Consider the following 121896-nt stretch of genomic DNA (forward strand, 5'->3'; position numbering starts at 1 on the left):
GAGGAATATCGTTGGAGGAAAGTTTGGGGAAACATACCGGGTAGAGAAAAATGTTAGGGAAATTGAAGCCGCGGGGGGCAGGCCGAGGCGGATACGAAAGCCACTTTGGGATTCTCAAGTTAGCCCGGGAATAGGGGGCGAAAAGTTGAAACCAGAAGCTGAAACGTAAGCCAGATTGGGATCCGTCTGATTAGCCCGGGGAGCAAAGGACGGGAAGCCAGATCATGGGGCGGAGACATATGCTGGGTTGAATTCGCCAGGCTAGCCCGGGGAACTTAGATTGAATGCTAGTGGCAGACACGTAAGCTACGCTGTGTGACTCGCGGAGGCTGCCGTGCGCAGAGAGAGCGTGCGGGGCACAAGTAGATAGGGAACGGGGCTGGCGCGAGGCCGTGGTGCAGACGCGAAGGGCGTGGAGACCGCGGAGCGCGCGAAGCCAAGCCGCGCAAAGCCGAGCCGCGCAGATGAGAGAGACGCGGGCTGAAGCGGCTCAGAGCCGGCGAGGCGCCGAGAAGCAGCCTCGGGGCGGAGCTGCCAGCAGGGCGAGGCGCCGGGAAGCTGCGGGGTTAAGAGAAACAGAAGTTTTAGAAGTAAAGTGAGAGAAATAGGAATGCTGGAAGATAGAAGTAAAATGGGAGAAATAGGAATGCCCGGAGATAGAGAAATAGAGAAGTAAGGCCTCCCCACAGCATGGCAATGAGAGAGCTTGGATTCAGTCTGCCCCGATTAAGTGAGGCGATGAGCACCTGCGGCAGCTAGCAGCTTATGCGCCGCAGGTCACCGAAGACAGGCACGAATTAACATCAAAAAGGCCTCCCCATAACACAGCAATGAGAGAGCTTGGATTCGGTCTGCCTGATTAAGGCGGTAAGCGCCAGCAAGCAGCTCGACCAGAGTATGAGCTGCAGGTCACCGAAGATAGGCACGAACCAACACTAATAAGTCTCCCCCACAATACGGCAATGAGAAGGCTTGGATTCGGTTTGCCTGATTGATAGGACTTGTAAGAGCTTGTGGCAACTCTAGCAAGTAGAGCAGAGTGTGTGCCGCGGGACACCGAAGACAGGCGCGTATCAACGCCAAAAAATAAAAAGAAAGGGGGATCTGTGGGGAGCAATCCGGACTGGACTGAGTTACTGGAATTAAGACTTATTCTATGCATCTGCTCTCCCACAATATGGCGCTGGGAGAGAAGTAAACAGCTTCTGCACAGCTGCCTCCAGTTCAACTAATAAACTGTAGGACTTGCTCCTGATTGGAGGAGAGCAGCATACTCGGCGTGTGGGCAGCCGAGTTAGGATTGGCGGAGGAGGACTATAAAGGAGGAGAGAGACGGCATGCACGAGTAACATCTATGGGGAACATCTAGCTGAAGGAACACCTGTGCAGCCCCCGAGAAAGCCGGCCGGCGGTGTGCCGCTCCCCTGCGGAAGTGGGGAATGTGGCCAGGGGGAACTGCCCTTCCACGGAGGTGGAAGGGATAGTAGCCAACCCGGGAAGAACCAGCAGCAAACCCGGGGAGGGCCGAGCAGATGAAAGAACAGTGCAGGGTCCTGTGTCGTTCCTCCACGAAGAGGGGGAGCGACAGAGTTACACAGAGAGAGGGAGACGAGAGAGAGAGAGAGAGAGAGACTGAGAGAGAGGGATAGAGACTCATCTTCCATCCACTGGTTTACTCCCCAGATGGCTCCAACACCCATACTGGGCCAGGCTGATGCCAGGATCCCAGAGCTTCTTCCAGGTCTCCTGCATGAGTTGCAGGGGCCCTTGCTCTTTGGCCATCTTCCAGTGCTTTCCCAGGTGGGGAAGCAGGGAGCTGGATTGGAAGTGGGGCAGCCGGGACTTGGATGTGCACCCATATGGCATGCTGGCACTGCAGGCAGTGGCTTAACCTGCCTAACATGCCATAGCACTGCCCCCTGTGTGGTCTTATGACTGTTAAACTAGAGAGACCAGGTAAGCATTAGTCACTCTGAGCTACGCATTTCAAATCCTGGGTAAAGCAACACAGCCAAGTTTGGAAATATTCTGAAGAAAGAATATATGTCAGAAAGAAATTCTCTGTGAAGAGAATGGTTTAGCCATGAATCCTGGATTATTTTCATAAAAAGTAGCTCCCATCCCACGTCTCCATGCAGAACCCTCTGCTTTGAATGTTATAGTCTGACCCCTGGGAAAAAAGAGAGGACAACATAGAGTCAACAGCTGGAACATCTTCTCTTCCAGATTTTGCTGGGAATCCTATGGGATTCCTCATTTCTGGGTGGCCATCGTTTCAGTTCCTTCACAGGATGTAAGCCACTGTGCACAGGCTTGATTCTCAGGCACCTAGCTGTGGCCAACTCCTGGTCATTCTCTCCAGAGGAATCCCAGAGACCACTGCAGCTCTCGGGCTGAAGCATTGCCTCAGTGATCTTAAATGCAGGCTGTGTCTATGAGCACAGAGTGGCCAGAGGCGCCTCCATCAGCACCACCTGCCTCTTGAGTGTCTTCCAGGCCATCACCATCAGCCCCATGAACTCCAGATGGGCAGAATCAAAGCCAAAGCTCCAAAGGTCATTAGCCTTCCCAGTGTCCTGTGCTGGGTCTTGCACACACTGATAAATATCAGAGATTCCTAAACTTATGAGTGACAAATTGAGAAATGAGACTATGACAGAAACTATAGATTTTGGATACTGTTCTGCTGCCCCAGGTGACCAAGACAGACACAGCAGTTGGAATGTTGTCGACCTGCCATGATGTCTTGTGGTTTCTGCTTATGCTCTGGGCCAGTGGCTCCACGGTTTTCATTCTGCACTGGCACAGGAAGAGGGTCCAACACATTCATAAGAGCAACATCTTGCCAAGATGCTGCCCAAGATCACAGCTCCCCAAAGAATCCTAGTGAGCACATTTGTATGCTTGGGTTCCTTTTCTTCCATCATCTTTATTTATTTTCATGTTTTGGATGAGACTGCTGGTGGCTGTTGAACACCTTGGCCTTAGTTAATGCTTGCCTTCCAACTGCCAGTCCCTTTATTCTCCTGAGTCACAAGTGCTGTGTGTGCACTGGAAGAAAGAGACAATTCTCTCAATTCAGGAGAATATAAAAGGTCTGATTTTTGTTGGGGTCAAGACGTGGTGCACCTGTGCATCAAAGACTCAAAACATGACTGTGAGCTGGTCTCAGGGCAGAGAAAGCTGTGAAGAGACAGAGATCTGGCTTCTTCAGAGAATGATAGCAATAGGACCTGAAATTGTTGTAATACCTTGTGAGTATTCATATTCATACAACTCTATTTTAGTAGTGGTCACATTATGTGGGTTCGTTGTACAGGAATAAAATGCTTTGCTCTGAAACAGTGAGGATACTGGAAATTTCCCCGAGTATGTGCTTTTGTTTCCTAGATTTCATTGGTCATTTAATTGTAGGGTTAAATCCATTAAACATGGTAGCATGTGAGATGCTTCAATAAGCACTTTGTATTAGGTGGTGATAGCTTTGGGTTTAAATGGGAGAGGCCTGGAATGAAGCTAGAAGACAGGAAGGAAAATAGGTTTTAATTTTTGTGGCTTTGAAGGCTAGGTTGTGGATGTTGTGTTTTATGTCCTAGGAGATAGCATTTATTTGATACTACTACATAGTATATGATACTACTTATGGGACATGATCAGCAGGCCATCAATACTTTTGGCTAAACATTGGAATAATGAAGGTCAGGGGGCAAAAGCGTAACACAAAGTGGGACACAGGAAGATGGGTCGGCCTGGTGCAGGTGGGAGGCAAACACTAAATGTGCTCCATGACCAGGATGAACTGAATGCAATTTTGGAAGGAACAGGTCTGCAGATGACAGACAGAGGGTTGTAAAGGAACCTCTCACAAGTGCCAGGATGTGAAGGCTCATAAGCAGATCCCACCGTTCTCTAGATATCACAGGTCCTGCTCAACTCTCTCAGTTCAGGAGAATTAAATCATTTGCACAGTTCTCACACTTAAGTTTTTTGTGAACTTTCTGGAATAAACCTTTATTACTTTTGTAATTAATAGCTTTTTAAAGATTTATTTATTTGAAAGGCAGAGTTACAAGGAGAGACAAGAAGCAGATAGAGAGAGAGAGAGAGACAGAGAGATAGAGAGTAATGTCTTCCATCTGCTGGTTCACTCCTCAATTGGCTGCAAAGAAGCCAAGAGCCAGGAGCCTCCTCTGGGACTTCCACGTGGGTGCAGGGGACCAAGGACTTGGGCCATCCTCTACTGCTTTCCCAGGGCATAGTAGAGAGCTAGTTCTGAAGAGGAGCAGCCTGGACTTGAACCGGTTCCCATATGGGATGCTGGCGCGTCAGGCCAGGGTGTTAACCTGCTGTGCCACAGCACTGGGCCCTGGAATTAATAATGAAACATAAAATATGAGTATAAGTCAAGAGTTCACATTTAGAACCAAGACATAAAGCTTGAGCTGTAACCCAGCCCAGGGGCTTGAGTTGTGAATGTGAATAACTCATCCGGTGTACACACATAGATAGCCTACACCCGCAAAGTTACAGGGGAAGGACACATAGGCACAGACACTCACACACTCAAATGTACAATCACATTCACCCCCACACACCACATGCAGCCACCCAGATACTCACACATTTTCAGTCATACGCTTACACTGATGCCCACAGGAGGTACACATTCATATCAAAACATACAATGGGCTGGTGCCATGGCTCCCTAGGCTATTCCTTCGCCTGCAGCGCTGGTACCCCGGGTTCTAGTTCTGGTTGGGGCAGCAGATTTTGTCCCAGTTGCTCCTCTTCTAGTCCAGCTCTCTGCTGTGGCCTCGGAAGGCAGTGGAGGATGGCCCAAGTAGTTGGGCCCCGCACCCATATGGGAGACCAGGAGAAACACCTAGTTCCTGGCTGCAGTCCAAAAAAAAAAAAAAAAAAGAAACATACAATGACAGACAGTCATGTAGTCACACTCTGGCTCCCAAATCCCACTCACCCACCATGAATGAGTACAACCAAATGAGCTGCTCCTATGTGAAATAACAGTGCTGGGGCCAGTGCAGTGGCATAGCAAGTAAATACACCACATGCAGTGCCGGCATCCCATGGGGGCGTGGGTTCAAGTATCGGCTGCTCCGCTTATGCTCCAGCTCTCTGCTGCTGCTTGGTCAAGTCCTTGGGCCCCTGCACCCATGTGGGAGCCCTGGAAGAGGCTCCTGGCTTCTGATTGGCCCAGCTCTGGCCATTGAGGCCAATTGGAGAGTGAACCAGCAGATGGAAGGCCTCTCTTTCTCTCTTTCTCTCTCTCTCCGCCTCTGACTCTGCCTCTCTGTAACTCTGCCTTTCAAATAAATAAATAAATCTTAAAAAAACACCAGTGCTAATCACAGTCCTCTGGCTTCCTGAAAACGGAGGTATCTCTGTCATCAGTAGTCCTTCCTACACTGCCACGGCCCCCAGGGTGTTCTTCACAGCGTGTGACACAGGGGAGTGAGTGTTGTCACTTTAGGTGGAGGTGCATGTGGGGAAAGCTGGAGTGTTTGGAGAGATGAAAGCATGCAAGAGAGTGACAGAGAAGAGAAAAAAAATCAGGGAAAGGGGTGCTCGGGTTTGGATTTCAGTTTGAGCAAGGGTCCATGTGTTAGAGGCTTGGTCCCTGGGTGGCATTATTTGGTGGTGGTGTATCCTTTAGAAGGTGGGGTCCAGGGGCCAGCACTGTGGTGTAACTGGTAAAGCTGCCAGCTGTGGTGCTGGCATCCCATATGGGCACTGGTCTGAGTCCCAGTTGCTATACTTTTTTTTTTTAAAAGTATTTTTTATTTGAAAGGCAGAGTTACAGAGAGGCAGAGGCAGAGAAAGAGAGGGTTCTTCCATCTGCTGGTTCACTCTCCAGATGGCTGCAATGGCCAGAGCTGTGCCAATCCAAAGCCAGGAGCTGGGAGATTCTTCCAGGTCTCCCATGCAGGTGCAGTGATCCAAGGACTTGGGCCATCTTCTACTACTTTCCCAGGCCATAGCAGAGAGCTGGTTGGAAGTGGAGCATCAGGGACTTGAACTGGCACCCATATGGGATGCTGGTGTTGCAGGCGGTGGCTTAACCTGCTGCACCACAGTGCCAGCCCCTGCTCCATTTCTGATCCAGCTTTCTGCTATGGCCTGGGAAGGCAATGGACGACCACTCAAGTCCTTGGGCTCCTGCACCCATGTGGGAGACTCTGAGGAAACTCCTGGCTCCTGGCTTTGGATACACACAGCTCTGGCAATTGAAGCCACTTGGGAATGACCTAGTGGGTAGAAGACTTTCTCTCTCTCTCTCTTTCTGTGAGGGTGTATGTGTGTGTGTGTGTTTGTGTTTGCCTCTCTGATATTCTGCCTTTCAAATAAAGAAATAAACATTTTTTGATTTTTTGATTTTTTTATTTTTTTTACAGGCAGAATGGACAGTGAGAGAGAGAGAGACAGAGAGAAAGGTCTTCCTTTGCCGTTGGTTCACCCTCCAATGGCCGCCACGGCCAGCGCGCTGCGACCAGTGCACCGCGCTGATCCGATGGCAGGAGCCAGGAGCCAGGTGCTTTTCCTGGTCTCCCATGGGGTGCAGGGCCCAAGCACTTGGGCCATCCTACACTGCCTTCCCGGGCCACAGCAGAGAGCTGGCCTGGAAGAGGGGCAACCGGGACAGAATCCGGTGCCCCAACCGGGACTAGAACCCATTGTGCTGGCGCCGCTAGGCGGAGGATTAGCCTAGTGAGCCACGGCGCTGGCCTAGAAATAAACATTTTTTTTAAAACAGTGGGGCCCTGTGGCAGTCCTTAAGCTATTAGGGGGTGCCCTCAGAATTCTGTTCACTTGTGATTTCTTGGGTTAGATTTTTGATGGAAGCCTGGGTTTGGGCCCACACTCCTCTGTTCTTGGTTCAGCAGAGGGTCACTCAGTCTAGTAGGTGCTTCTACCGTGGCCTCTTTTTGCCCTTACTGAAAGGCTGAGGCAATGGGGCTGCCTGCTGGCAGGCCTGACCCCCTGCCTCAAAGTGGGAACTAAACAATGTGTTACCCTTCAGAAAGCCAGCAACCTTGTAATTTGCTGTAGGAACCTACTAATGAAGGCGTCACGGGGATGTGATGCCCCTGCATGGAGACCCTGGGGGCGTGAAGTCCTGGACATGGCAGAGGAAAAGGGGTGGCAGAGACTTTTATTCCAAGAGCTGCTGTAACAGGTCCCCACACCCTGGGTAACTTGAAGCAACACAAACTTATTTCTGCACAATTCTGGAGGCTGGAGTCTGAGTTCCAACACTGCCAATAACACAAGACAACCTGAGAACAGATTGGAGACCTAACTTAGGCTAACCCAAAACCAGCTACTTACTATGCATGCTTTGGATGCCCTTCAATCCCTGCTCTGGAGCCAGCCTCCTCTACTGCCGCCAGTCCTGCCTCATACTTCAGGCCCACAACCACTGGGGTGCATATAGCTCAGCTGTCCCAGAATCTGCACCAGCAATTGCTCCCTCTGCTTCTAGGAGCCTCAGGCAGTCTAGACTCTCTAAAATATACAGTTTCTTAGGGGTTTTTGAACCGACGAACATTTGAGGTGAGAGGTCTGCTAATGTCCTGTTTGCTCATTGCAGAACATTCTTAGGGACCTAAGTCCCACACTGTACTCTGCACTGTGTAGGATTATGTGTCAGGTAAAGATTAACTACAAGTTCACTGCGAGCATCCAGCAACTCTTAGAGCAAGAAAAGTATCTGACTGTCCAAGTGAAGGAACTTGAAACTAATGAATTTACTACAGCCCCTGACCAAAAAAGCAGAACTTGCTAGAAGAAAATGTTAGTGCTTTATGTGATGCTGTGGCTAAGAAAGCAGGTACTGTGGAAGCTCAGGTTAAATGATTACACAAGATCACTATAACCATAAACTCAAGGCCCAACAAGACAAACTTGATAAAATAAATAAGTAATTAGATGAATGTACTTCTGCTACTACAAAAGTCCAAGTAGCATTCAAGATGGCTGACAGAAATCTTTAAAAAGCACAAGAATCTGTGATTAGTACAGAGAAAGAAATAAAAGATACTGAGAAAGAAGTAGAAGACCTAACAGCAGAGCTAAAAAGTCTTGAGGATAAAGCAACAGAGGTCATAAGAAATACAAACGCAACAGAGATCTCAAAAATACCATTGAGGGGGTGGCACTGAGACGTAGCAGGTAAAGCCGCCACCTGCAGTGTCAGCATCCCATGTGGGTGCTGGTTCGAGTCCTGGGTGCTCCACTTCTGATCCAGCTCTCTGCTATGGCCTGGGAAAGCAGTGAAAGATGGCCCAAGTTTTTGGGTCCTTGCACCCACATGAGAGACCGGAAGAAGCTCCTGGCTCCTGGCTTTGGATTGGTGCAGCTCTGGCCATTGCCGGCAATTAGAGAGAGAACCAGTGGGTGGAAGACTTTTCTCTACCTCTGCCTCTCCTCTCTGTGTAACTTTGACTTTCAAATAAATAAATAAATCTTAAAAAATCATTGTATCCTGTAAAAGATAATCCTGTTGAAGAAGTTTCAGTTTGAGCTAAGAAGATTTTGAAGCAATCAAGAATAGAGATTCCATAACAAGTCAGATTTCACTTTTGGTAGCCCAGTGTCATGAAATGAAACCAAACCTTGGTGCCATTGCAGAATATAAAAAGAAGGAAGAATTGGACAAAATTACTTATGAAAGAGATAATTTTAGACAAGCATATGAAGATCTGCGGAAACACAGGCTTAATAAATTTATGGCAGACTTTTATAAAGTAACAAATACAAGAGAATTACCAGATGCTTACCTTGGGAGGGGAAGCTGAACTGGAGCTTAGAGACAGCTTGGATCCTTTCTCTGAAGGAATCCTGTGCAGTGTTCCACCACCTAAGGAAAGTTGGAAGATCTTCAACCATTCAGCAGGAGAGAAAACACTTCGTTCCTTGGCTTTAGAGTTTGCTTTCCATCATTACAAACCCACTCCCCTTTACTTCATGGATGAAACTGATGCAGCCTTTGATTTTAAAAATGTGTCCATTGTTGCATTGTATATATGTGAACAAAAATGCCCAGTTCATCATAATTTCTCTTTGAAACCACATGTTTGAGATTTTGGATAGACTTATTGGAATTTACAGGACATAAAATATAACAAAAAGTGTTGCTGTCAACCCAAAAGAAATTGCATCTAAAGGACTGTGTTGAATTTGTTCCTACTAAAGACTTCCAATTAAGCTGGGATACATTTAGTATATTATATTGATTTTCTATTGTAGTGAATTATATAAAAATACATATTCCTAAACTGCGAACATGGCGCTGCGAGTGGTGTGGAGCGTGCGGGCCGCGACTTGTAGGCTGCTCACGGCCTCTGCGCCCGCTGCGCCCTGCTCGCCTCTGCCCTGGTGGCTGTGGGCGGGCGCCGTTCCGACGCTGGGCACTGGACCCGCTCTGATCTCGGTGCGTAAACTCACAGAGAAACATGAATGGATAACAACAGAAAATGGTAGTGGAACAGTGGGAATCAGCAATTTTGCACAGGAAGCTTTGGGAGATGTTGTTTATTGCAGTCTGCCTGAAGTTGGGACAAAATTGAAAAAACAAGATGAATTTGGTGCCTTGGAAAGTGTGAAAGCTGCTAGCGAACTCTATTCTCCTCTATCAGAAGTAACTGAAATTAAAGAAGCCCTTGCAGAAAACCCAGGACTTATCCACAAATCTTGTTATGAAGATGGTTGGCTGATCAAGATGACGCTGAGTAACCCTTCAGAACTAGATGAACTAATGAGTGAAGAAGCCTATGAGAAATACATAAAATCTATTGAGAAATTAAAGTGGAACCCTTACATGAACTAGTATGGAATAACTGATTCCAGCACAGTTTTCTCTTTTTTTTCGTGTTTTTTTTTTTTAACTTTTATTTAATGAATATAAATTTCCAAAGTACTGCTTATGGATTACAATGGCTTCCCCCCATAACGTCCCTCCCACCCACAACCCTCCCATTTCCCATTCCCTCTCCCCTTCCATTCATATCAAGATTCATTTTCGTGTCTCTTTATATACAGAAGATCAGTTTAGCATACATTAAGTAAAGATTTCAACAGTTTGCTCCCACACAGAAACATAAAGTGAAAAATACTATCTGAGTAATAGTTGTAGCATTAAATCTCAATGTACAGCACACTAAGGACAAAGATCCTACATGAGGAGTAAGTGCACAGTGACTCCTGTTGTTGACTTAACAAATTGACACTCTTGTTTATAGCATCAGTAATCACCCTAGGCTCTTGTCATGAGCTGCCAAGGCTATGGAAGCCCCCTGAGTTCACCGACTCTGATAATTTTTAGACAAGGCCATGGTCAAAGTGGAAGTTCTCTCCTCCCTTCAGAGAAGGGTACCTCCTTCTTTGATGACCTGTTCTTTCCACTGGGATCTCACTCACAGAGATCTTTCATTTAGGTTTTTTTTTTTTTTCAGAGTGTGTTGGCTTTCCATGCCTGAAATACTCTCATGGGCTTTTCAGCTGGATCCGCATGCCTTAAGGGCTGATTCTGAGGCCAGAGTGCTGTTTAGGACATCTGCCATTCTATGGGTTTGCTGTGTATCTCACTTCCCATGTTGGATCATTCTCTCCCTTTTTGATTCTATCAGCTAGTAATTGCAGACACTATTCTTGTTTCTGTGATCCCTTTGGTTCTTAGTCCTATCATTATGATCAATTGTGAACTGAAATTGATCACTGGGACTAGTGAAATGTCATTGGTACATGCCACCTTGATGGGATTAAATTGGAATCCCCTGGTATGTTTCTAACTCTGTCGTTTGAGGTAAGTCAGCTTGAGCATGTCCTGAATTGCACATCTCTTCCCTCTCTTATTCCCACTCTTATATTTAACAGTGATTACTTTTCAGTTAAGTTTCAGCACTTAAGAAGAATTGTGTATTGATTACAGTATTCAACCAAAAGTATTAAGTAGAACAAACAAAAAAATACTAAGAGGGATAACATATCAAGTTGTCATCAACAGTCAGGGTGAGGGCTGATCAAGTCACCGTTTCTCATAGTGTTCATTTCACTTTAACAGGTTTCCTTTTTGGTGCTCAGTTAGTTGTCACCTATCAAGGAGAACAAGTGGTATTTGTCCCTTTGGGACTGGCTTATTTCACTCAGCATAATGTTTTCCAAATTCCTAACAGGGATCACTTTTCAGTTAAAATTTAAACACCTAAGAATAATTGTGTGTTAATTACAGAGTTCAACCAACAGTACTAGAACAAAAAAAATACTAAAATGGATAAAGTATTACATTGTACATCAACCATCAGGACAAGAGCTGATCAAGTCACTGTTTCTCATAATGTCCATTTCATTTCAACAAGTTTCCCCTTTGGTGCTCAGTTAGTTGTCACCAGTCAGGGAGAACATATGATATTTGTCCCTTTGGGACTGGCTTAATTCACTCAGCATGATGTTTTCCAAATTCCTCCATCTTGTTGCAAATGACCGGGTTTCGTTGTTTTTGACTGCTGTATAGTATTCTATAGAGTACATGTCCCATAATTTCTTTATCCGGTCTACTGTTGATGGGCATTTGGGTTGGTTCCAGGTCTTAGCTATTGTGAATTGAGCTGCAATAAACATTAATGTGCAGACAGCTTGTTTGTTTGCCAATTTCATTTCCTTTGGGTAAATTCCAAGGAGTGGGATGGCTGGGTTGAATGGTAGGGTGATATTCAGGTTTCTGAGGAATCTCCAAACTGACTTCCATAGTGGCTTAACCAATTTGCATTCCCACCAACAGTGGGTTAGTGTCCCTTTCCCCCCATATCCTCTCCAGCATCTATTGTTGGTAGATTTATGAATGTGAGCCATTCTAACTGGGGTGAGGTGAAACCTCATTGTGGTTTGGATTTGCATTTCCCTGATTGCTAGTGACCTTGAACATTTTATCATGTGCCTGTTGGCCATTTGGATTTCCTCTTTTGTAAAATGTCTGTTGAGGTCCTTGGCCCATCTCTTAAGTGGGTTGTTTGTTTTGATGTTGTGGAGTTTCTTGATTTCTTTGTAGATTCTGGTGATCAACCCTTTATCTGTTGCATAGTTTGCAAATATTTTTTCCCATTCTGTCGGTTGTCTCTTCACTTTCCTGACTGTTTCTTTTGCAGTACAGAAACTTCTCACTTTGATGCAATCCCAAATATTAATTTTGGCTTTGACTGCCTGTGCTTCTGGGGTGTTTTCCAAGAAGTCATTGCCGGTACCTATATCTTGCAGGGTTTTTCCAATGCTCTCTAATAATTTGATGGTGCCAGGTCATAGATTTAAGTCTTTAATCCATGTTGAGTGAATTTTTGTGTAAGGTGTAAGGCAGGGGTCTTGCTTCATGATTCTGCATGTGGAAATCCAATTTTCCCAGCACCATTTATTGAATAGACTGTCCTTACTCCAGGGATTGGTTTTGGATCCTTGATCAAATATGAGTTGACTGTAGATGTTTTGATTGATTTCTGGTGTTTCAATTCTGTTCCATTGGTCTATCCATCTGTTTCTGTACCAGTACCATGCTGTTTTGATTACAACTGCCCTGTAGTATGTCCTGAAATCTGGTATTGTGATGCCTCCAGCTTTGTTTTTGTTGTACAAGATTGCATTAGCTATTCGAGGTCTCTTGTGCCTCCATATGAATTTCAGCATCATTTTTTCCAGATCTGAGCAGAAGGTCTTCGGTATCTTGATTGGTATTGCATTGAATCTATAAATTGCTTTTGGGAGAATGGACATTTTGATGATATTGATTCTTCCAATCCATGAGCATGGAAGATTTTTCCATTTCTTGGTATCCTCTTCTGTTTCTTTCTTTAAGGTTTTGTAATTTTCATTGTAGAGATCTTTAACGTCCTTGGTTAAGTTTATTCCAAGGTATTTGATTGTTTTTGTAGCTATTGTGAATGGGATTGATCTTAGAAGTTCTTCCTCAGCCGTGGCATTGCCTGTGTGTACAAAGGCTGTTGATTTTTGTGCATTGATTTTATACCCTGCTCCTTTGCCAAAATCTTCTATGAGTTCCAATAATCTCTTAGTAGAGTTCTTTGGGTCCCCTAAATAAAGAATCATATCATCTGCAAAAAGGGATAGTTTGAGTTCTTCCTTCCCAATTTGTATCCCTTTAATTTCTTTTTCTTGCCTAATAGCTCTGGCTAGAACCTCCAGAACTATATTGAATAGCAGTGGTGAGAGTGGGCATCCCTGTCTGGTACCAGATCTCAGTGGAAATGCTTCCAACTTTTCCCCATTCAATAGGATGCTGGCCAAGGGTTTTACATAAATTGCTTTGATTGTATTAAGGAATGTTCCTTCCAAACCCAGTTTGCTTAGAGTTTTCATCATGAAAGGATGTTGTATTTTATCAAATGCTTTCTCTGCATCTATTGAGATAATCATATGGTTTTTCTTCTGCAGTCTGTTAATGTGGTGAATCACATTGATTGATTTGCGAATGTTGAACCATCCCTGCATACCAGGGATAAATCCCACTTGGTCTGGGTGGATGATCTTTCTGATGTTTTGTTGCATTCTATTGGCGAGAATTTTATTGAGGATTTTTGCATCTATGTTCATCAGGGATATTGTTCTGTAATTCTCTTTCAATGCTGCATGTTTTTCCGGCTTAGGAATTAAGGTGATGCTGGCTTCATAGAAAGAATTTGTGAGGATTCCCTCTTTTTCGATTGTTCTGAATAGTTTGAGAAGAATTGGAGTCAGTTCTTCTTGAAATGTCTGGTAGAATTCAGCAGTGAATCCATCTGGTCCTGGGCTTTTCTTTGTTGGGAGGGCCTTTATTACTGTTTCAATTTCTGTCTCAGTTATGGGTCTGTTTAGGTTTTTTATGTCTTCCTGGTTCAATTTAGGTAGGTTGCATGTGTCCAGGAATCTATCCATTTCTGATAGGTTTCCCTGTTTGCTGGCATACAAGTCCTTGTAGTAATTTCTGATGATTCTTTTTATTTCTGTGGTGTCTGTTGTTATGTTTCCTTTTTCATCTCTGATTTTATTGATTTGGGTCTTTTCTTTTTTTAGTTAGTTGGGCCAATGGGGTGTCAATTTTGTTTATTTTTTCAAAAAACCAGCTCCTCGTTTGGCTGATTTTTTGTAATTTTTTTTTTTGGATTCAATCCTGTTGATTTCTACAGTTTTCTCTTAAATTAGTGGTGGACAGGACTTAAAATTGCAACTTTTAGCAATATTGATGGAAGAAATACTACTTTCAACTCTGCTACTGGAAGAAAATATACTCTAACTTTGTAATGATTGCAGATAAACTTAATATGCATCTTTTTCACAGTACCTTGTGATATTTATACTAGGCTCTAGGCACTGGTATTCAGAATCCATGAAGTGATCTGTGGTAAAAAGTAGTTTTACAAATAATGTAATTCAAGGATCACATTGTTATCTTAAGCCTTATGTAATATTGTAACTTGCTTATACTCATCCCTGGATTGGAGTCAAAATATGTAATGATCTTTCCATTGGAAGTAACTGGGAATACACAACAGTTTTTGTTAGTTGTACGGTGCCAGAGAAAGAACAATACTATTTTAATTTTTGCAATATACTGCATTTGCTGGTGCTGTTTTATGCAGTGAAGCAGCAGCTCTACAGCAAAATAAGAAACAGAAATAAAATTTCAACTTCCTCATATCATGTTTTGATGTTAATAGTTGATTAAGTGACTTGGCTAGTATCTATGAAGATGCTAATTTTAACTTATAGAAAGTTATGTTTTAAAAGAAAGTTTAAACTGTAACAATGAAAGGTTCCAAGAAATGTTTCCTTTTAGTTGCAAATTAATCCTGGTAGAATCAAACACTTGTCATCTTTAATATAGGCAAAAAGAAATCACTGAGTTTTCATCACGCTAGGTTAGAAATGAGAAGAGGAAAAACAAGGAAATGTGAACCTTTTTTGATCAGCATAGCACATGGTATTCTTAAGAAGTGAAACCACATGCAGGTTTCTACTTAAGTAATGGGAACAGAGGTGGCCATGCAGGGAGGGCCTGTGAGCTGCAACACTGTCTCAACCACTGCTTAGTTAGGGTGCCAAATGTTATTTTCAAGTGGTTAATATATATGGCATACTTACTGTCTCTAAATTAGTCAACTATAACAGTTTTAGGGGCTGGATTAAATACATGTACAAATAAATAGATATTCATACACACAAAGCACAAGCTTACTCCTGTATCATTTTCCTAGTTACTATAGAAAAAGGGTAATATTCAGATATTACCACCTCTGGTGGTAAACAAACAGCAAAAATGAGAACTTGGAAGTAGGTAAGTAAATAACATGCAAACCTTCTCAGCTCTTTAGCAAAAGAAAGCATCTTTCCAGGAGTGTCCTAATGGCCACATCATGGCTGGACTGTCCATCTGTACTCTTAACAATAGAGTACCCAGATAATTGTCTCCCCATTTGAGTAATTATTAATTGGGCTAACTAATCTGACTCTCTGCTTTAGAAATACACAAGTCACACATAATCTGTCCCCAAAATCAGCATAGTACTTATATAAATTTACCTTTTTGTTTTGAAGGTGATCTCTTATATTGCTTTGCCCAAGCTAGCTAAGACATCTGTTACTACCACCATTTCTCAGAAAGGTGATGGGGACAGTAAGTGATTTAATAGTTGTATGTTAAATGTGGAGTGCTCCATTTCCTAGGCTACTCTTTATCATCCCTAGACATATGTTACTCTAAATTAAATAGGAGTGTTTGGCATTGCACTTAGAAAATTAGGTTCCCACATTAGAGTGCCTGGGTTTGACTCCCAGCTCCCAGCTCCCAACTCCAGCTTCCTATCTCCCTGGGAGACAGCAGGCCAGTTGTCAAGTTCCTGCCACTCATGTGGGAGACCTGGATTGAGTTCCTACTTTTGGCCTCCTGGCTATTGTGGGGATTTCAGTAGTGTAGTGAACCAATGGAAGGGAGCATGCTCTCTTTGTGTCTCAATTTAAAATTTAAAATAAACAAAATGAAAGATGAAAAATACTTCTCTGAAAATACTTAAGTATTCTCCTTTATTTGTTCCTAGTTACTTTATTTTTTCAAAAATCCAGCTCTTCATTTTATTAATTTTTGTTTCAATTATGTTTCTTCTCTCGGTTTAATTATTTCTTTCTTCTACTAATTAGGGTATGGCTTGTTCTTATTTTTCTAGGTCTTTGAGATGCATTGTTAGATTTGATGCCTTTTCAATTTCTTGATGTAGGTGCTAATTACTCTAAACTTAAACACTGCTCTTGCTGTATCCCATAGGTTTTCATATGTTGTGTTGTCATTAAATTAATGTCTAGGAAAAAAAGGATCTTGAGACCATTTTGAAGGCCAAATCCAGGTTCTGGTCAATGGGAAATTACCAGGTGCTGTATGGAGCCAAAGCTCAGCACACATCCTCACTACTGTAGCAGAATATGTGAGCATTTCTGAGAATGGAGGGCATCAGGACTGGGGCAGGTTCCCGAGGAGCACAATTCCCTGGATCTCTATATGGGAAGATCTGAGTGGACAGGGGCCTTTTCTGCATTCCAGGAGCTGCCAGGTATGGAGAGACCTGGTGAGTCTGGTAGGAGAGGTTGTTCTTTGGTATCCAACACTCAGGGATGGAGATAAACATGGCTCCTATCACGTCCCCAGGGTCTGTTGGTATGCTTTTCAAATAATGATTTCCTTATTTTATATGCTTTGAAGAGCCTTTTTTTTTAAAAAAAGGATTTATTTATTTATTTGAAAGGCAGAGTTACAGTGAGAAAGAGAGAGTGGGAGAGGGAGAGAGAGAGAGAGAAAGGGAATCTTCCATCTGCTGGTTCATTCCCTAAATGGCTGCAATGGCTAGGGCTGGGGCAGGCCAAAGCCAGGAGGCCAGGAGCTTCTCCCTGGTCTCCTACGTGGGTGCAGCACTTGGGCCAACATACTTTACATCTGAAGTCCTCCTTTCATGTTCCTTCTTCCTTACATGAAAACATCCCAAGAAATAATCATCACCAATCCTTTTTTGGATATATTGCAATACTGAAACACCATAGATAATTCACAGCACATTCATTTGTAAGATACTAGAATAAAGCTAATTAAGTATTCTCATCAATTATCCCTTGCCCAATGCCAGTTTGCTCTCCAGATAGAGTATTCTGCATCATGTTGACATGCAGCCCCCTTTCTATGCAATTCAGATATCACATGGTGCTCCATGGTGATGCATCCCAACATTCTTTGGAAAATTACTTAACTTCCATCCTCTGGTTTACTCCCCCGATGGCCACAACAATCAGGGCTGGGCCAGGCCAAAGCTAAAAGCCAAATCCTTGGGCCATTTTACACTGCTTTTCTGAGGCCACTAGCAGGGTGTGGATCAGAAGTGGAGCAGCTGGGAGCTGAACTGGCACCCATGTGGAATGCTGATGTTGCAGTTGGCAGCTGTATCTGCTATGTCACAAAGCCATCTTGAAACCTTTTTCTTTAATTAGAAAAGGTATATAGCATATCCATTCCTAATTTTTTAAAACACTATGTTATGAAGATGGTGCTTGTTTATTCTATAGAGTAAGTCATTAAAATTACTATTACATGTAAATAGTGATAATTCCTTTTATGAGCCATCCTGAAATATAAGTAAAACTGTGGTGACAATAATAAAATACAAAGAGTTAACAAAATAGAGGGATGCCTTTATGATCAAATTTCCAACAGTCAGAAGCATATTTAGGAAAATAATAAACATAATATCGTAAGTTCATAATCTCATTTAGTTCAGAGAGAAAACTGACCATTTTGTTTTTTTATTCATTTTTAAAAAGATTTATTTATTTATTTGAACGTCATGTTACTCAGAGAAGGAGATGCAGAGAGAGAGAGAGAGAGGTCTTCATTCACTTGTTCACTCCTCTGATGGCTGTAATGTCTGGAGCTGCACCAATTTGAAGCCAGGAGCCAGGAGATTCCTCCGGGTATTCCCATGTGGGTGGCAGGGACCCAAGAACTTGAGCCATCTTCCTCTGCTTTCCCAGGCCATAGCAGAGAGCTGGATTGGAAGTGGAGCAGCCAGGACTTGATCCGGTGCCCAGATGGGATGCCAGCACTGCAGAAAGCAGCTTTCTCTGCTATGCCACAGCGTTGGCCCCAAACTGTCCATTTTAACTTGCATTCAAGGACCTATGTCAGGGCCAGCATTGTGGCTCAGTAGGGTTATGCCACCACCTTCAATGCTGAAATCCCATGTGAGCACTGGTTTGAATCCCAGCTGCTGCACTTCCTATCCAGTTCCTGAGTAAGGTGCTTGGGAAAGCAGCAGAAGATGGTCCAAATGCTTGGGCCCCTGCACCCATGTGGGAGACCTGGATGGAGTTCCAACCTCCTGGCTGTGGAATGGTCCAGCCCTAGCTGTTGCAGCCATTGGGAGTGCATGGAAGATCTCTCTCTCTCTGTAACTCTGCCTTTCAAATAGGTAAATAAATCTTTAAAAAAGAAAAAGTTAAGGCAGAAAGAATAAGAATAGTGAACAAATGTCAAGAGGTGCACATGGTAATTAGATAAATCCAATCTCAAATATATGCAGCGTTATTATTTTTTTTTTTTGACAGGCAGAGTGGACAGTGAGAGAGAGAGACAGAGAGAAAGGTCTTCCTTTGCCGTTGGTTCACCCTCCAATGGCCGCCGCGGCCGGCGCGCTGCGGCCGGCGCACCGCGCTGATCCGATGGCAGGAGCCAGGAGCCAGGTGCTTTTCCTGGTCTCCCATGGGGTGCAGGGCCCAAGCACCTGGGCCATCCTCCACTGCACTCCCTGGCCACAGCAGAGGGCTGGCCTGGAAGAGGGGCAACCGGGACAGAATCCGGTGCCCCAACCGGGACTAGAACCCGGTGTGCCGGCGCCGCTAGGTGGAGGATTAGCCTAGTGAGCCGCGGCGCCGGTCATATGCAGTGTTATTTTAAAACAAGCAGACTGACTATTCCTGTTAAACATTGTTTGACTATACTTAATCAGTTATAAATATATGCACCTAAAATATAAGGCTTAAAGTAGAAAAATGAAAAATCAATTTCATGTGACTTAATTAATTAATGACTGTATAAATGTCAAGTAAAATAGGCTGTAGATTTAAAGCAGTTTATTATTGTGACTAATATTTTTATATTTCTAAGTATATATTATCCTACTATGATTGCTTGATAACAAATGTAATCTAATAGTGTGTATTACACCCTATATACATTCACACATGTGTGTAAGCATGCGTATAGGGTCTTGTAATATGGCTACCAAATAACTGTGCCTATACTATTGTACAAGAAGTGAGTATTATAAAGCAAATACAAGGTACATGTTTCTGATAATGTTGGGGGATTTTGTATTGCTTATCCAGGCAAAGCAGAGCCTGGGTACCCTGGAGTCACAGCTCATGAGAAGATAGGGGCTAAGAGTTGGGAAACAGCCAGCAAATAATGCAGAGATGTTCACTGTCAATCGACTGGGCTTACAAAGAAGAGCCAAATACACTTGGAAAGTGGAGGAGACCGTGTAAAAAAATACAAATGTGCTCACCAGAGCAAGGATGCTCCGAGTAGCTCTGGATTCAGGGGAAGTCCTGGGGGAAGCATTCCTGGGACCATGAATGTGCTGCACCTGCTGCTTGTGTCTGTGCAGGCTGAACACCATGGAGCTGCTGGCCAGGAGCATGAGCCCCAAGGACACAGCATCAGGCAACAATAGTAGTGCCAAGAAGAGCGAGCCTGTGAAGGTGTCTTGGAAGACAGCGTTACAGTACCCATAGTCTTTTCTCTTTGTGATGCTTGTGTTGATCCACTTACTTGTCACATAGATGGGGGAAATGGTGTTTATGAACATGTTCAGGATCCAGCACAGCATGGAGGAGAGGCCTATGTACCTGGGAGCTTTGACTTTAAGCTCTGCCCACCTAGAGTTCCTGGGGCTGATGGTGATGGCCTGGAAGATACTCAAGAAGCAGGTGCTTTCGATGGACACGGCCCTGGACACTCTTTGTACATAGAAAAGAAGGCTGCACTCAGCATCGCTGGGGAGAAATTTCCCCCTTAAAGCTGTCACTGCCTCTGGCACTCCACAGGAGAGAATGACCAAGCAGTTGGCTACAAGGAGGTGCCTCAGAATCAAATCTGTGCATCTTGCCTTGAATCCAGTCAAGGAATGGAAGACATGATGGGAAAGAAGAGAGAAGTTCCCCAGAATTCCACATATGACCTGAGCTAAGAAGAGCGTTCCTGTGGCCACCTCCCAGGAAGCCATTCTGCTAGCTCCTGGTGACTGACATGTATTTTCACACCAGGTACCTGCATGAGAAGACCAAGAGTGAGATGCATTTACAGCACCAGCTGAACCCCAAGCTTCTCCAGGAACTGTGATTCCGCCACTGAGAAATACTGAGAGCTCTTCTTCTTTTATTAAGAGATCTGCCCCCGCCCCCCAAATTGAAGTACTCTCTTTCACAATAAAATAGATACAACTGGAAACCATTGCACTTAGGAAAATAAGCCGGTCCTCCAAAAATAAATACCTTATGTTCTCTCTCATCTATGGTAACTAATAGAGTACCTAAAAGGTAATCTATAGGTGTGAAGTTGACACTCTGTGATGTGATGATTTTGAACAGCCCTTGTCTTGACTGTTGAGGAACAATGCTTTTTTGCTTGTTTGCTTTTTTTGTTTTTTCTTCATACTATTTGTTGAACTCTCCACTTAGAGTAGGGTTAATTTTATGAATTTAAAGTTAACTTACAATAGATCTTGTGAAAAATAATAATAGGAATGGGAGAAGGAGGAGGAAGAAGGGTAGGAGTATTGTCTGGGGGGGGGAAGTGTGGGAAGAATCACTATTTTTCTAAATTTGTATATATGAGATGCATGAAGTTTATCTTCCTTAAGTAAGAAAAAAAAAGAGATTTCCAAGAGTTTAGGGTGTAACATGCAGACAAGACTTACAGTGTGTGAATCACTGCAGTGAAGAGCACACACTGGCACCGTCTTTGCTTTCCACAAACATGTGAGGCACTCCCTGCTATTGCTTATATTATAAAGAAGCAGGGAACTCGGAGAAGGAGAAGGTCAGTGTTTTGTGTGAATTCATAAACAGGCTGGGGGACTTGAACAGGTGAGGACTTGAAACTGCCTGGACTGGCACTGAAGACATGAACCACCACACGTGTGATAAGCTGGTTAGCTGTGATCCCCAAAGAGCCTAGATAATGAGGGAACTTTAAAAAAGTCCTTGGAAAATTTTAATTAAAAGATAAGCTTATTATAGCGCAGAGATTTCAAAATCCATGCATCATGTTTTCCATAATATGCATCTCCATGATCTTTTTGAAGAACCCTTCATATGCATGAATTTTAAAAAAATGTTTTGGACTAAAATAAACTTACCTTTTAATTCCACTTCCCACTCACTTCTCTGAAGTATCCTCACACATTTGTTTTTGTTTTCATAACTTGTTATCTTATTTTGGATCACGGAATACTTTATTTGATGCTATTGGTTGTTAACAAGTCCCTATTTATGTCTGCAGATCAGCAAATAGGCCAAAATCAATGAGGACTGGAAGATGAGAGATTTTCACCAGTGGAGGTGCACTGAGAGCCATGCAGACCCCAGGAGCCTGCCCCACATCTGGTTGGAGTAATGAAAGGAAGAAGGCCTCCACAGGAAGAGGGAAAGTTTAACCTGCTTTCATGCCAAAAATACAAATACAAGGACACCTATGATAGGAACTATTAGTCCAGACCATTCCATAAATTATGGGATGGGAAACAATATTGCATAACATAGCTTTGTGAAACCCATAGTTATACAATTTATTTTATTTAAATGCCATTTCCCCAACTTAAAGAGGGGAAATAATCAACCATAATCCAAAGACCACAGATGTCTTCAGTATAAACATAATCACTGTCTTCATTAGTGGTATCATACACCAAAGTTAGAGAACACATTCCCAACAACTGTCATTCAGTACACAGGAAAATGTGATCCATGTTGATTAATCCCATCTTTATTTATATACATGGAGGTATTACAGGCTCACCACTAGGCATCCTAAAATTTGTACCATGATTCTGTAAAGCTGGTTCAGTAGCAGATTGATCTCGGAACTACAAATGTACTCCAAAAAGTTCTTGGAACAGTCCTGAAGTACCTTAAAGTCAGATTTCATTATCACTTATATCAAATGCCAACAGTCACTGCCATTGATTATTATACCAAATTGCTTTAGGAATTACCTAGAATTCCAATTAATTCTTTCGTAGCTCAGCTCATACCTCAGGAATTATTCTTCCTCCCTGTGAGGCCTTGACTTTGGACACGGTTAATACATAGACACCCAGGAAGGTCCTCCTTTCCTCTGACATACTCTGCTTCATGACTCTGCCTCTCAAATCGAAATAGAACTCATCCAGCTTCTTCCCAGTGGCATCACGATGCGCTCAGTGAGAGGGTCACAGCAGTCAGTACAAGTGCAGAGGGAAGGCTGTCAGATCCTGAGATATGGGTGTGTGATTCCATGACCTCACCTCCCCACAGACAGAACATTAATTATTATCCACTTGGAGCAGCAATTAGAGTGTAGAGTTGGGACTGGAGACTGATTATGAAAGTTTTTTCCAGTTGGCAATTATTACTGCAATGGCTGGCGCCGCGGCTCAATAGGCTAATCCTCTGCCTAGCGGCGCCAGGTTCTTGTCCCAGTCGGGACTCCGGATTCTGTCCCGGTTTCCCCTCTTCCAGGCCAGCTCTCTGCTATGGCCCAGCAGTGCAGTGGCAGATGGCCCAAGTGCTTGGGCCCTGCACCCCATGGGAGACCAGGATAAGCACCTGGCTCCTGCCATCAGATCAGCGAGGTGCACCAGCTGCAGCACCCTGCTGCAGTGGCCATTGGAGGGTGAACCAAAGGCAAAAGGAAGACCTTTCTCTCTCTCTCACTGTTCACTCTGCATGTAAAAAAAATTATTACTGCAACCAGTAGAAGTTCCTAGTTAGCTTCTCCAAAGGCAACTTTGATGTGTTTGAAAAGGCTTTTTAGACAGTCAATGCAACAGTCCAATGGGGTAAGAAGGGACAGTGGAGATCTGACACACGAGGGACTGGCAGCAAAGGATGGGAGTCTCACTGCATTTCTCGTTCCATCAGAAGTCATTTTTATAAAAAAAAGTGCAGCTTCCTAATCTGTAGACCATTGAGCTACTCTGTAACTTGGGAGCTGAGAAACAAGATGAGACAGAGTAAGTGAGCAGGGTTTTTGAAGATATACAAGCTAAAGGAAGAATGTGATGCTAACAATTTAATTAGAAACCAATGGATTTATTTGTACAGCTGAGTTACAGAATTTCATCTCATACACAATTCAATGCCAGCTGATTTAGAAATGTTGTAGGAAAATAAATTTAACAGTATGGCTTCCACTCAGGATAGGAATTACCAACAGAAATAATATCAATAGAAGCGAGAAGATACAAAAGAGGCACTGAGAAATCAAAGTATGGGGTCAGATGTTTAAGAGGTAGATCCTGGCTTACATTTGATTTTACAAGAAAAGCTAATACCACTCACCAAATTCTACAGTATGGAATGGTTACCTCTGTTCTCCATGAATAGCTAGAGAAGGGTCTATACTCTCTTTATGTGTGTAATAAAGAGCAGGAAGAGTCTACAGGAATCTTCTAGTCCTGTGTAGAAGGTGTGTTTGGGTGATAATCACCAGAACAGAAGGTTTCATCAAACTGTGGACACTTGATGCAAGCAAGAAAGACAGTAATTGTATGAATCCTGAAAACACCAGTAGCCTATGATTATGGTAAGGCTATTTTCTTACACAATTTAAGTAATGAACATTTAAAGCAAACTTAACATAACCATTATGGGTTTTCTAGGAAACATGTCACATATCTTGTTTTTGCCTCTTCCAAAGGTATTCTCTGAAATGAGAATTTGACCATGGAGAAGGCTATGCCTATGCAAGGGTGTATGGGAAATCTCTTGAACTGCTGATCAATGAACCTGAAATAGCTCTACACGGTGAGTCTATTTCATAGATATATTATATGTATTTTAACAACAGCCCAAAACTGCCTGTTCAATTTCTTCAATGCAGTAAATTTCATGGAATACATACAGATGTACTCTAAAATGTTCATGGGCAATTGAATTAAAAGATAAATTTATTTTGGGCCGGAGCCGCCATCTTCCAGTAATTTGCCAAGATGACGAACACAAAGGGAAAGAGGCGAGGTACCCGGTACATGTTCTCCAGGCCTTTCAGAAAACATGGAGTTGTTCCTTTGGCCACATACATGTGCATTTACAAGAAAGGTGACATTGTGGACATCAAGGGAATGGGTACTGTTCAAAAAGGAATGCCCCATAAATGTTACTATTGAAAAACTGGAAGAGTCTACAATGTTACTCAGCATGCTGTTGGCATTGTTGTAAACAAACAAGTGAAGGGCAAGATTCTTGCCAAGAGAATAAATGTGCGTATTGAACACATTAAGCACTCTAAGAGCCGAGATAGCTTCTTGAAACGTGTGAAGGAAAATGATCAGAAGAAGAAGGAAGCCAAAGAGAAGGGTACCTGGGTTCAACTAAAGCATCAGCCTGCTCCACCCAGAGAAGCCCACTTTGTCAGAACCAATGGAAAGGAGCCTGAGTTGCTGGAACCCATTCCTTATGAATTCATGGCATGATAAATGTAAGATAAATAAATAAGACCTAATTGATTAAAAAAATTTATTTTGGTAAAAACACTTTGAAATCCATGCACATAAACACTCCTTAAAAAGTTCTCAGAGGGGCTGGCTCTATAGCATAGTAGGAAGCCTCCCATGCAACACCAGCATCCAGCTGCTGCACTTCCAATCCAGCTCTCTGCTGTGGCCTGGGAGGGCAGTGGAGGATGGCCCAGGTCCTTGGGCCTCTGTATTTCTGTGGGAGACCCAGAGGAGGCTCCTAGTTCCTGGCTTCAGATCAGCACAGCTCTGGCCATCGTGGCCAATTGGGGAGTAAACCAGCAGATGGAAGATCCCTTCCTCCCCACGCCCCTCCTTCTCTCTCTGTGTAACTCTTTCAAATAAATAAATGATCTAAAAAAGCAGAAATTCTGTATCTAGGTGGATGTTTACAACTTTCCTATTAAAGATTTAAAGAATGCAAATCAGTACTGGAAAGCTATATTTACAATAAATAATTTTTAGTTCATGGCTGGTTTCACATTGATTAAAAAAAAAACATACGATCAGTTACAATCCAGGTAGGGCTGCCTTAACATGTGTGATCAGCTGTAAGTGTAGGCAAAACTGACTTGCATGTGTGCTGGCTGTAATTGTAGGCAAGGCTGACTTACACATGTGTCAGCTCTACTCAAGGGCAAGGGTGACCTACACCTTTATTTCGAGTGAAATCCAGCTGTTCCAGTGTCAGGGAAGAGCTGCTGCTCTCATGCCAACAATGGGAACGTGGAATGAAACAGGCACTTGCACAGTTGTTCTGGAGTGCATTTCATAAAATCTAATTTCCTTGTAAGTACCGAACACAGCCACAACTCCGTGAACATTTCTTATGCAAAGCCAGCTGAGGCTCTAGTGAGTGGAATGTGGAGGAACCTTTTCGGCCAATGAGAGCAGGGCACACCCATCTCTGAGCTCATCAAGGGAGGCCCCTCAAATCAAACTGCATGGTCTACAAGCTGGGCTTCCAGATTACATCTGGGGCAGGTGACCCAGATCCCCACTGTTACTCCCTTCAGTACTCAGCAGACTAGCCCTCCTTCTTCATACCTGAAACTTAAGAGAGGTGTTCCGATGGAGAAGAACTGAGGAAAAAGGCAAGACATTTCACATTCCACTGAGAGCCAAATCCACACGTAAGGTAGGGAACTGGGCTGTTTGGACACTGGAAGCACGGTTGTGATTAGGAATGCCAAGACAGGTGTATTCATTGTGTTGTATTTATGCATCGGGGAGGCAAATGGCTTTTAGATTCAGAGAGAGTGAGAGAGAGAAAGAGAGACCTTCCATCAGCTGGTTCACTCCCCAAATGGCCGTGATGGCTGGAGCTGGGCCTGTCTAAAGCCAGGAGATTCCTGTGGGTCTCCCACATGGGTGCAGGGGCCCAAGGACTTGGGGCATCTTCTGCTGCTTTCCCAGGCACATCAGCACATTAGCAGGGAGCTGGATTGGAAATGGAGCAGCCAGAACTTGAACTGGTGCCCATATGGGATGCTGGTGCCACAGGCGGTGGCTTCACCCACTCTGCCACAGTGCCCTTCCCCCAAGAGTTTCTTAAACAAAAAAATATTTATTTACTTATTTGAAAGGCAGAGAGAAATACTCATTCCCGAAATGCTAGGGCTAGGACAGGCTGAAGTCAGGAACTCCATCTGGGTCTCCCATGTGGGTAGCAGGGACCCACCTACCCGAGGCATCACCTGAGCTTCCCAAGGCGAGAATCAGTAGGAATCTGGAACCAGGAGCAGAGCCAGGACTCCAGCCCAGGCAGTGTGATATGGGACATGGATGTCCCAGAGGCTTCTTCCCCACTGCACCAATAAACAAAAATGCACAACAAGAAAGGAGGAGGACAGAAGGCAGTTCCCAACTCTTAAGTGTGAGCTGGGGCAGTTCCTTCTAACCCAACAATACCACATGGAAAGGCAGAAACAGGTGCAATTTTAGAGTGCAGACGACTGAGAAATATTACTTCAGTGAGCTGATCAAAGTCAATCTCAAAAGTCATACTCCATGACAGTACCTATCCTTGGTATCCTGTGATAAACATGGTAATTCACCTCAGATTGTGGTCACCCAAACCTTATAGACCCAATCTGGTCCCAAGAAAAATATCAGACACATTCGTACAGAGGGTCCTCCAACAAAATATTTCACCTCTCCAACTGTCACAAGATCACTGAAAACAAGGAGAGCCTGAAGAACTGCCAAGCCAAGAGGAATCTAAAGAGACTTGTCAGCAAACTAATGTATCCTGGAGAGGACCCTGGGGCACACCATGATAACTGGTTAAAAACTAAGGGAAACAGCACAAGGAGTGGATTTCATTAACACTGGTTCACTAATTGTCACACGTGTCTCAAACTAATATCTGGGCATTCTCCATATTGTAACTTTTCTGAAAATGTTATAGAAAGTATTAAGAACAAAAAGAAAAAAAAGGATGTGTAACCCTGGGTGGTGTGCAAAGCTTGAAACATTTACCACCTGATCCATCAAAGGAAAAACTGCCTATTCTTGTTCGAGATCAAGAAGTAATACTTGATATGAATCCCTATTGCTTCTCACAGTTCACATAAATTCACTGAGAAAATGTGAGGCAGTAACACTGAAGAAAATCTAGTTAAAACAACAAATTTCAGTTTATTGATTATGGGGGGTGGGAATCCTGGACTTTTAAAGTTCGCACTCTTAAAGAGTCCCATAAAACTGATACCTTTGACATGTAAAGAAAAAAGCAAAACAAAACAAAACAAACCAGGGCTGGCACCATGGCTCACTTGGTTAAACCTCTGCCTGTGGCGCTGGCATCCCATATGGGCACCGGGTTCTTGTTCTGGTTGCTCCTCTTCCAGTTTACCTCTCTGCTGTGGCCCAGGAAGGCAGTGGAGGATGGCCCAAGTACTTGGGCCTCTGCACACACATGGGAGACCAGGAAGAGGCACCTGGCTCCTGGCTTCAGATTAGCTTAGCTCTGGCCATGGTGGGCATTTGGGGGCTGAACCAACGGAATGAAGACCTTTCTCTTCGTCTCTCTCTCATTGTGTAACTCTGTCAAAATTATAAAAACACACACACACACACAAAACCCAAAACCTGCGCGCCTGGGAAAGCAGCGGTGGCGGAACCACACACACCACACTACACCACACCACACCACACCACACCACACCCTGACCCCCCTAGCCACCAGGACACAGCAGGGCCCCAGGCCCAGGTTTGGTTCGGGACTCCCGCTCCCTCCCTCGTGGTCGTGCCAGCAGCACCCTGAGCTGGCTTCTTTCTGGGGGAGCAAACACTTCCCCTCAGGGCCCAGCCAACCCTATTTCCCCGAGAGGACAGGGCTGGAGCCCGGCAGAGGGGAACTCCGTTTGGTGCCCAGGAGGGACCAGCGAGAAGGAATCACGCTCCCGGCATGCCACGCGGCACACTCCCCATAGGCCTCTGGGAAAGGGAGTCCACAACGCCCCAATCCGCGCGCTTTTTCCCAGCATGCAACTCCGCGCAGCCCTAACAGAGCTCTGGGGGCCTCTGGGAAATGTTCGTCTGCGTGGCATGGTGGACGCCGCCTGCCGAGTTCTCTGCTCGGGAGGCGTCTCACTGGTTCCTGAGCCGGCTGATTTTCCGTAGGCTCGGGGTGAAAGTACTTCAGAGCCGGGGAGCTGCGAATGCCGCGAGCCCTGGTTTCTCCCCGCTCGGAAACCGGACCGTGCTGAAGACGATGCCCCATAGACTCCAGTCAGGGAGCCGCCCGGGGCGTGACCCAGGGGCGGAAGGCCCTCTCTCTCTCCCTCTCGCTGTCTTCAGAGAAGGATTGCTACAGATGACTGTCATGATTACATGGGAACAAGTTTGATAACCTAGGAGAGATGGGCCAATTCTTAGCCACATAGAACTTACCAATATTGAATAAGAAATCAAATACTGGGGCCGGTGCAGTGGCCTATTGGGTTAGGCCGCCGCCTGCAGTGCTGGCATCCCATATGGGCACCGGTTCAGTCCCAGCTGCTCCACTTCTGATCCAGCTGTCTGCTATGCCCTGGGAAAGCAGCAGAAGATGGTCCAAGTCCTTGGGCCCCTGCACCGGCATGGGAGACCTGGTGGAAACTCCAGGCTCCTGGCTTCAGATCAGCGCAGTTCTGGCCATTGCAGCCAATTGGGGGGTGAACCAGCGGATGGAAGACACCTCCCCCTCCATCCCAAGGCTGCTTCTGCTTCTCCTTCTCTGTGTAACTTTTTCAAATCTTTTAAAAAAATCTAGACTAATGAGCGGCATGACTGAATCAGTAACAAAAAGTCTATCATCAGACCAGATAACCTCTACCAAACACTTCAAGAAATATTAACACTAATTCTTTAATTATTTCAAAAAATGGCAGAGGATGGCATTGTTCCAAACTCATTCTATGAGTCCAGAATTACCTTGATACTAAAACTAGACAGAAGCACAACAAAGGTAGAAGGCTACAGGCCATCTCTCTTCTTCATGTGCATAGTGCAAAACGCCTCAAGAAAGTTCTAGGAAGTCACATCCAACAGGATCATGAGAAGATTGTTCACTATGGTGAAGTGGGATTCTCTTCAGCCATTAAGGTCGGTTCAACATCCATGAACCTGATACATGACGTCAACAGTCACCAGGAAGGACACAAATTATAGGAACATCTCAATAGGTGCAGAAAAGACATCTGATAAAATGTACCACTGCTTCCTGATAACCCTGAACAAATAAGTATAGAAGGAATATACTTCAACATAAAGAAGGCCTTATCTAATAAGGCAACCGCTAACATCATACTGAATGAGGAAAAACTAAGTTTTCTAAGATCTGTAAGAAGACAAGGATGCCCACATTTACCACTTATATTCAACACTTCTGGGAGTTCTAGCAATTAAGAGAAAGAAATGGCATTCCAACAGGGAAGGAAGAAGTCAAACTGTCACAGTTTTCAGATGAAATGATCCACCAAAAACTATTTTTAAAAGCAATTTATTTATTTGAATAATAAAATTAATGAAGTGAAAGATGTCTACCCGTGGCATAGCGAGTAAAGTCCCCGCCTGCAGTGCTGGCATCCCATATGGGTGCCAGTTTGAATAAGTCCCGGCTGCTCCATTTCTGATGCAGCTCTCTGCTATGGCCTGGGAAAGCAGTAGAAGATGGTCCAGGCCCTGGGCCCCTGCACCCATGTGGGAGACCTGGAAGAAACTCCTGGATCCTGGCTTCAGATTGGCACAGCTCTGGCTGTTGTACTCATTTGGGAGTGAAGCAGTGGATGGAAGACCTCTCTCTCTCTCTGCCTCTCTGTCATTGCCTTTCAATTAAATAAATAAATGTTTTTTAGAAAAAGATCTGTGCAATAAAAACTGTAACACATTGTTGAGAAGAAGAGGCTGAGGGTGGAGTTCAATGGGTTCCACACACCTTTTTTTTTTTTTTATTTTTTTTATTTTTTTTTTTATTTTTGACAGGCAGAGTGGACAGTGAGAGAGAGAGACAGAGAGAAAGGTCTTCCTTTGCCGTTGGTTCACCCTCCAATGGCCGCCGCGGCCGGCGCGCTGCGGCCGGCGCACCGCGCTGATCCGATGGCAGGAGCCAGGAGCCAGGTGCTTTTCCTGGTCTCCCATGGGGTGCAGGGCCCAAGCACCTGGGCCATCCTCCACTGCACTCCCTGGCCACAGCAGAGGGCTGGCCTGGAAGAGGGGCAACCGGGACAGAATCCGGCGCCCCGACCGGGACTAGAACCCGGTGTGCCGGCGCCGCTAGGCGGAGGATTAGCCTAGTGAGCCGTGGCGCCGGCCTCCACACACCTTTTTGCCATATCTGTGCTCCCATGTCTCTGTGCCTCTATGGCAACTGGTGTCATGGTAACCAACAGGCCCACCTGATTGGCTAGTTGCCCACAACTCTGCTTTGATACTGCTTGGCAATGAGCCACGTTTGTCCGCGTAAGCCCTTATAAACAACTGGGGCCATCGTTAGATGCCGCTGCTTGTGGCTGTTTGTGGCTGCAGATGTGAATGGGCAGAGTCTCTGAGTGTGTGTCCCACTGCCACCAAGGATATGAAGGTGGATTCCTTTTGTGGCCCTACTGCCGTCATGGGCCAGTGGCTGTTGTGCACATCACCACCCCCAGGAGTAAAGGAGGGATAAATCTAGAAATGATTCTGGATTGTTCTCTGGCTGTCAGAATCCAGATCTGCTTGTCTGGAAACCGAGTTCCAGACACACAGACATTGATGAAGGACATCCCTTGTTCATGGATGGAAGAGGCAATCTCATTAATGCCCACAGCTTGGTGTGTTAATTCTCTTTCTCATTAAATATCTGTGCTTCCAGAGCCATTCCTACCAGCACCCTGTTCCCTAGCACTTAAGATCTGCCACTTGCTCTACCAGATGCAAAAAAGTGAATACAAACACAACAAGGAAAGGCCTCTCTGTATCCCTCCCACCCACTTTTTTTTTTTTAAACTGGGAATTGAGGAACAGAAGTAGCAGGGCTGGTCTCACCACCTGCAGCCCCATGGGAATTATGGGACACTCAGTTCCCAACTCCCAGGTGTTGTGAGCATACCTCATGTTAGGGATGTGTGGTTCCCAGCACAGAGCTCTCACACTTGTGAGTTCACATATGCGCTCAGTAAGCACTGCGTTCATGCACGTGCACACGCTGCCTTCCAGCGGCAGGCTGATTCAGACACTGCTGCCGCCTTCTGTGTCCTGTAACTATGACCGGGTCAGCAATAATGCAGTTTTCAGGATGGCTATCAGAGTTTTAAAATCACACAGAGAAGCCCTCAAGACCTAGTGCTACCTAGAGCGTGGCCATGAGTTCAGGTCACAGGCACCTACGCAGATAGAAGAGAAGCCATCCAAGACTCCACCATAGAGCTGTGGCAGAGGGACAGGAGCATGGGTTTCCTGATGTGATCCAAGTACATGGTAAGGTATTGAAAAGTCTCACTGGACCCCAGAAATATCCAGCATTACAGTTAGTCGCATTTTTAAAACGTTTCACAATGTATGGAAAACACAAAGAGAATGCTTGAAAAGAATCTCTCTGTGTGTGTGTGTGTGTGTGTGTGTTTGTGTGTGAAGAGAGTTGGGTCTCAGGGGCTCAGGTGTGTCGCTCCTGCTTTCTCAAGCTCAGTGCTGCTGGTAATGGGCATAGGCGACCCCATGCGGGCACTGACAGGGCCCCGCCAAGCCTGCAGGATCCCAACATCCTAGAACAGGGCCCGCAGCACTTGTGTGCAGGCGAGGCTTGAGAGGCAGCCATTAGCCAAGTGGTTCTGGACCAAGACTGCCCAGCAGGATCACAGGGCCAGGTCTGAGAGACGCGCTCACCCGCGGCTTCTCCCACAGCCTCTACTGCACTGACCTGGCTGGGAGCCTCGGTGCTGTCCTCCTGCAGTGCCCGTGTCCTACTCAGGGTCACGCACGAGGGTTCTCGGGGCACCGACTCCCACCTGCATGGGTGGCTGGGAGTGGGTCAGCACCGTCCAGATCCCCACTGCGGGGGCAGACACTGTTTGTGGTAGAGGCCGGCACCTGCAGGCAGGAGAGGAGGAACTACAATTTTGTTCTCGGTGTAGGAGCACCTGTTCCTGAATCTCTACAGCGCCAAGGCACAGGGAGGGTGGCCTTTGTTCCCCTTCAGAATCCTTCTGCCTGTGGGTGTGCTGACACCATGAAAGGCAGCGGGACAGGTGGAGGGCATCTTGGCAGAGAGAACTGGAGACAGAAGAAAGGGCCGCATGTCAGGTCCCTGTGGCCCAGGTCAGAGGCTGCGCCCTCTTTTCTTCCTCTTGGGCCTGGCATTTTGCCATTGCAAACATCACATCTCCGCATCTCACATTCCTGCATTCTGAGTGCACTTTAAAGGACGAGTTTTCCCTTTTCTTCTGTGACTGTCAGGTGAGCTCTTTCAAATACTTCTCTCCTATATTCCAGAACCTTCTCTTCCTCCTGGGTTTTTCTCTTTCTTTTCATTTCTCTTTTCTTTTCCTTTCCTTTCTTTTCTTTTCTCTTTTCTCTTTTCCATGAACATTCTCACCATGAGTTGATGACCTGTGATGTTGAAAATGGTCCCTTCCTGATGGATGACCATGGGAAAGCGGGGATACCTGACTCCTATCAGGGCTGAGGTCAGGTCCTGGATATCAGTGTAGATGATGATTGTGTAGTGTTCAGGCTCCATCTGTGTGCTCCACAGATCTGTGCAGAAATGCACACTGGAACAAGATGGGATTCCTCACCAAGGATAACTCAGAAACTCTGTAAGGGAATCAGAAGAGACCTGCTCCCTGGGACGCTACAGACAGACTCAATATTCTCTGTTCAAGGGTCCATTGCTGTGGCATAGTGGGTAAAGCCACTGCCTGCAGTGCCTGCATCTCATAGGGAAGCCAGTTCGAGTCCCAGCTGCTCCACTTCCGATCCAGCTCTCTGCTATGGCCTGGGAAAACCGTTGAAGATGCCCCAAGACCTTAGGCCCCTGCACCCATGTGGGAGATGTGGGAGACCTGGAAGAAGCTCCTGGCTCCTGGCTTCAGATTGGCCCAGCTCCAGCCATTGTGGCCAACGGGGAGTGAAACAGTAGATGGAAGACCTCTCTCTGTCTCTCTCTGCCTCTCCTTCTCTCTCTGTGTAACTCTTTCAAATAAATACATCTTAAAAATATATTTTGAGACTACAGAACCTGGGAGAGGTGTGTTTCAAAGCTTGTATAGAACCTACATCTTCCACGATTCGATTCAGATTAAGCTTTACCTGCTTTTGGTCCACAGTATCACAGCAAGGGGATGTGCATCAGCACCTGCCACTGATTTGTGCTGGGACAGCTGACATTAGCTTCAGTCACCTGGTCTAGTGTGGGGAGCAACTGGGAGCAACTGGGACTAGACTAAGTTACTGGAATTAAGACTTATTCTATGCATCTGCTCTCCCACAATATGGCGCTGGGAGAGGAGGAAACAGCTTCTACACAGCTGCCTCCAGTTCAACCAATAAGCAGCAGGACCTGCTCCTGATTGGAGGAGAGCAGCGTACTCGGCGTGTGGGTAGCAGAGTTGGGATTGGTGGAAGAGGACTATAAAGGAGGAGAGAGACAACATGCACCAGGAACATCTAAGGGGAACATCTATCTGAAGGAACACCTGTGCAGCCCCCGAGAGAGCCGGCTGGCGGTGTGCCGCTTCCCCGCAGAAGTGGGGAAAGTGGCCAGGGGGAACCGCCCTTCCACAGAGGTGGAAGGGACGGCAGCCAACCCGGGAAGAACCAGCAGCAAACCCGGGGAGGGCCGAGCAGACAAAAGAGCAGCGCAGGGTCCTGTGTCATTCCTCCATGAAGACGGGGAGTGACATAATGGTGCCGTGACTCGGATTGGAAAGCTAGGAGGGATAGGAAAACCTAGGAGGGAAAAAACGGGAAGAAGTGGGAAATTACCGGAGAGAGAGATTAGCAAAGAGCCTAGGGGAAAGCCGGATGGAAAAGGTGCCGGAAGAAGCTATTGAAAGCCTAGGCATAGGCTCGGATACAGACTACGGGGGGAAGCTGGGAGAAATCTCTAAGGTCGAAAGTGAAAATGAAAGCTAGAACAAACAGACTCGGATACGGACTGTGGGGAGAAGCCAGGAGAAATGAGGGAGGAATATTGTTGGAAGAAAACTTAGGGAAACATACCGGGTAGAGAAAAATGTTAGGGAAATTGAAGCCGCGGGGGGCAGGCCGAGGTGGAAACGTAAGCCAGCTTGGAATTCTTTAAGTCAGCCCGGGGGGCAAAAGGCGAAAATCTGGAACCAGAGGCAGAGACATGGGCCGCCAGGTTGGAATCCGTCAGATTAGCCTGGGGAGCAAAAGACGGGAAGCCAAACCGTGGGGCGGAAACGTGAGCTGGGTTGAATTCGCCAGGTTAGCCCGGGGAACTTAGATTGAATACCAGTGGCGGAAACGTGAGCTGGGGCTGTGTGACTCGCGGAGGCTGCTGCGCGCAGAGAGAGCGTGCGGGGCACAAGTAGATAGGGAACGCTGGGCTAGTGCGAGGCCGTGGTGCGGGCGCGCGAAGCCGGGAAGCCGCGCAGATGAGAGAAGCGTGGGCTGAAGCGGCTCAGAGCTGGGAAGCCGCCGAGAAGCAGCCTCGGGGTAGGCGCTGGGAAGCCGCAGGGATAAGAGAAACAGAAGTTTAGAAGTAAAATGAGAGAAATAGGAATGCTGGCAGATAGAATTAAAATGGGAGAGATAGGAATGCCCGGAGATAGAGAAATAGAGAAAAATAAGGCCTCCCCTCAACATGGCAATGAGAGAGCTTGGATTCGGTCTGCCTGATTAGGGAGGTGGTGAGCACCTGCGGGCGGCTAGCAGCTTATGTGCCGCAGGTCACCAAAGACAGGCACGAATTAACATCAATAAGTCTCCCCACAATACCGCAATGAGAAGTCTTGGATTCGGTCTGCCTGATTAGTAAGGCGATAAGCACCAGCAGGCAGCTCGACCAGAGTATGAGCTGCAGGTCACCGAAGATAGGCACGTTATCAACACCAATAAGTCTCCCCACAATACGGCAATGAGAAGGCTTGGATTCGGTTTGCCTGATTGGTAGGGCTTGTAAGCACCTGCAGGCAGTTCTAGCAGAGCATGCGCTGCAGGGCACCGAACACAGGCACGCATCAGCGCCTAAAAACCTCCTCACAACATGGCGAAGAGAGGACCCGGACTCGGTTTGCCTGATTGGTAGGCTTGTAAGCACCTGTGGGCAACTCTAGCAAGCAGAGCAGAGTGTGTGCCGCGGGGCACCGAAGACAGGCGCGTATCAATGCCAAAAATAAAAAGAAAGGGGGATCTGTGGGGAGCAACTGGGAGCAACTGGGACTAGACAAAGTTACTGGAATTAAGACTTATTCTATGCATCTGCTCTCCCACAATATGGCGCTGGGAGAGGAGGAAACAGCTTCTACGCAGCTGCCTCCAGTTCAACCAATAAGCAGCAGGACCTGCTCCTGATTGGAGAGCAGCGTACTCAGCGTGTGGGTAGCAGAGTTGGGATTGGTGGAAGAGGACTATAAAGGAGGAGAGAGACAACATGCACCAGGAACATCTAAGGGGAACATTTATCTGAAGGAACACCTGTGCAGCCCCTGAGAGAGCCAGCCGGTGGTGTGCCGCTTCCCCGCAGAAATGGGGAAAGCGGCCAGGGGGAACCGCCCTTCCATGGAGGTGGAAGGGACGGCAGCCAACCTGGGAAGAACCAGCAGCAAACCCGGGGAGGGCCGAGCAGACAAAAGAACAGCGCAGTGTCCTGTGTCGTTCCTCCACGAAGACGGGGAGCGACAGTCTAGGACTCTGCCCGCTTCCTCCAAGAGGGATAGTTTTCTGCATACAATGAAAGCATATCTTGGGGTGACTGACTTAGTGATGTGTATACATCACCACCTATAGTGCGAGTTGTGCCTTTTTAGGTTCTCTTTGCTCATAGCTTGCCTTGGGGGATGAAGGCTCTCATCTTTGCTGCCTATCAGCTGCCACAGTTGGGAGGGGCTGAAACACTGTGACCTCTTGCTCGGGTTTGCATTTCACTGTGCTCTGGTCACAGGTGAGCTCCTCATCCTGCTATTTCGAAAACAAGAAACAAGAACCAGGTAATCAGGGTGTGCCCAGGTGTCTTTATATTGTAAGATATAACACAGGCACAGATGATAAATGGAAGACAATGATAAATGGAAGAGAATACATCAAACTTGGAGGCAATAGCTCTGATTTTCTATCATGCGTGTTCGTCTCCATGGTGTGTTGTAAAGAACCCCAAATCATCCTCTGGAATCTGTCCTTTTCACACAGTTAAAAATGCTGAGAGAGCTTTGATGACAGGGCCCAAATTGCAGGTGGCAGGAGTGAGCTCTTAGTGGGCAGCACAGTGGGATGACTGCAGGAACAACAGAGAGGGAAATGTAGGTTACCTTATTTGACCCCTGCACACTGTAAACCTGCATTGCAGTGTTACGTTGTGTCTTAAATATATATATTTTAGTACTAATACTATTTTCAAAAAGATTTATTTTGGAGTTATGGTTACAGGGAGAGGAAGAGACAGAGCTCATAAAGGGAGGCCCCTCAAATCAAACTGCATGGTCTACAAGCTGGGCTTCCAGATTACATCTGGGGCAGGTGACCCAGATCCCCCCTGTTACTCCCTTCAGTACTCAGCAGACTAGCCCTCCTTCTTCTTACCTGAAACTTAAGAGAGGTGTTCCGATGGAGAAGAACTGAGGAAAAAGGCAAGACATTTCACATTCCACTGAGAGCCAAATCCACACGTAAGGTAGGGAACTGGGCTGTTTGTCTGGACACTGGAAGGAGGGTTGTGATTAGGAATGCCAAGTCAGGTGTATTTCATTGCATTGTATTTGTGCATGGGGGAGGCAAATGGCTTTTAGATCCCAGAGAGGTTTAAGAACTATGATTCTATATTGAATGGGGGAAGAGTTGGAAGCATTTCCACTAAGATCTGGAACCAGACAAGGATGTTGTCCATTTCCACCATTGCTATTCAGTATAGTTCTGCACTTTTGGCCAGAGCCATTAGGCAAGAAAAAGAAATCAAAGGGATATAAATTGGAAAGGAGGAAGTGAAATTATCCCTGTTTGCAGATGACGTGATTCTATAGATAGTGAAACCAGGGTTCGTGGGGTGTGGTTCAAAAACATTATCTCAAATTCTGTCTACAGAATCAGAACAACACTGAAATGGAAAGGACTCTAGAAAGAGGAAACCAGTTTCCATGACATAAAAAGGAGGACTTTTTTGTCTTTGCTGTGCTTTTTTTTTTTTTAACTTTTTTTTTGGTCCCAAGTGAACCATCAAATCGGTAACTGATTAAGGGAATGGAAGGAACTGCTTAATGGATTAAAAGTGTTTGTGGAGCCTACAATCCAGGGATAATTTGGTGGAGGGCGACTGGGCATGGCCATATCTACTAGAAGATAGTAAGGATCTTAGATGGGAGAGAAAGTGATCAAGTTCACGAGAAGTTCACGGTGACAGCCGCTGGGGTCCTTGGAGCTGCTTTGGGGAGTCTCTCACTCACATGCTTCATCTGCAGGATCCTCACGTAGCAGAGAGTGCAAAATTAAGTTTAGAAAATGAAATGAAGTGACTTGATACTAAAGATATACTGAGACTTATGTAGCCTGCTAGCGGGGACCTAGGCAGGACCCCTGTGAGTGCAGCCAGCAATACACGTTCTAGTCTCCCGGGCAGGAGGCTCCATCCTTTCCAAACTCAGGACATGTTCTAGGGCAGTCCTAGAAGGTACGTTGCTCCTCTGGCCTGAGAGCAGCTGTTGGATTTCACTCACGTCCTTGGGACCCAGGGTACCACGGTATGGACTTTCTACCCATGGCCACTCAGGCAGCCTGGGTGATTTGCTAGTATTTAGTTGATGATTTTTGCATCTGTGTTCATCAGGAATATTTTGTGGTTTGTTTTTTCCCCTTGTTTAATTCTGGTATCAGGATGATGCCAATTTCATCAAAAGCACTGGGAATAATTCCTTCTTCCACTTTCTGGAATACACGGAAGACAGCTGGTATTAGTTTTTCTTCAAATGTTTTGGGAAGACTGGTAGAGAAATAGCCCCCAGGATTTTCTTTGATGCGTGTATTAGTCAGCTTTTTATTTTTTTTAAGATTTATTCATTTATTTGAAAGGCAGAGTTACAAGAGGTAGAGAGAGAGAGTGAGAGAGAGACAGAGAGAGAGAGAGAGACATGACGGTCTTCCATCCACTGGTTCAATTCCCAGGTGGCCGCAATGGCCAGAACTGCACTAATCTGCAGCCAGGAGCCAGGGGCTTCTTCTGGGTCTCCCACAAAAGGGCAAGGGCCCAAGGACGTGGATCATCTTCTACTGCTTTCCCAGGCCACAGCAGAGAGCTGGATCAGAGGTGGAGCAGCTGGGAATCAAATTGGCTCCCACTTTGGATGCCGGCTCTGCAGGTGGCGGCTTTACCTGCTATACCATAGCACCGGCCACAGTCTACTTTTCATTACTATGATGAAATTCCTAAGACAAGTTTCTTATGAAAGAGGGAGGTCTATTTGGCTCATGGGTTAGGAGGCTTGCAGTGCAGTATCAGCTGGACCTATTGGTTTGGCCACCTGGTAAGGTTGGAGGCTGGTAATGGCAGAAGGTGTGCAAAGGAAAGAGAGGCTTGGTTCTACTAGGCTTTTATAACCAATACTCTCAGGAGAACGGTCTTCTGAGGGCATGATCCCCCTCAGGGACCAGGGACTTCCCATCCCACTGAAGTCACCTCCATAATTGGATTAAGTTTCCAGTTGTTATGTCTGTATTTGTTCAGAAGTCATATCCTATTCAAATCATAGGATTCTCCCCCTGGCTCCCCTTACATGCCTCATACAGTCATTCCATGCCCCATATTTACTAAGTCTCAAGTCAGTCCAGCATTAATTCAAAAGTCCAAAGTCTCAATTGAGATTCAAGACAAACTGCTCCAGTTGCGAACCTGTAACAATTCCAAGGTACACACTTTCAAGATAAAGTGGGGGTCAGGCACAAAGTGTACATTTCCATGCCCAAAGGGAGCTAACAGGCAAGTATAAAGGTTTAATAAACCAAAGAAAGCCCAAACACTAGCAGGGCAAGAATTTGCTGCAGACACTGGCTTAACCCTCTAGCCAAAATGCTGGCCTGAGGCTGCAACTTTTCCAATCCTTTCTGCTCTGCTGTATTTTCTTTCTGATTCTAACTTGTAAGATGGACTGAAAGCAGCCAATAACAACCATGGTGCAGACTGAATACATTGCTGTTTTGAAATCTCATCTGCCGGGGCCAGCACTGTGAGGTAGCAGGTAAAGCTGTTGCCTACAGTTCTGGCATCCCATATGGGTGCTGGTTCAAGGGTGGGTGAGGGAGTGAAGCAGGAAGAAAGAGAGAGAGAGAGAGAGAGAGAGAGAGAGAGAGAATGCATGTACTCCCAACCACAGGTTCACTTCTCAAATGCCTGCACTGGCTGAGACTACACTAGGCTGAAGCTGGGATCTGAAAATTCAAAGTCTCCCGTGTGGGTGGCAGGGATCCAACCACTTGAGCCATCATTGTTGCCTCCCAGGTTCTGTGTTAACAGGGAGCTGGAATCAGGAGATGGAGCTGGATTTGAAACCAGATAGTCTGATATGGGATGCCAGTGCCTTAACTGCCAGACCAAATGCCCATTCCAAGGTTTTCTTTTTATTTTTCTCCCTTAAAAATTATTCATTTGAAAGGCAGAGTTAGAGAGAGTGAGAGACAGAAAGAGAGATCTTCCCTCAGCTGGTTCCCTCCCCAAAGGGCCACGATGGCTGGAGCTGGGCCAGGAGATTCCTCTGGGTCTCCCACATGGGTGCAGGGGCCCAAGGACTTGGGCCATCTTCCGCTGCTTTCCCAGGTGCATTAGCAGGGAGCTGGATTGGAAATGGAGCAGCCAGAACTTGAACTGGTGCCCATATGGGATGCTGGTGCCACAGGTGGTGGCTTTACCCACTCTGCCACAGTGCCCTTCCCCCAAGGATTTCTTAAACAAAAAAATATTTATTTACTTATTTAAAAGGCAGAGAGAAATATTCATTCCCCAAATGCTAGGGCTAGGACAGGCTGAAGTCAGGAACTCCATCTGGGTCTCCCATGTGTGTAGCAGGGACCCACCTACCCGAGGCATCACCTGAGCTTCCCAAGGTGAGAATCAGTAGGAATCTGGAATCAGGAGCAGAGCCAGGACTCCAGCCCAGGCAGTATGATATGGGACATGGATGTCCCAGAGGCTTTTTCCCCACTGCAACAATAAAGAAAAATGCACAAGAAAGGAGGAGGACAGAAGGCAGTTCCCAACTCTTAAGTGTGAGCTGGGGCAGTTACTTCCAACCCAACAATACCACATGGAAAGGCAGAAAAAGGTGCAATTTTAGAGTGCAGACGATTGAGAAATATTACTTCAGTGAGCTGATCAAAGTCAATCTCAAAAGTCACAGTCCATGACAGTACGCATCCTTGGTATCCTGTGATAAACTTGGTAATTCACCTCAGATTGTGGTCACCCAAACCTTGCAGACCCAATCTGGTCCCGAGAAAAATATCAGATACATTCCTACAGAGGGTCATCCAACAAAATATTTCACCTCTCCAACTGTCACAAGATCACTGAAAACAAGGAGAGCCTGAAGAACTACCAAGCCAAGAGGAATCTAAAGAGACTTGTCAGCAAACTAATGTATCCTGGAGAGGATCCTGGGGTGCACCAAGAAAACTGGGTAAAAACTAAGGGAAACAGCACAAGCCCGGCAGAGGGGAACTCCAGATGGCAATCAGGTGGGACCAGGGAGAAGGAATCACCCTCCCAGCATGCCACGCTGCACACTCCCCATAGGCCTCTGGGAAAGGGAGTCCACAACGCCCCAATCCGCGCACTTTTTCCCAGCATGCAACTCCGCGCAGCCCTAACAGAGCCCCGGGGGCCTCTGGGAAACGTTCGTCTGCGGGGCATGGTGGACGCCGCCTGCCGAGTTCTCTGCTCGGTAGGCGTCTTACTGGTTCCTGAGCCGGCTGATTTCCCGTAGGCTCGGGGTGAAAGTACTTCAGAGCCGGGGAGCTGCGAGTGCTGCGAGCCCTGGTTTCTCCCCGCTCGGAAACCGGACCGTGCTGAAGACGATGCCCCATAGACTCCAGGCAGGGAGCCACCCAGGCAGTGAGCCAGCGGGCGGAAGGCCTTCTCTCTCTCCCTCTCGCGGTCTTCAGAGAAGGATTGCTACAGATAACTGTCCACGATTACATGGGAACAAGTTTGATAACCTAGGAGAGATGGGCCAATTCTTAGTCACATAGAACTTACCAATATTGAATCAGAAATCAAATACTGGGGCCGGTGCAGTGGCCTAGCGGGTTAGGCCGCCACCTGCAGTACCGGCATCCCATATGGGCACCGGTTCAGTGCCAGCTGCTCCACTTCTGATCCAGCTGTCTGCTATGCCCTGGGAAAGCAGTAGAAGAGGGTCCAAGTCCTTGGGCCCCTGCACCGTCATGGGAGACCTGGAGGAAACTCCAGGCTCCTGGCTTCAGATCAGCGCAGTTCTGGCCATTGCAGCCAATTGGGGGGTGAACCAGCGGATGGAAGACACCTCCCCCTCCATCCCAAGGCTGCTTCTGCTTCTCCTTCTCTGTGTAATTTTTTCAAATCTTTTAAAAAAAATCTAGACTAATGAGCGGCATGACTGAATCAGTAAGAAAAAGTCTATCATCAGACCAGATAACCTCTACCAAACACTTCAAGAGAAATTAACACTAATTCTTTAATTATTTCAAAAAATGGCAGAGGATGGCATTGTTCCAAACTCATTCTATGAGTCCAGAATTACCTTGATACTAAAATCAGACAGAAGCACAACAAAGGTAGAAGGCTACAGGCCATCTTTCTTCTTCATGTGCATAGTGCAAAACGCCTCAAGAAAGTTCTAGGAAGTCACATCCAACAGGATCATGAGAAGATTGTTCACTATGGTGAAGTGGGATTCTCTTCAGCCATTAAGGTCGGTTCAACATCCATGAACCTGATACATGACATCAACAGTCACCCAGAAGGACACAAATTATAGGAACATCTCAATAGGTGCAGAAAAGACATCTGATAAAATGTACCACTGCTTCCTGATAACCCTGAACAAATAAGTATAGAAGGAATATACTTCAACATAAAGAAGGCCTTATCTAATAAGGCAACCGCTAACATCATACTGAATGAGGAAAAACTAAGTTTTCTAAGATCTGTAACAAGACAAGGATGCCCACATTTACTGCTTATATTCAACACTTCTTGAAGTTCTAGCAATTAAGAGAAAGAAATGGCATTCCAACAGGGAAGGAAGAAGTCAAACTGTCACCGTTTTCAGATGAGGTGATCCACCGAAAACTATTTTTAAAAACAATTTATTTATTTGAATACTAAAATTAATGAAGTGAAAGATGTCTACCCATGGCATAACAGGTAAAGTCCACACCTGCAGTGCTGGCATCCCATATGGGCGCCAGTTTGAGTGAGTCCCGGCTGCGCCATTTCCGATGCAGCTCTCTGCTATGGCCTGGGAAAGCAGTAGAAGATGGTCCAGGCCCTGGGCCCCTGCACCCATGTGGGAGACCTGGAAGAAACTCCTGGATCCTGGCTTCAGATTGGCACAGCTCTGGCTGTTGTACTCATTTGGGAGTGAAGCAGTAGATGGAAGACCTCTCTCTCTCTCTGCCTCTCTGTCATTGCCTTTCAATTAAATAAATAAATGTTTTTTAGAAAAAGATCTGTGCAATAAAAACTGTAACACATTGTTGAGAAGAGGAGGCTGAGGGTGGAGCTCAATGGGTTCCACACACCTTTCTGCCATATCTGTGCTCTCATGTCTCTGTGCCTCTATGGCAACTGGTGTCATGGTAACCAACAGGCCCACCTGATTGGCTAGTTGCCCACAACTCTGCTTTGATACTGCTTGGCAGTGAGCCACGTTTGTCCGTGTAAGCCCTTATAAGCAACTGGGGGCCATGGTTAGATGCCGCTGCTTGTGGCTGTTTGTGGCTGCAGATGTGAATGGGCAGAGTCTCTGAGTGTGTCCCACTGCCACCAAGGATATGAAGGCAGATACCTTTTGTGGCCCTACTGCCGTCATGGGCCAGTGGCTGTTGTGTACATCACCACCCCCAGGAGTAAAGGAGGGATAAATCTAGAAATGATTCTGGATTGTTCTCTGGCTGTCAGAATCCAGATCTGCTTGTCTGGAAACCGAGTTCCAGACACACAGACATTGATGAAGGACATCCCTTGTTCATGGATGGAAGAGGCAATCTCATTAATGCCCACAGCTTGGTGTGTTAATTCTCTTTCTCATTAAATATCTGTGCTTCCAGAGCCATTCCTACCAGCACCCTGTTCCCTAGCACTTAAGATCTGCCACTTGCTCTACCAGATGCAAAAAAGTGAATACAAACACAACAAGGAAAGGCCTCTCTGTATCCCTCCCACCCACTTTTTATTTTTTAAACTGGAAATTGAGAACAGAAGTTGCAGGGCTGGTCTCACCACCTGCAGCTCCATGGGAATTATGGGACAGTCAGTTCCCAACTCCCAGGTGTTGTGAGCATACCTCATGTTAGGGATGTGTGGTTCCCAGCACGGCGCTCTCACACTTGTGAGTACACATATGCACTCAGCAAGCACTGTGTTTGTGCACGTGCACACGCTGCCTTCCAGTGGCAGGCTGATTCAGACACTGCTGCCGCCTTCTGTGTCCTGTAACTGTGACTGGGTCAGCAATAATGCAGCTTTCAGGATGGCTATCAGAGTTTTAAAATCACAGAGAGAAGCCCTCAAGACCTAGTGCTACCTAGAGCGTGGCCGTGAGTTCAGGTCACAGGCACCTACACAGATAGAAGAGAAGCCATCCAAGACTCCACCATAGAGCAGTGGCAGAGGGACAGGAGCGTGGGTTTCCTGATGTGATCCAAGTACATGGTAAGGTATTGAAAAGTCTCACTGGGCCCCAGAAATATCCAGCATTACAGTTAGTCGCATTTTTAAAATGTTTCACAAAGTATGGAAAACACAAAGAAAATGCTTGAAAAGAATCTGTGTGTGTGTGTGTGTGTGTGTGTGTGTGTGTGTGAAGAGAGTTGGGTCTCAGGGGCTCGGGTGTGTCGCTCCTGCTTTCTCTAGCTTAGTGCTGCTGGTAATGGGCGTAGGCGACCCCACGTGGGCACTGACAGGGCCCCGCCAAGCCTGCAGGATCCCAACTTCCTAGAACAGGGCCCGCAGCACTTGTGTGCAGGCGAGGCTTGAGAGGCAGCCATTAGCCAAGTGGTTCTGGACCAAGACTGCCCAGCGGGATCACAGGGCCAGGTCTGAGAGAAGCGCTCACCCGCGGCTTCTCCCACAGCCTCTACTGCACTGACCTGGCTGGGAGCCTTGGTGCTGTCTTCATGTAGTGCCTGGGTCCTACTCAGGGTCACGCATGAGGGTTCCCTGGGGCACTGAGCTGCCCCCCCTATGGGGCTGGGAATGGGTCAGCACTGCCCAGATTCCCACTGTGGGGGCAGACACTGTTTGTGGTAGTGGCCAGCACCTGCAGGCAAGAGAGGAGGAACTACAATTTTGTTCTCGGTGTAGGAGCACCTGTTCCTGAATTTCTACAGCGCCAAGGCACAGGGGAGGGTGGCCTTTGTTCCCCTTCAGAATCCTTTTGCCTGTGGGTGTGCTGACACCATTAAAGGCAGTGGGACAGCTGGAGGGCATCTTGGCAGAGAGAACTGGAGACAGAAGAAAGGGCCACATGTCAGGTCCCTGTGGCCCAGGTCAGAGGCTGCGCCCTCTTTTCTTCCTCAAAGGCTTCACATTTTGCCATTGTAAACATGACTTCTCACATTCCTGCCTTCTGAGTGCACTTCAAAGGACGAGTTTTCCCTTTTCTTCTGTGACCGTCAGGTGAGCTCTTTCAAATACTTCTCTCCTATATTCCAGAACCTTCTCTTCCTCCTGACTTTTTCTCTTTCTTTTCATTTCTCTTTTCTTTTCCTTTCCTTTCTTTTCTTTTCTCTTTTCTCTTTTCCATGAACATTCTCACCATGAGTTGATGACCTGTGATGTTGAAAATGGTCCCTTCCTGATGGATGACCATGGGAAAGCGGGGATACCTGACTCCTATCAGGGCTGAGGTCAGGTCCTGGATATCAGTGTAGATGATGATTGTGTAGTGTTCAGGCTCCATCTGTGGGCTCCACAGATCTGTGCAGAAATGCACACTGGAACAAGATGGGATTCCTCACCAAGGATAACTCAGAAACTCTGTAAGGGAATCAGAAGAGACCTGCTCCCTGGGATGCTACAGACAGACTCAATATTCTCTGTTCAAGGGTCCATTGCTGTGGCATAGTGGGTAAAGCCACTGCCTGCAGTGCCTGCATCCCATAGGGATGCCAGTTCGAGTCCCGGCTGCTCCACTTCTGATCCAGCTCTCTGCTATGGCCTGGGAAAACTGTAGAAGATGGCCCAAGACCTTAGGCCCCTGCACCCATGTGGGAGATGTGGGAGACCTGGAAGAAGCTCTTGACTCCTGGCTTCAGATTGGCCCAGCTCCAGCCATTCTGGCCAATGGGGAGTGAAACAGTAGATGGAAGACCTCTCTCTGTCTCTCTCTGCCTCTCCTTCTCTCTCTGTGTAACTCTTTCAAATAATTACATCTTAAAAATAAATTTTGAGACTACAGAACCTGGGAGAAGATGTGTTTCAAAGCTTGTATAGAACCTACATCTTCCACGATTCGACTCAGATTAAGCTTTACCAGCTTTTGGTCCACAGTATCACAGCAAGGGGATGTGCATCAGCACCTGCCACTGATTTGTGCTGGGACAGCTGACATTAGCTTCAGTCACCTGGTCTAGGACTCTGCCCGCTTCCTCCAAGAGGGACATTTTTCTGCATACAATGAAAGCATATCTTGGGGTGACTGACTTAGTGATGTGCATATATCACAACCTATAGTGCGAGTTGTGCCTTTTTAGGTTCTCTTTGCTCATAGCTTGCCTTGGGGGATGAAGGCTCTCATCTTTGCTGCCTATCAGCTGCCACAGTTGGGAGGGGCTGAAACACTGTGACCTCTTGCTCGGGTTTGCATTTCACTGTGCTCTGGTCACAGGTGAGCTCCTCATCCTGCTATTTTGAAAACAAGAAACAAGAACCAGTTAATCAGGGTGTGCCCAGGTGTCTTTATATTGTAAGATATAACACAGGCACAGATGATAAATGGAAGACAATGATAAATGGAAGAGAATACATCAAACTTGGAGGCAATAGCTCTGATTTTCTATCATGCGTGTTTGTCTCCACGGAGTGTTGTAAAGAACCCCAAATCATCCTCTGGAATCTGTCCTTTTCACACAGTTAAAAATGCTGAGAGAGCTTTGATGATAGGGACCAAATTGCAGGTGGCAGGAGTGAGCTCTTAGTGGGCAGCACAGTGGGATGACTGCAGGAACAACAGAGAGGGAAATGTAGGTTACCTTATTTGACCCCTGCACACTGTAAACCTGCATTGCAGTGTTACATTGTCTCTTAAATGTATATTTTTAGTAGCAATACAATTTTCAAAAAGATTTATTTTGGAGTTATGGTTATAGGGAGAGGAAGAGACAGAGAGAAAGATCTTCCATCTGCTGGTTCACTTCCCAAAAGACCGGTCTAAAGCCAGAGGCCAGGAGCTCCATTCAGGTCTCCATGTGGATGCAGGGGCCCAAGCACTTGGCCATCTTCCACTGCTTTCCCAGACATATTAGCGGGGAGCTAGACTGATGTGGAGCAGCTGGGACTCGAATCAGCTCCCATATGGGATGCCAGCACCACAGGCAGAGGGTTAACCTACTATGCCCCGGCGCCGGCTCCTAATACAAATTTTACAAAATGTTTTTCTAGAAAGTATGGTGAAGGAAATACATTTGGAAAAACAATGTCCTAGTTGTATTGACAGGAAACTATTCTGCATCATTTGGATGTGAGTAAGTACATGTTGTTTTTATGTGTGTGCTCATCAAAGGTGAAAGTTATTTGATCAGCTTTGTGGGCTGCCTTCCTAACTTGCCTCTATCATTCTTCTCAGGTATGGAACTCCTTCGAACATTCTTTCAGGGTTTGCTCTGTGCATTGGCCTGGATGTTTCTCTTCTATAAATCCTAGATCAGAGCACTGCTGGCTTGATTTCACTGAATGCCTGCTAAGATAGGCTCATAAATGCAGATGACAGTGTTCTCGCTCTCCTCGCTGTTGTCTTCCCTTGTGTGCATTAATAATGAAAATCTGGTAGGAGGGCATCTACAACACGGACATCCAAACCATTGCTGCTGTGATTCCTGCTTTCCATCAGAGATTATAGATTCCATAGCATTTTTTTTTTAATTCCAAACCCACAATTTTCTTGTCTTTTTATCTTTTGTTAATTTATTTATTTGAAAGGCAGAGTTACAGAAAGAGAGAGAGAGAGAGAGAGATCTTTAATCCCCTGGTTCACTCCCCAAATGGCCACAACAGCCAGAGTTGAGCCGATCCAAAGCCAGGAACCAGGAGCTTCTTCCAGGTTTTCCATGTGGACTGGAACTGATGCCACTGTAGGTGGCGGCTTTACCCAGGATGCCATAGCACCGGCCCTGATTTTAAAATATTTCAAATAATACACTAAGTATAAAAGAGAGTTCAATGAGCACACCTAAATTTAAAATTTGGCCTTATTCTCCCATTATGCAAGCATCATACAAGCACATACTATTTCTAGATAGCAAGTGTGTGTGTGTACACGTTTTCTCTCATGATTGGAAACTAAGAAGTGAAATGTGTGGATGGCATATTATTCTGAATGCTGGCTCTTACATAGCAATAAAGCATTCTTTTCAGGTGTGCTGATCTTGTCTGGGACCTCCCTCAGTCCTACTTTCTTATATTATAATGTGTGGCCCTGGACCTGAGACATCGTCTTCAGAGGTGTGCTCAGTTGGGTTTGGAATAGTTCGGGGGTCTGGCCTTTCCTAACCTCAGAAAGGAGATGGAAAAAGGACACAGAGAGCGAGCTCAGCATAGACAAGTTGCTCTATTGAAGCAAATCTCGGAAGAGACTGTGCATCTAGAGCTGAGCTGTTATCTGGTTTCGGAGGGAATTTGCCAATCCTGGGTGGGATGGGGAGAGGTGGAAGGCAGCTGGTGGGAGAGCAGGGGCTCTTTGAAGCCTCTGGGAACTTCCCTCTCATCTGTTTCACAAGCTGCCCCGTGCAGCTTATCTGTTTGCCAGTTGCATTGCAAGGAGTCTAGAATGGTCTGGTTTGGCACCAAGGGTCTCAGCTAAAGGGAAGAAATGGGGTGGGGGAGGAGGGAATGGGTCACACGTGGGGCAAGAAGCCCTTTTATGCTTGCTGGTCAGAAGTGCAGACACTCAGCGTCCACCCCCGATCTCCTTGCATCAGCATCTGCATGTTAACAGCGCCTTCATTTTGATACAACTAAATGTTAAATTCCTAAAATCTGAGACGGACCCTTATAAGTCTTCATGATCTTTCCATCCATGAAAGCAAGGAGCCTCTTGTTCCCCTGTGTGCTACACACACATCACGGATCCATCTACTCTTGCAGTTGCTGTCTATTAAACGCTAGTATCTGCCCTGGTTCTGTGGACTTATGTCAACCCCATGTCATAACCATGAGTACCTGACTGAGTCACTCAGCTATGTCAGTGCCCATCCCTGCCTCTCCCACTGCATCTAGAGTCAAGAACTCTCTGCACGGCTGTTTAGTCTGCTATGATGATGCTTTGAATTTCAGGGACATTTATGTTCAGAGCCACAGGTCTCTGTGGGAGGCGCTGGTCTGCCTGGACCCTGCTCAGAGGGCTTTGTACAGGGACGTGGTGCTGGAGCACCACAGGACCCTGCCTTCCCTCCCCGAATTCCTAACCCCTAGCATTCCATCTGCTTACACAGTGTTTTGTGGAAGCCTCTGCTTTTCATGACTGGGTCTCAGGCCTCTGTTTTGAAGAAAAATGGAGGGATTCTTGGTGTAGAAAAGCAAAATGTGTTTAAAGATTCATTTCATCGGCACTGGTTCTGTGGTGTAGGGGGTAAAGCCGACACCTTTAGTGCCAACATCCCCTATGTGTGTGGGTTTAAGTCCTGGCTGCTCCACTTCAGATCCAGCTCTCTGCTATGGCCTGGGAAAGCTGTAGAAGCTGGTTGAAGTCCTTGGGCCCCTGCACCTGAGTAGGAGACCTGGAAGAAGCTCTTGGCTCCTGTCTCAGGATCAGTGCAGCTCGGGCTGTTGTGGCCATCTAGGGAGTTAACCAGCAGATGGAAGACCTCTCTCTCTGCCTCCTCTTTTTCTCTCTGTAATTCTGACTTTCAATTAAATAAATGAATCTTAAAGAAAGATTTACTTTATCTATTTGAAAGGCAGAGTTAGAGAGAGAGGTGGAAACAGAGGCAGAGACACATCTTTCATGTCCTGGTTCACTCCCCAGATAGCTGTTAATGGCTGGGGCCGAAGCCAGGAGCCAGGAGCTTCTTCCAGGTCTCCCACATGGTTGTAGGGTTCCAAGTACTTGAGCCATTCTCTGCTGCTTTCCCAGGTGTATTAGCAGGGAGCAGGATTGGAAGTGGAGCAGCTAGGCCATGAAGCAGCACCCATATGGGATGCCGGTATGGCAGGTGGCAGCTTAACTCACTTAGCCATGATGCTGGCCCCAGAACTCAATTTCTTGAGCTGTCACCATGGGCTGCATTAATAGGAAGCTGCAGTCAGAAGCCAGAGCTAGGAGCCAGCTCCAGGGACTCGTGGGAGGCTGGCAGCTTAAATGATAGGCCAAATGGCTGCCCCAGGCATTTTATTTTAACCTTCCCCCTTTTGGGGGCACTGAGACTCCCTCCTTCCACACTGGGGATCATTTTAGAAGTTCCCTGGCATGAAGGGTCATGGCCCACATGTGAGAGTGCAGTCTCCATGCTCTGATTCCCATTTGGATGCAGTTCCGTGTGGAGCCTGGCAATGCATGCTGGGCGGGCTTCTTAGTGCTCTGAGGGGTCTTGGCAGCAGCAGCACCCAGGGAAGAAGACCCTAGAATCTCTGGTTCCCTTCTCTCCAGTGTGGGAGACCCCCAGGGAGAGTGGAGTTTCTTTTGTTCCTAAACAGCCTTGCAGTCCCTAAGGGAGACCTGGTCACCTACCTGGAACAAAGGTGAAGACAGAGGAGACATAAGCCAGGCCCCCAGGCAGTGGGAGTGAGGGTGCAAAGGTCAAGAAGCCAGACCTGGGAATGTGGTTTGCCAGGCTCTGGCGTGTGAAGCCTGGTCCATTGTTCCTGCTGTTGCAGAGGGACAGCTCCTTCCCTGTGGTTATCACACTCTTCCATCAGCCTAGGCAGCTCCTCCCTCCAGCCACCTTCCAGAATGTTCTCAGTGAGAGGGCATGGGTCCCCCTTCACCAGAGTGGGTCTGCTCTTGCCTGCTTCAGGGGGCCTGAGGAAGTCAGTGTGCCTTTTTACAAGACCTCTTTGTAAAGACAGTGACTGTTAATTATCTAGGGTCCGGTGCTGTGGTGTAGGGTTAAAGTCCTGGCCTGTAGTGCTGGCATGAGATATGGGCACGAGTTCGAGTCCTGCTGCTCCATTTCTAAGCCAGCTCTCTGCTATGGTCTGGGAAAGCAGTAGAAGATGGCTCCAGTACTTGGGCCCTTGTAACCCCCTGGGAAACCTGGAAAAAGCTCCAGGCTCCTGGCTTCCCATCAACCCAGTTCCAGCCATTGCAGGAATTTGGGGAATGAACCAGAGATGGAAATCTCTCTCTTTCTCTCTCTCTGCCTCTGTAATCCAGCTTTCACATAAGCAAATAATAAATCTTTAAAAACTGTAAATCATCTAATGACATTTCTCTGTATTGTCTGAATTCTGTTTCATTACACTTTTCTCATCAGAGCTGCTTTTGAATGGGAATGCATTTTCTCAGGCCAGTGACTCCCCTGCCTGGTCTTCACAGGTGCTCTGTCACAGCGAAGAACTGGAGCCATCTAGAGGAATTCTTTCTTAATTGTACATGGGGGCTCTTGCCTGATTTTGTGAATCAACATTTATGTCGTACTTTGAAATCCTCTATTTGTGGGAGTTTTGTTGTTGTCAGGGTAGATTCCCTTACATCAGTAAGTTATTTGTATGGATTTTAAAAGATTTTTTTTATTTATTGAAAGACAGAGTTAGAGAGAGAGGCAGAGACAGAGAGAGAGGTATTCTATCCATTAGTTCACTCCCCAGAAGACACAATTGCCAGAGCTGGGCCGATATGTAGCCAGGAGCTAGGATCTTCTTCTTGGTCTCCCACAGAGGTGTAGGTTCTCAAGGACTTGGGCCATCTTCTACTGCTTTCCCAGGCTATAGCAGAGAGCTGAATTGGAAGAGGAGCAGCCAGGACTAGAGCTGGCTCCCATATGGGATGCTGGCACTTCAGGCCAGGGCTTCAACCCGCTGCACCACCGAGCTGGCCCGTGGATTTTTACCTGTACGTTAAGATTTTGATGATAGTTTTAAGCACTGCATACTTTCAGACAATGTGAGGTGAGATCAAAATACAACTCAGCCATGTGTCTATAGTCAATAAAATCATGTTTGCCTGTATACATATTGCTCTATTTTGTCATTAGTTGTGCATTTATTTTCCTTTTTTTAAATACTTATTTATTTTTCTGAAAGGCAAGGTTTCAGAGAGGCAGAGGTGGAGAGAGAAAAAGAGAGAGAGAGACTGAGACAGGTTCTCCACCCGCTGCTTCACTCCCCAAATGGCCACAATGGCCGGAGCTGGGCCGATCTGAAGCCAGGAGCCAGGAACTTCCTCCGGGTCTCCCACAAAGGTGCAGGGCCCCAAGTACTTGGGCCATCCTCCACTGCCCTCCCAGGCCACAACAGAGAGCTGGATAGCAAGTGGAGCAGCTGGGACTTGAACTGGCACTCACATGGGATGCCGGCAGTGCAAGCGGCGGCTCCACCTGCTATGGCACAGTGCCTGCCCCTGTGTATTTATTTTCTTGGTTGCTGTGCAGTCCTGTCCAGGTGAACATTCATGCAAATTTCCTTAGTGTTTCATGAATACATTGAGAGAGAGCCTCATGTGACTTGCAGGTTTTGTTTCAATAGTGTATAAGTTTATCCCTCCTCTGGATAAGTTATTTAAATTTTGCATGGATAAAATACATAACCAAAGGTATACACTTAAATAATTTTAACTGTAGTGTTCAGCCATAGAAAGTGGCAGGCAAAGCTGTGTGTTATGGGTGGGATCTCCAGACAAGTTATTGCTGTCTTAAGAATCTGCTTCAGGACCCTGTGCTGTGGCGTAGTGGTGAAGCTGCTGTCTGCAGTGCCAGCATCCCACATGGGCCCCTATTGGAGTCCTGGCTGTGAGTCCTGAATCCACTTGGTCCAAGACCCCTCCCCCCTTCTTTCCTGGCCACAGGAAAACGAAAGCACAGAGGTGCCCAGCACCTGGACAGCCTCCTGTGCACACAGTGTGTCCCAGCTGCTAATCAGGGAGACACCCTTTTCCTCCAGGTCCCTCTCACTGCCCCAGCTTTGAATCAGCAGCCCCGGGGACCCCCTGTGTCAGGGACTCCCTGTCTCATGGTACCTGGTATCCCCTCCAGCTGTTCTAGCCTGCATCCCTCATCTTTGTTCGGCCACTCCAACTCATCTCCCACCCATCTCCCTCTTCCCTTGACACGGTTCCCTATAAAGCCCCAGCCTTACACATGAGCCCCGAGCTCCTCCCCCTCTGAGGCTGCTCCCGGCAATTCTTCACCCTAATAAAACTTTCTTTGCTCAGCGTGGTCTTGGTTGTTGTTCTTGGTTGTGGTTAAAAACCCTGACACCAGCTGCTCCAGTTGCAATCCAGCTCTCTGCTATGGCCTGGGAAAGCAGAGGAAGATGGCCTAAGTCCTTGGGCCTCTGCACCTGTGTGGGAGACCTGGCCCAAGTTCCTGGCTCCTTGCTTTGGCCATTGCAGCCAATTGGGGAGTGACTGAATGGATGGAAGGCCTCTCTCTGCCCCTCTTCTCTCTGTGTAACTCTGACTTTCAAATAAATAAATGCTTTTTTTTTTGACAGGCAGAGTTAGACAGTGAGAGAGAGAGAGACAGAGAGAAAGGTCTTCCTTCCGTTGATTCACCCCAGAAATGGCCACCATGGCAAGCATGCTGTGCTGATCCAAAGCCAGGAGCCAGGTGCTTCCTCCTGGTCTCCCAAGCCTGTGCAGGGCCCAAGCACTTGGGCCATCCTCCACTGCCTTCCGGAGCCACAGCAGAAGCTGGACTGGAAGAGGAGCAACCAGGGCAGAATCTGGCACCGCAACTGGTCATAGAACCTGTGGTGCCGGTGCCACAGGCGGAGGATTATCCTAGTGATGATCTGCATCTCTGGCCAATAAATAAATTCTTAAAAAAGTGACAAACTGCTTGAAATCTAAAAGTGCTGTTCTCACAGGAGTTAAGTAAAAAATGGTGGGTAGCCGAGACTCGGGAGAGTGGAGGGAGGAGGCAGGGGAAAAGATGGCTAGCAGGTTCTTCATTTATTTTTAAAGATTTATGTATTTATGGAGAGGTAGATTTACAGATCGAGAGAGGGAGAGACAGAGAGAGAGACAGAGAGAGAGAGAGAGGTCTTCATTTTCTGGTTCACTCCTCAAATGGCAGCAGTGGCGGGAAGCTGGGCTGATCCATAGACAGGAGCCAGGAGCTTCTTGTGGGTTTTCCATGGGGATTTGAACTGATGCCACTGCAGGTGGCGGCTTTACCCAGGATGCCATAGCACCGGCCCTGATTTTAAAATTTTTCAAATAATACACTAGGTATAAAAGAGAGTTCAATGAGCACACCTAAATGTAACAATTTGGACTTATTCTCCCATTATGCAAGCATCATACAAGCACATACTATTTCTTGATAGCTAGTGTGTGTGTGTACACGTTTTCTCTCATGATTGGAAACTAAGAAGTGAAATGTGTGGATGTCATATTATTCTGAACGCTGGCTCTTACATAGCAGTAAAGCATTCTTTTCAGGTGTGCTGATCTTGTCTGTGACCTCCCTCAGTCCTACTTTCTTATATTATAATGTGTGGCCCTGGACCTGAGACATCGTCTTCAGAGGTGTGCTCAGTTGGGTTTGGAATAGGTCGGGGATCTGGCCTTTCCTAACCTCAGAAAGGAGATGGAAAAAGGACACAGAGAGCGAGTTCAGCATAGACAAGTTGCTCTATTGAAGCAAATATCGGAAGAGACTGTGCGTCTAGAGCTGAGCTGTTATCTGGTTTCGGAGGGAATTTGCCAATCCTGGGTGGGATGGGGAGAGGTGGAAGGCAGCTGGTGGGAGAGCAGGGGCTCTTTGAAGCCTCTGGGAACTTCCCTCTCATCTGTTTCGCAAGCTGCCCCGTGCAGCTTATCTGTTTGCCAGTTGCGTTCCAAGGAGTCTGGAAAGGTCTGGTTTGGCACCTAGGGTCTCAGCTAAAGGGAAGAAATGGGGTGGGGGAGGAGGCAATGGGTCACGCGTGGGGCAAGAAGCCCTTTTATGCTTGCTGGTCAGAAGTGCAGACACTCAGCGTCCACCCCGATCTCCTTGCATCAGCTTCTGCATATTAACAGCGTCTGCATTTTGATACAACCTAGATGTTAAATTCCTAAAATCTGAGGTGGACTCCTATAAGTCTTCGTGATCTTTCCATCCATGAAACAAGGAGCCTCGTGTTCCCCTGAGTGCTACACACACATCACGGATCCATCTACTGGTGCCTTGGTCTACGTGTTGCTGTCCATTAAACGCTAGTACCAGCCCTGGTTCTGTGGACTTATGTCAACCCCATGTCATAACCATGAGTACCCGACTGAGTCACTCAGCTACATCAATGCCCAGGCTTGCCTCTCCCACTGCATCTAGAGTCAAGAACTCTCTGCACGGCTGTTTAGTCTGCTATGATGATGCTTTGACTTTCAGGGACATTTATGTTCAGAGCCACAGGTTTCTGTGGGAGGCGCTGGGCTGCCTGGACCCTGCTCAGCGGGCTTTGTACAGGGATGTGGTGCTGGAGCACCACAGGACCCTGCCTTCCCTCCCTGAATTCCTAACCCCTAGCATTCCATCTGCTTACACAGTGTTTTGTGGAAGCCTCTGCTTTTCATGACTGGGTCTCAGGCCTCTGTTTTGAAGAAACATGGAGGGATTTTAGGTGTAGAAAAGCAAAATGTCTTTTAAAGATTCCTTCATCGGGGCTGGTGCTGTGGCATAGGGAATAAAGCCACCAGCTGCAGTGCCAAAATCCCCTATGTGTGTGGGTTTAAGTCCCGGCTGCTCCACTTCAGATCCAGCTCTCTGCTATGGCCTGGGAAAGCAGTAGAAGCTGGCTGAAGTCCTTGGGCCCCTGCACCTGAGTAGGAGACCTGCAGGACGCTCTTGCTCCTGGCTTCCCATTGACCCATTTCCAGCCATTGCAGCCATTAGAGAATGAAACAGCTATGGAAGACCTCTCTCTCTCTCTCTCTCTCTCTCTCTCTCTCTCTCTTTCTCTCCCCCCTCCATCCCTTCCTCCCTCCCTCCCTTTCTCTGCCTCTGTAACTCCAGCTTTCAAATAAACAAATAAATACATCTTTAAAAACTGTAAATCATCTAATGATATTTCTCTGTATTGTCTGAACTCTGTTTCATTACACTTTTCTCATCAGAGCTGCTTTTCAATGGGAATGCATTTTCTCAGTCCAGTGACTCCCCTGCCTGGTCTTTACAGGTGCTCTGTCACAGCGAAGAACTGGAGCCATGTAGAGGAATTCTTCTGTAGTGGTACATGGAGGCTTATGCCTGATTTTCTGAATTAATGTTTATCTCATTCTCTGAAATCCTCTAGTTGTGGGAGTTTTGTTGTTGTTGTTGTCAGGTGTTCAGTCAGGGTAGATTCCCTTACATTAGTAAGTTATTTGGATTTTTCTTTAAGGTTTATTTTATTTATTTGAAAGACAGAGTTACAGAGAGATTCAGAGAGAGAGAGAGAGTGAGAGAGACAGAGACAGAGACAGAGACAGGTCTTCCTTCCGCTGGTTCACTCCCCAGAAGGCTGAAACGGCCAGAGCTGCACTAATCGAAGCCAGGAGCTAGGAGCTTCTTCTGGGTCTCCCACACAGGTGCAGGGTCTCAAGGACTTGGGCCATCTTCTACTGGTTTCCCAGGCCATAGCAGAGAGCTGAATTGGAAGAGGAGCAGCCAGGACTAGAGCTGGCTCCCATATGGGATGCCGGTGCTTCAGGCCAGGGCTTTAACCTGCTGCACCACAGCCCCGGCCCATGGATTTTTACTTGTAAGTTAAGATTTTGATGATAGTTTTAACTTTCAGACCATGTGAGGTGAGATCAAAATACAACTCAGCCATGTGTCTATAATCAATAAAATCATGTTTGTCTGCCTGTATACATATTGCTCTATTTTGTCATTAGTTGTGCATTTATTTTCCTTTTTTAAAGATTTATTTATTTTTTTGAAAGGCAGAGTTTCAGAGTGGCAGAGGTGGAGAGAGAGAAAAAGAGAGAGAGAGATAGACTGAGAAAGGATCTCCACCTGCTGGTTCACTCCCCACATGGCCACAATGGCCGGAGCTGGGCCGATCTGAAGCCAGGAGCCAGGAACTTCCTCCGGGTCTCCCACAAAGGTGCAGGGCCCCAAGTACTTGGGCCATCCTCCACTGTCCTCCCAGGCCACAGCAGAAAGGTGGATAGGAAGTGGAGCAGCTGGGACTTGAACTGGCACTCACATGGGATGCTGGCACTTACATGGGATGCTGGCACTGCAGGCGGTGGCTCCACCTGCTATGGCACAGTGCCTGCCCCTGTGTATTTATTTTCTTGGTTGCTGTGCAGTCCTGTCCAGGTGAACACTCCTGCAAATTTCCTTAGTGTTTCACGAATACAGTGAGAGCCTCATATGACTTGTAGGTTTTCTTTCAATAGTGTATAATTTTATCCCTCCCCTGGATAAGGTATTTAAATTTTGCATGGATAAAATACATAACCAAAGGTATACACTTAAATAATTTTAACTGTAGTGTTCAGCTGTATAAAGTGGCAGGCAAAGCTGTGTGTCACGCGTGGGATCTCCAGGCAATTTATTGCTGTCTTTAGAAACTGCATCAGGACCCTGTGCTGTGGTGTAGTGGTGAAGCTGCTGTCTGCAGTGCCAGCATCCCACATGGGCCCCTATTGGAGTCCTGGCTGTGAGTCCTGAATCCACTTGGTCCAAGACCCCTCCCCCCTTCTTTCCTGGCCACAGGAAAACGAAAGCACAGAGGTGCCCAGCACCTGGACAGCCTCCTGTGCACACAGTGTGTCCCAGCTGCTAATCAGGGAGACACCCTTTTCCTCCAGGTCCCTCTCACTGCCCCAGCTTTGAATCAGGCAGCCCGGGGACCCCCTGTGTCAGGGACTCCCTGTCTCATGGTACCTGGTATCCCCTCCAGCTGCTCTAGCCTGCATCCCTCATCTCTGGCTGCTCCAACTCAACTCCCACCCATCTCCCTCCTCCCTTGACACAGTTCCCTATAAAGCCCCAGCCTTATACATGAGCCCTGAACTCCTCCCCCTCTGAGGTTGCTCCCAGTGATTCTTCACCCTAATAAAACTCTTTCTTTGCTCAGTGTGGTCTTGGTTGTCATTCTTGGTTGTGGTTAAAAACCCTGACACCAGCTGCTCCACTTGCAATCCAGCTCTCTGCTATGGCCTGGGAAAGCAGAGGAAGATGGCCTAAGTCCTTGGGCCTCTGCACCTGTGTGGGAGACCTGGCCCAAGTTCCTGGCTCCTTGCTTTGGCCATTGCAGCCAATTGGGGAGTGACCCAATGGATGGAAGACCTCTCTCTGCCTCTCCTCTCTCTGTGTAACTGACTTTCAAACAAATAAATAAATGCTTTTTTTTTTTTTTTTTTTTTTTTGGACAGGCAGAGTTAGACTGTGAGAGAGAGACAGAGAGAAAGGTCTTCCTTCTGTTGATTCACCTCAGAAATGGCCACCATGGCCGACATGCTGTGCTGATTAGAAGCCAGGAACCAGGTGCTTCCTCCTGGTCTCCCAAGCCTGTGCAGGGCCCAAGCACCTGGGCCATCCTCCACTGCCTTCCTGGGCCACAGCAGAAGCTGGACTGGAAGAGGAACAACCAGGGCAGAATCCGGCACCACAACTGGGCATAGAACCTGTGGTGCTGGTGCCACAGGTGGAGGATTAGCCTAGTGATGATCTGTATCGCTGGCCAATAAATAAATTCTTAAAAAAAAAAGTGAGAAACTGCTTGAAATCTAAAATTACTGTTCTCACAGGAGTTAAGTAAAAAATGGTGGGTAGCCGAGACTCGGGAGAGTGGAGGGAGGAGGCAGGGGAAAAGATGGCTTTCAGGTTCTTTATTCATTTTTAAATATTTATTTATTTATTGGAGATGTAGATTTACAGATCGAGAGAGGGAGAGACAGAGAGAGAGATAGAGAGAGAGAGAGAGGTCTTCATTTTCTGGTTCACTCCTCAAATGGCAGCAGTGGCGGGAAGCTGGGCTGATCCATAGACAGGAGCCAGGAGCTTCTTGTGGGTTTTCCATGGGGATTTGAACTGATGCCACTGCAGGTGGCGGCTTTACCCAGGATGCCATAGCGCCGGCCCTGATTTTAAAATATTTCAAATAATACACTAAGTATAAAAGAGAGTTCAATGAGCACACCTAAATGTAACAATTTGGACTTATTCTCCCATTATGCAAGCATCATACAAGCACATACTATTTCTTGATAGCTAGTGTGTGTGTGTACACGTTTTCTCTCATGATTGGAAACTAAGAAGTGAAATGTGTGGATGTCATATTATTCTGAACGCTGGCTCTTACATAGCAGTAAAGCATTCTTTTCAGGTGTGCTGATCTTGTCTGGGACCTCCCTCAGTCCTACTTTCTTATATTATAATGTGTGGCCCTGGACCTGAGACATCGTCTTCAGAGGTGTGCTCAGTTGGGTTTGGAATAGGTCGGGGGTCTGGCCTTTCCTAACCTCAGAAAGGAGATGGAAAAAGGACACAGAGACCGACCTCAGCAGAGACAAGTTGCTCTATTGAAGCAAATCTCGGAAGAGACTGTGCATCTAGAGCTGAGCTGTTATCTGGTTTCGGAGGGAATTTGCCAATCCTGGGTGGGGTGGGGAGAGGTGGAAGGCAGCTGGTGGGAGAGCAGGGGCTCTTTGAAGCCTCTGGGAACTTCCCTCTCATCTGTTTCACAAGCTGCCCCGTGCAGCTTATCTGTTTGCCAGTTGCGTTCCAAGGAGTCTGGAAAGGTCTGGTTTGGCACCAAGGGTCTCAGCTAAAGGGAAGAAATGGGGTGGGGGAGGAGGCAATGGGTCACGCGTGGGGCAAGAAGCCCTTTTATACTTGCTGGTCAGAAGTGCAGACACACAGGGTCCACCCCGATCTCCTTGCATCAGCTTCTGCATATTAACAGCGTCTGCATTTTGATACAACCTAGATGTTAAATTCCTAAAATCTGAGATGGACCCTTATAAATCTGTGTGATCTTTCCATCCATGAAACAAGGAGCCTTGTGTTCCCCTGTGTGCTACACACACATCACGGATCCATCTACTTGTGCCTTGGTCTATGTGTTGCAGTCCATTAAACGCTAGTATCTTCCCTGGTTCTGTCGACTTTATGTCAACCCCATGTCATAACCATGAGTACCCGACTGAGTCACTCAGCTATGTCAGTGCCCAGCCCTGCCTCTCCCACTGCATCTAGAGAAAAGAACTCTCCACACGGCTGTTTAGTCTGCTATGATGATGCTTTGACTTTCAGGGACATTTATGTTCAGAGCCACAGGTTTCTGTGGGAGGCGCTGGGCTGCCTGGACCCTGCTCAGAGGGCTTTGTACAGGGATGTGGTGCTGGAGCACCACAGGACCCTGCCTTCCCTCCCTGAATTCCTAACCCCTAGCATTCCATCAGCTTACATAGTGCTTTGTGGAAGCCTCTGCTTTTCATGACTGGGTCTCAGGCCTCTGTTTTGAAGAAACATGGAGGGATTTTAGGTGTAGAAAAGCAAAATGTCTTTTAAAGATTTACTTGATCAGGGCTGGTGCTGTGGGATAGAGAATAATGCCTCCACCTGCAGTGCCAACATCCCCTATGTGTGTGGGTTTAAGTCCCGGCTGCTCCACTTCAGATCCAGCTCTCTGCTATGTGCTGGGGAAGCAGCAGAAGCTGGCTGAAGTCCTTGGGCCCCTGCACCTGAGTAGGAGACCTGCAAGAAGCTCTTGCTCCTGGCTTCCCATTGACCCAGTTCCAGCCATTGCAGCCATTTAGAGAATGAAACAGCGATGGAAGTCTCTCTCTCTCTCTCTCTCTCCCTCCCTCCCTCCCTCCCTCTCTCTCTTCCTCTGCCTCTGTAACTCCAGCTTTCAAATAAATAAATAAATAAATCTTTAAAAACTATAAATCATCTAATGACGTTTCTCTGTATTGTCTGAACTCTGTTTCATTACACTTTTCTCATCAGAGCTGCTTTTGAATGGGAATGCATTTTCTCAGGCCAGTGACTCCCCTGCCTGGTCTTTACAGGTGCTCTGTCACAGTGAAGAACTGGAGCCATCTAGAGGAATTCTTTTGTAATGGTACATGGAGGCTTATGCCTGATTTTCTGAAGTAACGTTTATCTCATTCTCTGAAATCCTCTAGTTGTGGGAGTTTTGTTGTTGGCAAGTGTTCAGTCATGGTAGATTCCCTTACATCAGTAACTTGTTTGGATTTTTTTTAAGATTTATTTTATTTATTTGAAAGACAGAGTTATAGAGAGATTCAAAGAGAGAGAGAGAGAATGAGTGAGAGAGACAGAGACAGAGACAGAGAGAGAGATGTCTTCCTTCCGCTGGTTCACTCCCCAGAAGGCCAAATGGCCGGAGCTGCACTAATCGAAGCCAGGAGCTAGGAGCTTCTTCTGGGTTTCCCACGTGGGTACCTGGTCTCAAGGACTTGGGCCATCTTCCACTGCCTTTGCAGTCCATAGCAGAGAGCTGGATTGGAAGTGGTGCAGCTGGGACATGAACTGGCCATAGCACCAGCTCCCATCTAGTGAGTTCTAAGTCACATTTAGATAGGAGTCAGAAGTTGTGGTGTTCCATTTCATTTGACAACGAGACAGATACTGATAACACACTGTATACGTTTCTAAAAAACTGGGGAAGAGGATTTTTCTGTACTTGGGCTATAAGGAAATGCTACATATTGAAGTGATGTGTATGTTTAGTCTGGACAGGACACAGGATACAAATGTATGGAAACATCCCATGATATTCCATAAATATGCACCATTTTTATGTTGCCTAAAAATAAAATGGCCAGAGCTGGTCTGCCCTACAGCAATTGCCACCATGATGGATCAGCAGCCGCCAACATCAGGGATCTTACAGGGATGTTCAGGATCTTAACCAAATGGCCGAGGATCATCCGGGAATGACTGAACCAGCAAAACGACTGTGACTTGCTGAAGGCGCAGATGATCGTTTGTAGTCTTTACAATAAACTCCTTGTATTGCAGGTATGTAAGAGGGCTTTTTAGCTGGAATGTGAGCACACACTCAGCAGACCACTGCACAGTGTAACACACAGGAGAAGAAAACTGCGTGGGGCTCCCCCTACTGTGGCCCTCACTTCAGCGCAAGGGTCTGACACGGAACCCGGGCTGTTTCTGAGATGCCTGCTGCTTTCCTTCCTTTTACATTTTTTTCTAACTGAACATTTTATTGATTACTTTTGAGATCACATATTCTAAATTTACATCATAGCTGAAGGCTTAATGTTCCACTAAATAGGTAAATCAATGCAAAGTAAAATGACCACAGTTCAGCAGGAAAATAGGCAAGGGCCGTCCGTGGTCATCAAATGAGGAGGTGCTCAACTCTGCTCACAGAGAGCAGATTTTCAAAGGTGCCTCGGCTGGTCGGTAGCTGCTGTCCTTTCAACACTTTACCACTAGGAGGCCCTAAGCTTCCTGGCTTGGAGCGTTTCTCCTGAGCATGGCACTTGTTTTAAATGAGCACTGCCACAGCTCTTTTTCTGTTCCTGACTCCAAGACTCCCTCCTTGTCTGTGACTTCTAAGATCCTCCTACACATTCTTTTTTAAAGAAATCAATATTTTTATTATTCTAAATAGAGGAAATTTAACGCAACTCATAGATGTAATCCTGAGGATGCTGATACCATAATGCCTTTTGCTGTTTTCCCTCTAAATGCTTTGGAATATGATTCAGCATCTAACAGGGCCGTCTATCCTCAAGGGTTTTTGATGCTTTCCTGAATATATTCACTCCTTCACCTACATAACAATACTCATACAACACAATATGTATCCCTAGAAAAACATTTGCTTGTGTGTGTGCTTTATCGTTCTACCCTAGGAAATTATGTGTTACTTCTTTCTCTCAAGTTTGCATTGTCTCAGTAAGGAATGCTTGATGGGATTCCTAATACAGGATTTCCACTTTTATTTTATACTCGTAAATTGCAGCTTCCTTTTAGTGTTTTTTACAAATATTTTATTTATTTATTTGAGCAGTAGAGTTATAGACAGTGAGAGGTAGAGACAGAAAAAGGTCTTCTATCCACTAGTTCACTCCCCAAATGGCCGCTACAGCATGAACTGTGCAGATGGAAGCAAGGAGGCAGGAGCTTCTTCCAGGCCTCCCACATGGGTGCCAGGGCCCAAGGACTTGGGCCATCTTCCACTGTTTTCCCAGGCCACAGCAGAGAGCAGGATCGGAAGAGGAGCAGCCGGGACTAGAACCAGCGCCCATATGGAACGCCAGTGCTGCAGACGGAGGAATAAGCTACTGCACCACGGCACTGGCCCCCCTTTTTGACTATCCTATAACTCACTAGTTTGTGTCGAGGTGAAGACCTGTGTACTATATGCTCATGTCACATCCCATCACTGTTTTGTTTTTGAAGTACAAATTTCTGTTCATTCTTTGGAGATTTCTAGGTATATGGCATCTGCTTTGCAAACCAATTTGATTGCCCCCTGCCCTTGTATTTCCTTTGGTTAATTCTTTACTGCCTCCCAAATAAGAGCCAAGTAATGTAGATGATAGGGTCTCCGTGGCTTTTATTGGTGTCTTGAGGAATGAACCTACTTTTCTAGTTAGAGTTGACAGTGTTGGGGATTAGTGACATTTGTTTGATCAAGCTGAGTACATAGCCACTTCTATTTATTTTTATCACAATAATATGTATAATTCTACCACATCACTTCACTTGTGTTCATCAAATTGATCATTGTCAGAAAAATAAGTAAAATAAAATGGCATAGCCCTTGAATAGACATCTCAAAAGAAGAGAAACAAGTGGCTAAAAGGTATGTGAAAAATGTTCAACATCAGTAATCATCAAGCAAATGAAACTGAAGCCCTCATACCTAATAGAATATCTAACTACTTTAAAGACTAAGATAAAAATGTGGAAAAAGAATGATAGGAGCCGGCGAGTAAAGCTGCTGCCTGCAGTGCCGGCATCCCACTGAGTGCCAGTCTGAGACCTGGCTGCTCCATTCTGATGCAGCTCTCTGCTGCAGCCTAGGAAAGCAGTGGAAGATGGCCCAAGTCCTTGGGCCCTGCACCACATGGGAGACCAGGAAGAAGCTCAAGGATCCTGGCTTCGGATGCACAGCTCCGGCCATTATGGGCATTTGGGGAGTGAACCAGCAGATGGAAGATCTCTCTTTCTCTCTCTAACTCTGCCGTCCAAATAGATAAATAAATCTTAAAAAAAGATGTGCCAAAAAAGGAATCTTTGCACATTGTTGGTGGGAATTCAAATTAGTTCAAGCACTGTAGAAAACAACATGGGAATTCCTCAAAAAGATAAAAATGTAGGTAGCACATGACCCATCAATCTCACAGCAGGGCATATATGTCCAGTAAATGACAATCAGCATGTTCAAGGATGCCTGCACTCCCACATTCATTGCACCATCATCACTGCAGCCAAGATATGGAATCTAAGTTCCACCAATGGAAAATACAGGAATGAAGAAAATGCTGTACACCCACAAAGGAAAACGAATGATGATGATTGAAAAAGAGTGATGCTATGTCATTTTCAACAACATGGATGAATCTGAAGACACTCCAGTAAGTTAGGAAAGGAAGACACAGGAGAGGGACACATACTCCATGATCCCATATACTCTTGCTTGGGAAGTGTAGGAATTTGAATTCACAGAAGTAAAGAATAGTGGCTGCAGTACAGAGCCAATAACATTGTACTATATTCTTGGACACCTCCAAGAGAATAAATTCTAAGTGTTCTTTCCACAAAAGTATGCTAAGTAGTGTATATATTAATTATCTCAGTACAGCCTTTCACAACCTATACGTATTTGAAAAAACACATTGCACATAATGATGTATACTATTTTTAAGAATCCAACATTGCAAATACTCCTCTAGTTTCCCTGTGGTTACCTCATCTCTCACCCTGTGATTACCTCATCACCGCCCCCTTGCCTGCCTCCACCTGTGAGAGTCAGTCTGCCTCCAGGTATTATGAAAATGGAAGAGATTCTTCCAAACTCTGGAAATTTCTCTGGAGGTGCTCATTAGAAACTTGTAATTGTTTCTGTGAATTGGGAACTGGGAGAAAGCTTTGCTACTTTTGTTTTCTGTTTCTTCTCAACTGTCACCGAAAGTCCAAGAGAGGCGATAAATGTGTTTCTGTGGGGAGTTGAGGCCATGGAGTCATGAACTGGTATCTTGTGGTCTGGCTGCTTCCCCTGCACACAAGCAGGGGGTCGCATCTGTCCCCTGAGCCCAACTTCCTGGCAGCCTAGAGAAGTCAGCTGAGTATTTTCTCCTTCAATGTGGAGACAGTTTGTAAAGGAAGGAGGCACACCAGGGGCTGCGTATGGATAAGTGGTCTGTTTGGCAAAAGGGTTTCAGAGGAGGTGCAAAAGCCACAGAGGAAGAAAAAGTAATTCTTAGACTTGGGCTGAGCTTGTGGAGAGCGACTGGGGATCTGAGATCCTACACTAATCTCTAACTGCTCCCAGTGTGTTTCCAGAAACCCTTCTAAGGATGACTGTTTTTAAAAAGTTTATTGATTTGAAATGCAGAGATCGAGATGAAATAGAGATGCAGATATAGATAAATAGGTAGGTGAGGGAGATCCACAACACTGACTCACTCTTCAGAAGTGCACAATAGCTGGTGCTGGGCCAGCCTGAAGACACAATCAGGATCTCCCCTGTAGGGAGCAAGGCCCCAAGAAGGTGAGCATCTCCAGGATGCTCATTACAGGGAGCTGGGACTTGAACCTAAGCACTTCAGTTCCAAGTGGTGCCTTAGCAGCTGTGCCAAACGTTCATCCCAACTCCTGGAATTGTAGGAGGAGGTGGGATGAGAGTGGGGCTGGGAGGCTGGGTGTGGGGGAAGAAACATTGTAGTCCTAAAGTTGTACCTATGAAATTTGCATCCACTAAATAAAAGCTACAAAAAGTAATAAAGCCTAATTTTTGTGAGGAGTCTAATTCAGAAATCACAATTATAATTGCAGCCTGCAGTATAGAAATCATAGAGAAATGTACATGATTCCTCAAGTTATTTCAGTAACACTGCTGTGCATGTGAGGAGTTGGGTGGCACTAATGGGATCATTCATCTCTGTTTACCAACATGGCTGAGTGGCAATTGCTGAAAAAATCATGTTTCTCTCACACCAGGTTGACACATGTTTGTGGTGATGGTAGTGTAATTATACCTGTCGTGAAAATCAATGTCTGTTGATCCAGGTGGGACAATCTTGCTTTCTGAAGCTAGGAAGAAGACTTTCAGGAAAAGTTGTATTTCTGCTTGAGGATTTCAGACAGCAGGGCATTTAGGACTTCAGTGTCCTTCAGGTTCCAATGTGTCCTTTGATGCTCTGTCTAGTTTTAAATTCTGTCATGTTCAAGCTCATTCTTGTGTTTCCTCCATTTAAATGCATTCAATTCACAAAATAACACATCTCAGAATTTTATTTTGGGGACCAGCGCTGTGGTGCAGTGGGTTAATGCCCTAGTCTAATGCGCTGGCATGCCATATGGGAGCCAGTTCAAGACCCGGCTGCTCTACTTCTGATCCATCTCTCTGCTGTGGCCTGGGAAAGCAGTAGAAGATGGCCAGGTCTTTGGATTACTGAATGAAGACGATCATTCTCTGTGATTGTATAGCACAGAACAAAGTACCAATGTCACCATGACCAGGCTACCAAATTCAAATTGACTCCACCAATATTTAGATGAGTCATATGACTCTATTTAGCTAAATGAACTTTATCTTGAAAGGAAAATATAACTAGGTCATAATACATGGTGCTTTTTGAAAGACTTATTTGGAAGAGTTACACAGAGAGAGGGAGATGAGAGAGAGAGAGAAAGACTGAGAGAGAGGGATTGAGATTGCTCTTCCATCTACTGGTTTACTCCCCAGATGGCTCCAACACCAATAGTGGGCCAGGCTGATGCCAGGAGCCCAGAGCTTCTTCCAGGTCTCCTGCACAAGTGGCAGGGGCCCTTGCTCTTTGGCCATCTTCCAGTGCTTTCCCAGGTGGGGAAGCTGGGAGCTGGATTGGAAGTGGGGCAGCCGGGACTTGGATGTGCACCCATATGACATGCTGGCACTGCAGGCAGTGGCTTAACCTGCCTAACATGCCATAGCACTGCCCCCTGTGTGGTCTTATGACTATTAAACTAGAGAGACCAGGTAAGAATTAGTCACTCTGAGCTACACATTTCAAATCCTGGGTAAAGCAACACGGCCAAGTTTGGAAATATTCTGAAGAAAGAATACATGTCAGAAAGAAATTCTCTGTGAAGAGAATGGTTTAGCCATGAATCCTGGATTATTTTCATAAGAAGTAGCTCCCAGCCCATGTCTCCATGCAGAACCCTCTGCTTTGAATGTTATAGTCTGACCCCTGGGAAAAAAGAGAGGACAACATAGAGTCAACAGTTGGAACATCTTCTCTTCCAGATTTTCCTGGGAATCCTATGGGATTCCTCATTTCTGGGTGGCCATCTTTTCAGTTCCTTCACAGGATGTAAGCCACTGTGCACAGGTTTGGTTCTCAGGCACCTTGCTGTGGCCAACTCCTGGTCATTCTCTCCAGAGGAATCCCAGAGACCACGGCAGCTCTCGGGATGAAGCATTGCCTCAGTGATCTTTGATGCAGGCTGTGTCTATGAGCACAGAGTGGCCAGGGGCGCCTCCAATATCACCACCTGCCTCTTTTTTTTTTTTGACAGGCAGAGTGGACAGTGAGAGAGAGAGAGACAGAGAGAAAGGTCTTCCTTTGCCGTTGGTTCACCCTCCAATGGCCGCCGTGGCTGGCGCGCTGCAGCCGGCGCACCGCGCTGATCCGATGGCAGGAGCCAGGTGCTTTTCCTGGTCTCCCATGGGGTGCAGGGCCCAAGCACCTGGGCCATCCTCCACTGCACTCCCTGGCCACAGCAGAGGGCTGGCCTGGAAGAGGGGCAACCGGGACAGAATCCGGCACCCCAACCGGGACTAGAACCCGGTGTGCCGGCGCCGCTATGTGGAGGATTAGCCTAGTGAGCCGCGGTGCCGGCCACCACCTGCCTCTTGAGTGTCTTCCAGGCCATCACCATCAGCCCCATGAACTCCAGATGGGCAGAATCAAAGCCAAAGCTCCAAAGGTCATTAGCCTTTCCAGTGTCCTGTGCTGGCTCTTGCACATGCTGATAAATATCAGAGGTTCCTATACTTATGAGTGACAAATTGAGAAATGACAATATGACAAAAACTATAGATTTTGGATACTGTTCTGCTGCCCCAGGTGACCAAGACAGACACAGCAGTTGGAATGTTGTCGACCTGCCATGATGTCTTGTGGTTTCTGCTTATGCTCTGGGCCAGTGGCTCCACAGCTTTCATTCTGCACTGGCACAGGAAGAGGGTCCAACACATTCATAAGAGCAACATCTTGCCAAGATGCTGCCCGAGATCACAGCTCCCCAAAGAATCCTAGTGAGCACATTTGTGTGCTTGGGTTCCTTTTCTTCCATCATCTTTATTTATTTTCATGTTTTGGATGAGACTGCTGGTGGCTGTTGAACACCTCGGCCTTAGTTAATGCTTGCCTTCCAACTGCCAGTCCCTTTATTCTCCTGAGTCACAAACGCAGTGTGTACTGGAAGAAAGAGACAATTCTCTCAATTCAGGAGAATATAAAAGGTCTGATTTTTGTTGGGGTCAAGAGGTGGTGCACCTGTGCATCAAAGGCTCTGAAACATGACTGTGAGCTGGTCTCAGGGCAGAGAAAGCTGTGAAGAGACAGAAATCCAGCTTCTTCAGTGAATGATAGCAACAGGACCTGAAATTGTTGTAATACCTTGTGAGTATTCATATTCATACAACTCTATTTTAGTGGTGGTCACATTATGTGGGTTCGTTGTACAGGAATAAAATGCTTTGCTCTGAAACAGTGCAGATACTGGAAATTTCTTTGAGTATGTGCTTTTGTTTCCTAGATTTCATTGGTCATTTAATTATAGGGTTAAATCCATGAAACACGGTAGCATGTGAGATGCATCAATAAGCACTTTGTGTGCTTTGTGAGTGGCGATAGCTCTGGGTTAGAATGGGAGAGGCCTGGAATGAAGCTAGAAGACAGGAAGGAAAATAGGTTTTAATTGTTGTGGCTTTGAAGGCTAGGTTGTGGATGTTGTGTTTTATGTCCTAGGAGATAGCATTTATTTGATACTACTACATGCTATATGATACTACTTATGGGACATGATCAGCAGATCATCAATAGTTTTGGCTAAGCATTGGAATAATGAAGGTCAGGGGGCAAAAGCGTAACACAAAGTGAGACACAGGAAGATGGGTCGGCCTGGTGCAGGTGGGAGGCAAACACTAAATATGCTCCATGACCAGGATGAACTGAATGCAATTTTGGAAGGAACAGGTCTGCAGATGACAGACAGAGGGTTGTAAAGGAACCTCTCATAAGTGCCAGTATGTGAAGGCTCATAAGCAGATCCCACCGTTCTCTAGATATCACAGGCTCCTGCTCAATTCTCTCAGTTCAGGAGAATTAAATCATTTTCACAGTTCTCACACTTTAGTTTTTGCTGAACTTTCTGGAATAAACCTTTATTAATTTTGTGATTAATAGTTTTTTAAAGATATATTTGCTTATTTGAAAGGCAGAGTTACACAGAGAGAGGAGAGGCAGAGAGAGAGAGAAAGGTCTTCCATCCACTGGTTCACTCCCCAATTGGCCACAATTGTCGGATCTGCACAGATCTGAAGCCAGGAGCCAGGAGACTCCTCCGGGTCTCCCACACTGGTTCAGAAGCCCAAGGGCTTGGGCCATCTTCTACTGCTTTCCCTGGGTATACCAGAGAGCTGGATCAGAAGTGGAGCAGCCAGGACTTGAACCGGTGCCCATATGGGATGCTGGTGCTTCAGGCCAGGGTGTTAACCTGCTGTGCCACAGCACTGGGCCCTGGAATTAAAAGTTAAACATTAAATATAAGTGCAAGTCAAGAGTTTGCATTTAGAACCAAGGCATAAATCTTGAGCTGTAACGCAGCCCAGGGGCTTGAGCTGTAAACGTGAGTAACTCATCCGGTGTACACACACAGACAGCCTACACCCACAAAGTTACAGGGGAAGGACACACAGGCACGGACACTCACACACTCAAATGTACCATCACATTCACCCCCCTCTCACCACACCCAGCCACATACTCACACATTTTCATTCACACGCTTACACTGACGCCCACACCAAGTACACATTCACATTGAAACATACAATGGGCCAGCGCCGCGCTCACTAGGCTATTCCTCTGCCTGTGGCGCTGGTGCCTTGGGTTCTAGTCCCAGTTGGGGCACGGGATTCTGTCCCAGTTGTTCCTCTTCCAGTCCAGCTCTCTGCTGTGGCCAGGGAAGGCAGTGGAGGATGGCCCAGGTCCTTGGGTGCTGCACCCACATGGGATACCAGGAGGAATCACCTGGCTCCTGCCTTCTGGTTTGCAAGGGTGCCGGCTCTAGCTGCCATTTGGGGGGGGGGGTGAAACAACAGAAGGATGACCTTTCTCTCTCTCTCTCTAACTCTGCCTGTCAAAAAAAAAAAAAAAAAAGAAAAAGAAAAAGAAAAAGAAAAAGAAACATACAATGACAGACAGTCATGTAGTCACACTCTGGCTCCCAAATCCCACTCACCCACCATGAATGAGTGCCACCAAATGAGCTGCTCCTGTGTGAAAAAACAGTGCTGGGGCCAGTGCAGTGGCATAGCAGGTAAATACACCGCCTGCAGTGCGGCATCCCATGTGCGCCTGGTTCAAGTACCGGCTGCTCCGCTTATGCTCCAGCTCTCTGCTGTGGCCTAGGAAAGCAGTAGAGATGGCCCAAGTCCTTGGGTCCCTGCACCCACGTGGGAGCCCTGGAAGAGGCTCCTGGCTTCTGATTGGCCCAGCTCTGGCCATTGAGGCCCATTGGAGAGTGAACCAGCAGATGGAAGGCCTCTCTCTCTCTCTTTCTCTCTCTCTCTCTCTCTGCCTCTGCCTCTCTGTAACTCTGCCATTCAAATAAATAAATAAATCTTAAAAAAAAACACCAGTGATAATCACAGTCCTCTAGCTCCCTGAAAACGGAGGTCATCTCCATCATCAGTAGTCCTTCCAACACTGCCACAACCCCCAGGGTGTTCTTCACAGTGTGTGACACAGGGGAGTGAGTGTTGTCACTTTAGGTGGAGGTGCATGTGGGGAAAGCTGGAGTGTTTGGAGAGGTGAAAGCATGCAAGAGAATGACAGAGCAGAAAAAAAAAAAGCAGGGAAAGGGGTGCTCTGGTTTGGATTTCAGTTTGAGTGAAGGAGGGTCCATGTGTTAGAGGCTTGGTCCCTGGGTGGCACTATTTGGTGGTGGTGGATCCTTTAGAAGGCAGGGCCCAGGGGCCAGCACTGTGGTGTAGCGGGTAAAGCTGCCAGCTGCAGTGCTGGCATCCCATATGGGCACCGGTTTGAATCCTAGCCGCACTACTTCTTCTTCTTCTTCTTTTTAATTATTTATTTATTTGAAAGGCAGAGCTACAGAGAGACAGAGGCAGAGAGAGAGAGAGAGAGAGAGAGAGGTGTTCCATTTTCTGGTTCACTCTCCAGATGGCTGCAATGGCCAGAGCTGTGCCAATCCAAAGTCAGGAGCTGGGAGATTCTTCCTGGTCTCCCATGCAGGTGCAGTGATCCAAGGACTTGGGGGCCATCTTCTACTTTCCCAGGTCACAGCAGAGAGCTGGTTGGAAGTGGAGCAGCAGGGACTTGAACTGGCACCCATATGTGATGCTGGTGTTGCAAGCGGTGGCTTAACCTGCTACACCACATTGCCAGCCCCTGCTACATTCCTTTTTTTTATTTATTTTTTTGACAGGCAAGTGGACAGTGAGAGAGACAGAGAGAAAGGTCTTCCTTTGCCTTGGTTCACCCTCCAATGGCCGCCACGGCCAGTGCACTGCGGCTGGTGCACCGTGCTGTTCCGATGGCAGGAGCCAGGTACTTATCCTGGTCTCCCATGGGGTGCAGGGGCCAAGCACTTGGGCCATCCTCCAGTGCACTCCCTGGCCACAGCAGAGAGCTGGCCTGGAAGAGGGGCAACCAGGACAGGATCTAGTGCCCCGACCAGGACTAGAACCCGGTGTGCCGGCGCCGCAAGGAAGAGGATTAGTCCAGTGAGTCGCAGTGCCGGCCTCCTCCATTTCTGATCTAGCTCTCGGCTATGGCCTGGGAAGGCAATGGAAGACCACTCAAGTTCTTGGGCCCCTGCACCCATGTGGGAGATTGGAAGAAGCTCCTAGCTCCTGGCTTCGGATTGGTGCAGCTCTGGCCATTGTGGCAAACTGGGGAGAGAACCAGTGGATGGAAGACTTTTCTCTACCTCTGCCTCCCCTTCTCTCTCTGTGTAACTGTGAATTTCAAATAAATAAATAAATCTTAAAAAACACCATTGTATCCTGTGAAAGATAATCCTGTTGAAGAAGTTTCAGTTTTGAGCTAAGAAGATTTTGAAGCAATCAAGAATAGAGATTCCATAACAAGTCAGATTTCACTTTTGGTAGCCCAGTGTCATGAAATGAAACCAAACCTTGGTGCCATTGTAGAATATAAAAGAAGGAAGAATTATATTTGTAAAGGGTAGCAGAATTGGACAAAATTACTTATGAAAGAGATAATTTTAGACAAGCAAAGGAAGATCTGTGGAAACACAGGCTGAATGAATTTATGGCAGACTGTTATATAGTAACAAATACAAGAGAATTACCAGATGCTTACCTTGGGCGGGGAAGCTGAACTGGAGCTTAGAGACAGCTTGGATCCTTTCTCTGAAGGAATCCTGCGCAGTGTTCCACCACCTAAGGAAAGTTGGAAGATCTTCAACCATTCAGCAGCAGAGAAAACACTTTGTTCCTTGGCTTTAGAGTTTGCTCTCCATCATTACAAACCCACTCCCCTTTACTTCATGGATGAAACTGATGCAGCCTTTGATTTTAAAAATGTGTCCATTGTTGCATTGTATATATGTGAACAAAAATGCCCAGTTCATCATAATTTCACTTTGAAACCACATGTTTGAGATTTTAGATAGACTTATTGGAATTTACAAGACATAAAATATAACAAAAAGTGTTGCTGTCAACCTAAAAGAAGTTGCATCTAAAGGACTGTGTTGAATTTGTTCCTACTGAAGACTTCCAATTAAGTTGGGATACATGTAGTGTATTATATTGATTATCTAATTGTAATGAATTATATAAAAATACATATTCCTAAAGTGAATCACACACTTGGTTTGTATTTTATTCTGTTAATTAAAAGTCAAAGTCTAATAAAATATTCTCTGTACATGCAAAAAAATTAACAAAACTAGCAACACTAAGGAGTTCTTCTACATCCTTAAGTCAATTCTGTCCTAAGTAAGTTTTGATTTTACAGCCACTCTCCACATTTTGTATATATGAAGACATAGAATTTCAACAGTATATTTATCCTGAAAATTCATAGGCATGTAAGTAGCAAGATTTCTAATCCAGAAAGCGATTGTTTGCTAATATGAATTAACCAATAGTTTGAATATTTAAGTGTTTATAAAGTATTTGAAAGAAAAAAAGTCAATGAACCTAAATGGGAACTTGGCTTAGCAGTTAAGATGCTATTTGGGATGCATGCATCCCTTGTGGGCGTGCCTGGGTTCAAGCCCTGGCTCTACTCTTGATTCTAGCTCCCTGATACCATGCCTCTAGGGAGGCAGTAGCTGAGAGCTGAAGAGTTGGGTCTCTGCCACCCTAGTGGGAGACCAGGATTGGGTTCCCAGCTCATGGCTTTAGCTCAGCCCAGCCTCAGCTGTTGTGGGTATTTTGGGAGCTTTCTCTTTGTCTCTCAAATAAAATAAATTATGTCTCTAGGGAAATGCTGGTTCCTCCAGACCTGCCCATCAGCTGTACTAAGCTGGAGACAGCAAGCACACGGAATCTCTGAAGTGGATCTGAATGTGCATTTGGTTTTAATAATATGCTCAGGCAAACGTGAAATAAAGAGCATGTTCAAGGATCTTGGGACCATTTTGAAGGCCAAAGCCAGCTTCTGGTCAGTGGGAAAGCACCCAGTGCTGTATGGAGCCAAAGCTCAGCACACATCCTCACTACTGTAGCAGAATATGTGAGCATTTCTGAGAATGGAGGGCATCAGGACTGGGGCAGGTTCCCGAGGAGCACAATTCCCAGGATCTCTATATGGGAAGATCTGAGTGGACAGGGGCCTTTTCTGCATTCCAGGAGCTGCCAGGTACAGAGACACCCTGGTGTGTCTGGTAGGAGAGGTTGTTCTTTGGTATCCAACACTCAGGGATGGAGATAAACACTGCTCCTATCACGTCCCCAGGGTCTGTTGGTATGCTTTTCAAATAATGATTTCCTTATTTTATATGCTTTGAAGAGCCTTTTTTTTTAAAGGATTATTTATTTGAAAGGCAGAGTTACAGAGAGAAGGAGAGAGAGGGAGAGGGAGAGAGAGAGAAAGGGAATCTTACATCTGCTGGTTCATTCTCTAAGTGGCTGCAATGGCTAGGGCTGGGCCAGGCCAAAGCCAGGAGGCCAGGAGCTTCTCCCTGGACTCCTACATGGGTGCAGCACTTGGGCCAATGTACTTTACATCTGAAGTCCTCCTTTCATGTTCCTTCTTCCTTACATGAAAACATTGCAAGAAATAATCATCACCAATCCTTTTTTGGATATATTGCAATGTTGAAACACAATAGATAATTCACAGCACATTTATTTGTAAGATACTAGAATAAAGCTAATTAAGTATTCTCATCAATTATCCCTTGCCCAATGCCAGTTTGCTCTCCAGATGGAGTATTCTGCATCATGTTGACATGCAGCCCCCTTTTTATGCAATTCAGATGTTACATGGTGCTCCATGGTGATGCATACCAACATTCTTTGGAAAATTACTTAACTTCCATCCTCTGGTTTACTCCCCCGATGGCCACAACAATCAGGGCTGGGCCAGGCCAAAGCTAAAAGCCAGGGTGGCAAAGGCCCAAATCCTTGGGCCATTTTACACTGCTTTTCTGAGGCCATTAGCAGGGTGTGGATCAGAAGTGGAGCAGCTGGGAGCTGAACTGGCACCCATATGGAATGCTGATGTTGCAGTTGGCAGCTCTATCTGCTATGTCACAAAGCCATCTTGAAACCTTTTTCTTTAATTAGAAAAGGTATATAGCATATCCATTCCTAATTTTATAAAACACTATGTTATGAAGATGGTGCTTGTTTTATTCTATAGAGTAAGTCATTAAAAAGGACTATCACATGTAAATAGTGATAATTCCTTTTACGAGCCATCCTGAAATATAAGTAAAGCTGTGGTGACAATAATAAAATACAGTTAACAAAATAGAGGGATGCCTTTATGATCAAATTTCCAACAGTCAGAAGCATATTTAGGAAAATAATAAACATAATATCATAAGTTCATAATCTCATTAGTTCAGAGAGAAAACTGACCATTTTGGTTTTTTATTCATTTTTTAAAAGATTTACTTATTTCTTTGAACGTCATGTTACGCAGAGAAGGAGATGCAGAGAGAGAGAGAGCGAGAGTGAGAGTGAGAGAAAGAGAGAGGTCTTCATTCACTTGTTCACTCCTCAGATGGCTGTAATGGCTGGAGCTGCACCAATTTGAAGCCAGGAGCCAGGAGATTCCTCCGGGTATTCCCATGTGGGTGGCAGGGACCCAAGAACTTGAGCCATCTTCCACTGCTTTCCCAGGCCATAGCAGAGAGCTGGATTGGAAGTTGAGCAGCCAGGACTTGATCCAGTGCCCAGATGGGATGCCAGCACTGCAGAAAGCAGCTTTCTCTACTAAGCCACAGCGCTGGCCCCAAAACTGACCATTTTAACTTGCAATCAAGGCCCTATGTGAGGGCCAGCATTGTGGCTCAGCAGGGTTATGCCACCATATTCAATGCTGACATCTCATGTGAGCACTGGTTTGAGTCCCAGCTGCTCCACTTCCTATCCAGTTCCTGAGTAAGGTGCTTGGGAAAGCAGCAGAAGATGGTCCAAATGCTTGGGCCCCTGCACCCACGTGGGAGACCCGGATGGAGTTCCAACCTCCTGGCTATGGACTGGTCCAGCCCCAGCTGTTGCAGCCATTGGGAGTGCATGGAAAATCCCTCTCTCTCTGTAACTCTGCCTGTCAAATAGGTAAATAAGTTTTTAAAAAAGAAAAGTTATGGCAGAAAGAAAAAGAATACTGAACAAATGGCAAGCGGTGCACCCAGTAATTAGAGAAATCCAATCTCAATTATATCAGGTATTATTTTAAAACAAGCAGACTATTCCTGTTAAACATTGTTTGACTATACTTAGCTATAAATATATACCTAAAATATAAGGCTTAAAGTAGAAAAATGAAAAATCCATTTCATGTGACTTATTCAATTAATGACTGCATAAATATCAAATAAAAGAGGCTGTAGATTTAAAGCAGTTTATTATTGTGACTAATATTTTTATATTTGTAAGCATATATTATCCTACTATGATTGCTTGATAACAAATGTAATCTAATAGTGTGTATTACACCCTATATACATACACACGTGTAAGCATGAGTACAGGGTCTTGTAATATGGCTACCAAATAACTGTGCCTATACAATTGTACAACAAGTATTATAAAGCAAATACAAGGCACATGTTTCTGATAATGTTGGGGGATTTTGTATTCCTTATCGAGGCAAAGCAGAGCCTGGATACCCTGGAGTCACAGCTCATGAGAAGATAGGGGCTAAGAGTTGGGAAACAGCCAGCAAATAATGCAGAGATGTTCACTGTCAATCGACTGGGTTTACTAAGAAGAGCCAAATACACTTGGAAAGTGGAGGAGACCGTGTAAAAAAATACAAATGTGCTCACCAGAGCAAGGATGCTCCGAGTAGCTCTGGATTCAGGGGAAGTCCTGGGGGAAGCATGCGTCCCATGAATGTGCTGCACCTGCTGCTTGTGTCTGTGCAGGATGAACACCATGGAGCTGCTGGCCAGGAGCATGAGCCCCAAGGACACAGCATCAGGCAACAATAGTAGTGCCAAGAAGAGCGAGCCTGTGAAGGTGTCTTGGAAGACAGCGTTACAGTACCCATAGTCTTTTCTCTTTGTGATGCTTGTGTTGATCCACTTACTTGTCACGTAGATGGGGAAAATGGTGTTTATTAACATGTTCAGGATCCAGCACAGCATGGAGGAGAGGCCTATGTACCTGGGAGCTTTGACTTTAAGCCCTGCCCACCTAGAGTTCCTGGGGCTGATGGTGATGGCCTGGAAGATACTCAAGAAGCAGGTGCTTTCGATGGACACGGCCCTGGACACTCTTCGTACATAGAAAAGAAGGTTGCACTCAGCATCGCTGGGGAGAAATTTCCACCTTAAAGCTGTCACAGCCTGTGGCACTCCATAGGAGAGAATGACCAAGCAGTTGGCTACAAGGAGGTGCCTCAGAATCAAATCTGTGCATCTTGCCTTGAATCCAGTCAAGGAAAGGAAGACATGATGGGAAAGAAGAGAGAAGTTCCCCAGAATTCCACATATGACCTGAGCTAAGAAGAGCGTTCCTGTGGCCACCTCCCAGGAAGCCATTCTGCTAGCTCCTGGTGACTGACATGTATCTTCACACCAGGTACCTGCATGAGAAGACCAAGAGTGAGATGCATTTACAGCACCAGCTGAACCCCAACCTTCTCCAGGAACTGTGATTCCGCCACTGAGATATACTGAGAGCTCTTCTTCTTTTATTAAGTGATCTGCCCCCGCCCCCCAAAATGAAATCCTCTCTTTCACAACAAAATAGATACAACTGGAAACCATTGCACTTAGGAAAATAAGCCGGTCCTCCAAAAACAAATACCTTATGTTCTCTCTCATCTATGGTAACTAACAGAGTACCTAAAAGGTAATCTATAGGTGTGAAGTTGACACTCTGTGATGTGATGATTTTGAACAGCCCTTGTCTTGACTGTTGAGGAATAATGCTTTTTTGTTTGTTTGCTTTTTTGATTTTTCTTCATACTATTTGTTGAACTCTCCACTTAGAGTCAGGTTAATTTTATGAATTTAAAGTTAACTTACAATTGATCTTGTGAAAAATAAGAGTAGGAATGAGAGAAGGAGGAGAAAGAAGGGTAGGAGTATTGTCTGGAGGGAGGAAGTGTGGGAAGAATCACTATTTTTCTAAATTTGGATATATGAGATGCATGAAGTTTATCTTCCTTAAGTAAGAAAAAAAAAAAGAGATTTCCAAGAGTTTAGGGTGTAACCTGCAGACAAGACTTACAGTGTGTGAATCACTGCAGTGAAGAGCACACACCGGCACCGTCTTTGCTTTCCACAAACATGTGAGGCACTCCCTGCTATTGCTTATATTATAAAGAAGCAGGGAACTCGGAGAAGGAGAAGGTCAGTGTTTTGTGTGAATTCATAAACAGGCTGGGGGACTTGAACAGGTGAGGACTTGAAACTGCCTGGACTGGCACTGAAGACATGAACCACCACACGTGTGATAAGCTGGTTAGCTGTGATCCCCAAAGAGCCTAGATAATGAGGGAACTTTAAAAAAGTCCTTGGAAAATTTTAATTAAAAGATAAGCTTATTATAGTGCAGAGATTTCAAAATCCATGCATCATGTTTTCCATAATATGCATCTCCATGATCTTTTTGAAGAACCCTTCATATGCATGAATTTTAAAAAAATGTTTTGGACTAAAATAAACTTACCTTTTAATTCCACTTCCCACTCACTTCTCTGAAGTATCCTCACACATTTGTTTTTGTTTTCATAACTTGTTATCTTATTGTGGATCACAGAATACTTATTTGATGCTATTGTTTGTTAACAAGTCCCTATTTATGTCTGCAGGTCAGCAAATAGGCCAAAATCAATGAGGACTGGAAGATGAGAGATTTTCACCAGTGGAGGTGCACTGAGAGCCGTGCAGACCCCAGAAGCCTGCCCCACATCTGGCTGGAGTCAATGAAAGGAAGAAGGCCTCCACAGGAAGAGGGAAAGTTTAACCTGCTGTCATGCCAAAAATACAAATACAAGGACACCTATGATAGGAACTATTAGTCCAGACCATTCCATAAATTATGGGATGGGAAACAATATTGCATAACATAGCTTTGTGAAACCCATAGTTATACAATTTATTTTCTTTAAATGCCAGTTCCCCAACTTAAAGAGGGGAAATAATCAACCATAATCCAAAGACCACAGATGTCTTCAGTATAAACATAATCACTGTCTTCATTAGTGGTATCATACACCAAAGTTAGAGAACACATTCCCAACAACTGTCATTCAGTACACAGGAAAATGCGATCCATGTTGATTAATCCTCTTTATTTATATACATGGAGGTATTACAGGCACACCGCTAGGCATCCTAAAATTTGTACCACGATTCTGTAAAGCTGGTTCAATAGCAGATGATCCTGGAACTACAAATGTACTCCAAAAAGTTCTTGGAACAGTCCTGAAGTACCTTAAAGTCAGATTTCATTATCACTTATATCAAATGCCAACAGTCACTGCCATTGATTATTATACCAAATTGCTTTAGGAATTACCTAGAATTCCAATTAATCCTTTCGTAGCTCTGCTCATACCTCAGGAATTATTCTTCCTCCCTGTGAGGGCTGACTTTGGATGCGGTTCATACATAGACACCCAGGAACATCATCCTTTCCTCTAACATACTCTGCTTCATGACTCTGCCTCTCAAATTGAAATAGAACTCATCCAGCTTCTTCCCAGTGGCATCACGATGCGCTCAGTGAGAGGGTCACAGCAGTCAGTACAAGTGCAGAGGGAAGGCTGTCAGATCCTGAGATATGGGTTTGTGATTCCATGACCTCACCTCCCCACAGACAGAACATTAATTATTATCCACTTGGAGCAGCAATTAGAGTGTAGAGTTGGGACTGGAGACTCTTTATGAAAGTTTTTTCCCAGATGCTAATTATTACTGCAACCAGTAGAAGTTTCTAGTTAGCTTCTCCAAAGGCAACTTTGATGTGTTTGAAAAGGCTTTTTAGACAGTCATTGCAATAGTGCAATGGGGTAAGAAGGGACAGTGGAGATCTGGCACATGAGGGACTGGCAGCAAAGGATGGGAGTCTCACTGCATTTCTGGATCCATCAGAAGTCACTTTTATAAAAAAAAAAGTGCAGCTTCCTAATCTGTAGACCATTGAGCTACACTGTAACTTAGGAGCAGAGAAACAAGATGAGACAGAGTAAGTGAGCAGGCTTTTTGAAGATATACAAGCAAAAGGAAGAAAATGATGCTAACAATGTAATTAGAAACCACTGGATTTATTTGTATAGCTGTGTTCCGTGAATTTCATCTCATACACAATTCAATGCCAGCTGATTTAGAAATGTTGTAGGAAAATAAATTTAACAGTATGGCTTCCACTCAGGATAGGAATTACCAACAGAAATAATATCAATAGAAGCGAGAAGATACAAAAGAGGCACTGAGAAATCAAAGTATGGGGTCAGATGTTTAAGAGGTAGATCCTGGCTTCCTTTTGATTTTACAAGAAAAGCTACTACCATTCACCGAATTCTACAGTATGGAATGGTTACCACAGTTCTCCATGGATAGCTAGAGAAGGTTCTGTACTCTCTCTATGTGTGTAATAAAGAGTAGGAAGAGTCTATAGGAATCTTCTAGTCCTGTGTAGAAGGTGTGTTTGGGTGATAATCGCCAGAACAGAAGGTTTCATCAAACTGTGGACACTTGATGCAAGCAAGAAAGACAGTAATTGTATGAATCCTGAAAAAACCAGTAGCCTGTGATTATGGTAAGGCTATTTTCTTACACAATTTAGGTAATGAACATTTAAAGCAAACTTAACATAACCATTATGGGTTTTCTAGGAAACATGTCACATATCTTGTTTTTGCCTCTTCAAAATGTATTCTCTGAAATGAGAATTTGATCATGGAGAAGGCTATGCCTATGCAAGGGTGTATGGGAAATCTCTTGAACTGCTGATCAATGAACCTGAAATAGCTCTACACGGTGCATCTATTTCACAGATATATTATATGTATATAAACTACAGCCCAAAACTTTCTATTTCAATTTCTTCAATGCAGTAAATTTCATGGAATACATACAGGTGTACTCTAAAAAGTTCATGAGAAATTGAATTAAAAGATAAATTTATTTTGGTAAAAACACTTTGAAATCCATGCACATGAACACTCCTTAAAAAGTTCACAGAGGGGCTGGCTCTGTAGCATAGTAGGAAGCCTCCCCATGCAGCACCAGCATCCAGCTGCTGCACTTCCAATCCAGCTCTCTGCTGTGGCCTGGGAGGGCAGCTGGTTCACTCCCCAAAAGGCCACAATGGCTGGAGCTGGGCCTGTCTAAAGCCAGGAGATTCCTGTGGGTCTCCCACATGGGTGCAGGGGCCCAAGGACTTGGGCCATCTTCTGCTGCTTTCCCAGGCACATCAGCACATTAGCAGGGAGCTGGATTGGAAATGGAGCAGCCGGAACTTGAACTGGTGCCCATATGGGATGCTGGTGCCACAAGCAGTGGCTTTACCCACTCTGCCACAGTGCCCTTCCCCCAAGAGTTTCTTAAACAAAAAAATATTTATTTACTTATTTGAAAGGCAGAGAGAAATACTCATTCCCCAAATGCTAGGGCTAGGAGAGGCTGAGGTCAGGAACTCCATCTGGGTTTCCATGTGGGTTGCAGGGACCCACCTACCTGAGGCATCACCTGAGCTTCCCAAGGTGAGAATCAGTAGGAATCTGGAACCAGGAGCAGAGCCAGGACTCCAGCCCAGGCAGTGTGATATGGGACATGGATGTCCCAGAGGCTTTTTCCCCACTGCAACAATAAATAAATATGCACAAGAAAGGAGGAGGACAGAAGAAAGTTCCCAACTCTTAAGTGTGAGCTGGGGCAGTTACTTCCAACCCAACAATACCACATGGAAAGGCAGAAACAGGTGCAATTTTAGAGTGCAGACGACTGAGAAATATTACTGCAGTGAGCTGATCAAAAATCTCAAAAATCATACTCCATGATGGTATGCATCCTTGGTATCCTGTGATAAACATGGTAATTCACCTCAGATTGTGGTCACCCAAACCTTACAGACCCAATCTGGTCCCGAGAAAAATATGACACATTCGTACAGAGGGTCCTCCAACAAAATATTTCACCTCTCCAACTGTCACAAGATCACTGAAAACAAGGAGAGCCTGAAGATCTGCCAAGCCAAGAGGAATCTAAAGAGACTTGTCAGCAAACTAATGTATCCTGGAGAGGACCCTGGGGCCCCCCATGAAAACTGGGTAAAAACTAAGGGAAACAGCACAAGGAGTGGATTTCATTAACACTGGTTCACTAATTGTCACACGTGTCTCAAACTAATATCTGGGAATTCTCCATATTGTAACTTTTCTGAAAGTGTTATGGAAATTATTAAGAACAAAAACAAAAAAAGGATGTGCAACCCTGGGTGGTGTACAAAACATGAAACATTTAGTACCTGATCCATTACAGGAAAAATTGCCTATTCTTGTTCGAGATCAAGAAGTAATACTTTATATGAATCCCTATTGCTTCTCACAGTTCACATAAATTCACTGAGAAAATGTGAGGCAGTAACACTCAAGAAAATCTAGTTAAAACAAATTTCTGTTTATTGATATGGGAGGGGGAAAATCCTGGACTTTTAAAGTTCCCACTCTTAAAGAGTCCCATAAAACTGATACCTTTGACATTTAAAGAAAAAAAAAAAAGGGCTAGCACCGTGGCTCTCTTGGTTAATCCTCTGCCTGTGGCACCGGAATCCCATCTGGACACCGGGTTCTCGTTCCGGTTGCTCCTCTTCTGGTCCAGCTCTCTGCTGTGTCCCAGGAAAGCAGTGGAGGATGGCTCAAGTGCTTGGGCCCCTGCACCTGCATGGGAGACCAGGAGGAAGCACCTGGCTCCTGGCTTCAGATTAGCGTAGCTCTGGCATGGTGGCCATTTGGGGGCTGAACCAATGGAAGGAAGACCTTTCTCTTTGTCTCTCTCTCATTGTCTAACTCTCTCAAAATTAGAAAACAAAACAAAACAAAACAAAACAAAAAAAACAAAACAAAACCCCAAACCCATCGTTTTCATTCCTGCAGACCTGTGAAAATCAGGTCCATGGAAAAGATCAAACCCACCTGGTGCTTAATTGCACCTAAAAATGAACCCTCTCCTTACCACCCCACAGTCCAGCATGTTCCTCCAGGAGGTATGTTTCTACACCAGAAGACTTTTAGAAAAGCAGGGTACACAGGAAGGTTCTGAACCATTTGTCAGGCAAATGCTGGCTGGAGAGGGTTGCTGTGGGGAGGCCACTGAGTGACGCCGCCCTGTTGTGGCACCACTCTGGGAGGTTTAGTGGGCTGAGTGGCTATCAGGAAGGATGTTGGCGGTCAGGGAAAGCAACCAGTTCTAAGTGGCACAAACACAGTAACTGAATGAGCATGACGGGGACTTACCTGAGCCTTGATGTGAAGATGTGTTACAATTTCTGTTCCTCTTCAGGACACTTCTTTAGGTGTAGGACAGCTGCTCTGGGGGAAAGAGAATGAGACGCTAATGCTTTCTGGATACAGGCTACAGAAAACACCCTCCGAGGAACACCTGCCCCAGGCCATAGCTGAACCCAGTGAAGGGGGCACTGGATGGGAAAGACCCCTGAAATATAAACCTGTAGGTCTTCCCCCCCCCCCCCCCACTAAACTGATCATCGCTACCCACACACAGGAAACCCTACTCCCCAGGCCACTCCTTCCCTTCATTCAAGTGGCCTGCGTGGCAAGCACTTTGGGCTCTAAAATTGGCTTCTTCTGGCTGTTCTGCGCGCTTCCTGTCATTTCATGCTATGTTCCTGGGCCCACTGCTCCCAGCAGGAACCACACAGAGGGAAGGTGAAGGCAGAGATGTGGAAACAGGTGACACTCATGGCTGTGCTCACTTTATAGGCCCGGCACCCAAACACTACCTCTCCCAGGCACAGCTTAGACACAGGCCCCGTCTGCGCTGACTCCCAGAGCATTACCACCCATCCCTGGCAGCATGTCAGAGGTGCAGCCCGCCTCACAGCACGCCACCCCTGCAGATGGCACAGAGCAGGTACCCTCACAGAGGCCAGCTGGGTTACTCCCGCTGATGCTCACACAGCCCTGCCCCCATGACCCCATTCGACTCTCACACACCTGTGTCTGCCACGGGGTCCAGGGCACATTCAATCACACACACCTGTCCGCCGAGACCCTGGCATCCCTTACAGGTACCTGTTGGAGTCAGACTGCTCCACTTCCGACCCAGCTCCCTGCTAGTGCACCTGGGAAAGCAGCGGGTGGCCGAACAACACTCACACACACACACACACACACCCCACACCCTCACTCCCCCAGCCACCAGGACACAGTAGTGGCCCAGGCCCAGCCTTGCTTCACGTCACCCGCTCCCTCCCTCACGGTCGTGCCAGCAGCACCCTGAGCTGGCTGCTTTCTGGGGGAGTAAACACTTCCCCTCGGGGCCCAGCCAACCCTATTTACCCGAGAGGACAGGACCGGAGCCCGGCAGCGGGGAACTCCGGATTGCGCCCAGATGGGACCAGAGAGAAGGAATCACCCTCCCAGCATGCCACGCTGCACACTCCCCATAGGCCTCTGGGAAAGGGAGTCCACAATGCCCCAGTCCGCGCGCTTTTTCCCAGCATGCAACTCCACGCAGCCCTAACAGATCCCCAGGGGCCTCTGGGAAACGTTCGTCTGCGGGGCATGGTGGACGCCGCCTGCCGAGTTCTCTGCTGCGTAGGCGTCTTACTGGTTTCTGAGCGGGCTGATTTCCCGTAGGCTCGGGGTGAAAGTACTTCAGAGCCGGGGAGCTGCGAATGCCGCGAGCCCTGGTTTCTCCCCGCTCGGAAACCGGACCGTGCTGAAGACGATGCCCCATAGACTCCAGTCAGGGAGCTGTCGGGGGCGTGACCCAGCGGGCGGAAGGCCCTCTCTCTCTCCCTCTCGCGGTCTTCAGAGAAGGATTGCTATAGATGATTGTCAACGATTACGGGGGAACAAGTTTGATAACCTAGGAGAGATGGGCCAATTCTTAGCCACATAGAACTTACCAATATTGAATAAGAAATCAAATACTGGGGCCGGTGCAGTGGCCCAGCAGGTTAGGCCGCCGCCTGCAGTGCCAGCATCCCATATGGGCACGCCTGTTGAAGTCCCAGCTGCTCCACTTCTGATCCAGCTCTCTGTATGGCCTGGGAAAGCAGTAGAAGATAGGCCAAGTGCTTGGGCGCCTGCATCCGCGTGGGAGACCTGGAAGAAGCTTCTGGCTCCTGGCTTTGGATCGGTGCAGCTCTGGCCATTGCGGCCAACTTGGGGGTGAACCAGTGGATGTAAGACCGTCTCCCTGCCTCGCTCTCCTCCACCCCTCACCCCGTGCCTTTGCATCTCTTTCTCTGTGTAACTTTTTCAAATAAATCTTTAAGAAAATATCTAGACTAACGAGGGGCATGACTGAATCAGTAAAAAAAGTCTATCATCAGACCAGATAACTTCTACCAAACACTGCAAGAAAAATTAACACTAATTCTTTAATTATTTCAAAAAATGGCAGAGGATGGTGTTGTTCCAAATTCACTCTATGAGTCCAGAATTACCTTGATACTAAAACCAGACAGAAGCACAACAAAGGTAGAAGGCTATAGGCCATCTCTCTTCTTCATGTGCATAGTGCAAAACGCCTCAAGAAAGTTCTAGGAAGTCACCTCCAACAGAACCATGAGAAGATTATTCACTATGGTGAACTGGGATTCTCTTCAGCCATGTAAGGTCGGTTCAACATCCATGAACGTGAACATGACGTCAACAGTCACCAGGAAGGACAAAAATTATAGGAACATCTCAATAGGTGCAGAAAAGACATCTGATAAAATGTACCACTGCTTCCTGATAAGCCTGAACAAATAAATATAGAAGGAATATACTTCAACATAAAGAAGGCCTTATCTAATAAGGCAACTGCTAACATCATACTGAATGAGGAAAAACTAAGTTTTCTAAGATCTGTAAGAAGACAAGGATGCCCACGTTTACCACTTATATTCAACACTTCTGGGAGTTCTAGCAATTATCAAGAGAAAGAAATGGCATTTCAACAGGGAAGGAAGAAGTCAAACTGTCACAGTTTTCAGATGAGATTATTCACCAAAAACTATTTTTAAAAAGATTTATCTGTTTATTTGAAAGTCCAAGTTACATAGCAAAGGAGAAGCAGAGAGAGAGAGGTCCTCCATCTGCTGGTTCACTCCCCTAGTTGGCCACAACGGCCAGAGCTGCAAAGATCAGAAGCCAGGAGCTTCTTCCAGGTCTCCCATGCAGTTGCAGGAGCCTAAGGACATGTATCATCTTCTACTGCATTTCCAGGCCATAGCAGAGAGCTGGATCAGAAGTGGAACAGCCAGGACTCGAGCCAGCATACATATGGGATGCTGGTATTGTAGGCAGTGGCTTTACCAGCTATGCCACAGCATCAGCCCAAAAAACTATTACACTAATAGATGAGTTGGGCAAAGTTGCAGGATACAAATCACTGTACAAAAGTCAGCATTGTTGTTATACCTCAATAGCAAATTAGCTGAAAAAGTCTTCTAGAAAATAAGCCCATTTCCAATATCTCCACAAATATAAAATTAACAAAAGAAGTGAAAGATCTCTACCGGTGGCATAGTGGATAAAGTCCTTGCCTGAAGTGCCGGCATCCTATTGGGGGGCCAGTTTGTGTGAGTCCTGGCTGCTCCACTCTGATCCAGCTCTCTGCTACGGCCTGGGAAAGCAGTAGAAGATGGTCCAGGCCCTGGGCCCCTGCACCCATGTGGGAGACCTGGAAGAAACTCCTGGATCCTGGCTTCAGATTGGCACAGCTCTGGCTGTTGTAGTCATTTGGGAGTGAACCAGCAGATGGAAGACTTCTCTCTCTCTCTCTCTACCTCTCTGTAATTGCCTTTCAAATAAATAAAAAAAAACTTTAAAAATAAAGGATCTGTACAATAAAAACTGTAACACACTGTTGAGAAGAAGAGGCTGAGGGTGGAGCTCAATGGGTTCCACACACCTTTCTGCCATATCTGTGCTCTCATGTCTCTGTGCCTCTATGGCAACTGGTGTCATGGTAACCAACAGGCCCACCTGATTGGCTAGTTGCCCACAACTCTGCTTTGGTACTGCTTGGCAATGAGCCAGGTTTGTCCATGTAAGCCCTTATAAGCAACTGGGGCCATGGTTAGATGCCGCTGCTTGTGGCTGTTTGTGGCTGTAGATGTGAATGGGCAGAGTCTCTGAGTGTGTGTCCCACTGCCACCAAGGATATGAAGGTGGATTCCTTTTGTGGCCCTACTGCCCTCATGTACCATTGGCTGTTGTGTACATCACCACCCCCAGGAGTAAAGGAGGGATAAATCTACAATGATTCTGGATTGTTCTCTGGCTGTCAGAATCCAGATCTGCTTGTCTGGAAACCAAGTTCCAGACACACAGACATTGATGAAGGACATCCCTTGTTCATGGATGGAAGAGGCAATCTCATTAATGCCCACAGCTTGGTGTGTTAATTCTCTTTCTCATTAAATATCTGTGCTTCCAGACCCATTCCTACCAGCACCCTGTTCCCTAGCACTTAAGATCTGCCACTTGCTCTACCAGATGCAAAAAAGTGAATACAAACACAAGAATGAAATGCCTCTCTGTATCCCTCCCACCCACTTTTTTTTTTTTTAAACTGGGAATTGAGGAACAGAAGTAGCAGGGCTGGTCTCACCACCTGCAGCCCCATGGGAATTATGGGACACTCAGTTCCCAACTCCCAGGTGTTGTGAGCATACCTCATGTTAGGGATGTGTGGTTCCCAGCACGGCGCTCTCACACTTGTGAGTACACGTATGCGCTCAGCAAGCACTGTGTTCGTGCACGTGCACACGCTGCCTTCCAGTGGCAGGCTGATTCAGACACTGCTGCCGCCTTCTGTGTCCTGTAACTGTGACCGGGTCAGCAATAATGCAGTTTTCAGGATGGCTATCAGAGTTTTAAAATCACAGAGAGAAGCCCTCAAGACCTAGTGCTACCTAGAGCGTGGCCATGAGTTCAGGTCACAGGCACCTATGCAGATAGAAGAGAAGCCATCCAAGACTCCACCATAGAGCAGTGGCAGAGGGACAGGAGCGTGGGTTTCCTGATGTGATCCAAGTACATGGTAAGGTATTGAAAAGTCTCACTGGACCCCAGAAATATCCAGCATTACAGTTAGTCGCATTTTTAAAACGTTTCACAAAGTATGGAAAACACAAAGAAAATGCTTGAAAAGAATCTGTGTGTGTGTGTGTGTGTGTGTGTGTGTGTGAAGAGAGTTGGGTCTCAGGGGCTCGGGTGTGTCACTCCTGCTTTCTCTAGCTCAGTGCTGCTGGTAATGGGCATAGGTGACCCCACGCAGGCACTGACAGGGCTCCGCCATCCTGCAGGATCCCAACTTCCTAGAACAGGGCCCGCAGCACTTGTGTGCAGGCGAGGCTTGAGAGGCAGCCATTAGCCGAGTGGTTCTGGACCAAGACTGCCCAGCGGGATCACAGGGCCAGGTCTGAGAGAAGCGCTCACCCACGGCTTCTCCCACAGCCTCTACTGCACTGACCTGGGTGGGAGCCCCGGTGCTGTCTTCATGCAGTGCCCGGGTCCTACTCAGGGTCACGCATGAGGGTTCCCTGGGGCACTGAGCTGCCCCCTCCATGGTTGGCTGGGAGTGGGTCAGCACTGTCCAGATCCCCACTGCGGGGGCTGACGCTGTTTGCAGTAGAGGCCGGCACCTGCAGGCAGTAGAGGAGGAACTACAATTTTGTTCTCGGTGTAGGAGCACCTGTTCCTGAATTTCTACAGCGCCAAGGCACAGGGGAGGGTGGCCTTTGTTCCCTTCAGAATCCTTCTGCCTGTGGGTGTGCTGACACCATGAAAGGCAGCGGGACAGCTGGAGGGCATCTTGGCAGAGAGAACTGGAGACAGAAGAAAGGGCCACATGTCAGGTCCCTGTGGCCCAGGTCAGAGGCTGCACCCTCTTTTCTTCCTCTTGGGCCTGGCATTTTGCCATTGCAAACATCACTTCTCACATTCCTGCCTTCTGAGTGCACTTCAAAGGACGAGTTTTCCCTTTTCTTCTGTGACCGTCAGGTGAGCTCTTTCAAATACTTCTCTCCTATATTCCAGAACCTTCTCTTCCTCCTGGCTTTTTCTCTTTCTTTTCATTTCTCTTTTCTTTTCCTTTCCTTTCTTTTCTTTTCTCTTTTCTCTTTTCCATGAACAGTTCTCACCATGAGTTGATGACCTGTGATGTTGAAAATGGTCCCTTCCTGATGGATGACCATAGGAAAGCGGGGATACCTGACTCCTATCAGGGCTGAGGTCAGGTCCTGGATATCAGTGTAGATGATGATTGTGTAGTGTTCAGGCTCCATCTGTGTGCTCCACAGATCTGTGCAGAAATGCACACTGGAACAAGATGGGATTCCTCACCAAGGATAACTCAGAAACTCTGTAAGGGAATCAGAAGAGACCTGCTCCCTGGGACGCTACAGACAGACTCAATATTCTCTGTTCAAGGGTCCATTGCTGTGGCATAGTGGGTAAAGCCACTGCCTGCAGTGCCTGCATCCCATAGGGATGCCAGTTCGAGTCCCGGCTGCTCCACTTCTGATCCAGCTCTCTGCTATGGCCTGGGAAAACTGTAGAAGATGGCCCAAGACCTTAGGCCCCTGCACCCATGTGGGAGATGTGGGAGACCTGGAAGAAGCTCCTGGCTCCTGGCTTCAGATTGGCCCAGCTCCAGCCATTGTGGCCAACGGGGAGTGAAACAGTAGAAGGAAGACCTCTCTCTGTCTCTCCTTCTCTCTCTGTGTAACTCTTTCAAATAAATACATCTTAAAAATATATTTGGAGACTACAGAACCTGGGAGAGGTGTGTTTCAAAGCTTGTATAGAACCTACGTCTTCCACGATTCGATTCAGATTAAGCTTTACCTGCTTTTGGTCCACAGTATCACAGCAAGGGGATGTGCATCAGCACCTGCCACTGATTTGTGCTGGGACAGCTGACATTAGCTTCAGTCACCTGGTCTAGGACTCTGCCCGCTTCCTCCAAGAGGGACATTTTTCTGCATACAATGAAAGCATATCTTGGGGTGACTGACTTAGTGATGTGTATACATCACAACCTATAGTGCGAGTTTTGCCTTTTTAGGTTCTCTTTGCTCATAGCTTGCCTTGGGAGATGAAGGCTCTCATCTTTGCTGCCTATCAGCTGCCACAGTTGGGAGGGGCTGAAACACTGTGACCTCTTGCTCAGGTTTGCATTTCACTGTGCTCTGGTCACAGGTGAGCTCCTCATCCTTCTATTTCGAAAAGAAGAAACAAGAACCAGGTAATCAGGGTGTGCCCAGGTGTCTTTATATTGTAAGATATAACACAGGCACAGATGATAAATGGAAGACAATGATAAATGAAAGAGAATACATCAAACTTGGAGGCAATAGCTCTGATTTTCTACCATGCGTGTTTGTCTCCACGGTGTGTTGTAAAGAACCCCAAATCATCCTCTGGAATCTGTCCTTTTCACACAGTTAAAAATGCTGAGAGAGCTTTGATGACAGGGCCCAAATTGCAGGTGGCAGGAGTGAGCTCTTAGTGGGCAGCACAGTGGGATGACTGCAGGAACAACAGAGAGGGAAATGTAGGTTACCTTATTTGACCCCTGCACACTGTAAACCTGCATTGCAAGGTTACATTGTCTCTTAAATATATATATTTTAGTAGTAATACAATTTTAAAAAAGATTTATTTTGGAGTTATGGTTACAGGGAGAGGAAGAGACAGAGAGAAAGATCTTCCATCTGCTGGTTCACTTCCCAAAATACCGGTCTGAAGTCAGGAGCCAGGAGCTCCATTCAGGTCTCCCATGTGGATGCAGGGGCCCAAGCACTTGGTCATCTTCCACTGCTTTCCCAGACATATTAGCGGGGAGCTAGACTGAAGTGGAGCAGCTGGGACTCGAATCAGCTCCCATATGGGATGCCAGCACCACAGGCAGAGGGTTAACCTACTATGCCCCGGTGCCGGCCCCTAATACAAATTTTACAAAATGCTTTTCTAGAAAGTATGGTGAAGGAAATTCATTTGGAAAAAAATTTCCTAATTGTATTGACAGGAAACTATTCTGCATCATTTGTATGTGAGTAAGTACATGTTGTTTTTATGTGTGTGCTCATCAAAGGTGAAAGTTATTTGATCAACTGTGTGGGTTGCCTTCCTAACTTGCCTCTATCATTCTTCTCAGGTATGGAACTCCTTCGAACATTCTTTCAGGGTTTGCTCTGTGCATTGGCCTGGATGTTTCTCTTCTATAAATCCTAGATCAGAGCACTGCTGGCTCGGCTTTCACTGAATGCCTGCTAAGATAGGCTCATAAATGCGGATGACAGTGTTCTTGCTCTCCTCGCTGTCGTCTTCCCTTGTGTGCATTAGTAATGAAAATCTGGTAGGAGGGCATCTACAACATGGACATCCAAACCATTGCTGCTGTGATTCTGGCTTTCCATCAGAGATTATAGATTCCATAGCATTTTTTTTCAAATCCAACCCACAATTTTCTTGTCTTTTTATCTTTTGTTAATTTTGTAAAGATTTATTTATTTGAAAGGCAGAGTTACAGAAAGAGAGAGAGAGAGAGAGAGAGAGAGAGAGATCTTTAATCCCCTGGTTCACTCCCCAAATGGCCACAACAGCCCAAGCTGAGCCGACACAAAGCCAGGAGCCAGGAGCTTCTTCCAGGTTTTCCATGTGGACTGGAACTGATGCCACTGCATGTGGCGGCTTTACCAAGCATGCCATAGCACCAGCCCTGATTTTAAAATATTTCAAATAATACACTAAGTATAAAAAAGAGTTCAATGACCACACCTAAATGTAACAATTTGGCCTTATTCTCCCATTATGCAAGCATCATACAAGCACATACTATTTCTTGATAGCAAGTGTGTGTGTGTACACGTTTTCTCTCATGATTGGAAACTGAGAAGTGACATGTGTGGATGTCATATTATTCTGAACACTGGCTCTTACATAGCAATAAAGCATTCTTTTCAGGTGTGCTGATCTTGTCTGTGACCTCCCTCAGTCCTACTTTCTTATATTATAATGTGTGGCCCTGGAGCTGAGACATCGTCTTCAGAGGTGTGCTCAGTTGGGTTTGGAATAGGTCGGGGGTCTGGCCTTTCCTAACCTCAGAAAGGAGATGGAAAAAGGACACAGAGAGCGAGCTCAGCAGAGAGAAGTTGTTCTATTGAAGCAAATCTCGGAAGAGACTGTGCACCTAGAGCTGAGCTGTTATCTGGTTTTGGAGGGAATTTGCCAATCCTGGGTGGGATGGGGAGAGGTGGAAGGCAGCTGGTGGGAGAGCAGGGGCTCTTTGAAGCCTCTGGGAACTTCCCTCTCATCTGTTTCACAAGCTGCCCCTTGCAGCTTATCTGTTTGCCAGTTGCATTGCAAGGAGTCTGGAAAGGTCTGGTTCGGCACCAAGGGTCTCAGCTAGGGAAGCAATGGGGTGGGGGAGGAGGGAATGAGTCACGCATGGGGGAAGAAGCCCTTTTATGCTTGCTGGTCAGAAGTGCAGAGACTCAGCGTCCACCCTGATCTCCTTGCATCAGCATCTGCATGTTAACAGCATCTGCATTTTGATACAACTAAATGTTAAATTCCTAAAATCTGAGATGGACCCCTATAAGTCTTCGTGATCTTTCCATCCATGAAAGCAAGGAGTCTCATGTTCCCCTGTGTGCTACACACACATCACGGATCCATCTACTGGTGCCTTGGTCTACATGTTGCAGTGCATTAAATGCTAGTATCTGCCCTGGTTCTGTGGACTTATGTCAACCCCATGTCATAACCATGAGTACCTGACTGAGTCACTCAGCTACGTCAGTGCCCATCCCTGCCTCTTCCAATGCATCTTGAGTCAAGAACTCTGTGCGTGGCTGTTTAGTCTGCTATGATGAAGCTTTGAATTTCAGGGACATTTATGTTCAGAGCCACAGGTTTCTGTGGGAGGCGCTGGGCTGCCTGGACCCTGCTCAGAGGGCTTTGTACAGGGACGTGGTGCTGGAGCACCACAGGACCCTGCCTTCCCTCCCCGAATTCCTAACCCCTAGCATTCCATCTGCTTACACAGCGCTTTGTGGAAGCCTCTGGTTTTCATGACTGGGTCTCAGGCCTCTGTTTTGAAGAAAAATGGATGGATTCTTGGTGTAGAAAAGCAAAATGTCATTTAAAGATTTACTTGATTGGGGCTGGTGCTGTGGCATATGGAATTAAGCCACCAGCTGCAGTGCCAACATCCCATATGTGTGCGGGTTTAAGTCCCGGCTGCTCTACTTCAGATCCAGCTCTCTGCTATGGCCTGGGAAAGCAGTAGAAGCTGGCTGAAGTCCTTGGGCCCCTGCACCTGAGTAGGAGACCTGGAAGAAGCTCTTGGCTCCTGTCTCAGGATCAGTGCAGCTCGGGCTGTTGTGGCCATCTAGGGAGTTAACCAGCAGATGGAAGACCTCTTTCTCTGCCTCTTCTTCTCTCTCCGTGTAATTCTGACTTTCAAGTAAATAAATAAATCTTAAAAAAATATTTATCTATTTGAAAGGCAGAGGTAGAGAGAGAGGGAGAGACAGAGGCAGAGACACATCTTTCATGTGCTGGTTCACTCCCCAGATAGCTGTTAATGGCTGGGGCCGAAGCCAGGAGCCAGGAGCTTCTTCCAGGTCTCCCACATGGTTGTAGGGGTCCAAGTACTTGATCCATTCTCTGCTGCTTTCCCAGGTGTATTAGCAGGGAGCAAGATTGGAAGTGGAGCAGCTAGGACATGAAGCAGCACCCATATGGGATGCCAGTGTGGCAGGTGGTAGCTTAACTCACTTAGCCATGACGCTGGCCCCAGAACTCAATTTCTTGAGCTGTCACCATGGGCTGCATTAATAGGAAGCTGCAATCAGAAGCCAGAGCTAGGAGCCAGCTCCAGGGACTTGTGGGAGGCTGGCAGCTTAAATGTTAGGCCAAATGGCTGCCCCAGGCATTTTATTTTAACCTTCCCCCTTTTGGGGGTGCTGAGACTCCCTCCTTCCACACTGGGGATCATTTTAGAAGTTCCCTGGCATGAAGGGTCATGGCCCACATGTGAGAGTGCAGTCTCCATGCTCTGATTCCCATTTGGATGCAGTTCCGTGTGGAGCCTGGCTCTGCACGCTGGGCGGGCTTCTTAGTGCTCTGAGGGGTCTTGGCAGCAGCAGCACCCAGGGAAGAAGACCCTAGAATCTCTGGTTCCCTTCTCTCCAGTGCGGGAGACCCCCAGGGAGAGTGGAGTTTCTTTTGTTCCTAAACAGCCTTGCAGTCCCTGAGACCTGGTCCCCTACCTGGAGCAAAGGTGAAGACAGAGGAGACAGAAGCCAGCCCCCAGGCCTTGGGAGTGAGGGTGCAAAGGTCAGGAAGCCAGACCTGGGAATGTGGTTTGCCAGGCTCTGGTGTGTGAAGCCTGGTCCATTGGTCCTGCTGTTGCAGAGGGACAGCTCCTTCCCTGTGGTTATCACACTCTTCCCTCAGCCTAGGCAGCTCCTCCCTCCAGCCACCTTCCAGAAGGTTCTCAGTGAGAGGGCATGTGCCCCCCTTCACCAGAGTGGGTCTGCTCTTGCCTGCTTCAGGGGGCCTGAGGAAGTCAGTGTGCCTTTTTACAAGACCTCTTTGTAAAGACAGTGACTGTTAATTATCTAAGGGCTGGTGCTGTGGTGTAGGGTTAAAGTCCCAGCCTGCAGTGCTGGCATGAGATATGGGCACGAGTTCGAGTCCTGCTGCTCCATTTCTAAGCCAGCTCTCTGCTATGGTCTGGGAAAGCAGTAGAAGATGGCCCCAGTACTTGGGCCCTTGTAACCCCCTGGGAGACCTGGGATAAGCTCCAGGCTCCTGGCTTCCCATCGACCCAGTTCCAGCTATTGCAGGAATTTGGGGAATGAACCAGTGATGGAAGTCTCTCTCTCTCTCTCTCCCTCTCTCTCTCTCTCTTTCTCTCTCTCTCTGCCTCTGTAACTCCAGCTTTCAAATAAACAAATAATAAATCTTTAAAAGCTATAAATCATCTAAAGATATTTCTCTGTATTGTCTGAATTCTGTTTCATTACACTTTTCTCATCAGAGCTGCTTTTGAATGGGAATGCATTTTCTCAGGCCAGTGACTCCCCTGCCTGGTCTTCACAGGTGCTCTGTCACAGCGAAGAACTGGAGCCATCTAGAGGAATTCTTTTTTAACTGTACATGGGGAGCTTACACCTGATTTTGTGAATCAACATTTATGTCGTACTTTGAAATCCTCTCTTTGTGGGAGTTTTGTTGTTGTCAGGGTAGATTCCCTTACATCAGTAAGTTATTTGTATGGATTTTAAATGATTTTTTTTATGTATTGAAAGACAAGTTACAGAGAGAGGCAGAGACAGAGAGAGAGGTATTCTATCCATTAGTTCACTCCCCAGAAGACACAATTGCCAGAGCTGGGCCGATATGTAGCCAGGAGCTAGGAACTTCTTCTGGGTCTCCCACACAGGTGTAGGGTCTCAAGGACTTGGGCCATCTTCTACTGCTTTCCCAGGCTATAGCAGAGAGCTGAATTGGAAGAGGAGTAGCCAGGACTAGAGCTGGCTCCCATATGGGATGCTGGCACTTCAGGCCAGGGCTTCAACCCGCTGCACCACCGAGCTGGCCCATGGATTTTTACCTGTACGTTAAGATTTTGATGATAGTTTTAAGCACTGCATACTTTCAGACAATGTGAGGTGAGATCAAAATACAACTCAGCCATGTGTCTATAGTCAATAAACTCATGTTTGTCTGCCTGTATACATATTGCTCTATTTTGTCATTAGTTGTGTATTTATTTTCCTTTTTTTAAGACTTATTTATTTTTTTGAAAAGCAAGGTTTCAGAGAGGCAGAGGTGGAGAGAGAAAAAGAGAGAGAGAGACTGAGACAGGTTCTCCACCCGCTGCTTCACTCCCCAAATGGCCACAATGGCCGGAGCTGGGCCGATCTGAAGCCAGGAGCCAGGAACTTCCTGTGGGTTTCCCACAAAGGTGCAGGGCCCCAAGTACTTGGGCCATCCTCCACTGCCCTCCCAGGCCACAACAGAGAGCTGGATAGCAAGTGGAGCAGCTGGGACTTGAACCGGTGCTCACATGGGATGCCGGCACTGGAGGCGGCGGCTCCACCTGCTATGGCACAGTGCCTGCCCCTGTATATTTATTTTCTTGGTTGCTGTGCAGTCCTGTCCAGGTGAACACTCTTGCAAATTTCTTTAGTGTTTCATGGATACAGTGAGAGAGAGCCCCATGTTACTTGCAGGTTTTCTTTCAATAGTGTATAATTTTATCCCTTCCCTGGATAAGGTATTTAAATTTTGCATGGATAAAATACATAACCAAAGGTATACACTTAAATAATTTTAACTGTAGTGTTCAGCTGTAGAAAGTGGCAGGCAAAGCTGTGTGTCACGGGTGGGATCTCCAGACAAGTTATTGCTGTCTTAAGAATCTGCTTCAGGAGCCTGTGCTGTGGCGTAGCGGTGAAGCTGCTGTCTGCAGTGCCAGCATCCCACATGGGCCCCTATTGGAGTCCTGGCTGTGAGTCCTGAATCCACTTGGTCCAAGACTCCTCCCCCCTTCTTTCCGGGTGACAGGAAAATGAAAGCACAGAGGTGCCCACACCTGGACAGCCTCCTGAGCACACAGTGTGTCCCAGCTGCTAATCAGGGAGACACCCTGTTCCTCCAGGTCCCTCTCACTGCCCCAGCTTTGAATCAGGCAGCCCCGGGGACCCCCTGTGTCAGGGACTCCCTGTGTCACGGTACCTGGTATCCCCTCCAGCTGTTCTAGCCTGCATCCCTCATCTCTGTTCGGCCACTCCAACTCATCTCCCACCCATCTCCCTCCTCCCTTGACACAGTTCCCTATAAAGCCGCAGCCAAACACACGAGCCCCGAGCTCCTCCCCCTCTGAGGCTGCTCCCGGCAGTTCTTCACCCTAATAAAACTCTTTCTTTGCTCAGTGTGGTCTTAGTTGTCGTTCTTGGTTGTGGTTAAAAACCCTGACACCAGCTGCTCCACTTGCAATCCAGCTCTCTTGCTATGGCCTGGGAAAGCAGAGGATGATGGCCTAAGTCCTTGGGCCTCTGCACCTGTGTGGGAAACCTGGACCAAGTTCCTGGCTCCTTGCTTTGGCCAAGCAGCCAATTGGGGATTGACCCAATGGATGGAAGGCCTCTCTCTGCCCCTCTTCTCTCTTTGCAACTCTGACTTTCAAATAAATAAATAAATTCTTTTTTTTTTTTGACAGGCAGAGTTAGACAGTGAGAGAGAGACAGAGAGAAAGGTCTTCCTTCCGTTGATTCACCCCACAAATGGCCTTCACGGCCAGCATGCTGTGCTGATCCAAAGCCAGGAGCCAGGTGCTTCCTCCTGGTCTCCCAAGCCTGTGCAGGGCCCAAGCACTTGGGCCATCCTCCACTGCCTTCCCGGGCCACAGCAGAAGCTGGACTGGAAGAGGAACAACCAGGGCAGAATCCGGCACCGCAACTGGGCATAGAATCTGTGGTGCCGGTGCCACAGGCGGAGGATTATCCTAGTGATGATCTGCATCTCTGGCCAATAAATAAATTCTTAAAAAAAAAGCGAGAAACTGCTTGAAATCTAAAAGTGCTGTTCTCACAGGAGTTAAGTAAAAAATGGTGGGAAGCAGAGACTCGGGAGAGTGGAGGGAGGAGGCAGGGGAAAAGATGGCTAGCAGGTTCTTCATTTATTTTTAAAGATTTATTTATTTATTGGAAAGGTAGATTTACAGATAGTGAGAGGGCGAGACAGAAAGAGAGAGAGAGAGAGAGAGAGAGAGAGAGAGAGAGAGAGATCTTCATCTTCTGGTTCACTCCTCAAATGGCAGCAGTGGTGGGAAACTGGGCTGATCCATAGACAGGAACCAGGAGCTTCTTCCGGGTTTTCCATGCGGACTGGAACTGATGCCACTGCATGTGGCGGCTTTACCCAGGATGCCATAGCGCCTGCCCTGATTTTAAAATATTTCAAATAATACACTAAGTATAAAACAGAATTCAATGACTACACCTAAGTTTAAGAATTTGGCCTTATTCTCCCATTATGCAAGCATCATACAAGCACATACTGTTTCTTGATAGCAAGTGTGTGTGTGTACACGTTTTCTCTCATGATTGGAAACTGAGAAGTGAAATGTGTGGATGTCATATTATTCTGAACGCTGGCTCTTACATAGCAATAAAGCATTCTTTTCAGGTGTGCTGATCTTGTCTGTGACCTCCCTCAGTCCTACTTTCTTATATTATAATGTGTGGCCCTGGAGCTGAGACATCGTCTTCAGAGGTGTGCTCAGTTGGGTTTGGAATAGGTCGGGGGTCTGGCCTTTCCTAACCTCAGAAAGGAGATGGAAAAAGGACACAGAGAGCGAGCTCAGCAGAGAGAAGTTGTTCTATTGAAGCAAATCTGGGAAGAGACTGCCCATCTAGAGCTGAGCTGTTATCTGGTTCGGAGGGAATTTGCCAATCCTGGGTGGGGTGGGGAGAGGTGGAAGACAGCTGGTGGGAGAGCAGGGGCTCTTTGAAGCCTCTGGGAACTTCCCTCTCATCTGTTTTGCAAGCTGCCTCGTGCAGCTTATCTGTTTGCAAGTTTCGTTGCAAGGAGTCTGGAAAGGTCTGGTTCGGCACCAAGGGTGTCAGCTAAAGGGAAGAAATGGGGTGGGGGAGGATGGGAAGGGTCACGCATGGGGCAAGAAGCCCTTTTATGCTTGCTGGTCAGAAGTGCAGACACTCAGCGTCCACCCTGATCTCCTTGCATCAGCTTCTGCATGTTAACAGCGTCTGCATTTTGATACAAACTAGATATTAAATTCCTAAAATCTGAGATGGACCCCTACAAGTCTTCGTGATCTTTCCTTCCATGAAAGCAAGGAGCCTCGCGTTCCCCTGTGTGCTACACACACATCACGGATCCATCTACTGGTGCCTTGGTCTACGTGTTGCAGTCCATTAAACGCTAGTACCTGCCCTGGTTCTGTGGACTTATGTCAACCCCATGTCATAACCATGAGTACCCGACTGAGTCACTCAGCTACGTCAGTGCCCATCCCTGCCTCTTCCACTGCATCTAGAGTCAAGAATTCTCCGCACTGCTGTTTAGTCTGCTATGATGATGCTTTGAATTTCAGGGACATTTATGTTCAGAGCCACAGGTTTCTGTGGGAGGTGCTGGGCTGTCTGGACCCTGCTCAGAGGGCTTTGTACAGGGACGTGGTGCTGGAGCACCACAGGACCCTGCCTTCCCTCCCTGAATTCCTAACCCCTAGCATTCCATCTGCTTACACAGCGTTTTGTGGAAGCCTCTGGTTTTCATGACTGGGTCTCAGGCCTCTGTTTTGAAGAAAAATGGAGGGATTCTTGGTGTAGAAAAGCAAAATGTCTTTTAAAGATTCACTTCATCGGGGCTGGTGCTGTGGTGTAGGGGGTAAAGCCGCCACCTGCAGTGCCAACATTCCATATGTGTGTGGGTTTAAGTCCTGGCTGCTCCACTTCAGATCCAGCTCTCTGCTATGGCCTGGGAAAGCTGTAGAAGCTGGCTGAAGTCCTTGGGCCCCTGCACCTGAGTAGGAGACCTGCAAGAAGCTCTTGCTCCTGGCTTCCCATTGACCCAGTTCCAGCCATTGCAGCCATTTAGAGAATGAAACAGCGATGGAGTCTCCCTCTCTCTCTCTCCCCTCTCCGTCCCTCCCTCCCTTTCTCTGCCTCTGTAACTCCAGCTTTCAAATAAACAAATAAATAAATCTTTAAAATCTGTAAATCATCTAATGATATTTCTCTGTATTGTCTGAACTCTGTTTCATTACACTTTTCTCATCAGAGCTGCTTTTGAATGGGAATGCATTTTCTCAGGCCAGTGACTCCCCTTCCTGGTCTTCACAGGTGCTCTGTCACAGCGAAGAACTGGAGCCATCTAGAGGAATTGTTCTGTAGTGGTACATGGAGGCTTATGCCTGATTTTCTGAATTAACGTTTATCTCATTCTCTGAAATCCTCTCTTTGTGGGAGTTTTGTTGTTGTTGTTGTTGTCAGGTGTTCAGTCAGGGTAGATTCCCTTACATTAGTAAGTTATTTGGATTTTTCTTTAAGGTTTATTTTATTTATTTGAAAGACAGAGTTACAGAGAGATTCAGAGAGAGAGAGAGAGAGAGAGAGAGAGACAGAGACAGAAACAGAGACAGAGATAGGTCTTCCATCCGCTGGTTCACTCCCCAGAAGGCTGAAATGGCCAGAGCTGCACTAATGGAAGCCAGGAGCTAGGAGCTTCTTCTGGGTCTCCCACACAGGTGCAGGGTCTCAAGGACTTGGGCCATCTTCTACTGGTTTCCCAGGCCATAGCAGAGAGCTGAATTGGAAGAGGAGCAGCCAGGACTAGAACTGGCGCCCATATGGGATGCTGGTGCTTCAGGCCAGGGCTTTAACCTACTGCACCACAGCCCTGGCCCCTGGATTTTTACCTGTACGTTAAGATTTTGATGATAGTTTTAAGCACTGCATACTTTCAGACAATGTGAGGTGAGATCAAAATACAACTCAGCCATGTGTCTATAGTCAATAAAATCATGTTTGTCTGCCTGTACACATATTGTTCTATTTTGTCATTAGTTGTGTATTTATTTTCCTTTTTTAAGGTTAATTTATTTATTTGAAAGGCAGAGTTACAGAGAGGCAGTCTTGTGCAGGTGAACACTCATGCAAATTTTCTTAGTGTTTCATGAATACATTGATGGAGAACCTCATGTGACTTGCAGGTTTTCTTTCAATAGTGTATAATTTTATCCCTCCCCTGAATAAGGTATTTAAATTTTGCATGGATAAAGCTGCCACCTGCAGTGCCGGCATCCCACTGAGTGCCAGTTTGAGACCTGGCTGCTCCATTCTGATGCAGCTCTCTGCTGCTGCCTAGGAAAGCAGTGGAAGATGGCCCAAGTCCTTGGGCCCTGCACCACGTGGGAGACCTGGAAGAAGCTCAAGGATCCTGGCTTCGGATTTGCATAACTCCAGCCACTGAGGGCAACTGGGAAGTGAACCAGCAGATTGAAGATCTCTCTGTCTCTCTCTCTGCCTCTGCCTCTCTGTAACTCTGCCTTCCAAATAAATAAATAAATCTGAAAAAAAAAAAGATGTGACAAAAAGAATCTTTGCACATTGTTGGTGGGAATTCAAATTAGTTCAAGCTCTGTAGAAAACAACATGGGAATTCCTCAAAAAAATAAAAATGGAGGTACCACAGGACCCATCAATCTCACAGCAGGGCATATATGTCCAGGAAATGACAATCAGCATGTTCAAGGATGCCTGCACTCCCACATTCATTGCACCATCATCACTGCAGCCAAGTTATGGAATCTAAGTTTCACCAATGGAAAATACATGAATGAAGAAAATGCTGTACACCCACAAAGGAAAACGAATGATGATGATTGAAAAAGACTGATGCTATGTCATTTTCAACAACATGGATGAATCTGAAGACACTCCAGTAAGTTAGAAGAGGAAGGCACAGGAGAGGGACACATACTCCATGATCCCATGTACTCTTGCTTGGGAAGTGTAGGAGTTTGAATTCACAGAAGTAAAGAATAGTGGCTGCAGTACAGAGCCAATAACATTGTACTATATTCTTGGACACCTCCAAGAGAATCAATTCTAAGTGTTCTTTCCACAAAAGTATGCTAAGTAGTGTATATATTAATTAGCTCAGTATAGCCTTTCACAACCTATACGTATTTGAACAAACACATTGCACATAATGATGTATATTATTTTTGAGAATCCAACATTGGAAACACTCCTCTAGTTTCCCTGTGGTTACCTCATCTCTCACCCTGTGATTACCTCATCACCGCCCCCTTGCCTGCTTCCACCTGTGAGAGTCAGTCTGCCTCCAGGTATTATGAAAATGGAAGAGATTCTTCCAAACTCTGGAAATTTCTCTGGAGGTGCTCATTAGAAACTTTTAATTGTTTCTGTGAATTGGGAACTGGGAGAAAGCTTTGCTATTTTGTTTTCTGTATCTTCTCAACTGTCACTGAAAGTCCAAGTGAGGGGATAAATGCATTTCTGTGGGGAGTTGAGGCCATGGAGTCATGAACTGGTATCTTGTGGTCTGGCTGCTTCCCCTGCACACAAGCAGGGGGTTGTGTCTGTCCCCTGAGCCCAACTTCCTGGCAGCCTAGAGAAGTCAGCTGAGTATTTTCTCCTTCAATGTGGAGACAGTTTGTAAAGGAGGAGGCACACCAGCGGCTGCATATGGATAAGTGGTCTGTTTGGCAAAAGGGTTTCAGAGGAGGTGCAAAAGCCACAGAGGAAGAAAAAGTAATTCTTAGGCTTGGGCTGAGCTTGTGGAGAGCAACTGGGGATCTGAGATCCTACACCAATCTCTAACTGCTCCCAGTGTGTTTCCAGAAACCCTTCTAAGGATGACTGTTTTTAAAAAGTTTATTGATTTGAAAGGCAGAGATCGAGATGAACTAGAGATGCAGATGTAGATAAATAGGTAGAAAATAGGGTGAGGGAGATACACACCACTGACTCACTCCTCAGAAGTACACAATAGCTGGTGCTGGGCCAGCCTGAAGACACAATCAGGATCTCCCCTGTAGGGAGCAAGGCCCCAAGAACGTGAGCATCTCCAGGATGCCCATTACAGGGAGCTGGGACTTGAACCTAAGCACTTCAGTTCCAAGTGGTGCCTTAGCAGCTGTGCCAAATGTTCATCCCAACTCCTGGAATTGGAGGAGGAGGTGGGATGGGAGTGGGCTAGGAGGGTGGGTGTGGGGGAAGAACCATTGTAGTCCTAAAGTTGTACCTATGAAATTTGCATCCATTCAATAAAAGCTACAAAAAGTAATAAAGCCTAGTTTTTGTGAGGAGTCTAATTCAGAAATCGCAATTATAATTGCAGCCTGCAGTATAGAAATCATAGAGAAATGTACATGATTCCTCAAGTTATTTCAGTAACACTGCTGTGCATGTGAGGAGTTGGTTGGTGCTAATGGGATCATTCATCTCTGTTTACCAACGTGGCTGAGTGGCAATTGCTGAAAAAATCATGTTTCTCTCACACCAGGTTGACACATGTTTATGGAGATGGTAGTGTAATTATATCTGTCCTGAAAATCAATGTCTGTTGATCCAGGTAGGACAATCTTGCTTTCTGAAGCTAGGAAGAAGACTTTCAGGAAAAGTTGTATTTCTGCTTGAGGATTTCAGTCAGCAGGGCATTTAGGACTTCAGTGTCCTTCAGGTTCCAATGTGTCCTTTGATGCTCTGTCTAGTTTTAAATTCTGTCATGTTCAAGCTCATTCTTGTGTTTCCTCCATTTAAATGCATTCAATTCACAAAAGAACACATCTCAGAATTTTATTTTAGGGGACCAGCGCTGTGGTGCTGTGGGTTAATGCCCTGGTCTAATGCGCTGGCATGCCATATGGGAGCCGGTTCAAGACCCGGCTGCTCCATTTCTGATCCATCTCTCTGCTGTGGCCTGGCAAAGAAGTAGAAGATGGCTTGGGTCCTTGGATTACTTAATGAATACAACCATTCTCTGTGATTGTATAGCACAGAACAAAGTAGCAATGTCACCATGTCCAGGCTACCAAATTCAATGATTGACTCCACCAATATTTAGATGAGTCATATGACTCCATTTAGCTAAATGAACTTTATCTTGAAAGGAAAATATAACTAGGTCATAATAATGGTCTTTTTTGCAAGACTTATTTGGAAGAGTTACACAGAGAGAGGGAGACAAGAGAGAGAGAGAGAGAGAGAGAGAGACTGACAGAGAGAGGGATAGAGACCGAACTTCCATCCACTGGTTTACTCCCCAGATGGCTCCAACACCAATAGTGGGCCAGGCTGATGCAGGAGCCTAGAGCTTCTTCCAGGTCTCCTGCACAAGTGGCAGGGGACCATCCTCTTGGGCCATTTTCCATTGCTTTCCCAGGTGGGTAAGCAGGGAGCTGGATTGGAAGTGGGTCAGCCGGGACTTGGATGTGGGCCCATATGGGATGCTGGCACTGCAGGTAGTGGCTTAACCTGCCTAACATGCCATAGCGCTGCCCCCTGCATGGTCTTATGACTATTAAACTAGAGAGACCAGGTAAGCATTAGTCACTCTGAGCTATGCATTTCAAATCCTGTGCAAAGCAACACGGCCAAGTTTGGAAATATTCTGAAGAAAGAATATATGTCAGAAAGAAATTCTCTGTGAAGAGAAGGGTTTAGCCGTGAATCCTGGATTATTTTCATAAGAAGTAGCTCCCAGCCCACGTCTCCATGCAGAACCCTCTCCTTTGAATGTCAGACCCCTGGAAAAAAAGAGAGGACAACATAGAGTCAACAGTTGGAACTTCTTCCTCTTCCAGATATTCCTGGGAATCCTATGGGATTCCTCATTTCTGGGTGGCCATCGTTTCAGTTCCTTCACAGGATGTAAGCCACTGTGCACAGGTTTGATTCTCAGGCACCTAGCTGTGGCCAACTCCTGGTCATTCTCTCCAGAGGAATCCCAGAGACCACGGCAGCTCTCGGGCTGAAGCATTGCCTCAGTGATCTTTGATGCAGGCTGTGTCTACGAGCACAGAGTGGCCAGGGTCATCTCCATCAGCACCACCTGCCTCTTGAGTGTCTTCCAGGCCATCACCATCAGCCCCATGAACTCCAGATGGGCAGAATCAAAGCCAAAGCTCCAAAGGTCATTAGCCTTTCCAGTGTCCTGTGCTGGGTCTTGCACACACTGATAAATATCAGAGATTCCTATACTTATGAGTGACAAATTGAGAAATGAGACTATGACAGAAACTATAGATTTTGGATACTGTTCTGCTGCCCCAGGTGACCAAGACAGACACAGCAGTTGGAATGTTGTCGACCTGCCATGATGTCTTGTGGTTTCTGCTTATGCTCTGGGCCAGTGGCTCCATGGTTTTCATCTGCACTGGCACAGGAAGAGGGTCCAACACATTCATAAGAGCAACATCTTGCCAGGATGCTGCCCGAGATCACAGCTCCCCAAAGAATCCTAGTGAGCACATTTGTATGCTTGGGTTCCTTTTCTTCCATCATCTTTATTTATTTTCATGTTTTGAATGAGACTGCTGGTGGCTGTTGAACACCTCGGCCTTAGTTAATACTTGCCTTCCAACTGCCATTCCCTTTATTCTTGAGTCACAAATGCTGTGTGTGCACTGGAAGAAAGAGACAATTCTCTCAATTCAGGAGAATATAAAAGGTCTGATTTTTGTTGGGGTCAAGGCGTGGTGCACGTGTGCATCAAAGACTCGAAACATGACTGTGAGCTGGTCTCAGGGCAGAGAAAGCTGTGAAGAGACAGAGATCCAGCTTCTTCAGTGAATGATAGCAACAGGACCTGAAATTGTTGTAATACCTTGTGAGTATTCATATTCATACAACTCTATTTTAGTAGTGGTCACATTATGTGGGTTCGTTGTCCAACAATAAAAGGCTTTGCTCTGAAACAGTGCAGATACTGGAAATTTCCCCGAGTATGTGCTTTTGTTTCCTAGATTTCATTGGTCATTTAATTGTAGGGTTAAATCCATTAAACATGGCAGCATGTGAGATTCTTCAATAAGCACTTTGTAGTGAGTGGGGATAGCTCTGGGTTAGAATGGGAGAGGCCTGGAATGAAGCTAGAAGACAGGAAGGAAAATAGGTTTTAATTGTTGTGGCTTTGAAGGCTAGGTTGTGGATGTTGTGTTTTATGTCCTAGGAGATAGCATTTATTTGATACTACTACATACTATATGATACTACTTATGGGACATGATCAGCAGATCATCAATAGTTTTGGCTAAATATTGGAATAATGAAGGTCGGGGGCAAAAGAATAACACAAAGTGGGACACAGGAAGATGGGTCGGCCTGGTGCAGGTGGGAGGCAAACACTAAATATGCTCCATGACCAGGATGAACTGAATGCAATTTTCGAAGGAACAGGTCTGCAGATGACAGACAGAGGGTTATATATGAGCCTCTCACATCGAAAATGAATCTTGATGTGCTTGGAAGCGGAGAGGGAGTGGGAAAGGGGAGGGTTGCAGGTGGGAGGCACGTTATGGGGGGGAAGCCATTGTAATCCATAAGCCGTACTTTGGAAATTTATATTCATTAAATAAAAGTTAAAAAAAAATGAACCTCTCACAAGAGCCAGGATGTGAAGGCTCATAAGCAGATCCCAGCGTGCTTTATATATCATAGGCTCCTGCTCAACTCACTCAGTTCAGGGGAATTAAATCATTTGCACAGTTCTCACACTTAAGTTTTTTGTGAACTTTCTGGAATAAACCTTTATTAATTTTGTAATTTATAGATTTTAAGATATATTTGCTTATTTGAAAGGCAGAGTTACACAGAGAGAGGAGAGGCAGAGAGAGACAGACAGAGAGAAAGGTCTTCCATCCGCTGGTTCACTCCCCAATTGGCCACAATGGCCGCATCTTCACTGATCTGAAGCCAGGAGCCAGGAGCCTCCCCTGAGTCTCCCACGCTGGTTCAGGGGCCTGAGGACTTGGGCCATCTTCCACTGCTTTCCCAGGGCATAGCAGAGAGCTGGATTGGAAGTGGAGCAGCTGGGACTTGAACCGGTGTCCATATGAGATGCCAGCGTGTCAGGCCAGGGTGTTAACCTGCTGTGCCACAGCACTGGGCCCTGGAATTAATAGTTAAACATGAAATATGAGTACAAGTCAAGAGTTTGCATTTAGAACCAAGCAAAGAAGCTTGAGCTGTAACCCAGCCCAGGGGCTTGAGCTGTGAATGTGACTAACTCATCCGTTGTACACACACAGACAGCCTACACCCACAAAGTTACAGGGGAAGGACACACAGGCACAGACACTCAAATGTACAATCACATTCACATACCACTCTCCACACGCAGCCACCCACATACTCACACATTTTCAGTCACACTCTTACACTGACGCCCACACCAAATACACATTCATAATGAGCCAGCGCCATGGCTCACTAGGCTAATCCTCTGCCTACGGCTCTGGCACCCCAGGTTCTAGTTCAGTTGGGGCACCAGATTCTGTCCCAATTGTCACTTTAGGTGGAGGTGCATGTGGGGAAAGCTGGAGTGTTTGGAGAGGTGAAAGCATCCAAGAGAGTGACAGAGCAGAGAAAAAAAAGCAGGGAAAGGGGTGCTTGGGTTTGGATTTCAGTTTGAGTGAGGGTCCATGTGTTAGAGGCTTGGTCCCTGGGTGGCACTATTTGGTGGTGGTGGATCCTTTAGAAGGCAGGGCCCAGGGGCCAGCACTGTGGTGTAGCTGGTAAAGCTGCCAGCTGCAGTGCTGGCATCCCATATGGGCACCGGTTTGAATCCTAGCTGTGCTACTTCTTCTTCTTTTTTAAAAGTATTTATTTATTTGAAAGGCAGAGCTACAGAGAGACAGAGGCAGAGAAAGAGAGAGGTGTTCCATCTGCTGGTTCACTCTCCAGATGGCTGCAATGGCCAGAGCTGTGCCAATCCAAAGTCAGGAGCTGGGAGAGTCTTCCAGGTCTCTCATGCAGGTGCAGTCTCCCAAGGACTTGGGCCATCTTCTACTACTTTCCCAGGCCATAGCAGAGAGCTGGATTGGAAGTGGAGCAGCAGGGACTTGAACTGGCACCCATATGGGATGCTGGTGTTGCAGGCAGTGGCTTAACCTGCTACACCACAGTGGCAGCCCCTGCTCCACTTCTCATCCAGCTCTCTGCTATGGCCTGGGAAGGCAATGGACGACCACTCAAGTCCTTGTGCCCCTGCACCCACGTGGGAGACCTGGAAGAGGCTCCTGGCATCAGATTGGCCCAGCTCTGGCCATTGAGACCAATTGGAGAGTGAACCAGCAGATGGAAGTCTTTTCTCTACCTCTGCCTCTCCTCTCTCTGTGTAAGTTTGAATTTCAAATAAATAAATAAATCTTAAAAAAAATCATTGATCCCGTGAAATATAATCCTGTTGAAGAAGTTTCAGTTTTGAGCTAAGAAGATTTTGAAGCAATCAAGAATACAGATTCCATAACAAGTCAGATTTCACTTTTGGTAGCCCAGTGTCATGAAAGGAAACCAAACTTGGCACCATTGCAGAATATAAAAAGAAGGAAGAATTATATTTGTGAAGGGTAGCAGAATTGGACAAAATTACTTATGAAAGAGATAATTTTAGACAAGCAAAGGAAGATCTGCGGAAACACAGGCTGAATGAATTTATGGCAGACTGTTATATAGTAACAAATACAAGAGAATTACCAGATGCTTACCTTGGGAGGGGAAGCTGAACTGGAGCTTATAGACAGCTTGGATCTTTTCTCTGAAGGAATCCTGTGCAGTGTTCCACCACCTAAGGAAAGTTGGAAAATCTTCAACCATTCAGGAGGAGAGAAAACACTTTGTTCCTTGGCTTTAGAGTTTGCTCTCCATCATTACAAACCCATTCCCCTTTACTTCATGGATGAAACTGATGCAGCCTTTGATTTTAAAAATGTGTCTATTGTTGCATTGTATATATGTGAACAAAAATGCCCAGTTCATCATAATTTCTCTTTGAAACCACATATTTGAGATTTTGGATAGACTTATTGGAATTTACAGGACATAAAATATAACAAAAAGTGCTGCTGTCAACCTAAAGGAAGTTGCATCTAAAGGACTGTGTTGAATTTGTTCATACTGATGACTCCCAATTAAGTTGGGATACATGTAGTGTATTATATTGATTATCTAATTGTAATGAATTATATAAAAATACATATTCCTAAACTGAATCACACATTTGGTTTCTATTTTACTCTGTTAATTAAAAGTCAAAGTCTAATAAAATATTCTCTGTACATGCAAAAAAATTAAAAAAACTAACTAACTACCTAAGTAACACTAAGGAGTTCTTATACATCCTTCAGCCAATTCTATCCTAAGTACGTTTTGAGTTTAGAGCCACTCTCCACATTTTGTATATATGAAGACATAGAATTTCAACAGTATATTTATCCTGAAAATTCATAGGCATGCAAGTAGCAAGATTTCTAATCCAGAAAGGGATTGTTTGCTAATATGAATTAACCAATAGTTTGAATATTTAAGTGCTTATAAAGTATTTGAAAGAAAAAAAGTCAATCAACCTAAATGGGAACTTGGCTTAGCAGTTAAGATGCTATTTGGGATGCATGCATCCCATGTGGGAGTGCCTGAGTTCAAGCCCTGGCTCTACTCTCGATTCTAGCTCTCTGATATCATGCCTCTAGGGAGGCAGTAGCTGAGAGCTGAAGAGTTGGATCTCTGCCACCCTAGTGGGAGACCAGGATTGGGTTCCCAGCTCATGGCTTTAGCTCAGCCCAGCCTCAGCTGTTGTGGGTATTTTGGGAGCTCTCTCTTTGTCTCTCAAATAAAATAAATTCTGTCTCTAAGGAAATGCTGGTTCCTCCAGACCTGCCCATCAGCTGTACTAAGCTGGAGACAGCAAGCACAGCTCCCCGAGACTCTTAAATCCAACCACAGACTCTCTGAGGTGGATCTGAACGTGCATTTGGTTTTAATAATATGCTCAGGCAAACGTGAAATAAAGAGCATGTTCAAGGATCTTGGGACCATTTTGAAGGCCAAAGCCAGCTTCTGGTCAGTGGGAAAGCACCCAGTGCTGTATGGAGCCAAAGCTCAGCACACATCCTCACTACTGTAGCAGAATATGTGAGCATTTCTGAGAATGGAGGGCATCAGGACTGGGGCAGGTTCCCGAGGAGCACAATTCCCTGGATCTCTATATGGGAAGATCTGAGTGGACAGGGGCCTTTTCTGCATTCCAGGAGCTGCCAGGTACAGACACCCTGGTGTGTCTGGTAGGAGAGGTTGTTCTTTGGTATCCAACACTCAGGGATGGAGATAAACACGGCTCCTATCACATCCCCAGGGTCTGTTGGTATGCTTTTCAAATAATGATTTCCTTATTTTATATGCTTTGAAGAGCCTTTTTTTTTTAAAGGAATATTTATTTGAAAGGCAGAGTTAGAGAGAGAAAGAGAGAGTGGGAGAGGGAGAGAGAGAGAAAGGGAATCTTCCATCTGCTGGTTCATTCCCTAAATGGCTGCAATGGCTAGGGCTGGGGCAGGCCAAAGCCAGGAGGCCAGGAGCTTCTCCCTGGTCTCCTACGTGGGTGCAGCACTTGGGGCAATGTACTTTACATCTGAAGTCCTCCTTTCATGTTCCTTCTTCCTTACATGAAAACATCACAAGAAATAATCATCACCAATCCTTTTTTGGATATATTGCAATGTTGAAACACCATAGATAATTCACAGCACATTCATTTGTAAGATACTAGTATAAAGCTAATTAAGTACCAGTTTGCTCTCCAGATGGAGTATTCTGCATCATGTTGACATGCAGCCCCCTTTTTATGCAATTCAGATATCACATGGCACTCCATGGTGATGCATCCGAACATTCTTTGGAAAATTACTTAACTTCCATCCTCTGGTGTACACCCCCGATGGCCACAACAATCAGGGCTGGGCCAGGCCAAAGACAAAAGCCAGGGTGGAAAGGCCCAAATCCTTGGGCCATTTTACACTGCTTTTCTGAGGCCATTAGCAGGGTGTGGATCTGAAGTGGAGCAGCTGGGAGCTGAACTGGCACCAATATGGAATGCTGATGTAGCAGTTGGCAGCTGTACCTGCTATGTCACAAAGCCATCTTGAATCCTTTTTCTGTAATTAATAAAGTTATATAGTATATCCATTCCTAATTTTATAAAACACTATGTTATGATGATGGTGCTTCTTTTATTCTATAGAGTAAGTCATTAAAAAAAGGACTAGGCTATCACCGCGGCTCACTAGGCTAATCCTCCGCCTTGCAGCGCCGGCACACCGGGTTCTAGTCCTGGTCGGGGCGCCGGATTCTGTCCTGGTTGCCCCTCTTCCAGGCCAGCTCTCTGCTGTGGCCCGGGATTGCAGTGGAGGATGGCCCAAGTGCTTGGGCCCTGCACCCCATGGGAGTCCAGGATAAGTACCTGGTTCCTGCCATCGGATCAGCGCGGTGTGCCGGTTGCCACACGCCGGCCGCGGCGGCCATTGGAGGGTGAACCAACCTCCAAAAGAAAGACCTTTCTCTTTGTCCCTCTCACTGTCCACTCTGCCTGTCCAAAAAAAAAAAAAAAAAGGACTATCACTGTAAATAGTGATAATTCCTTTTACGAGCAATACTGAAATAAAGTAAAACTGTGGTGACAATAATAAAATACAAAGAGTTAACAAAATAGAGGGATGCCTTTATGATCAAATTTCCAACAGTCAGAAGCATATTTAGGAAAATAATAAACATAATATCAAAGTTCATAATCTCGGCCGGCGCCGCGGCTCACTAGGCTAATCCTCCGCCTAGCGGCGCCGGCACACCGGGTTCTAGTCCCGGTCGGGGAGCCGGATTCTGTCCCGGTTGCCCCTCTTCCAGGCCATCCCTCTGCTGTGGCCAGGGAGTGCAGTGGAGGATGGCCCAGGTGCTTGGGCCCTGCACCCCATGGGAGACCAGGAAAAGCACCTGGCTCCTGGCTCCTGCCATCGGATCAGCGTGGTGCGCCGGCCGCAGTGCACCGGCCGCGGCGGCCATTGGAGGGTGAACCAACGGCAAAAGGAAGACCTTTCTCTCTGTCTCTCTCTCTCTCACTGTCCACTCTGTCAAAAAAAAAAAAAGTTCATAATCTCATTAGTTCAGAGAGAAAACTGACCATTTTGTTTTTTATTCATTTTTAAAAAGATTTATTTATTTATTTGAACCTCAGAATTACACAGAGAAGGAGATGCAGAGAGAGAGAGAGAGAGCGAGGGAGAGAGAGAGAGAGAGAGAGAGGTCTTCATTCACTTGTTCACTCCTCAGATGGCTGTAATGTCTGGAGCTGCACCAATTTGAAGCCAGGAGCCAGGAGATTCCTCCGGGTATTCCCATGTGGGTGGCAGGGACCCAAGAACTTGAGCCATCTTCCTCTGCTTTCCCAGGCCATAGCAGAGAGCTGGATTGGAAGTGGAGCAGCCAGGACTTGATCCGGTGCCCAGATGGGATGCCAGCACTGCAGCAGGCAGCTTTCTCTACTAAGCCACAGTGCTGGCCCCAAAACTGACCATTTGAACTTCCAATCAAGGCCCTATGTCAGGGCCAGCATTGTGGCTCAGCAGGGTTATGCCACCATCTTCAATGCTGACATCTCATGTGAGCACTGGTTTGAGTCCCAGCTGCTCCACTTCCTATCCAGTTCCTGAGTAAGGTGCTTGGGAAAGCAGCAGAAGATGGTCCAAATGCTTGGGCCCCTGCACCCACGTGGGAGACCCGGATGGAGTTCCAACCTCCTGGCTATGGACTGGTCCAGCCCCAGCTGTTGCAGCCATTGGGAGTGCATGGAAGATCTCTCTCTCTCTCTCTCTGTAACTCTGCCTGTCAAATAGGTAAATGCATCTTTAAAAAAGAAAAAGTTATGGCAGAAAGAACAAGAATACTGAACAAATGGCAAGCGGTGCACCCAGTAATTAGAGAAATCCAATCTCAATTATATCAGGTGTTATTTTAAAACAAGGAGACTATTCCTGTTAAACATTGTTTGACTATACTTAATCAGTTGTAAATATATGCACCTAAAATATAAGGCTTAAAGTAGAAAAATGAAAAATCCATTTCATGTGACTTATTCAATTAATTAATGACTGCATAAATATCAAATAAAAGAGGCTGTAGATTTAAAGCAGTTTATTATTGTGACTAATATTTTTATATTCCTAAGTACATATTATCCTACTATGATTGCTTGATAACAAACATACACACATGTGTGTAAGCATGAGTACAGGGTCTTGTAATATGGCTACCAAATAACTGTGCCTATACTATTGTACAACAAGTATTATAAAGCAAATACAAGGTACATGTTTCTGATAGTGTTGGGGGATTTTGTATTGCTTATCGAGGCAAAGCAGAGCGTGGATACCCTGGAGTCACAGCTCATGAGAAGATAGGGGCTAAGAGTTGGGAAACAGCCAGCAAATAATGCAGAGATGTTCACTGTCAATCGACTGGACTTACTAAAATGAGCCAAATACACTTGGAAAGTGGAGGAGACCACGTAAAAAAAATACAAATGTGCTCACCAGAGCAAGGATGCTCCGAGTAGCTCTGGATTCAGGGGAAGTCCTGGGGGAAGCATTCCTGGGACCATGAATGTGCTGCACCTGCTGCTTGTGTCTGTGCAGGATGAACACCATGGAGCTGCTGGCCAGGAGCATGAGCCCCAAGGACACAGCATCAGGCAACAATAGTAGTGCCAAGAAGAGCGAGCCTGTGAAGGTGTCTTGGAAGACAGCGTTACAGTATCCATAGTCTTTTCTCTTTGTGATGCTTGTGTTGATCCACTTACTTGTCACGTAGATGGGGGAAATGGTGTTTATGAACATGTTCAGGATCCAGCACAGCATGGAGGAGAGGCCTATGTACCTGGGAGCTTTGACTTTAAGCTCTGCCCACCTAGAGTTCCTGGGGCTGATGGTGATGGCCTGGAAGATACTCAAGAAGCAGGTGCTTTCGATGGACATGGCCCTGGACACTCTTTGTACATAGAAAGAAGGTTGCACTCAGCATCACTGGAGAGAAATTTCCACTTTAAAGCTGGGTAGGAGTATTGTCTGGAGGGAGGAAGTGTGGGAAGAATCACTATGTTCCTAAATTTGTATATATGAGATGCATGAAGTTTATTTTCCTTAAGTAAGAAAAAAATGATTTCCAAGAGTTTAGGGTGTAACATGCAGACAAGACTTACAGTGTATCAATCACTGCAGTGAAGAGCACACCGGCATTGTATTTGCTTTCCACAAACATGTGAGACACTCCCTGCTATTACTTACATTATAAAGAAGCAGGGAACTCAGAGAAGGAGAAGGTCAGTGTTTTGTGTGAATTCATAAACAGGCTGGGGGACTTGAACAGGTGAGGATTTGAAACTGCCTGGACTGGCACTGAAGACATGAACCACCACACGTGTGATAAACTGGTTAGCTGTGATCCCCAAAGAGCCTAGATATACGAGGGAACTTTAAAAAAGTCCCTGGAAAATTTTAATCATAGATAAGCTTATTATAGTGCTGAGATTTCAAAATCCATGTATCGTGTTTTCCATAACATGCATCTCCATGATCTTTATGAAGAACCTTTCATATGCATGAATTTAAAAAAAAATGTTTTGGACTAAAATAAACTTACCTTTTAATTCCACTTCCCACTCACTTCTCTGAAGTATCCTCCCACATTTGTTTTTGTTTTCATAACTTGTTATCTTATTTTGGATCGGGGCATACGTTATTTGATGCTATTGGTTGTTAACAAGTCCCTATTTATGTCTGCAGATCAACAAATAGGCCAAAATCAATGAGGACTGGAAGATGAAAGATTCACCAGTGGAGGTGCACTGAGAGCCGTGCAGACCCCAGAAGCCTGCCCCACATCTGGTTGGAGTCAATGAAAGGAGTGCAGTGGAGGATGGCCCAAGTACTTGGCCCTGCACCCACATGGGAGACCAGGAGAGGAACCTAGCTCCTGACTTCGGATTCTCTGAAATGAGAATTTGATCATGGAGAAGGCTATGCCTATGCAAGGCTGTATGGGAAATCTCTTGAACTGCTGATCAATGAACCTGAAATAGCTCTACACGGTGTGTCTATTTCAGAGATGTATTATATGTATTTTAACAACAGCCCAAAACTCCCTATTCAATTTCTTCAATGCAGTAAATTTCATGGAATACATACAGGTGTACTCTAAAATGTTCATGGGCAATTGAATTAAAAGATACATTTATTTTGGTAAAAACACTTTGAAATCCATGCACATGAACACTCCTTAAAAAGTTCACAGAGGGGCTGGCTCTATAGCATAGTAGGAAGCCTCCCCATGCAGCACCAGCATCCAGCTGCTGCACTTCCAATCCAGCTCTCTGCTGTGGCCTGGGAGGGCAGTGGAGGATGGCCCAGGTCCTTGGGCCTCTGTATTTCTGTGGGAGACCCAGAGGAGGCTCCTAGTTCCTGGCTTCAGATCGGCACAGCTCTGGCCATTGTGGCCAATTGGGAGTTAACCAGCAGATGGATGTTCCCTTCCTCCCCACGCCCCTCCTTCTCTCTCTGTGTAACTCTTTCAAATAAATAAATGAATCTAAAAAAGAGAAATTCTGTATGTAGGTGGATGTTTACAACTTCCCTATTAAAGATTTAAAGAACACAAATCAGTACTGGAAAACTATATTTACAATAAATAATTTTTTGTTCATGGCTGGTTTCACATTGATTAAAAAAAACATACGATCAGTTACAATCCAGGTAGGGCTGCCTTAACATGTGTGATCAGCTGTAAGTGTAGGCAAAACTGACTTGCATGTGTGCTGGCTGTAATTGTAGGCAAGGCTGACTAACACATGGGTCAACTCTACTCACGGGCAAGGGTGACCTACACCTTTATTTCGAGTGAAATCCAGCTGTTCCAGTGTCAAGGAAGAGCTGCTGCTCTCATGCCAACAATGGGAACGTGGAATGAAACAGGCACTTGCACAGTTGTTCTGGAGTGCATTTCTTAAATCTAATTTCCTTGTAAGTACCGAACACAGCCACAACTCCGTGAACATTTCTTATGCAAAGCCAGTGAGGCTCTAGTGAGTGGAAGGTGGAGGAACCTTTTCTGCCAATGGGAGCAGGGCACACCCATCTATGAGCTCATAAAGGGAGGCCCCTCAAATCAAACTGCATGGTCTACAAGCTGGGCTTCCAGATTACATCTGGGGCAGGTGACCCAGATCCCCCCTGTTACTCCCTTCAGTACTCAGCAGACTAGCCCTCCTTCTTCTTACCTGAAACTTAAGAGAGGTGTTCCTATGGAGAAGAACTGAGGAAAAAGGCAAGACATTTCACATTCCACTGAGAGCCAAATTCACACGTAAGGTAGGGAACTGGGCTGTTCGTCTGGACACTGGAAGCAGGGTTGTGAGTAGGAATGTCAAGTCAGGTGTATTTCATTGTGTTGTATTTATGCGTGGGGGAGGCAAATGGCTTTTAGATTCAGAGAGAGTGAGAGACAGAAAGAGAGCTCTTCCATCAGCTGGTTCACTCCACAAATGGCCATGATGGCTGGAGCTGGGCCTGTCTAAAGCCAGGAGATTCCTCTGGGTCTCCCACATGGGTGCAGGGGCCCAAGGACTTGGGCCATCTTCTGCTGCTTTCCCAGGCACATCAGCACATTAGCAGGGAGCTGGATTGGAAATGGAGCAGCCAGAACTTGAACTGGTGCCCATATAGGATGCTGGTGCCACAAGCGGTGGCTTTACCCACTCTGCCACAGTGCCCTTCCCCCAAGAGTTTCTTAAACAAAAAAAAATTATTTACTTATTTGAAAGGCAGAGAGAAATACTCATTCCCGAAATGCTAGGGCTAGGACAGGCTGAAGTCAGGAACTCCATCTGGGTCTCCCATGTGGGTAGCAGGGACCCACCTACCTGAGGCATCACCTGAGCTTCCCAAGGTGAGAATCAGTAGGAATCTGGAACCAGGAGCAGAGCCAGGACTCCAGCCCAGGCAGTGTGATATGGGACATGGATGTCCCAGAGGCTTCTTCCCCACTGCACGAATAAACAAAAATGCACGAAAGTAGCAGGACAGAAGGAAGTTCCCAACTCTTAAGTGTGAGCTGGGGCAGTTACTTCCAACCCAACAATACCACATGGAAAGGCAGAAACAGGTGCAATTTTAGAGTGCAGACGACTGAGAAATATTACTTCAGTGAGCTGATCCAAGTCAATCTCAAATGTCATACTCCATGACGGTACGTATCCTTGGTATCCTGTGATAAACATGGCAATTCACCTCAGATTGTGGTCACCCAAACCTTACAGACCCAATCTGGTCCCGAGAAAAATATCAGACACATTCCTACAGAGGGTCATCCAACAAAATATTTCACCTCTCCAACTGTCACAAGACCACTGAAAACAAGGAGAACCTGAAGAACTGCCAAGCCAAGAGGAATCTAAAGAGACTTGTCAGCAAACTAATGTATCCTGGAGAGGACCCTGGGGCCCCCCATGAAAACTGGGTAAAAACTAAGGGAAACAGCACGAGGAGTGGATTTCATTAACACTGGTTCACTAATTGTCACACATGTCTCAAACTAATATCTGGGCATTCTCCATATTGTAACTTTTCTGAAAATGTTATAGAAAGTATTAAGAACAAAAAGAAAAAAAAGGATGTGTAACCCTGGGTGGTGTGCAAAGCTTGAAACATTTACCACCTGATCCATCAAAGGAAAAACTGCCTATTCTTGTTCAAGATCAAGAAGTAATATTGGCAGGTGCCGCGGCTCACTAGGCTCATCCTCTGCCTTGCAGCGCTGGCACACCAAGTTCTAGTCCCGGTCGGGGTGCCGGATTCTGTCCTGGTTGCCCCTCTTCCAGGCCAGCTCTCTGCTGTGGCCAGGGAGTGTAGTGGAGGATGGAGCAAGTACTTGGGCCCTGCATCCCATGGGCGACCAGGATAAGTACCTGGCTCCTGCCATTGGATCAGTGCAGTGCGCCGGCCGTGGCAGCCATTGGAGGGTGAAACAACGGCAAAGGAAGACCTTTCTCTCTGTCTTTCTCTCTCACTGTCCACTCTGCCTGTCAAAAAAAAAAAAGAAGTAATACTTGATATCAAACCCTATTGCTTCTCACAGTTCACATAAATTCACTGAGAAAATGTGAGGCAGTAACATTCAAGAAAATCTAGATAAAAGAACAAATTTCAGTATATTGATTATGGGGAGGAAAATCCTGGACTTTTAAAGTTCCCACTCTTAAAAAGCCCCATAAAACTGATACCTTTGACATTTAAAGAAAAGAAAAGAAAAGAAAACAAAATGAACTGGGGCTGGCACTGTGGCTCACTTGGTTAATCCTCTGCCTGAGGTGCCGGCATCCCATATGGACACCGGGTTCTAGTTCCAGTTGCTCCTCTTCTGGTCCAGCTCTCTGCTTTGGCCCAGGAAGGCAGTGGAGGATGGCCCAAGTGCATGGGAGACCCGGAGGAATATACCTGGCTCCTGGCTTCAGGTTAGCATAGCTCTGGCCGTGGTGGGCATTTGGGGGCTGAACCAACAGAAGGAAGACCTTTCTCTTTGTCTCTCTCTCTCATTGTCTAACTCTGTCAAAATTACAAAAACAAACAAACAAAAAACGAAAACCAAAACCCATCATTTTCATTCCTACAAGGCTGTGAAAATCAGGTCCATGGAAAAGATCAAACACACCTGGTGCTTAATTGCACCTAAAAATGAACCCTCTCCTTACCACGCCACAGTCCAGCATGTTCCTCCAGGAGGTATGTTTCTACACAGTAAGACTTTTAGAAAAGCAGAGTACACAGGAATGTTCTGAACATAGGTCAGGCAAACACTGGCTGGAGAGGGTTGCTATGGGGAGGCCACTGAGTGACGCTGCTGTGTCGTGGCACCACTCTGGGAAGTTTAGTGGGCTGAGTGGCAATCAGGAAGGATGTTGACGGTCAGGGAAAGCAGCCAGTTCTAAGTGGCACAAACACAGTAACTGAATGAGCATGACGGGGACTTACCTGAGCCTTGATGTGAAGATGTGTTACAATTTCTGGTCCTCTTCAGGACACTTCTTTATGTGTAGGACAGCTGCTCTGGGGGAAAGAGAATGAGACGCTAATGCTTTCTGGATACAGGCTACAGAAAACACCCTCCGAGGAACACCTGCCCCAGGCCATAGCTGAACCCAGTGAAGGGGGCACTGGATGGGAAAGACCTACAAACCTGTAGGTGTTCCCCCACCTACCAAACTGATCATCCCTACACACACACAGGAAACCCTACTCCCCAGGCCACTCCTTCCCTTCATTTGAATGGCCTGCGTTGCAAGCACTTTGGGCTCTAAAATTAGCTTCTTCTGGCTGTTCTGCGCGCTTCCTGTCATTTCATGCTAGGTTCCTGGGCCCACTGCTCCCAGCAGGAACCACACAGAGGGAGGTGAAGGCAGAGATGTGGACACACAGGTGACACAGCTGTGCTTACTTTATAGGTCCGGCACCCAAACATTACCTCTCCCAGGCACAGCTCAGACACAGGCCCCGTCTGCGCTGACTCCCAGAGCGTTACCACCCATCCCTGGCAGCATGTCAGAGGTGCAGCCCACCTCACAGCATGCCACCCCTGCAGATGGCACAGAGCAGGTACCCTCACAGAGGCCAGCTGGGTTACTCCCGCTGATGCTCACACAGCCCTGCCCCCATGATCCCATTCGGCTCACACACACCTGTGTCTGCCACGGGGTCCAGACCACATTCAATCACACACACCTGTCAGCCAAGACGCCGGCATCCCTTACAGGTACCGTTTGGAGTCAGACTGCTCCACTTCCAACCCAGCTCCCTGCTAGTGCGCCTGGGAAAGCAGGGAATGGCAGCACAACACACACACACCACACCACACCACACCACACCACACCACACCACACCCCACCACACCCTACCCTCACCCCCCAGCCACCAGGACACAGCAGGGCCCCAGGCCCAGGTTTGGTTCGGGTCTCCCGCTCCCTCCCTCATGGTCGTGCCAGCAGCACCCCGAGCTGGCTTCCTTCTGGGGGAGCAAACACTTCCCCTCGGGGCCCAGCCAACCCTATTTCCCCGAGAGGACAGGACCGGAGCCCGGCAGAGGGGAACTCCGGATTGCGCCCAGGTGGGACCAGCGAGAAGGAATCACCCTCCCGGCATGCCACGCGGCACACTCCCCATAGGTCTCTGGGAAAGGGAGTCCACAACGCCCCAGTCCGCGCGCTTTTTCCCAGCATGCAACTCCGCGCAGCCCTAACAGAGCCCCGGGGGCCTCTGGGAAACGTTCGTCTGCGGGGCATGGTGGACGCTGCCTGCCGAGTTCTCTGCTCGGGAGGCGTCTCACTGGTTCCTGAGCAGGCTGATTTCCCGTAGGCTCGGGGTGAAAGTACTTCAGAGCAGGGGGAGCTGCGAATGCCGCGAGCCCTGGTTTTTCCCCGCACGGAAACAGGATCGTGCTGAAGACGATGCCCCTAGACTCCAGTCAGGGAGCCGTCGGGGGCGTGACCCAGCGGGCGGAAGGCCCTCTCTCTCTCCCTCTCGCGGTCTTCAGAGAAGGATTGCTACAGATGATTGTCAACGATTACCGGGGAACAAGTTTGATAACCTAGGAGAGATGGGCCAATTCTTAGTCACATAGAACTTACCAAAATTGAATCAGAAATCAAATACTGGGGCCGGTGCAGTGGCCCAGCGGGTTAGGCCGCCGCCTGTAGTGCTGGCATCCCATATGGGCACCGGTTCAGTCCCAGCTGCTCTACTTCTGATCCAGCTTTCTGTATGGCCTGGGAAAGCAGTAGAAGATGGCCCAAGTGCTTGGACCCCTGCACCCGCGTGGGAGACCCGGAGGAAGCTCCTGTCTCCTGGCTTCGGATCAGCGCAGCTGCAGCTGTTGCAGCCAATTGTGGGGTGAACCAGCAGATGGATTACACTCCCCCCCCATCCCACGCGTGCTTCTGCTTCTCCTTCTCTGTGTAATTTTTTCAAATCTTTAAAAAAATCTAGACTAATGAGCGGCATGACTGAATCAATAACAAAAAGTCTATCATCAGACCAGATAACCTCTACCAAACACTTCAAGAGAAATTAACACTAATTCTTTAATTATTTCAAAAAACGGCAGAGGATGGCATTGTTCCAAACTCATTCTATGAGTCCAGAATTACCTTGATACTAAAACCAGACAGAAGCACAACAAAGGTAGAAGGCTACAGGCCATCTCTCTTCTTCATGTGCATAGTGCAAAACGCCTCAAGAAAGTTCTAGGAAGTCACATCCACCAGGACCATGAGAAGATTGTTCACTATGGTGAAGTGGGATTCTCTTCAGCCATGTAAGGTCGGTTCAACATCCATGAACCTGATACATGACGTCAACAGTCACCAGGAAGGACACAAATTATAGGAACATCTCAATAAGTGCAGAAAAGTCATCTGATAAAATGTACCACTGCTTCCTGATAACCCTGAACAAATAAGTATAGAAGGAATATACTTCAACATAAAGAAGGCCTTATCTAATAAGGCAACCGCTAACATCATACTGAATGAGGAAAAACTAAGTTTTCTAAGATCTGTAACAAGACAAGGATGCCCACGTTTACCACTTATATTCAACACTTCTGGGAGTTCTAGCAATTAAGAGAAAGAAATGGCATTCCAACAGGGAAGGAAGAAGTCAAACTGTTACAGTTTTCAGATGACGTGATCCACCAAAAATTATTTTTAAAAGCAATTTATTTATTTGAATAATAAAATTAATGAAGTGAAAGATGTCTACCCGTGGCATAGCGGGTAAAGTCCCTGCCTGCAGTGCTGGCATCCCATATGGGCGCCAGTTTGAGTGAGTCCCGGCTGCTCCATTTCCAATGCAGCTCTCTGCTATGGCCTGGGAAAGCAGTAGAAGATGGTCCAGGCCCTGGGCCCCTGCACCCATGTGGGAGACCTGGAAGAAACTCCTGGATCCT

At 46.4% G+C, this 121896-nt stretch overlaps 3 protein-coding genes, 1 long non-coding RNA gene and 5 pseudogenes across 39 annotated transcripts; 5 read left to right on the forward strand and 4 right to left on the reverse strand.

The window, feature by feature from the left end:
* Positions 1-2214: 2214 nt before the first annotated feature.
* On the forward strand, positions 2215-3092 carry ORYCUNV1R-PS1620 (vomeronasal 1 receptor oryCunV1R-ps1620 pseudogene; annotated as a pseudogene).
* Positions 3093-9304: 6212 nt separating this feature from the next.
* Positions 9305-9847, forward strand: LOC149120731 (glycine cleavage system H protein, mitochondrial pseudogene; annotated as a pseudogene).
* Positions 9848-19355: 9508 nt separating this feature from the next.
* Positions 19356-20318, reverse strand: ORYCUNV1R1576 (vomeronasal 1 receptor oryCunV1R1576). Its single transcript, NM_001167263.1, has one exon. The coding sequence runs from the start codon at positions 20316-20318 to the stop codon at positions 19356-19358; it is 963 nt and encodes a 320-aa protein (NP_001160735.1).
* Positions 20319-24253: 3935 nt separating this feature from the next.
* LOC108175794 (large ribosomal subunit protein eL21) lies at positions 24254-24809 on the forward strand. Its single transcript, XM_089319856.1, is given in 1 exon segment — positions 24254-24809. A coding segment is annotated over 1 exon segment (483 nt). The 5' UTR covers positions 24254-24284; the 3' UTR covers positions 24768-24809.
* Positions 24810-37033: 12224 nt separating this feature from the next.
* Positions 37034-85509, reverse strand: ORYCUNV1R1668 (vomeronasal 1 receptor oryCunV1R1668). 27 transcript variants are annotated; one of them, XR_016224459.1, is made up of 5 exons: positions 84632-84894; positions 83567-83641; positions 81789-81911; positions 72773-72852; positions 69627-69943 (listed from the first exon to the last, which is right to left on the reverse strand). XR_016224459.1 is itself a non-coding variant. In XM_089318706.1 (5 exons), exon 5 carries the CDS (start codon positions 77637-77639, stop codon positions 76680-76682), a length of 960 nt encoding a protein of 319 aa, XP_089174832.1. In that variant the 5' UTR covers positions 77640-77683; positions 81789-81911; positions 83567-83636; positions 84287-84414; positions 84632-84894; the 3' UTR covers positions 76545-76679. The 27 variants fall into 27 exon arrangements, 10 of the variants coding, with proteins under 10 accessions (XP_089174832.1, XP_089174827.1, XP_089174829.1 ...); XM_089318706.1 differs by lacking the exons at positions 69627-69943; positions 72773-72852 and adding exons at positions 76545-77683; positions 84287-84414 and having other exon boundaries at positions 83567-83636; XM_089318701.1 differs by lacking the exons at positions 69627-69943; positions 72773-72852 and adding exons at positions 76545-77683; positions 84287-84414.
* On the forward strand, positions 67432-67695 carry ORYCUNV1R-PS1613 (vomeronasal 1 receptor oryCunV1R-ps1613 pseudogene; annotated as a pseudogene).
* ORYCUNV1R-PS1527 (vomeronasal 1 receptor oryCunV1R-ps1527 pseudogene) lies at positions 104628-105660 on the forward strand (annotated as a pseudogene).
* On the reverse strand, positions 106654-120865 carry LOC149120732 (uncharacterized). 10 transcript variants are annotated; one of them, XR_016225179.1, is made up of 6 exons: positions 119997-120865; positions 119633-119760; positions 118929-119003; positions 116822-116944; positions 108576-108655; positions 106654-106978 (listed from the first exon to the last, which is right to left on the reverse strand). It is a non-coding gene; the product is annotated as an uncharacterized LOC149120732 (long non-coding RNA). The 10 variants fall into 10 exon arrangements; XR_016225181.1 differs by lacking the exon at positions 119633-119760; XR_016225185.1 differs by lacking the exon at positions 116822-116944.
* On the reverse strand, positions 113198-114091 carry ORYCUNV1R-PS1614 (vomeronasal 1 receptor oryCunV1R-ps1614 pseudogene; annotated as a pseudogene).
* Positions 120866-121896: the final 1031 nt, after the last annotated feature.

Source organism: Oryctolagus cuniculus, chromosome 18 (assembly GCF_051225735.1).
Source record: "Oryctolagus cuniculus isolate XC-2025 breed Fujian yellow rabbit chromosome 18, ASM5122573v1, whole genome shotgun sequence".
Classification (NCBI taxonomy): Eukaryota; Metazoa; Chordata; class Mammalia; order Lagomorpha; family Leporidae; genus Oryctolagus; species Oryctolagus cuniculus.

What these genes read in the sequence shown, in the direction of transcription:
- ORYCUNV1R1576 (NM_001167263.1), bottom strand. Translation starts at nt 20,318, where the DNA reads ATGGCTTCCTGGGAGGTGGCCACAGGAACGCTCTTCTTAGCTCAGGTC.
- ORYCUNV1R1668 (XM_089318703.1), bottom strand. Translation starts at nt 77,639, where the DNA reads ATGGCTTCCTGGGAGGTGGCCACAGGAACGCTCTTCTTAGCTCAGGTC.